General features: G+C 38.7%; 3 protein-coding genes across 3 annotated transcripts; all 3 read left to right on the forward strand.

Annotated features, from left to right (window-relative positions):
• Positions 1 to 5888: 5888 nt before the first annotated feature.
• On the forward strand, positions 5889 to 35528 carry ITGB6 (integrin subunit beta 6). The gene is made up of 15 exons (XM_062498745.1): positions 5889 to 5949; positions 6680 to 6759; positions 9454 to 9658; positions 10586 to 10832; positions 11727 to 11892; positions 12414 to 12575; positions 13317 to 13412; positions 18059 to 18148; positions 22773 to 22907; positions 23117 to 23534; positions 23976 to 24198; positions 26710 to 26807; positions 31349 to 31468; positions 33929 to 34095; positions 35424 to 35528. The coding sequence occupies exons 1-15, from the start codon at positions 5889 to 5891 to the stop codon at positions 35526 to 35528; spliced, it is 2373 nt and encodes a 790-aa protein (XP_062354729.1).
• Positions 35529 to 43584: 8056 nt separating this feature from the next.
• On the forward strand, positions 43585 to 79317 carry PLA2R1 (phospholipase A2 receptor 1). Its single transcript, XM_062498326.1, has 30 exons — positions 43585 to 43714; positions 46870 to 47253; positions 49463 to 49630; positions 50697 to 50870; positions 52016 to 52129; positions 52790 to 52933; positions 53889 to 54077; positions 55410 to 55567; positions 56943 to 57050; positions 58691 to 58803; positions 60883 to 61052; positions 62032 to 62234; positions 62517 to 62662; positions 63142 to 63226; positions 63597 to 63729; positions 64122 to 64157; positions 64655 to 64812; positions 67700 to 67764; positions 68096 to 68199; positions 69501 to 69643; positions 70461 to 70578; positions 71272 to 71402; positions 71973 to 72108; positions 75132 to 75370; positions 75918 to 76086; positions 76967 to 77107; positions 77540 to 77656; positions 78096 to 78272; positions 78863 to 78892; positions 79100 to 79317. The coding sequence occupies exons 1-30, from the start codon at positions 43585 to 43587 to the stop codon at positions 79315 to 79317; spliced, it is 4401 nt and encodes a 1466-aa protein (XP_062354310.1).
• Positions 79318 to 100921: 21604 nt separating this feature from the next.
• On the forward strand, positions 100922 to 143763 carry LY75 (lymphocyte antigen 75). The gene is made up of 35 exons (XM_062498401.1): positions 100922 to 101417; positions 103559 to 103933; positions 104787 to 104960; positions 105216 to 105380; positions 105955 to 106065; positions 107749 to 107889; positions 109463 to 109651; positions 110341 to 110498; positions 111350 to 111460; positions 112691 to 112779; positions 113116 to 113288; positions 113465 to 113661; positions 114676 to 114818; positions 120363 to 120444; positions 121024 to 121095; positions 122369 to 122492; positions 123334 to 123369; positions 123635 to 123810; positions 124386 to 124450; positions 125295 to 125371; positions 126438 to 126574; positions 127581 to 127686; positions 129313 to 129473; positions 129851 to 129980; positions 132368 to 132594; positions 134325 to 134493; positions 135645 to 135806; positions 136716 to 136838; positions 137268 to 137462; positions 137815 to 138035; positions 139090 to 139264; positions 139782 to 139949; positions 141152 to 141274; positions 141731 to 141898; positions 142875 to 143763. Exons 1-35 carry the CDS (start codon positions 101336 to 101338, stop codon positions 143057 to 143059), a joined length of 5190 nt encoding a protein of 1729 aa, XP_062354385.1. The 5' UTR covers positions 100922 to 101335; the 3' UTR covers positions 143060 to 143763.
• The last annotated feature ends 262 nt before the right edge of the window (positions 143764 to 144025 follow it).

Consider the following 144025-nt stretch of genomic DNA (forward strand, 5'->3'; position numbering starts at 1 on the left):
CCAAAGGTTTTTATATATGTCACCAAAAAAAATATTGTTGAAAGGTAATAGGACTCTCAGTCTCACCTTTTTCCTACATGAGTTTGAAAGTACTAATTTTCCTACTTCAGAGGAGCAGAGTAGCCATAAGATGGCAGCACTCTGCACAAAAGGCTCCTGAAACCATAAATTCTGCTCTTTTCTCAAAAAGAGACAGCAGCCACTGGCAAGGTTGAGTGGCCTGAGCACTGGGTGTCTGAAGATGGAATCAAACTGGCCGAGTCCAGAATAGCTCTGGGAGGCTTCAGGAATGGAGCTGCTTTCATGTAGTACCTGAGCACACTTTCCTCAGTATTTAGCAGCTGCTTGGGTGCTAGGCTAGGCATTCTTATCTGTTTTGGTTATGCTTGAATAACTTCATTCAAACCCTGTGTTTTAGCAAAGCACCATACCTCTGTAGGTCTAGGTACAGTAAGGTCAGCTTTAAAATTATTTTCTGTGTGTAAAAAAAGAGCAGAATCACTTTTTACAAGTGATTTAATCCCAGGTCCATAGTTCAGAATTTACATATGGGTGGTCAGACCTGAAGACATTGTGCTTACCCAGCCTTACAGTCTTTTCCAAAAGCAAGGCTGGCCTGCTGCAGGGCTGGATAAAGGGTTGCCTTTCCATTGGTGCTGTTACAACAGCAAGACCATCACCTTGTCCCTTCTATCATGGGAGCTGCAGGTCTGGTTTGAATTTAGCATTAATCTGAACAAAGTAAGTTATGAAAAGCTTTTCAGCTAGAGTGTGGGGGTCTGAGGAGCTGTGGAGTCAGCACTCAGTGTAGTTCCCATCCCCAGCATGATCACCACAGCACTGAGAAGTGCTTTCTCTGCTGTCCCTGCCCCACATTTTTATAGTGTGGGGAAAGCAAGGGGTACCACGTAACCAAGAAAAACAACCAGAAACCAAGGTGAGATTTGATGGGCTGTGTGGAAGTCCCTGGCATAATTTGAGTGTCATGAGCTGATTGGCAGCCCCACTCCATCTCCCTACGAGTTCCACCTAAGCCCTTCTGCAGTTCAGAGGTCTGATTATTTCTCTTTGAGTGTGAGAGTGTATTCAAATCTGAAAAGCAAACACATCTTTCACGTTGCTCACCCATGCCAAAAAAACTGAGAACAAAAGTTTGCGCATGCCCTTGGCTGGAACCAGCCTGGTCAGAGCTGTGGGCAAGGTGAATACAAGTGGAAAACACCGAGTTTCCTGCCTGCTGCTCACTGTACAGCTGGTGATCAGTCCCTCCTCCTTCCTCTTCTGCCCTTCTGTTTGCTCAGAGGCAGGTTGTTGACTTCATTCCCTGCCCTCCTCTAACATCAGTACTGCTCAGGAAACAAGAGGAGACCAGAGCATGAATCACAACCTGAGTCACCAATTCCCAGCTCCTTGTTTTGCTCAGAGCTGGAGGGGGAAATTCCTCTCCTCTATGTGATTCTGCATCTCTTGTCACCCTTCAGAAGAGGCTAGAGACACCCCTCCTCTTCTTCCAAAACTGCTCTCCAATATGTGTAGCCATGCTTGCAAACAGCACCTGGAGGGTAGGAGAGACCACGTCTCACCGGGCTCTGTGGCAGTGTTTTGGTCATAGGCCCCTAATGGGATATGATATTAGTACACCTCAAAACACAGGAGCTGAAATGATGCATCTCCATCACTGTATGTTCAGATCTTTGCTTTCAGCAGGCTCCAGGTCACTCATGCAAATGCTTACAGCAGTTTCTTTGAATGGATGTCATTTTCTGTTGGAGCAATACCCATCTCCCACTATGATGATTAATAAAGAAAGAGAGAGCAGATATATCAACTAAAAAAGCCCAAAAATCCAACCAACAACAACAACAAAAAAAAAAAACACCAACAAAAAAGAAAAAAGCAAAGTTGCTGATTTGCTACTTTCACCTTCGCTGTGAATTTCCCCATTAAATACAACTGTTTGTTAGGGATTGTTGCTTCCTCTTGAAATTTTTTTGCCAGCTCTCCCTAAAGCATTGTCATATCTGTACTGCAGCAGAGGCAGAAAAAGGACAGTTCTTGCAGTGTCTGTGCAGTACCTGTGTGTGGTTTCTGTCTGTGCTGGACTGGGCTGTGTGCAGAACTCACACTGCTGTGTGGATCCTCACATCATCTCCAGCTCCTTAGAGATGAATTGAAGTTTCAAGCTTAGAAACGTTTTTCAGCCTTCACGGCTTAGCTAACTGACAGGCATCCTCTGAAACATCTGCCATTGCTGTTCTTTGGAACTGGATCTGTCAGGCTGCTGGGGGATGTATTTTTGTGCAGATTTTCCAAAGAAAATGCTTTCCATTTCTGCTGGCCCAAGAGTATGGAAGCACTTGACTATGCAGCTATGGAACATATGTCCTCTTTGGGAGAGAAATGTTTTAACCTCTAGACTTCTGTAGAATCTTCACTTACTACCTTTCAGGTTAAAAAGTTTGACTGAAATTTGGAAGTTCACTTTGATTCCCACTAGAGACTGTCAGAAGCTTTCAGGATTTGATTGGGAACCCAAGCAGACAGAGAATAAATTCACCAGATATTTCAAGTGCAAAGCACCTAAGGAGTGCAGCCCTTTGCCTCTTCATTAAGGAAATTAATAGGGTGGAGAGAAGGGAGACTCCACCTCACAAACTTGAGAAAGCTTTTCTCAAGTGCAAGAGGTGCACCCTGCACCTTTGTAAATATTCTGAGAATCATCTCTGCCAGGGGACATTCAGACATTTTTTACAGACTTTCAGGGTGGGAGTGTGTATGACAAGATCACTGGGAATTTAGAGAGCTGGTTTGTGTGTGAAGCTGAGAGGTCAGGACTATATTCATGACAGGATTGGAAGGAAGACTTGCATTGTTCAGCTTTGCCTACACTGAGATAAACAGCTGTTTTCTGTTCTGATGTGTCATTTGAAAATTGTAACTCTGATTTAATAGAGACCAGAATTTTCTACAAAACGAAAATATAGTGGTTGATGGAAACAATAATTGTGTTCTTTCTGTACTGTAAACTACCTTTTTGTTGTATCTCATTGAATCAATGCCTTTAATTTGTGTGGGTGACACAGGACTGTATAAAAGCCTTGTGAAGAAGGGGAGCCCTGCTGCAAATCAAATCAAGCAATGCCTTGACCCTAAAGAATTTTACACATCCTTCCCCCATCAGCATGGCTACTCCAGATTAAGATTCTACTCTTCTTTTAATGATGAAAGCAAATAAAGCATTGTTCTAGTAGAGGAACTTCCTGGTCAACTTACCTTTAGTTATCAGAATCATCTGATAAAACAAGAATCATCTGTCTGCTTCCTGTCTAGGTATTCTTACCTTGCCCAAGGTGTATTCTTGGTGCACACTGTCTCTCTTTCAGGACCTCTCTTAGGCTCCCGCTCTCCATTTTTTCCTCGTCTGTTTTTGTTGTTGTTTATTCTGCTACTTTCTTTTCCTTCTCTGCTCTCTCCAAGCAATCCAGAGAGGTCTATTCCTAATAATTTGCAGAAACTTAGCTGTTTTATTCAGGAAAGACTTAATTCAGATAGTCTTTGGCAGCCACCTCCCTCAGAGGCAGGCACTTAGCCTCCAACCATGCTATCCTTGCCAAGACTATATAAAGACTATATAAGATACTACCTCACAAGCAAATGGGGCACTGATAATATCAAATAGAATTTGTAAGTTTTATGTAGGCTGTATTACTATTTCTCTCTACACTTCAAAGTTTGATATCTTGAATCCAAGAATAAGCATTTGCTAATTCCCAGCTGTTCAGCTGGCTGGTCCTTAGTTTGAGACACTGCTGTGGCTGGTACCTTGGCGTGGCTGAAGGACTGCCACCAAGTCCTGTGCTTTGAAGTGCTGTTATGTTACCAGGGGCCAGTAGCTCAAAAGAGCTACAAGGTGACCTTCTACACTGAAAGAGAAAGCATGGGAGGGCTGCAAAGCTGTAGACACAGCAACAATATTAAAGGACACATACACAAATATCAGTCAGACCCAGGGAAGTAGGATATTTGAATGGTATATTACAGGAGGTTGTTTTTCTTATCAAGAGCAAACACTTTTGATTGATTGATTTTGGTTGATTCCACTTCTTTTTGACCTTATGTAATTACATAGACAGTGCTCTCACAGAGTTGTGTCTTCATATAATCTAATCAATGTTTTTTTCATGCCATGGGAAATTGCTGTAGCTGAACAAGTGCCTTAGAAAGGGCACTCTGAGGCAGAGAGAGCAGTTGAAGGAGACTTAGGAATGTTGTTGTAAATAGAAATGTTAAGATATTGTTCCACAACATCCTAAATTGGGCTATATTTGGCCTAACATACCACCTTTCCTGCTAGTTCTGCCTTGAATACTGAACTGGGCAGCCACAGGGTTCAAGGGGCCCAACCAGATGAAAACCAGCCCTGCACCTTCCCCACAGAAGGGGATTGGGTTTTAGCTGGATCACTTTGAAACACGGCACGCTGGGACATGAACACTGGTAAGAGTGACAGGGTGGAGCACAAGGGCAGAGCAAAGGGAGTCCTGATGTAATCCAGTTTGAGTTGCTGTTGACACTACCCATGGTCTGTGTAAATACTAGTAAAACTGGATGTGCCTGGAAATATTTCCAGCCACTAGAACAAGATTGTCTATGCTATTAGACTTTTAAAATGCTCCCTGGCATGAATTTGACCTCTTCCAATTAACACTCAGTGCAAACAATTTCCGGGCACAATTTGTTTTCTAGAATGGTCCTAATAGGCACTTTGCAATCATAAACTCAGTTCATTCTGTGCCAGCTGGCCTCAATGCCCAGGAATGTTTCAGACATGTTGAATTTAACTTATACAGACCCATCCCTATTTTCACTAATGCAAATCCTTATGAAAAGACAGGACTTGTCTTGAACAAATGAACAAATTTTTAGAACAGACATAGCAGAGCATAAAAGATGGGAAGAGATGAAATCTGGAAATAAGGAATTTTATTTCATTCTAATAAGGGGGCAAGAAATACATATATTTGCATTCATTTCAGGTTGGGAAGGTGGAGGAGAGATAGCAATAACTTGTTATGCAGTTTTTTCTGAGCAGTAGAATATTCAGCCACTTACTAGGCAGAGTTAAGGCTGGCATGATTCTTCTTTCAAGTCAGATGCTGCACTGGGAATGAAATTTTCCCACCTATATATTAAAAAAATCCACAACTGCAGCATTTCCCTTTCAGTTTGGAATATTAATAAAATCAATGTACTTGGTATCTTGAAGCACTCAATCCAAGTCCTCAGTTTTAATCTGGGATTGCTTTTTTTGCTTTTTGGGGGTTTTTTTTGGGTGGGGTTCTGTTGGTTTTTTTTTTTTTTTCACAACTGCTTTTACAGGTTTCCCTCTACATCAGGAAATCTGAAAAAGTGGGATTTTTACTTCTCTCCAGGTATACTCACTTGGCAGTCTTAATGACCCATCTCCCCTCAGGACACAACTGAGGGTGTTATTTTGAAGGAGCTTTAAAAGAGTTGTTGTACACACGAAAAAACACGGTCTCTTGGCTGGGTTGCTCTAGGACCCAGAGTGACTGGGACTGACAGAAATCTTCACCTGAATGAATTTTCCCTGCATGCCTTATAAGGAGTCCAGGAAAACAAGGAAGTGATAACCATGTTCACATTACTGTGTGCACAGCTTGTCCTCTTTACCTGCCCAGGTAGCCCTTGTTTTCACTTTTGTTCATGGTCCGTCCCGCTGGGGTTGAAGTTTCCTCGCACTCCGCGTACGTGACATCTGAAAACATACCCTCCAGGAACGCACGGTTTTTACGACATTCTACCTTTACGCAGACGATAATTAACAAGCTAATGTTTTTTTGTCATGCAGCCAGCCCTGAAAACGAATGGGGATTGAATTGCTTTGCCTCTGTTTCCTATTTCTGCAAAGAAATAACTATGTACAAGGTAAGGCTCAGGGGCAGGGAGATCAATTTCAAAATAATTTTGCATTGTTTCTTGCTTGAAGTTGACATGAAATAGCTTTCTGTCTTCTGTATTTAATCTTTCCTTTCTATTTGATGACCTTTTTTGACAGTAGGGTTGCATTGCCAATTCATCTACAATTTGGTGGTCATTACATAGCGCAACAAGTTTGAAAGAGACAGACATTTGAGCAATTTCTTTTCCGTGAATCACAGTTTGATCTACTAAGAATCTTTCATATTACAAATATAACTGAGTGTTTCTCTGGTAACTACACAATGGATAAAAACCATATCAAGTATCTACACAGCTGAGTGAAGCAATTTTAAGCATACAGAGTGAGCATAGTTCTGTTCTTTTAATATCCCTGGCTATGTTGGTAATGACTTACCTACACCATATCAGAAACACATGTAACACTCTGTCAGGTGTACTGGATGGAACAAGTTAACGTGTTCTGAGTGAATGCCATCCATAAAGCATGCAAAAGGAGGTATGTTAATTGCTAGCAATTCTGAGGTTTTAATCTTTATTGGAGAGTTAATCTTTTACCAATAGAATTACAGTAAAGAAGAAATTTTATCAGTAATCCTAAATATGGCTAAATATGTGCATTTTCACCACCCACACTCTCTAAATGACAAGTTTCTTCATAAATTGAATGATTAAGCATATTATTAATAGCCTTTTATCTTCTTGGATTTAAATTCAGGGACCTGTTCTCAGGAAAGCACAGTGACTTGTGAAGATTGTTTGCTTTCCGGACCACACTGCGCTTGGTGTTTGCAAGAGGTAGAGTGATAAAAAAAATTTCAAAGTAAGACTTGAAGTCTTTGTAGTCCCTCTGAGTGATGAAGTATTGACTTAATTGGGTCAGCCCATGGTTTTGTAATGCATGCAGCGCTTAGTGAAGCCTTCCTGGGGATCAGAAGTAGAATTTAATCTACTCTACATGCTCTGTCATTCACAGTGCAGTTGTTTGGGTGTGTGTGTGTTTGTTTATTTGCTTGTTTGAAAAAAAAACCACAAAAAATCAACCTTCCAAATCTAAGGCAGAAATAGAAGTGTTATTAGGGGGTCTCAGATGATCAGCCCTAGGGCTGGCTCACCCCCAGCACTGATGATGAAGCACCAGACACAAAGTCAGAGGCCAGACTGGATCTTAGAGATTACATGCCAAACCAGGCAGTGTAAACAGAAGGTTTGCAGGTATCAAGAGTGTAAAAGGTTGCAGGTGTAAAACTTCCATATAGCAATTATTAATCTGTGGTTGATTTTATGACAATAATGTTGGATTTATAATTTGTATTTTATAGTTGTGCTTTGGCTAAAACATTGGATCTAAAAAAATGTATCTGGATTTGTCTCCTATACCTTTGTTTCAGATTTTCAGCACAACCCTGGGCAAGTGGCTTCACATCTCCGCTTTTAAAACTTTTTCCTATATATGGTGCTAAATATAATCTCCTCACTTCAGAGTAAATATTCTAGCTCTTAGTTCATTAGCATTAACAAGGTAGTCAGCTATCATAACTAGAAACTTGACAGAAATACTAGAGAAATAAAGTAAGTATTTCATTTTTGTTTCTGGATTGCACCTTTGCTGCTAAGAGTTTTTTATTGCTTTTGTGTACAGCAAAATGACACTTAACATGAGACTAAAATACTCTTTTGCCATTTGCATGGCGGTCAAAAAGACCCCACATTAGTGTGTTTGCAGTTTTATAATTGTACTATAAGTCAGGATTTTGTTGAAATTGGATCACATAATTTTGACTACTGCCATGTATTTTCAGGGAAAAAAGAACCCAATATAGTTTATTGATTAAAAAAAATGCCAAAACCAAACCAAACCAACAAACAAAAAAACAAACTGTGGAACTGTTGAAAATTTCACTGTAGTAAAGATGATTTTTCTTCTTTGTTAGAAAAGATCACATCAAGTGTGCAAAGGAGATAGGAGCTTTAGAGCAAACAAAAGCACCTCTAAAGAAACCACTATTTTCTGTAGGATAAGAACATGCTTTGTAATTATATTTGAAATATGAGGTTGTTTGTTCACGCATTTTGAAAAGTTACAAAATGTGTAACTAAAGGAGATGATATGGATCTCCCTGTGAAAGGTTTATAATGGTACATGTAATTTATGTGTACGGTATTCAAGAAGCAGTGGGTGAGAGTTTTGCCTGAGCAAAGGCATAAAGTTCAGTCTGGAGAATAATAAACCACTGCTCCCAGCAGGTGCCTCAACATCATTTCCACCAAAATATATAAGATTCCTGATAATTTTCAGGCATAAAGGGTAATATTTTGGTGGAAAAAAGGGTCATAGTTGTGGTTTTAATAGGCTTAAAGTAATTTGTTTTGTTTTGTGAGGAAAGTTTTTCAGTGACTGAATTCAAAGAATATTTGTGGCTTGATGGCTGATCCATGGGTTGCCTGCCCAAACGTAGGAGAAAAGAGCAGATGTGCGGTATGGGCCCATGATCATCTGCCAGGAATTGGATGTTCCAGAGCTGATTCTGCCAGGCATTGCCCAGGTTTTGGTCAAAAGGGCTTGCAGGCCAGAGCAGTTTCCTGGAGACAGCTGACTGATTTGGAGAATCTTAACTCTAGACATATCTCTGGGAAAAGGTAATAAGGCACAGTTACTCTTTGTAAAAGTAATCATTAACTTCACCACCATGTGAGGTTAGTACCCACCCTGTAGCAGTGCTGTGGAAAGGAATGCATATCAGTGCTTTGAATTGAGTAATGGAAATAAACTGTGAATCCAGCTGATATCTGTAGGCTTGTGATTTGCTCTGGCTGGAAGAAGGTCAAGGAGGATGCTGGGCCAAATTTAGGTGTGGGGATGCTGAAAGCACTGCTGGTGCTGAGGAACCGTGGGGACAGGCTGTGGTCATTGCTGGGCACCAGGCAGAGCAACAAGGACTTGATGCCTGCTTCAGTGAACAGGTTAAGTGAGAGCTGAAGAGAAAGTGTAGGTCAGAAAAAAAGAACCAGTAAACACTGGGTACCCACAATCAGTTTGTCACAAGTTGTCCAGGAGTTTATTGTCAACACATCTTTATTAAATGACATGCTTCAATCATAAATTCAAAACTGTCTAGGAAAGACTGGTGAATTTGTGGTATAATCCTGTGACAGAAAAACCAGTGGCTCAGAGGGGCTTTGTGCTATCATTCTGAGCACTGCGAGAAGCCAAATGCAGTGAGTGGCACAATTCCCATTCCCCAACAATAGAGCAGTTTCTCCCCGGATAACAAGTCGGTGTAAGTTACATTAATTATACACCTGTGTGACATGACCCATGAAGGGCAAATTTTGGTTTCTGTGCCACCTGTATCTAGTTCTGCACTAGTTTGCACAAAGTTGCACCTTTGTTTCCATTCCCTGCATTTGACTGACCTTTTGCCCAGCAGGTGCTGGTGGCTAGTCAGTAAAAACTTTTAACTCATCCCTTCCTTCTTCTGTTTCCATTAGAATTACACAGACTCATCTGGAACTCATGGGAGGTGTGATACCCTGGAAAATCTTTTGTCCAAAGGATGCCAGTTGGATTTGATTGAGTTTCCCATTTCAGAAGTAGAAATTCACAGAAATGATCCCCTAACTGCATCACCCCAGAAGAACAGTTCTGATGTCACACAGATTTCTCCCCAAAAACTAACTCTGAGGCTGCGACCAGGTAAGTCACAGTTCACAGGTTTATTTCAGACAATGTGATAAACTGAAGCTTCTTGGATTGAACAATCTAAAAAAGTATCTTGACAGAATAAAGACAAAAACCTGTGTTGGGTCCAAAATTAGCTGTTGACTCATCACATGAAAACTAGGTTCAGCTGAGTTCAGAATATTTTCAGAAGTGCTGGGTACATCATAAAAATAAGGATATATTTTTTTAGTTTCTCTCTTCTCTTGCCAGTGAGGTGGCAGGGAGAGAATGAAAGCCCCTGGCTCATCCCCATCTGAGCTCCTGTGCCTCTCCCCTGCTGGTCTGGCAAACAGAGTATCTCAGAGGTGACATAAAATCTTGCTTTGAGGATTTACAAGGTACCAGTGACCTTTATGGTAGCGTTCCAGAACTACCTTCGGGTCCTTCAGATGTGAATTTTTCTTGGAGAGAATTTGGAACAAAAAAAGTAAGAGACATCCAGTTAGCTCATGTCATAGTGTTGAAACTGAGAATAAAATCTCTGTATATACTTTGATTTTCTTTAAATTTTTAAAGGATATGGTTGGACCCCAAAGTGCTACCTCTAGTTTTAATTAGTTTCATACCTAAATTTTCTAAAGCTGCATACAGCAGAAGGGATATTTTCCTTTTTTTTTTAATTATAACAATCAGTTTTAATTCTGTGCTTATGGCATTACTGAATAACTGCTTAGAAGAAAAGCCCAAACATTTAGAACCACTTCTAATTTTTCAGACCCTTATTCAAGTTTTTTTGCTGACATACAGTTTTTGAAGTTTTTTTGTTGATGTTTTTTGTTCGTGGTGGTCTAAAATACCAGGTAATTGTCACCATATAGAAATTCATTAAGAAATTTGCATTGCTCATGTTTTCTGCACAGAAGTGCTGATATGTATCCCACTTTCCACTGACCTTAATAGGACATGAAGAAACAATACAGATCAAGGTTCGCCAGACTGAAGATTATCCAATTGACCTCTACTACCTCATGGATCTTTCAGCTTCAATGGATGATGATCTGAATACAATCAAAGAACTGGGTTCAACTCTTTCCAAAGAGATGTCAAAACTGACAAGCAACTTTAGACTGGGATTTGGATCTTTTGTTGAAAAACCAGTTTCACCATTTATCAAAACTACAGCTGCAGAAATAAACAACCCTTGCAGGTAGGCAGGGAAAGTCCCAACATCTGTTTGCATGCCAAGACTGTCATAATATTTATCTTTAGGCTAAAATTGATTTCAGCATCTTCACTGGAAACTCTCTCCTCTTCCAGCTGTAAATGGAACAGCTTGGTTTGGGAACAAGATTTGGTTCTTCTAGTTTCTGATCATCGTTCTGTTGAGTCTTACGTTATTAGGATTGAGGAATCTGGGAGTGAGTCTGCTTTTTAGCTTTTGCTCCTAGTTACAAATGTGCTTAATATGTTAACAAAATGTATGCAGCATGTAGTTTTGTTTTTTTTCTTTATTTTATTTTCTAAAATAGATATACATATATACTTACACAAAGACACACAGATATATATAAAATAATTTTATGAGCTATACTAAGGAGTTGCAAACTCAAACCCATCACAGAATACTGATTTTATTTAGCCATCAGTGCTGTTCTCCTGCTTTTTTTTCCTCCTTAAGGTGTGGCAGTCTCCCCAGCCCCTGGCTGCCCTAGCCCTTAGCTAACCTGTGTAGGGGAGAAGCTGGGCTCTGCAACCTGGAGAAAGACTGCAGCACCTTGCTGGTTGTGTCTCAATGCCATTAAGGAGCTACAGATCCCAGTATGCTTCCAAATATGAGATCATGGCACAGCAGGGTGCATGGCAAGGGCTGCAGGTTGGTAACCGAATGACTGTGCTCTAGGAGGCATTTCTCAGCCTTTATGCAGATTCTTCTATTGCCCAAGTCACTGAATGCTCTTTAATTATCTTAGGTGCTTCACAAAATCTTCTAGGCACAGATAAGAGATGGAAGACCAAAACTAATCCAGGCAGGCCTCTGAAGTAGCAATTCCAGTGATTTTTCACTCTCTATTATCCATAAGCTGTCTCACTTTTCTTGCAGAACTGTACCATACGAGTGCTTACCCACTTTTGGATATAAAAATGTTTTGCCACTAACAAATGATGCTGAAAAATTCAATGAAATTGTGAAAGGACAGCGAATTTCTGCTAATATAGATACTCCAGAGGGAGGATTTGATGCAATTATGCAGGCAGCTGTTTGCAAGGTAATTGAAACTTCTAGGTACAATATTATTCCATATATTATCTCCTCTAGTATTATATGTTGGTATTTCAAAGTGACAGATTATTTTTCAAAAATTTTTAACGCAAACTGAGAGCCTCATTAAATTTGTGTGAAAATACTTTTGGCTGTACAAGTAAAACATGCACATTGCAATATTTTAGCCTAGGTTTCCTTTTAATTTCCAGGGACAAATAAGCCCAAATATGGGTATAATTACTGGCTCTGTTTTTCTGTTTAAATATTTTGTTAACTATGTTTAGAGTAGTAAGCAGATTGACATGAACATGGCCAACCCATGTTATTAAACATGGGGATGGGAAAACACAATATTAGCCAAAGACAATGGAACGAACATAATCTCTTAGGAGATGTGTTGTCTTTGATTCTTCCTTGAGAATGATGCTATTCATTTATTTTGAGGCACTGTTCTCTAAATATTTAGCAGTTTTTGAATGTTGTAATGCAATATAGCTTGCTAAACTGATGTGTTTTAAATGACAGGAAAAAATTGGATGGAGGAATGATTCTCTGCATTTGCTGGTATTTGTGAGTGATGCTGATTCCCATTTTGGGATGGACAGTAAACTGGCAGGAATTGTTATTCCTAATGATGGGAACTGTCATTTGGACCACAATAATGAATATTCCATGTCAACTGTTCTGGTAATTACCTACAAATTTTGTACACCCTCACATTCTGGAAATTTGAGCACCAACACAACTTAGAAAATTAGTGAATTACACTTTTAGCCCTGAAATGTGTAAAAGCTGGGGAATCAGATATTTCATGTGATCTATTTTATTTGTAACTGCATATTTCAGTAAAGAGAGAACAGTGTGTTTGTATGGAATTAGAATAGATTGTAACTAAGAAAAAACAAGTATTATTTCTACAACAGGAAAGCCCATGGAATTAGACTAAATAGTATTTCCTTCTGTAGAGAAGGCAAGATTTGCATTAATTATGAAGTATTAATTCAGGACCAGTATAGGAATTTGCAGAACATTGTTCCTGTATGAGAACTTACCAGCTTAAGATCCAGTGTTCAAAAATACTGAATATATACACTGTGGTGTTCATTGTAGGACAAAGAACAATTCCATTGCTCTGGTGCAGTGTTGTTCTTTGGATTAAACACACACAAATGACACAAATGCTACTGAGCCAAAGCCCCCACTATGGAATCTGGCTCTGTACTTTGCACAGAGGAGTTTCCTAAAAAACAATGTGAGGAAATTATATGTGTCATCTTTTATTTTGTATACGTGTATTCCTAATTAAAGTTTATACTACACAGAGAACAAAGTGTTCATTATAATCACTTGAATGTGTCTTTCATGGGACACAGGAACTGAAAGCACATGAGAAACAGATTGATGTACTTCTCTTTTGTTTGTTTGTAGGAGTATCCCACAATTGGACAATTAATTGAAAAACTTGTGCAAAACAATATTCTATTAATTTTTGCTGTAACAAATGAGCAAGTTCACATATATGAGGTGAGCAAATTAAAATGTTCAGTTTGGCAATGTTTGTTTTAAAGTTCACCTTTTTTCACTGCTGATACAGCAATTCTAGTACTAAGGACTGAATTCTACAAGATATTTATGTGATAAAAATAACTAGGAAATTGTGTATCAGAGGAAAGCTCTTCTTTTTAAGTGCTCCTTCATGTATTGATTTTGGTGTTATAAGGTAACTTTTAAATCGGATTTCAAGTTGAATCACACTAATCCTTTAGGCAAGGATTGAAAAACTATGCATTGCTAGACTATTCAGTGTAATCATTGTGCTTAGCCTTTTGTATTTTGTAAGGCTATAGGAGAGCTGAACCTTTTCTCACTTTTGTAAAACAAAAGTGTGTCTGAAACACACAGTGCTATCTTCATGCTCAGCTCTGAGATCTTGGTTTGTTGTGGGGTTTTTTTTTAATTTTTCCATTTTTCTTTATTTCTGTGATTCTTTAAATTTTTATTTCATTTTCTGTCCAGTCCTGCTTCTGGGGAAAAAAAAAAAAATCTTCACACACTAAAAGAGATTCTAGATAAGAGTTCATAGTGGGTAATAAGGGGTTTTGCAGCCTAAGCTTGGCTGCCTGGTTATACCTTGGTGTGTTAAAGGGGACAAGCAGAGAGAAATTGGTCCAAATTTATTCAGGTTGGTTGAGAGGAAGCCAATAAGGATGATCCTGCTGATACAATAGGACTGGCTTTCAGAAGGAGAAGCCTTTGCAAAACATTCTGTAACCAGAAGTACAGTAATGAGAAAAGGTGCTCCTCTGCTGTGATTACCACGTGGAAAATAGGAAAGAAAGAGTACGGAAAAAGAGAGAGCAGGTGAGTCCTTGAGGTAGTCACCAGTAGGATGGTTTTCTATTTCTGTCCTCTGTGTAACCCGGGGAAGACCCCTCAGTACTTCTGCAACTGATTCCAGGGGTGGAGTTTTGAGTAAGACTGATGCTTCAGCTATTTGCCAAAAGTGACAAGAGTCACAAATTGCATAAACTGATTCTCAGATTACAGCCTTCACAAGGCAAGGAACATTGTGTGTCTTGAAGCACTGACTACCTTGCTTTTTTGAAGACCATATTGAATACTGAGCTGGATCATGAAAATTTAGATTGGTAACAGTAGAAGTCAATCACTTACAAATGCAGTGGCTTCTAGACTTTCTTAATAGAGATCCAATTAATGACAGATGAAATATTTTTCCTTGTAGGTGCTTTTTTTAATAGGTGCTTCATGCAGAAGGGTTGTTCTAGGAAGGTAGTTTGGAAATACCTGTTTGATTTACAGAGGCTTTTTTTTTTGTCCAAAGACATATTTCTCTTGCTGATGGCACTGTATTTTACCTTGGAAATTGCTTATGATCACCCTTGAAGTTTACCACCAGCATTCTTACCAAGGTGTTTCTGTTTCAGTATCCCTGTGTCTCAAGTCAGTGTCGAAGTTTATTTTGATAACGGGGAGCACGAAACAATGGCATATAGCTAACACAAAATGCAAATTATGGTTAACCCAGCTAGGGAATGGTTTGCTCTTGTTACTTCTTTTATTGGAAAAGAGAAAGTACAACTACCTTCTATCTTATAGGGTGTATAGTAATACCACTGAATATAATCCATCTGCTGCTTTCTTCCATTAATATGGGTAGATGTATTTGTTATGATCTGCCTTTCATCCTGTAGGTGATGTGGAAAATCAGTCAAAGCAAGTACAAAAATCATACACAAGTGTCACAGAGCAGTTTTTCCTTTAAAGGGTCTGTGCAGGGTGTGCAAACAGGGAAATAAATACTGCCATGTTTTCATCTCTGTGATGCAAATTTGTAATATAAATATAAATAAGCAGTATCTATGCTTAAGAAGGTAAAAAGAACAAAGCAAGACAATGAGAATTGTTCTTGTGGTAAGGCCCCTGCTCAGGTAGCCTGGAAGAAGTGGCAGAGGACTTTAAACTCTAAAAGTTTTGGTGTTTCACTTCTTTTGAAAAGCTTCAGTGGTGGAATTCTGTAGTCTCTCTCAAAAAAACCCTTTCATTCATCCTTTGAGGTGGGAAGACTGTCCCCAGATATCTCATCTCAAATCTACTAGAACTCAGCTTCTAATTACATCAGATACCAATCCTGACTATTGCTATTTATAATTGAGCTCTCAGGGACAAGCTTACATTAAAATTCCTTTGAGGATTTAGAAAACACCTCTTTAAATAGACTTCATAGATTCCCTTAGTCTTAAGTGCAGTGTTCAGACTGTCAAATATATACTTTGTATTTCTAGCCCTGTATAATCCCCAACAATTTAGCCCAAAATAATTCAGTCATGTAATATTCTTGATCTTCTTCAACTGAATTTTCAGTTTATCCACTTACATGTGTATTATTATTGAACACAAATATTAGGGGTGGCACAGAACACCTATACTTGTAGCAGAGCTGGTGTTACTTTTGAACCTTCCATGCACCTAAAAAGCTACTGCACAGTAACCTCAAGAGATCATTTAGGTCTGACACAACAGAAGAGAGAAAATTCTTTATACTGAGCCCTGATAATCTGACATTATTTCTTGAAAGGATTTTTTTTTAAGGGTATTTTATAATATATTTATCTAGCATCATTAGTCTCAGCTGAGTCTTGCCAAAGCAGCAGGGGATGTTTTCATTCTATAAAAGCTATTCACTCAAAAAGCATCTGTGAATTTGGCAATAATAATTATATTTTAACAAATCCTACTTTGGTGTAAAAGAAAACACCAGTCTTTAAGCTTTCATGAAATAATTGCTACTATTGCTGATACTATTTGTTTTTCAAGCAGAATTCTTTTAAAAAGTATTCAAACTTAGATAAGGGAAAGACTCCATCTTTAGTCCTCATTAAGCAACATTTCTTTTGGAACCAAAATTACTCTTTTTTTGATGAATTATTTCTTTTTTATATCACAGGAGAAATAGCTTAAAAATTAGGGTTTCAGGCTGCATTGCACTACTGAAAACTGAGCTAAAAATACTCTACTCTCTACACTCATGCAGAATTTCAAATTATTTTTGTCTGTTTGGTGTTGCACACTATTCATGATGAAAATTCTTCTGTCATTTACACAACTAAAATATAGACATAACCTCACTGAGCTCAAATATATAATCGTCAAATTTCTTTTACATGAATCAGAGTATCCCTAAAAAATGGCAGTTCACCTTCAAATAAATATTTGCCAAATTCTGTGATATCCTTTGGATGTTTCACAACAGTAGCACCCCAAAAGCATCTGACAGCCTCACCTTGGCAATGGTTGAACAGAAATATTTGCTAAGAAGTGAAGTTTAACCAATGGACTGGAGACACACACTTGGCCTGGGCTTAAAATGCCATCCTTGTATCACCATGCAGAAAATTTTTGTTCGTAGAGGAGAGATCAACCAAAGTGTACAGAGCAGCCTGTCCCTGCTGTTTGTTTTGCATACCACAGATTAAAGGGGACTTTATTTTAAATTCCAGGTTTGTCACCTTTTCTCTCAAAAGGTCCACATGTATGAAACACAGTTTCATTATTCCAAGCATCCTTGAGAGAGCACTAATCACAGGAGGAGTCAGGAATGTAAAGTCACCAGCTGTAACAAAAAATGCACTTAATCCCACTGATTTACAATAGCACTAGAAATCTAATGAATGATAACTATTCCATACATAATACATAAAGTAATCACAGGGCTTTTGGGGATATGAAGGATAAGAAGGATATAAGAGTATCAAATTACTCATGTGTATTAATAGTTCTCTGGATATTTTCCTTTTATTTAAAATTGCATTGATATGATAAGGTATAAAGGAAAACTAGTGCTACAATGCTTTTTTTAAAATTATGAACACATTGTTTTCCAAAGGCATGGGTTAAAGCAATGGAAGTTCATGTAGTTAGCAATCAGGCAAGACAAATATTAATTCACCATATTTAAAATCTAGCTGTCAGGTTTCATGTTAATGTCACAGTGCAATTTAATGCAAAAAGAAAAGAAAATTTATCACTGAAATAAATTGCTAAATTGGCGCTGTATTATTCACAGAAATTCAACATACAATCCATGAGAGCCAGAGTGGACTGAGATACCTGTGCAAAGATAAAAGAGTGACTGCAGTTGCTGAATGTAGAGTCCAAGGCTCTTAAGCAGTGCAGCAACAATAGAGCAGCTGAATCTGTTTCTGGATATTTTTATTAAAGAGGAATACAACTGTTGATAAAACATATCTTCCCTCTAAATTTGAAAAATTAGAGCTGATATAGTATCAAACTTCCAATCACATAGATGTGATTAAACAATACATGTTCAATGAATTTTAAATGAAACCAGCTCTTCCCCATCTGGCTTTTTCATTAAGATATGTGCAATGGAGACTGCAAGAATCCTTGAAAATGTTACTGTCATGTATTTCACTTCAATTCAATGTACTTGGTTTTGTTGTCAGCGCCTTTATTTCTGTTTTGGGTTTTGGGTTTTTTTTTTTGTGTTCTTTGGGGTTTGTGTGTATGGAGTTTTTGGGGTGGGTTTTTTTGGTTTTTTTCTTTCTTTGGGTTTGGGGTTTTTTTTAAGATGGTAGCTCATTGCCACCTAGACTTTTGCTTTGCTTTAAATTCATTTTTTATATTTCCAGAATTATGCAAAGCTTATTCCTGGGGCTACTGTTGGACGACTACAGAAGGATTCTGGAAATATTCTCCAGCTGATCATTGCTGCATATCAGGTAAGATGGTTACAGTGCAATTTCTTCCTTCATGCTTACATGTTCAACGTTGGTTTGCAGTTTGGTAAAAAGAAATGGGTTTTGATTCCTTTTATGAAGTGAATGCATCATTTTTTATGTTAGGTGCTGACCTTAACAGGAAAAGTGTTCACTCTGAGGATTAAGAAACAAAATTCCTATAACCTTGTGTCAATCCTTAGTTCTGCTGGAATGCTGAGTTTAAATCAGTGTTATCTGCATTGCCTTCTTCATATTCCTGTATTTTACACCTATTCTTAAGCCTTCTTTAATATTCGGGTCTCTCAGTTCCACATCTCAATAGGGACTCAACTCTCTCCCTGTTGGTACCTGCCACCAGAGCAGACTAACAATTGCTTTGCAGAAATATCTGGGGGGAAAAAACCACTGTTCTGTGCTCAGTGCTCTACTCTGCTTTAGCAATTTGATGCTGCCACTGTGAGGCTGTTCTGAGGTTTCCAAAAAAAGAGGAATATAGGAGCCAACACGGGTTTGTTTAGGTAATGCCAGGACTTGAATAGGTTTGTTTTAATAATACAAAGAAATGCAGTAATGATGTCAGCACTGCTCTTTGGAGCCTTGTTTGTAAAATGCATTTTGGGTGCCTAGTTCTCTTCTGTCAGAGGAATGTTTTTAGGCAGTCGTGCAGATCTTAGCACAGGTATATTAATTAACAAAGATTTTGATATTCCATAGATTTCTCTGTTCCGTCTCAGCCCATTTTTATTTAACATCTGCTCTACCAGTTGTCTGCAATGACAAATAACTCTTTGTAAATAGCTTCTCTTTCTTTCCTTACTTATTTTTCTGCTCTTCCTTCCGTCACCCAAATAAGATAGTCATCACTGTGTCAAAATTACTTTGGTCTTAGTGATAGGAAGGAAACCAAATTCTTCTAACTCTTAATAAAGCAATGAAGGCAATACAATTGCTGAATTATGACTTTAAAATGAAATGCAACTTACCACGAGACTCTCCATTTTATGAAAATTTTATAAGGAGAGAACTTCAGGGTCAATCTTGGGAGTGTACAAATTCTAATAAATAAAGATAAGGAAATTTTCTTATGAGCAAAGTTATTGCTAAACTTTAAGTGGCAACAGAATTTTACTTCTGGATTCCAACCTGCTGCTAGTCACATCTGGTTCCTATCAGCATTTCTTCAAGTTGCCAGTCTAATGTGTAGACACAGGTTCCTACATTTAACAGCTAAAATGGCATTTTGTTGTCAGTAAGTGATGGAAAAACACACAAAAATTGTCCCAGTGCTGTGTACTGGTGTTTTTGCTGTAGCATAAGTGTAGAATGATGCCTCACTGGAATACTGAAAATGTGAAGAGTAAACCCTTGCCTCTTCTTAGCATCTGCTCGTGTTTCTATGGCCTATGATTTTTTTCCTGATATTTTCCTGATATTCCTGATATTTTTGGCCTCTGTTGCCTTCTATGACAGGAAGGGGTTCAGTTCCACTGTGTCAAGGCAAAATTCTCTTGTTCCTATTTTCACCTACTTCTTACGCTTTAAATTTTCACTGAGTGTACCTTAGCTCCCAAGTTGTAGAGTTTGGTGACTAACTGTTCTGCATTCACCTTATCTTTGTGTCTTCATAATTTCATTTTATTATGTCACTGAGACACCTTCCACATCTCTAATCTTCTCTCCAGATTAGAGCCTCAGTCTTTTAAGTCTCTCCTTGGCTGCTCCATCCCCTTGGTAACTTTATCTAACCATCTCTATACCTTCCCTGACTCTCATGAGTGCCTCCTGAGATGTGGAGCCCACAAGAGCTTGCAGTACACAGTACAGGGCACACTAAGGCTCATACAAAGGCACAGTTATGTCCTCTGCCTTGTCCTCAACCTCCTGGTTCTGTTGGCTTTTGAGCTGTGTTTTAGCTGCTGCATGCTTTGAGCAGAGCAGGTCCCAGAGCTGGTAGTGGTGACCACCACACAGGTCCTGGGAGCTGTTTGGGCTGATCCTGTTTTCATCGGTTCCATGGGCATGGTTTGGAGGGAGCTCTGAGCTCTGTGCTTGCTGCACTGCAGCAGTGGCAGGGAGGTGGCAGCAGAAAGGCTGCTCCTGCCTTTGGGCTATAACTTGTCACAACCTCATCCAGGCACAGCATGTCTGGACCATGCACCAGAGCTGCATGTACATTCTTACAATCCCACGTTTCTTTCAAGACGTAAGAAGTGTGCAGGCAGCAACCTGTCACACTCAAAACTTCCCAAAAACCATTTTATTACACTTAACCTTAAAGGTTAACAATTGTATTGTTTTGTGATTGAAAATCTTCCAAGCAGGAAGCACTAAAAAACACTTTATTTGATAGGAGTAAAGGTATCTGAATTTTTTTTGACTGTGAAGAAGGAAATAACAGGAGAGCTATTCAGTTGAAAATCACATGCAAAACAGAACTAATGCTATTTTTGTTAGAAACTTCTCATTATAGTCTCAGAAGGGTAATTGAGTGTCCTGTGCCTCTGCTTCTTCACTCACAAGATAAGGAATAAATAACTTTTTGCCCCCTGGGAGTAGAGTTAGGCTAAATCTTTTAACATTTTTCAAGTGTTTTTGAGTGTTTACTTGCTGTGCAAACACAAGGTTTGCTAATGCCATTCACCATGTGTTGCCATGTAAAAGCTTCAGAGAGGAAGTAAGCAAGTTAAGAAACTCTGAGCTGTCAAAATATTTGTTGCAAGGAGTACTCATGTTCTTTCCAAGCATGGCTTGTTTTCTTCTGTAAGCATATTTCTGCTTGCTTTGTTTAGCATTGAATTCTGCCCAACTTTGTGTTGCAGAGCTGTAGGCTAAAATGCTTTGTGACAGATAGCAGGCCATTTGATTAAAGCCATTCCAAGGATTTAAAATTTCAGAAAAGTTACCCTTTTTTTTGGGCCACTTTTTAGTCCCTGCACTTACACAAAAATGAGAACAAATAAATAATGTATTAGAAAGGACAGGTAACAACACAAGGGCACAAGCATTTAGCATGTCTTTGTCTGTTGTTCCATTAAAAAAAAATTAGCTACAAATGTTTCTCTGTGAATGGCTTAAAGCTGCTATTTGTTATTAACTCTCTGCTACTTGTCCTCAAACTCTGGCCAGACAGCTTAGTAGTTTTAAAACATCATTAGTAGTGTTTACAGATACTAGGATCTAAACCCCCTGATTTTATTACAGTTTGTGTTCATTTTCAGTGCTGTAAGTTGCATAATTTGATCTCTCACATCAGCAAGGCACATTCAAAGGACCCAATAGAGACTCCAGAATTCAAAGTATTACAATTCAGTACTCAGAAGCATTTAATTTTCTCTCACAGTTGCACTCTGTTGGCACCTTGTAATTTTGCAGCTGGTGGAAGAGGGACTACAGGTGATACCTCCCGCAACATAAGCACATGCCCACAGTCACAGCTTTACCTACAGATTTGCTGTTTTGGGTCCTTTTAGGAGAGCCCACTTATGGCAAACAAAATACTATCGACAGCTCTGTGTTGTTTCAAAAGCTACACGAGCACCTACTTCCAAATCAAATGGAAACGGAAATTTGGACATACCCAAAATTACCAACACTGCAAACCTGATCCCAGGGCACGATTTTACAATCCTAAGACAAATTTCCTAGGAATCCAGAACTTGTACGCAGGACAGGGAGTTGTCTGTGCAGGTTTATACCTATTCTATTTTCGCTTTGATTTACCCCACCAGACCTTTACTCCAGTGAATCATCCTGCTACCTTTAGTAGAATGACTCACTGAAGTAAGGTGAGCAAGTTCCCTGTGCTGGGATTGAAGGGCAGGGGGTATTTTGCAAGTCATTAAAATTCCAAGAGCACAAAGGCAAGTCAGTGAGGTGTTTTCTCAGCAGTTGCTGAGGTACTTTTGAAAAATTTCCATTTACTGGATCCACAGACCAATGAAGTCATAGGGAATTTCCCCAAGGCCTGTGCCAGGCTTTGGATTAAGGTTGTGTAAGCAAAGTTGCTATAAAATATTTTAAAGACTTTAAGTATAGATCCCTAGTATGAGCGGTTTCAGAAAAATGGTTTGTGACTTACAAAATGAAAGTTTGATTGATCAAATTGATTTAAATACTGGGGATGTTGTTGAATGCAGGTTAAAATAGCACAAACAGCTAATGAAGCAGGTATTTCCATTGTGAGAAGAAAGGAAGGGAGGGAACAATATTGACACAGTTTGGCTAATCAGGAAAAGCCCAGACCTAGCAATGCAATAAGGGATGCAAATCCTCAGAAAGTCCAGACCTAAAAGAAAAGCTGCATCAGTCAGCAGAGTTATGAAAGGTGATTTAATAAAACATTGAATTTGTTCTCCTGGAAGGGCAGGAAATAAGCCCTGTGATAACAGATATTAAAGTGATACTAGCACTGCTTCCCACTGAAAGGTGGGTCTTGTCTGCATTTGCTTTACTTTGCTCATTCCCCATTTTTCTTGCAATAGAGGGCTCTATAAACAAAAGGCTAAAGCATGAGTGTGCTCCTGTGAAAAAAGGATAAATTACAGTCCCTGTTACACAGACAGGGAGCAGTGGCAGCATGTGGCAGTGTTAACACTCCATTCATCTCACACTTTTTTCCTTGAAGGAGCTGAGGTCTGAAGTTGAATTGGAGATCCTGGGAGAGACAGAAGGGCTCAACCTCTCCTTCACAGCCATCTGTAACAACGGGACCTTTTTTCCACATCAGAGGAAATGCTCTCATGTGAAAGTGGGAGATACAGTAAGTGAAGAACGTATTCTCCAAATACATGAAGTTCATATAATTTAGGACACCAAGGCAGAGTTTGCTCTTTATTCAACGAGCTTCCTCCAAGCAAGTCACCAAAAAGCGGGCAGTGTCTATGACCCTCCAGCTCTCCCCTCTGCATGCACTGCCTGAGCACCCTGCAGCGCTCCCTGCGCTCCCAGCAGCCCTGTTCTCTCTTCCAGGTCTCTTTCAACGTGACTCTAAGCCTCTCTTCCTGTGAAAAAAACAGAAGGCTTATCAAGATAAAACCCGTGGGGCTCCGCGACGCGCTGGAGATAGAAATCGATCCCCTCTGCAGCTGCAGCTGCCAGGCCCGGGCGGAGAAGGAGAGCCCGCAGTGCAGCCGGGGGCAGGGCTCGCTGGAGTGCGGGGTGTGCGTGTGCAGCCCCGGCTTCGTGGGGCCGCGCTGCGAGTGCCCCGAGAGCTCTCTCGGGGCCAGCTCCTGCCGGGGCCCGGCCGAGCTCAGCTCCTGCAGCGGCAGAGGAGACTGCCTGTGCGGGCAGTGCCTGTGCCACCCGTCCCCCTACGGAAAGGTGTACGGGCCCCGCTGCGAGTGCAATGACTTCTCCTGCGGCAGGCACAGAGGGCTCCAGTGCGCAGGTACGGTCCGGCGGAGCTCCGTGGGCTCGCCCCCGGCTGGGAGCTCGGGAGCGTGTGTTTTCATCGTATATCGGGTTGTAATCAGTTCTGTATGAAGAATTGCTACTGGTTATGAGTGGTCTTTAGGCTTAAAATAGGTTCGGCTGTGCCATTATAAATCGGAAGTATTTACGAGTTAGGTTGCGCGCTGCCAGGAGGCGAGATCTGAATGGAGGACTCCAGTGAAGAGACTGGAGCTGCTCTGGCTTACAGCCAGTCCAAGCAAAAATCTGATCCTCTGACTTAAATCTGAAGGTTCTGGGAGAGAAAGAAAGATGTTTGGAAGAAGAGTTGGAGAGAGCAAAATATTTTCTGCTAAAGGAAATAATAGTAATGGTCATCAGTCAGATTATTTTTTAATTTTCAGTGACTGATTTGAAGTGTAATAAATGTTTTTTCCAGGCAACGGTGACTGTGACTGCGGGGAATGCAAGTGCCACAGTGGATGGACTGGTGAATACTGTAATTGCACAACTGATACCAGCACCTGCATTGCTGAGGATGGGACCCTGTGCAGCGGGAGAGGTGAATGCATCTGTGGGACATGTGCCTGCACCCACCCAGGGGCTTCGGGCCAAACGTGTGAAAAATGCCCTCTCTGCGGTGACCCCTGCAGTTCTAGATGGTAATGTGCTGGCTTTAAACCTCTGATGTTTATATCATCCAGGTATCTATTTCCTATACTGCCTCAGCAGTGTGCTTACTGCTGTGTCTGTAAATTGGATTTACAGACCAGAACCCAAAAGAGCTTCTTTGTCCTTTGAGGTGGGTAGTCACAACTCATATATCGACCGTTCATGAGCATTACTCTTGTACAAAAGGACTTTATGGGAAATAATTAAGTCAACTTCAAGTAGCACAGGTAAAACTTCACACTTCCACTGCTCTCCCTGGCTGTACAACTAATCGGAATGGTGGCCTTATCTGACACTTATATGGCCTCACAGAAAAATCTGGCATTTGTATTGCCATTCTCATACATATGAATAAGGTCATATTGCCCACTCGAGCTTCACACATTCACAAATTCATAGTCCAAATTCAGTTAAGCTTGGCTAAATTAAAGAGGTGTAAGTATATATAATAAATAATATTTCATTATAATATTAATTAACTGTAAAAAAACAGACAGTAGTCTGGGAATTAATAAGTGGGTAGCCGTATGTCATGTATAAGTTGATGATAAATTGACTGTAAATGGTGAAATGTCTCCTGTCCACTGAGCATACTCAATTTATGTAGCTTTCCTGCTGTGATGCAAGGTGTCTGCTGTGGTGCATGACGGGAAAAGCAACCAAAAATACACAGGTTGAGAAGATGACCACTCTAAGTGCACCATTGCACATGCTTGTATTACATGAGCTCTTGTAGGACTACAGTCCAAATGGAGCAGTCTTCAGCAGAAATTGAAGGTAGAAGTTGGGTTAGGCTTCACAGAACACACGTTATTAATGACCCTGGCTTTCCTTTCTGAGTGCTGAGCAGTTTAGGTTGCATGGTTCATGATGATGGCCTGTCTCCTTAATCAGAGTTGAGGCCCATTTCTCTCCAACATTGTATTTTCATACCTGTCATTACAGTCTACAGTGCATCTGAGTGAAAAGCTTCTCTATGATGTGATTAATTCATTGATCTCTTTCAATTAGTGCTAAATTTGCCCTGAGAGAACTGAGCCTCTCAGTATGTTCAAAGAGAATTTCTGCATGCAACTGCTCTAAACAAGAAGGACAGTACTGCTGCTTTGCTCTTTTTGGCAAAAAATAAGAAATATAAAGTTACATGACAGGTATTACATTAACCCATTTAAACATGTATATTGTATGCAGTGTTGGATCTTTTCTTTCTGTTTCAGTGTCTTCCCTTGCTGAAACGCAGGGCACAAAAAGCCAAAAGAGAGAGAACACTGGGAATACCTGTGTATGTAACTGAGAGAGCTGAAAGACCAGGTTAGATGGGGTGGAGATCAATGGCAAGGCAGCTGAGAAAGAGAGTGTAGCATGAGAAACATGGTGAATATGACAAAACCACCACCAACACTGAATTTATCTCCATGAGATAGAGGCTATCCCATTACCCACTCACTTTTACTATTCACCATTTCCAGAGTGAGGGATAAGGTCACCTCCATCCCCTGAAGATAATCTCAGCAGCCTCAATTTATTCCCATGGGTATATGTAACTCAATGCAACAGGAGATAGCCAGGGGGGTTTGATGTTTTGCAGTTTTCCTTTTTCCTTTCCTTTTTCCTCTCCTCTCCTTTCTTCTGTGCTTTCTTTCCTCAGTCCTTCAGGCTGCTTCTCAGTATCAGTCACTCAATTTGGCTGAAGCTATTTTTGAAAAATCAGCAAATACATTTTCCATCAGAAATGTTCATATATGAATTCTGTTCATTGTTTAATTTTCCATTAATAAATCCTGGCTTTATTAAAACCCTCAATTAATTTACAGGGAGATTTCTAGAGAAATTAGCCTAGACCTTGTGTTTTTAAATAAAGTTTCAATCATTCCACCACTGAATTAAAAAAAAATAAATTTCCTGTAAGTTTCATTATTATAATTAGGATCTAAGTACTTTCTGAGACAAGTAATCATATTCGAGAGACAACTGTTGAGACACCTGAAAAGTGTTTTAATGCATTATTCAATAGACTTGCAACAAAGGCAGACTCATAGTAGGTGCCTCAGCTTGATCTCTTTGAAGACAATTTCAGATATTATTCATCTGATAGGAATTCTTTCAGCTGGTATTTAGTGTGAGAATGTTTAGTGTTCAGAATATTTATTTTTTAATTTTTGAAAATGAATATTACATGTGAGTAATCACATGATTTTGATAGACCTACCTGAAGAATCTTGCCTGGGGTTCTGTCTGGTAGCTAACAAACTGGGAGAGAATAGAGGACAAGACAGAGCTTATTCACAATGCCTTTATTCAGGTTGGGGCTTTTTTGTTTGGTTTTGTTAGGATTTTTTTTTTTTTTGTTGGTAGCACCTATCATATTCCTGAGAACTGTATCCATAGCAGAAGACCTTTCATTTAGCTGCTTTTTAAAATGCAGATGCACACATACTGGCTTTTGTATTGTTGCTTTGTGGCAGGCAGAGATTGATGAGCTGCTGAATTATTTTCCACAGGAGCTGTGTGGAATGTCACTTGGCTTCTGATGACAACTCACTGGGAGATTGCAGTGAAAAATGCAAATTGGTTGATGCAACTGTCAGCATGGCAAAGGGTTGGTATACTCAGTCTTCCTTTCTTTTGTGTGTGTGATTAGCAGAAGGTTCCAGTTTCTGTAATTTTATATTTGAAAGTAGCCTTGTTTTTCTGCTGTGGAATTATATTAAGGGTCATAAGAGAATTACTGTCTGTATATGGTTCTTCTGAGGCAAGTAGGAAGTGCAGAACAGGGCTGGTATAACCCTTCCAGGTAATTAACTCATTGGATCATGCCTATTTTCTAAATAGTTTATGCAGGAAAATACAGAATTTAATAGATACCAGTCCCTGCAAATCAGTGATAGATGAAAGTTCCTGAGTTTAAATTATGCCTGTACCATGGGTTCTGGTGGGTTCCTTCTTCAGCCTTACAAATACAAAACCTGCCTCCAGTCCTTAGGCAGATTCTTCATTACAGCTGGTGACTAAATATAGCCCTTAACCAGTGGCATAGACATTTCTTGTATTCTAAAAGACTATCTTTCACCTATTTGCTTTAATTCTAAAGTGCCCTGCATCAATGGAAATTTCTGGAATAGGAATTGATCTTGAGTAAAATAGTACTATCAGGAGAAAAACCCAACAAACCCCACCACAATCAAAAAGAACCAAATCAAGCCTTTAAATATTTTTTTTTTAAAGGCATTTTTTTCTGTAAAGGAAGGTTCCTGCTCAGCAGGCAGCCTGGATTTATTCTAGTGGCAATTCTAGTCCCAGCCCTGGCACAAGCAATTGTTAAGTAAAGCAGGACATGGCTAGTTATACCCACATCACAGATGTACCACAAGCATTAAACAAGACAAATATAAGAATGCAAGAGGATGACAATGCAGAATCCTGTGTGCATGTGTAAGGTTTGTATCTGCAAGTTCTTGGAAGCCTATTCAGAGCTGTGTGCATGCAGAAATGTCACTGATGTACACCATTCCAGCAAAGTTACACCTTTTGTTTTTGATGGCAATACTTCAGTGTTCTTTTGTAAATATAAAAATATCTTTACAGGATTAAAAAACATAATGTATCTCTTCAGTTAGTAAAGTTTTCAGGTTGCTTTTGAAAGGTGCCCAATATTTATAGCTAGGAATATATAAAACATTATACTTTCAAATGTAATGAATGCTAATCAGGAGCAGAAACAGCTTTCTATATGGTTCTGTTCACATACACAAGTCACAGGAATATGAACATGACAATATCATCTCCTATTCCTGCATATTTCCTTTTTTTCAAGTCCTGCACTTCCCTGATTGGGACTGTCAGCTACTTCTTTAGATTTAAAATTTATTTACAGCAGTTATTGTAACCTTCATGTTCGCATCCAGATGCCTCAAAAAAAAAAAACCTAAAAACAAAAGCAGCTGTTGCAAACTGTTTCATCTGAAATGCTTATGTAGCCTCATCAAGAAGAAAAAAAAACCTTTAAAATAATAGCTAAAAAATAATAATAGGATAAGAACTATTACCCAGACAAAACCCACCAATCTGAAAGTGGTATAACTAGCACACCACATAATATTTAAGACAGATTATTGAGCAACTTCATGGGGTACTATGCTTCTTTCTGGTTTATATTTTAATTTCTTTAATGCTTTAAGGCTTTGGGGGAAAGAGAAAAGTAAAATCCCTAGGTTAAATAAAACATTAGCACTTCAAAAATTTTGTTTCTCTTTTGCACATGGATGTTGCAATACAATGACTGGAAGTGTGGAGCAACAAAAAAAGCGTGGGCTTTACATTTTTCTGTTTCCTGGGAGTGCCCATTTTAGGTTCTGAGTCCTGGCTTTCACCTCCCTGTTTTGGTTCTGGGTTTGCCAGGGGTTTCTTCTCCTGCTCCCCACCAGCAGGTCAGGTCAGCCCAGGAATCTGCCAGGGCATGGGGTGTCCAGCAGCTCTGCAGGTGCTGATGGCTTCACATTTACTGGGCTTATCTCCACAGCAGGCATCACTTTCAAATTTTGATTTTAATCCACTTTTAATCTTGAACATTTAAATTAGGCTAATTGCCCCTTTTCCACATAGGAGCAGGAGGAGCTCTACTCACTATTCAAGAGGAACCAAAATTCCTTAAAGGCATCTCCTGCCACCACCCCAGCCGCAGAGCACCAGGCTGCTTTTGCCACAAGCCCAGCAGGGACAGTTAGACTTTCCTAGGAGAAGTTTTTCCTACCCCCTAGTCCTGATGCCTCGCAAATTCTCAGTGCAGCAGCAAAGTGGGTACTGGAGGCTGAATAAACCTCTGTATCAGTGCTGCTCAGTTGTGAGTCAAAGTGAGGTGAACTCTGCTCAAAAAAAACACATTTTGTTGAGCAAAAGGCAAACAAGAAAGGGCATAATGACATTTAAATTTACAGTCAACATTTTTGTTGTTGAATCTTTTAAAATGTATCTGCTAGGAAACAGTCTTTCATGCTTTGAGTCTCCTGCTTGCCACTGTTAACCAGTTCCTCTTCCAGTGTGACTCCAGTTATTTCAAATACAATTTAAATTACAGAATTAGGCTGCAGAAGAGTGTGGCGATTCACTGCAGAATGCAGAAAATTACACAGATGTAAATTACAGGAATTTACCTACCTAGGCAAATTTTTGTGCTGGTGAACTGCAAATAACATATGCAACCATCTCTCTTTAGTGATCCCTCATTCTAAAAATAACATCAGAGAAATAAAAATGCTAACCATAAGCTGGATTCTGAATAGCTTGAGCTGACGTTTTTGCTTTCATTCCTACATCATTGCACATAATCAGTATTCTGCTCCCCTTGGTTTCAAATTATGATATTAAATAGAAAATTACCATGTAAAAATAACAGATGTATGTGCAGTTGCTGCCTTCTGGATGATATTTGGTATATGCTTGCAAGTTTTTCTCCATTTTCAGGATAGCTAACAACTATCCTTTTCCCTTTTTTTCCCTCTTTGTAAGCAAGTTAATATTTTGAATCTGCTTGCTTAAAAGAGTTGGGAAAGTACAAACATTGCAAAACTTTTGACAGTGTTGCTGGAACTGTGACATGCCAAAAAGAGCCATAAGTCTGCAGTTTGTGGCCCTTCTAACAAAATCCAATTTTGTTAAATCAGCAGATCTAGGCTGCCTTGGTAGATAACACATTCATCCTGCCACCAAGGACCAGCAACAGGTTAAATACAAGGCTCAAATCAAGAGCTGGTTTGCATAAAATCCAGCCAGCTAGGGTTCTCTTTTTGTAACAAGCAGAGAAAAGGACTGGAGGCTAGTTCAGTAGTTCCATGTTTTCTATGGTGTTTAATAGTATTTTCTATAACAACAAATCTTATTATAATAAGCAATACAGGGAAGAAAAAATAAAGAAAGTACTTTTTTTAATGTAGTGTCGGTTTCTTTAAAATACTCTATTCTTGTCTGATTTCTATTCAGTTACTCTTCATATTAAAGTTTGAGGACTTGAAGATTTTTAGCACAATTACGTATGAAATTTCAGTATGAGTTTTGAACGGGTAGAAAATAATGGTCAGTGACAATTAATTAAAAGAAATGTTTGAGAAGCCTCCTGTTTTTATTCCTTCTAAATTATAAATCCTAAGAATGACTAAAATATATTGAAAAGCATACCTGGATTTCCAGTGATACTCAAATAATGGACTATATGAAAGCATAAACCTTCAGCCCCAGAGGTATTATTGCACAAAGGTATCAAGGATTTTTTTCTCTGTAAAATACTGTGTTATACTTACACTCCAGATGATATTTCTGGCTCTGCAGTTGTACTCTCATTTTTTGATTGACTTATTTGATTTTCATTGTCCCTCAAAAATCAGCTTCCTTCTGTCTCTCTGTTACCTTTGCATTTTTCTCAGCTCCCCAGCTGGGAATAACCTGGAAGGAAAAATGGATTAAATTTTTATGCAATTGACAGTGGAGGGACAAATAAACGGGGTCAGACTGTCATCTCAGGTCACTTTATTTGCTTCATCCAGAATCCCATGACAAAAGTCCCAGAATGGCAGTTTTCTGTTATTAATCTTTATTTACTCTTGTAACAGCACTGGACAGACAGTGACCTTGGAGGGTCCTATTGTGTAGGAAATGAACAGCAGCCCTTTTAACAGCAGCCATAGCTGCTTGATTTATGTGTATCTACCTCTGAAACACGATCCAGAGGTGGCAGGAGTAGCTGCAAACCAAAGGAGCATACTTTCTTCCACTGGTTACTTTGTCCCATAATTTGGGGCTATTACATTTCTTGGACAGCTGCCAGTTAAGAGTCTTGGAAGCACTTCCAATTGATTGAAACTCACAGTACACTAAAGTAACAAGGTGCATTAGATGGTCAGTGCAGATTGACAGCATCTGGGTCAGTTCTTCAGAAGTATAAGTGAAGAATTAGAAACTAAACAAGAATGGGATTGGAAGAAAAGCCATTACATTTAGTAGAAATTCTGAGAGTATTTCTGCTTTAGTCTTTCACTATTTACCATCTGCATACAAGGCTGTGACAGACATGATGCTAGCAGTCTCTCTGGTTATTAAAGGTTGCATTTCATTTGATATGATGAATTACTTTTTTCCTTCCCTTTGCAGATTATTCAGAGGATAAATCCATTTCCTGCTCTTTGCAGGGGAAAAATGAATGTATAACCACATTTCTGCTGGCTGTGGATGAACAGGGAAGGACAGTCATTCACAGCATAGAACAGAAAGGTAAGCAGGGAATATTGGTTTTGTAGGTGAAATCTGATTAAAACCCACAGACAAGGTTAACAATCTAGAAGCAGAGCTCTTTGAAGCAGCACATCACCTCCTTGTGTTTGTAGCTCTTCTCTGCCCAGCCAAAGAGCTCCTCAAGTATTTATTTAATGCAGTGGTAACATAAATACTTGGCCTCTAATGAAAAATGAGAAAAATGATCCTTGGGCTGTAAGAATAAGTTAATTTTTTCAAAAGCTTGTGCAGGTCTAAGAGGATGATTCCAACACCATTTGCATTATATGATAAAACCATAATTCACTTTGAAATTCTATATATTGAATGGATGGACAAATGTTCAAGTTACTCTAATTCCATACACCTGATGAAATTCTAAAATATAATTATAGTTCTTTTTAATGTTGCAGTATCCTAGAATCATAGAATGGTTTGGAAGGGACAATAAAGTTCAGCTAGTTCCAAGCCCTCTGCCACAGGCAGGGATGCCACTCTCAGAGCCCCATCCAACCTGGCCTTGAACACTGCCAGGGTTGAGGCATTCACAGCTTCTCTGGGCAGCCTGTTCCAGTGCTGCACCAGCCTCACAGTAAAGAATTTCCTTCTAATCTAAACCTACCTTCTTTCAGTTTAAAGCCACTGCCCCTTGTCCTGCCACTACATGCCCTTGTCAAAAGTCTTTTCCCAGCTCCCTTCCGGTACAGGAAGGTACTCCAAGGTCTCCCTGAAGCCTTCTTTTCTCCAGGCTGAACAACCCCAGCTCACTCAGCCCATCTTCATAGGAGAGTTGTTCCAGCCCTCACAGAGTTTTAAATATTTTGTAAAACTAACAGATATAGAACAGGTCCCTTTATGTCCTTCCTTTAACATTAGTTCTTCTTTTACAGCTGTTTCATTACTGATTTTTCTTTAAATCTCTTAATCAGGTAGGACAGGAGAGAACACAAATACCACTTTTCAGCAGCCAAAGAATTTTCCAGGGAATAAGGATGTCTTTGTACTAAATATTAGTTACGTTTTAGGCAAAGCCATGCAGTTTGTAACTTCTTTCTGTTTCCACAAATGGGTTTATTTTGTTAAGCCTTTGTGCAGCTTTTCTCTAAAAAAAAAAAAAGTGAGAATGAAATTGATTTTACTGCACAAAAAATAAAGCAGCTCCTGCCATAAGAACATAAGTCTGGTTTTGTATAGGTTTCTAGTGCAGCAAAGGTGCTTGTAACAAAGCCAGTACTAAAGAATCACACCTCTTAGAGTACACCCATAAATCCCTAAGATTCAAGAATTTAAAAGTAAGATTTTATCTTTATTAAATCCTTAATTATGCATTTAAAGTAGATTTGACAAAAAGAAAAACAACAAAACAAAACAAAAACATAAAAACACCAAAAAAACCAAGAAGAAATGTCTTACAGAAGGCACAGTCCATTGACCTCTGTGTCTTGGCCCTCCCACAACACTACAATAAGCAGTTTCACTGTCATCTGCTATTCTGCTCCTGGACCTTAAAATGTGAACTGGGATGAGACCTCAAGAAATTCTCTAGAAATACAATTTTATCATGGAACTGAAGTGAATATGGCACCAGTAGCCAGAACACCAGCCACTGCTCAAACCAGAGCCCCTCAGAATTAGTTAACTGTGGCCATCAAGCAAAAACAGAATGTGAAATGCAATAATGTAAGACAAACCAGACAGAAATTAATTTTTAATGTTCTGAAACCATGGTTCAGCAGAAAATTTTGTAAAATAGTAGTGTTCACCAAGTTTCACAGACAGTACTTTCTAATATTAAGATAACTGAACTTCTTTGGGTTTTGGTGAAGCAAAAATTTCAGTTTTAATTCTAACTCTCTTAAATATTTTATCATAAAATTGATTGCAGAACTTGAAATGGAAAATTCCTTCCTATTGCCCAGTCCAGCCTTTTCCACAAATTGAAGGAATTTTTTCCTCATTGTTTTCATGAGAGAAATGCTATTTCCTCTATTTTATCAAATCATTGTTGACTTCACCCTGACCTAGATCTCACTAGAATCTTTTCTTCCACAACCTGCTGAATATCAGTTAATTGAACTAGAGCTCCAGCCATAGCATTCTAAAATTTGTATTGTTGTTAATCTAGCCCCGTTTTTTTATAATTATATTAAACAGATCTGAAATAAATTTTCTGACTTTTCTCTTCAGAATCTGTGTCTGTATACAGCAGCCTCTAATTGTCATAGTAAAAGAGCAGTAGAGTAAGTTAGCAAATAATTTTGAAAACATTTCAATGGAATATTTTTCAGCTGGTTTCACAAACCCTTTTACAAGGTAGCAGGAGAAAAATAACATGAACTTGAAGAAAAAGGCATGCCCAGCTCATGGCAAATGAGAATCTCCTCGCATCTCTTGGCTGTTTTTAATTGCCTAAAATCTTTTGATTGGTTATCCACAGTCATAACTCTTTTTGTTTCACAGATTGTGCACAGCATCCAAATATCCCAATGATAGTGGTGGGTGTCACCCTTGCCATCATTCTCATTGGCATTGTTTTACTTTGTATATGGAAATTACTGGTGTCAGTTCATGACCGAAAGGAAGTGGCCAAGTTTGAAGCAGAAAAATCAAAAGTAAAATGGCAAACGGTACGTGAAATACATTGATTTTATACAAGGTTCTTTATGTTGGTTACATGATGCACAACTGCCTGTAAAATTCTGGGTCTTGATTTTGTTCTTTTAAATGGATAGATTTTGCTGGTAAGTTTTTGCCACGTTTAGTATTCTAGAAAGTAAAATTATGATCTTTTAATGGACAAAAATTATCTAGTCTTTAATCTCCTGGTTTAATTTCTTCCACATGTAAGAATTTTTTATTTTTTTAAGGTTTTTTATTAATTGTTTTAAAATAGGATCCAATCTTTGATTAATCCTAGCCATGCTGTTGTCTGCCTGTGTGATTGCCCAAGGTGTACTCCTCTGCCCAGAAACAGAGCTTCTTTAGGAAAGGGAGGTTGTTCCTGGCCTCTGTCACGATCCAAGCCCACTCCCACCGAGCAGAAGTGAATGGAGCTGTCCCAAATGTGGGGGAAAGGACAGAGAAATCCAGGCCTTGTTTTTCTATCTATAGCTCTAGGCATCTAATGTGAGCTTACACCACATGTTCCCTTTTCTTCTTTCTTTTCTGCCCTTGGCTTTTTTTGCCCTTTTGCAAAAGCTTTAGGACTTCTGAGAATCTTTTCAAAAAAAGCATGTTGAGTAAGCATTTCTGGCGGGTGTCAGGAGGACAGGCAATGTGTTCACGTGGCTCCATTCTCCTACAAAGTCCTGTGAATGCAACTTTTTCCAAGAATGGGCACTGTCAGCCTTTCAGCTTTTGACCTGGGAAAAATCACTAACTTACAGGCAAGGCCACCTGAGAATGTTATCTTGATCCCTCAGGAGAGCTAGGTATGGTAAGAGGAAAGGGAAGGATACAGCTGATAGAAGCATTTTAATTTTCTTTTCTGACACGAGAGGAAAGGGTAGGAAGTGATTGATGAGAGGCCAGGATGAGAAGCTCAGGTGAGACTTGCCCTTGTCCCAGCATACAGAAGGTGCTGTATGTGACAAGAGCACCATGACAAGTCACGTCTACCTGCTGAGACATTCTCTGCTTTTATGATGGTCCAACTGCCAGATTTGGTACACAAATTGTATTGGACATATTTGATGAGGTGATGTGTTTGGTGTTTGGTGATGTGCATTACTTTATTCTGGGAGGCAGATGTGGAGGAAAGCAGATTCCTGACCCCAGGCTGGTTTGTGCTGCCTGAATTCAGATCAGTCTGAATTTCAGTGCCTTGGAACTGAGCTAACTAAAGTTATTCCAAAGTTCCTCAAAGAATACTTTGTATACTTCTATACAAACATTGTGTGACTCCCATTTAATCAGTTTTTGTTTGGGTTTTTTGTTTGTTTGTTTTGTTTTCTAGGAAACAAATCCACTGTACAGAGGCTCAACAACCACTTTTAAAAATGTGACTTACAAGAACCAAGATAAGCATAAAAGGCCCATGCAGACTTCAGATTTCTATTAGCACTTCTAACACTCCAAACTTAGTTTTACTGGCAGGAAATCTAAATCTAAACTTGTTTCTTCTCAGCTGATATTTGTTTGCAAGTTGCAGTGGTATAACCATTCTGTTAGAGAATATACATCTTGTGGTGGGACAAATAAAGCTAATGTATTAGTAGTAAAGGTTAGTAGAAATATTTTTTTAAATGACCCTTTATTGTTAAAACCCCCATCTTAAAAAAATTGCATCACAAATAATTTTAATCTTCCTGAGGATTATAAAGTATCATGTAAGCTTATTTTTTGTTAAACTAGATATATACAGTGAACTTTATACTACTGTGTTCATGTACACGATCCCATAAATTGGTGTTTAGGAATGCATTTGTACCAGTCTATTTGGTGGGCTGGTTTAAATTTAGAAAATATATTTGTTTTTTTTCACGAATGCAGTTTAAACTACTGAGGATTGAGCTTTCTCATGTGACCTGACTATTTTCTCACCAGAAAAAAATTAGTAGTGATATTGCCTGTCTTCTGTAAATGTAACTTATACAGAAACTTTTCTTCTCTAATTGTTATTTCTTGTCCCGTTTCTATCTTTCCTTTTCCTTGTTGCTCTTTGATGTTCTTTAAGGACCTAGACCCTGGGATTATCTCAGGGAAAGTTGAATCAAGCCAATCAAGCTTTATTCACTTTTGGTTTGTTTTTTTAAAATTCTAGTATAAAGGGTACAGAGAAGAGAGAAAAAGATAAATATTTGTAAATTAGAGACCCCAGTAGACACACTTTTAAACCAGAGGATTAGCAGAACTCCATTTCACCATTTGCATCCTGTAAATGATGTGGGTGCTCACAATACACCTCACATGCTGGACCATCACACAGAGTGGCTCAGGAACCCTTTACATGCAGAAATGTTCACACAAAAGGTTTATTATCACACACAAAGACAGTACTCTTTTGTTGATATGTCCAAAATTGTGAGGTTCTTTCAATGCCCAGCAGCCAAACTGCTTATTCTTGTGCATAAGAACATTGTCATCTCCTTTGGGCTGGGTTGTTCAGTTTTGGGTTTGGTTGGTTTTTTCCCCCAAACTAAACAACAAAAAGATCTATGGATTTCACTTTGTATTCTTTTCCATTATGTTAATGAGGGATCTTAAATCTCCATTTTAGCTAATAACAAATGATTTGCCATAAAATTTAAAATTGTCATCTGTTAGTATGTATAGCACTGGATAAAGAAAGTATAAAAGTAGCTAACATGCTGGCATAGAAAAATTACAACATTGGGCAATTTTAAGGGAACAATAATGAACTTTACATTTTACTATCACTTTTCAGCTGCATTATTTGCTACTCTGAAACAGATGGTCAAAATGTACATATGAAGGCACTTAGAAAAGAAGACTTAGAAATCAAAGGTACTTTGACACTGTTACAAATGATCACATACATTCCCTAAGGTAAATAGGGAATTTGATCGGAAAAAGTATTGATCTGAATGTATTTGATCTGAAAAAGTTGATGTCCATTTTGTAATAAATATTTACCAAGTCTGTGCAACTTCAGTCTCCATATCCTCCATAATTTCTGGAACTGAGACTGGTGTATTAGCTAGCTCTGACCCATGCCTGTTTTAGGGCCTGATCCAAAGTTTACTGGAGTCAATGGCTACAGATGTGGATCTGGTTTCAGTGAAACTATTAGTTTTGGTTTACAAAGATTGTTTTGTTTGAACAAACTGGTTAATACTGCCTATCGGTGAATTAGAACCTATAGTACATGTATCTGTGCAAGGAGAAATAGTATCAGATGCCTTTGGAAAGAAGGTGATGCTAGAACCATGTATTAGGTACAAAATTATAGCAGAGTGATGGGAATGATGTCTGTGATTTAACTGGAACAGATTCACATCTGTGTTCTGGCATTCCTGCATATCTCCTAGTGGAAACTGCACAGATAAAGGCTTGCATCTGTGGCCCTTCCAACCACTAGACTCTCACAGATGTCAGTGCTTTTTACATGTGGGACCACATCCTGTTTCCCTGGCACATGGATAAACTCATGGGATGCAGAACTGACTCCTAAATCTGCTCAGATTCCACTTGAGTGAGGTTTGCCTAAGGGACTAGGGAAGTCTGGATTTCACCTGTGTAGGTTATCTGTTACTGTTTTGTTTCTCATGTAGAAATTATCAAATTATAAACTTTCTCTGAAAGAAATTAAAATATTTTTATTACTTTTCAAGTGATAAAAATCTATATTGTTTATTAAATACCTTTTAAACTCTGTTTCTGAGATCTGATTTTGCTGCTCAATATTAGGATTAAAGCCTTTCTCCTGTAGGCCGCCCATTTCAATATTCCAACACATCTCAGCCTTCAAATGTTAATAATGAAGCGGTGCTTGCATTTCATATCAAATGCTTGGTGCTCTACATTCCCTGTTCCTACAGGAGAGCTCGTTTCACAAACCTTCTCACCCTCTTCCCATCACTTGTGTCTTCTAATCATCAGCAGACATCCAATTTGTTCTGTTTACAGTCCAATTGCTCCTCCTAACAATCTCTCTCCAAATTATCAAAGATGTACTAGAGCCAGGCAGGATGATTTGTGATTTCCCTGCTGTGACTGCCTGTGCTGTAAATTTTCTGTGCACCTCCCAAGTTGTCAGGATGGAAATCACTGAGACAATTAAGAATTCATCAGAAGAGAGAAAATAGAAGGACTTGGTGAGGAAGGTTTCTATTATTGAGGGATATCAAATAACTCGACTCAAACATATGAGCCATCCTTTAACAGCATTAATTTAAATCATAAATTTTGACTGAACTCCTAGATTTCAAGAACTTTGAGGATCTCATTTAGCATTCACCCTAGAAACAAGAGTGGTATTCATCCCTTTTTGCTAACTATATCATTTTCATCTTGTAGAATTTGTATCAAAATTCATATTTTTCTCTTTTTAATTTTTTTTCTCCGCCAAGCTATAAGTGAGTTTGCATGTGGTAAGTGAGATGAAAGTCTTTCTGCTGTTTTCACAAACACTGTTTTGACCTGAGGCTGGACCTTGAGAGTGGCCAAAACATTTTTTAATAGTAATACTTCTATTCACTAATGAGTGAAATCGAATAAAAGAATTAACATCAGCAATTTCATGGTATTTGTATATCTCATACAACCTATAGCATAGCAATTTCAGTAATGTATGTTAAATGGATAATTTTTCATTTGATTTATAAAAGATGCATGTTAATTTGTATTGTAAATGTCCAGATTGCATTCAAGTTTGTTTTGTAATGTAATTAGTGGGTAGTGAGTCTGGGATACAAGATTTGGGTGTCAAGTGCAATACTCCCCATGCCTCATCTGCCTTTATGTAGAAGTTCAAGTTTGTTTTGCTGTGTGTATAATGGAGTTATTGCCCCCCAAAACATATCACACACAATCTAAAAATAGAAAGAAGAGACATTTTTAGCTTCATCTATTTGAAAGAAACCAGTAAATTATTCAACTTGTTTGTGTAAAAAAGTAGTTACTTGACCTTGAATAAAGATTGTAAAATTGAATCATTTTATAATATGTTTTCTTTTTGTTCATTGTTCATTTTCCATTTTGGCATGTGTCTTTATCACTGTTTTTACATGATTTCACAAATCTTAGCAAATTTCTCATGCTTTGGTATACCCTAGAAATTATTTTCCTCCCCACTTTTATAAGACAGCACGTAAAATTTAATGTCTAGATTTTTTTCATTTGTGATCCTTTTATTTTTCAAGGAGATGACTTAATGGACGAATGTTGCAAGCAGCCTATTTATGGAACACTGCTTGATGACATATGTCATTCTTTCTTTCTTTCTTTGGAACTAGATGATCTTTAAATTCTCTTCCAGCCCAAACCATTCTATGATTCTTTCATACAGATCCCTAAATTGCACAAGTTGCTTAAAGCTAGAGATACACCCATTCTGTCAGGGTAACGATAGTAACTTGTTTTTGAAAATACACAGCAAAGTGCATATTTTCTCTTTAGTCCTTTCTTAAATGCTGGTTCATAAATCCTCAGGTATGAGACTGACTCTGTATCTGATTTACCAGAAAGCAGAATACTGAAGATAACAAAAGAAATAGGTCTACTCATTTTTACTGAATACAAAGTAAGGTATCAAATACCAGGTTTATTTCACCTGAGAAGAAATTGGTTAAACAAAGAGGCAAAGTAAAATTTCTTTGTGTTTCCTCATGCATATATTCTCTAATGAACACGGTAAGTGTTTTTATATTAGCTGTGGGATTTTGGAGTCTAATATTGGAGCATGTAAGCACGGCTGAGAAAACATGATCTGCTCTTGTGGGAAGAAGTGTACAAGGTGCAAAAGTACACCCTCTCCCAACCTGTGGAGATGTCAGCACTGAGCAAACATTATGCCCTAGATTTTCTGCAAGCATATATATTTGTTCCAAGTGTTACACCCAGTCAAGTTTTTTTCCAACTAGACTGATAATACTTTGTTAGTGGTTGTCTGTTCTTCCTGAGTTGTTCACAGTCTTCTAGTAAATAGAAAGTGTAATATTAATAGCTTTATTTTGGGAACACATTAGGCATTCTTTTGGTGGCAAATCTTTGCAAAAACTGTTTCATTTTTCTGTTGATTTCACAGCAGCAGTACTAACGAGAATAGCAAAAAAAAAAAAAAAAAGACTCTGTTACACTGAAGGATGAATGACACAGCAGGTACAGTTTTGCCAAGGATCTCAAATGGAAAGGATAAGGTGAAGAAAGGCTTGTGAGAAACAAAGAGGGATGGGCCAGATCTGGCCCCATTAGCCATTTATGTTTTATAACAAGTACTTAAAAATTGGATTTTTTCCCTTAATGCCATGTCAAATGAACTACATGAATATCTGCCTACTATTACATTTGATATAACTGCCAATCAACAGCCAGTCTGACATGCTAGATTTATAGTAGTAGTAGTAAAATTTTGGCCTATTATTAAATCATATACTATAGCAAACTATTCTAGACTTGTGCCAAATGAGCATTTACTAGGGGGAAGAGGGATGGAATGCTTGGAAAGGTTAGGGTACACATGGGGATGGATCATGTGGCACAGTAAGAGCCACATAGGTAGTAACTCTCTCCATTTCATGTCTATGGAAGAATAGCTGCTATTTAGCAGAATTTAGAAGCATAAAATCATGCTCTTGTAATGCTCTTGTCATTACTCTAAAGAGTAATGCACTTGTCATCCTTTAAAGGAGTTTTTCACTTTGAAAAGGAAGTTTCTAGCCTAAAGCTAACCAGCTAAGAAATAAAACTAAGAAGTCGCTTTTAGGAAAAAACCACATTCTGACTAAAGAACATAAAACTGGCAATTTACAGCTGGGGATTTGACTTAACCTGAAACTGGCCAGTACAGGCTGTTCTGTAAGGTCGTGTTACCCAATGTGAGCTGACAGGGACAGAAACTGCAGAGCCTGCTGGCAGCAGCAATTACCTGGGAGTACAGGAGACTGGAGTGCTGTGACATAAACACACAGGTGGGGCTGCCAGAAGGAGGAAGGTTGTCACTGGTCATGGTTGGGATGTGTCAGAGGAGGTAGGCATGTGGGAGCAGTGCCTGTAGTGATTATACCCAGATGTAACATGGCTGGCAGAGCTGATAAATGAGAGTAGTTCTGTCTCTGAGGTAAACAGCAAAACTTTTAAGTGAAAGGGAAGGTGAATGAAAATGGGGAGTGGATTCAAATGCCTGTCATTTTTCAGATCCAAACAAGATGTAGGACAGTGCCTCCAAAAACATGGAATTATTGCTTGCTGGGCACTGCTAATGCAAGGAATTTTGGGCTTTCTTTTTCTTCCCAGGTATTCTCTGGTTTGTTATTCCCACTCTGGCTGACTGGGGGAAAAAATGAGATGTCTTCAGACTCCAGATTATGTGCAGAAATTGTTGTGTAAGGAGGTGCTGAGCACATGACACACTGGATGTGTGTGTGTGCCTTGCTAAAGCAATGGGTTTGTAAGCAAACTGAATGAATGTTGACTTAATGAAGGCTTTTATTTGTGGATGCAGGTTATGAACATGCACTGGATTCATATTTCTCTATAGATCTCACACAGAAGGTGAAGTCTAAGAAAAGATAGGGGAAGGAATTGAACATTTGTGTAGAGCACCTGAATAGCAAAGGCTGATCAGCTCAAACAAGTGCAAAAGGAAGAGAACAGGCCATTAGGAAAGAAATTAAGAAAAAAAAATATTTACAGAAAGTGAGTTCCAGACAGAAAATAAAATAAAGGAGGCAAATCACTGCAGTAAATGCTTTAAAGAAGACAGATAAAGCTTCAAACCAACGCCCCCCCCCCAAAAAAAAAACGGGAAATTTATACCATTTAACGAGCAAGATATTCTAAACTGACATCAAGTTTACTTCAGAAAATGTTGTCAATCATGTTGGTTCTACAAGCCACTATGCCAGCCAAGATGTCTTATTATTGTAAATAAGTATACCTTAGCTATAAATAGCCAGGTCTGTATAACTATATAGCTGCACTAGGAAGGATTTACCAGTTTGGTCAGAACAAAATAGATTGAGAACAGTAAAAAACTGTTTAGTCAAAGAGAAAGAACTGAATAGAAAAGAAAAAATAGAAAGGAAAGCCACTTAGAATTAATAAGTTGCTAATTTACATTTAGCAAAATATTTACAGAGAATACTTTGGTAATTTTATTATTAGGAATACATAATCAGAATGTGATTACTTTGATCTTGCTGAAATCAGCAGAAAAATACAGTTGAAGTGGGACTTCTTCCCACAGCAGCCTCATTTTTGCTCTCTGGCACCATTATTTTTCAGTGTTCTATCATGAACAGAGCTGAATTTCTCAGTGTGACCCAGCAAGAAAAACCCTTTTCTGGAGCTCTGTACTCAAAGCAGTGGCCAAACATTTTTGAGAAGATGTAGACAGGTCTGAATGGCCAGATTTTCATAAATGGCTCATTAGCAAGCTTCTCTCCCAGAATCTGAAAATTTCAGAAGGCTGCAGCTTTCCTGAGAAAAGGTACAACTCTCCATGAGAGTTACAACCCTTCTGTCTTGCAAAGTCAGGTCAGCTGGCTAGCCCAGCTTCTGCAGTAGTATTTCCTGCTGTTTGTTCTGTCAGACACTTTTATAATTTGTTAAATGGGGATCCACTTATCTACTTCTTCCTGAGTGTTTGTTTTCTCTTGCTTCTCAAGTCCTTCTTCTACCAAACTATCAGAACGAAATTTCCCCAAGTCCAGAGGCTTCTGTTTTCCATCCTTGTATCATGACTGAAGTAAATACAGGGGAACAGGCACAATTCCAACACTGCATTTTTTTTACACTTATGTACATGTTTATATACTTATCTGCTCTGCATAAAGTACACACCAGAAACATGCTATTTGCAGATTAAAAACAAACAGTCCTGTGGATTCCCATAAAGTTACTCTATTTTTAATCAAGAGGTTCTGCTTTTGACTTTCTGCAAGGCTGAAACTCAGCCCAGGGGGGGCAGCTCCTGCAAATATTCGACTGAAGACAGAGATGAGCGAAATGAAAGATGACAATTATTTCTTCCCATGCCAAAACATACAATGACTTCGAGGTTAAAGCTGACCTAGCTAAAAACACAAGTCTTCGAGTGGGGTCTGGGACAGTGGGGATGTTCAGGTACAGAACAGCGAACCCGGGAACACGGACTGTCCCCCACCGCCAATGTCTCTCCGTATTTTCTGGCTCTTTTTAAGATAAAAGTACTTGGGATACAGGCAAGAGAAAGTAGCTGTTTTCAGAGGGAAAATAAGGTTATTACAGACTATTTTGTCCGCTTGAATCCCCAGCTCTGACGCGGGCAGACGGCCCGAGCTGCAGGAGAGGCATTTCCCGGACCGACCTGCCCCGCTCCCCTCCCGCAGCCCCGCGGGGGGAGCCCAAGGGCCGCCCCTCCTTGGCCGCCGGGGTGGGATCGCGGCTCTGCCCTCCCCGGGGCAGGGCCGGCGGCTCCGGTCCCGCGGCGGAGCGCAGCGCGGCGGATCGGGGCGATGCCGGCGGTGCGGCTCCGGCTCCGGCTCCGGGCCGGCTGCCTCCTCCTCCTCCTCCTCCTCCTGCTGCAGCTGCTGGGCGGCCGCAGCGCCGCCGCCCTCGGCCGGGACACGGTGCCTTCCCTGCGGAGTGAGTGACGCCTCGGGGCTCCCCGGGGGTGGGGAGCGGCGCGGCGAGCGGGGCCCGGCGTTCCGAGCCCGTGCCGCCGTGCGGGACCGCCGGGCTGCCCGCGCCCCGCCGAGCCCCGGCGGCTCCGAGCGCTCCGGGACCACGGGCGGGGGCGGCGAGCGGAGCTCCGGGGTCCTGCCCCGCTTCGCGTCCTCGCTGCTGCTCGTTCCGCTGCCCATTGCGGTCCTCCGTGCACCCGGAGACTATAGGGACGGTTTTATTCTCATTTCCAGTAAATCACAGTTACTTCTTTACTATCGCATAAGCAGTTCTTCACTGCTTTTTCTGGGGGGGAAGGAAATGGGAGGTAAGGAGGAAGGAAATGAAACTGTTTTGTTCGCCTGGTTTTGTCACAGCCATTTATTCCCGATTAGCTGTCTTGAGCCCAAGTAAACAGGAACTTGGAGGTACTGGTCAGCAATTAGCTCTTCATCTGGGGCTGCACATCAGCACCAGGCTTGTCTTCTAGGAATATGTTTCTTATCACCTTGTCCTTGTGTGGAGGGGCACGGGTGTAGAGAATTGGATCTATTCTAAAGACTTCCCTTCATCCACACAGTTTCTAAAGCGTGGATCATCTTCTTTCCTCTTTGGGTCTCTGGGGCCACAGAGCTCCGTTGCAGCTCTTCATCTGCAGGACTTTGGGTACAGACCTCATTTACACGACCAGCTGTGAAGTGGATGGTGTAGCTCTGCAAGCTGAAAGGCGGTGAGCCTGGAGGCATTCCCAGGCTTGATGTTGCTCCAGTTGTCTCCATGCCCCACTTGAAAACAGAGCTGAGCTGGAGCTCTTGGAGCTGTCACTGAGCCTGCCATCGCTCATGTCTTACTTCTGCGGTGAGCTGGCTGTTTCCTGGCAGTCTTCAGGCCAGCACAGCTCTCTTGCCAATTGCATTTTGTATGTGGGGAATGGAAACCACATTTGGAAGGGGGCTCAAGAATTATGGTCTGGCTGTTCTTGGCACAAGTTGCCCCAGAATGAAAAAGGGACGTTATTCACAGAGATCATCCATATGGGTTATTTGTATACTCTAGGAAACAGCCTTATCTTTTCTCAGCAGTCATTGCAACTGTTAAGAGCCTTACAGATAAAGGCTTTCAAAGGCTGAGAATCCTTCACCTTTGGGTTGTGGTCTTGCTCCCCTCACCTCAGGAAGGTGCTGTATATGCACGCCCCAGATGCTGCGTGCTGTGGATATAAACTTCATCAAACTCACAATCTGCATGTGAATCCCAGTATCCTGGTGAATTAAACCCATTAATCAGTGTTTACTAGTGATAACATCCCAGATTTTAGTTATCTAGCAAATTAAGAGTGTATTTTCTGGTCAGCAAAGATAAGACTGCTGTGGAAAAGGCATACCCTTAGCATGAGAGGCAGAAACTCCTTCTGGCCATGTAGATAGAGACACCTGTGTTGCCCATGGAGGAGTGGGTTGGATAAGAAGAATGAAACCAGTACAAACTGCAAAACCTCATGGAAAACTCAAAAGCATAGGGCCAATCTGGCTATCTGTCACAGGGTATGATAGGTTTCCAGTGAGCTCAAACGCCTGAGAGCTGTAAGAGTTACCGTGGGCCAAAGGAAACTTGTTCACCCCTAAATGATTAAGGACTTAATGTAGGACAGCTGCCAAGTGCTTGAATTGCTTGACAGTTTCATGTATCAGGCTGGTTTTCACCTGCTGCTGGTCAGAAGGGCTTGCTCCTGCTCCATCAGACTGCCAATCTCTATAGCCATTGGGGAAAGAGCCACTGTGAGCAGTGACACAATCTGCAGTGTCAGGTCTCTTTAAGCCATTATATGTTTTATGCAGAATCTGTAATTAAAAACCTCTCCCTACTCCATATTCTCTCTGTTCTGCTTGTTGTATACACATTGTATTGTTTACTGATCTCCTGCATGCTTGTTACACAGCACTGTCATGGTGCTGCTTGAAACATCTTCATTTTTTAGGGCCACACCTAAGCTCTATGCACTAAATACAGACACTCAGCATCTGGGTGGACCTCTGCATCTCATATTTTATTTGTGGGCTATGTCAGTTTGAGAGGGATTTTTTATTATCGTAGTCAGGGCTTCAGTATGATAGGTGTAGTGAGTTACAGAAACTTGAAAGCATGCATGACAGAAATTATCTGTGTAAAATTTGAAGGCAAAATGGAAGTGCTGTTCAGGGTCTCAACACATAATCTCCTGAGGTGTAAAATAAATATCTCACCTATAATGTGAGCAGAACTCCCTGGGTTATTTACCATTGGATTTCTGAGTGAATCAAGTAGCTGAGCTGTTACAAGCTTACATTTTGCTGATTTTCAGTTCCTCAGCTTCCCTTTTATTTCAGTCTATATGATCAGTTAAACTTTTGCTCCCAAGGCATTAAACAGCTGACTCTTTTCACATACTTATAACATGATGTCGCATACTTCAGTGAATTTCTGTGTGATTCCAAAAAATCTGGGATGTCAGGCTAGCCCCACAACATCTGCTCTTGTGGAGGGTAGTCACAGATGGTTGAACAATATGTATCAAATAGGAAAGGCATACTTTAACCTTTGGCCACCAGTTCTGATGATATAGACAAATCCTACTCTTTATGTGTCCTATTGACAATGCAGCTTATTTTCTTTCTCTGTAGTTGCAGAGCAATGAATATGGTAATGTCAGTCTTAAAATATTTAGCTTTTACTTTAATTGCACTCTCTAATCTGCATTGGGAATTATTCTGTAATATACAGCATGACTTCTATTACTTCAACCTTTGCTCCATTACTGTGACCTTTACTCTATCTTGGTGACCAGTGGCTTTTTTCTTTATAGATGAGTGATCTATCTGGGCACCTCTTGTTTTTGTTTGGGGTTATTTTTGGCTATCCAACCTGAGAAATATCTCCTGGTTTTATTATTGTGAGCTTTCAACTAGTCCACATATTTAGAAAAATCAGCTGGCAGTAAATTTAGACCAGTACTCCTTAGTTTTTTGGAATGCCAGGTTATGGATATTTTCAGTTTTCTTCCTAAATAGCTACAATTAAAACATTCACCTTTTAATACTATTTAATCACTTGCAGTATTCTACAGACTGAAAGTTTGTTGGGTTTTCTTCCCCCTGCAGATAAAGGGATATTTATTATCCAGAGTGAAAATTCCAGCTTGTGCATTAAAGTGGACAGAGCTGGCCTTGTTCTGGAAGACTGTGGTCAGCTCTCAGAAGAGATGCTCTGGAAATGGGTATCCAGCCGTCGGCTTTTCAACATAGGCAGCAGTACCTGCCTCGGGCTGAACGTCAGCAAACCAGAACAGCCACTGACTATGCTTGAGTGTGATTCAACTCAATACTCCTTATGGTGGAACTGTGATGGAAAACAGTTAGTTGGTGTATCAGAGTACAGATTAGCAGTTGAAAACAGTAAATATATTGTGGCCAAAAAAAAATCTACTTGTCAATGGAAACAGTATATGTCCTATGATGAAGATCTTTGTGAACACCCATTTCAAGGTAAGAATAAAATTTTGTCACAGAAGTATAGCTGGGAAAAGTTTCAGAAGTTCTGTTGGAGGAAGGTTAGATGCTTGTGATGCCTTCCATTCCCTATTGTGGTTTGGGACTCAAAGTTTTATTTTACTGGGGTATTTTATGTGCAGTGGTTGAGATGAGCATACCACACAATTTATATTCTTTCTTTAAATTGACCCCCAAACCCACCAATATCCTTACAAACCAGGAAATGCTCATTTCAAATCACCTGTAAAATTAAAAGGGTTACTAATGATTTGTTGTTGCCTGTCCTGTAGCTTCCATTATCAGATAAACTCAAAAAGAGATAAGAAAGGATTTGGAGTTCCTGTCACTGCAAATCAGTCTGTAATTGCAGTGTGCATGGACCAATGTCTGCAGCATTTTCAACACCTGGACTCTGAACATACCAAACTGTGAAGCAGAGATCAGAATTTTGATAAATCATGCTGTACAGCTAGTGAAGGTGCAGGAAGGTACATCAGGTCTGCAGACCTGAAGAGTTTTCCAGGTTTAAGGACTAAGATAAACCCACCGACTTCAAACGGCAGCAGCCTGTACCTTTACCCCTTCCTCAGCATTTCTGTGGAGGGAGACACCTGATGTTTGCACGCTGTCTCAGACTGAAGTTGTTGATTTTCCCCACTTGAACTGGGTGTTTGGTTCCAGATCTGATCTTGGTGGTTTCCCCTGCAGGCGTAGCTCTGTTCTCACCAAGCTCCTTGTTTGGGTCCTGTGATAACTGCGAAAGTCCTACAGTGCCCAACCTCTTTTTTAAAGCCTAATGGAATTTATACATAAGACCAGACAGAAAATGTTTAAATCATGAGATGCTGTACACATTTGCCATGTACACACAGTGAGGTGAAAGTAGACCTGGTTTAGCCCAATTACTGCATTATCTCAGAGAGCTGAGGAGAGGATCAGCATTAAGCAGGCACTTCTATCCTAGTTTCAGGACTAAAGTATTTAATTATGTTGGCAAAATTTCTTTCAGGTTCTGTTTTCCACCTTCTACCACAACTCATGCACACGTGAAGGCAAACCAGACTGTTAGTCCACCAAGCAAGGGGTGTGAGGGATAGCTACCTTCAAAGAAAAAAAAAGTTAAAATATATGTAACTGTGGTAAGAGGTCTGTACCAATTGAATTTGGTTTCTTGCCAGGATTGAGGTAATCCCTCTGTAACTGGCAGCATGGTAGCAGGCAGACAGAAAAGCAGTCATGATTAATTTTTTGTCCTGTTCCTTGTATTTGCTGTTCATTCACATCAGAAGGGGATTTACAATGTGTAAACTGCTCTTTTATGTGTGCACAGCCAGCCTTAAACTCTAGAAACCTCTAGGAACCTGGCAGTATGTACTGATTCTGTAGTTGAAGGACTTTGGTCTTAAAGCTATCAATGTGGAATCTTTGATAAACAATTTCATTCAAAGAGTGACTGTGGTTCTTTGACCTTTTTTAGAAGCTCTGAGGTTTAGGAGACATTCACTGAGGTAAAGCTTTTACATATTTCAGTTTCACTGGATTCTCTCAATATTTTGGTTCTCAAAGTACAATAGGAAGATATTTAAATATTTTGTAAGGCATTGATTGTGGTAATAGATGTATGGAACATCAATTCTTTAGCTATGTTGTTATTCTCCACGGGATAAAAACTTATTTTTAAAAGTCTATTTAATATTCGTTTGTCTTGTACATTTCCTTTCCCAAAGAATGACAAAGAGAGTGGAAAACACATTAGAAATCTGCTTTATAAGGAGTAGGAGAAGCAGGGGAATAATGTTAAATTACTTGTCTGTCATAGACTAATAAATAAGTAGAATTTGCATCTGAGTGTGTACTGATTTAACTAACTGTTGTTTTATGTGGTTTTTCTGAAATGTAAATGCAAACTTTGTGTTAATTGATCAGATTTCAGGTTTTGTGGTTTTTGTTTGGGATGTTTTTGTAAATGGAGTAAGTTACAAGAATGTGCCTCATAGTGAAAAATTTCGTAAGTTATTAATTCAACATTCTGTTTAGTAAAATTATGCTGCAAACATAATGCTGCATTATCATTTATAAATTAAAATTTGAAAGTCACTTTAGACATTTTATCACTGTTGCTAAAAATAGGAAGAACAACATATGGGTACAAAAATTTTTTTTTGTGGTCTGCATTCTTTTAATCTCTGCTTTTTTTCCCCAGAAACATATACCTTGCTGGGAAATTCTTTTGGTTTCCCATGTGTTTTTCCATTTAAATATAACAACAAGTGGTATTATGAGTGTACTAGAGATGGAAAGGAATCTGAGTGGTGCGCCACAACAACTCACTATGAACAAGATGAAAAATGGGGGTTTTGCCCAAATGCTGGTAAGATGTTTCTTATCTTCTCTCACCCCACTCCAAGAGTTTGCTCTTTACTAGTAATGCTAGAACACAGTCTAGTTTTGGATTACTTCCCTTCTGTTAGAAGGCAATGTCTTTTTAAAAAGCACCTAGGAAGACTTTAGCAAATTTCGAGACTCAATCCTCATTACAACAGCAAAACTGCAGGGGGTAGCAGAAGGATTTTATTCTGTGCAGCCCATTGAGCTCACCCTGCAGCCAAACCCCTCTGTGCTAGTGATACACAGCAGCTTTTGTGGAACACTTAACCTGAGGGTTGTTCCTGCAAAGCCACGTTCTGCTTTTGACTGCACTGCATCTTGCACATTCCTGTTCTTCTGTGCACTGCTTGGATATGTCATGGGCCTAAAATTCTAAAAAGCAATAGCTTTAAAAACACTTGCTGTTGAAAAGATTTTGGATGTATAATCTTTGAGAATATTCCAGCTTCTTGTGTAAATAAGCAAAATAGTGTCTTCTATCAGTAGAAGCGGTTTGGAAAAGCCTTTCCTGTTCAAGCTACATTTCAGACCTCAGTTCCAAAGCATCTTAAAAACAGCTGTAAATGTGTTGTTCTAGTGGGTATTTCTGGGCAGCCGCTAAAATAAATGGTATTTGCAGCTTTGCTTATCCTTTTTAATTATAGTAAGTTTATTCTCTAGAGTACAAGATCCAGGGAGATGCAGTGAGTGTTGCTCCACAAGCTGGGTGAGGTGTTCAGTTTGAATACTTCAACATTCAGCTTTAGAAACAAATGATTAGCCAGAATAAATTAAAATGTAGCTGTGTTGGCTTCATGAGAGTTGTGAAAATGACCACCAGCTACAGATCAGCTCCCGAATATTTCATCAATCATATGAAATTTGGAGCAAAGTTTTATTTTATTAGTTCCCTACTTTGCCAGTTGTGTTAACAGAGGAACAGGAAAGGTGATCATAATCGTGCTCCCATTGGGTTAATGCTGTCATTAATTAATTAAATTGTTCAAAGTGTTGTGTTTCTGGTTGGTTTGGAGTCTTGGGCAGTTGGTGACGAGTCTGTTTTTGAATAGAGAGAGGCTGTGACATTTTTTGGAAGAAGAACCCCAACACTCACGTCTGCTACCAGTTCAACCTGGCATCTGTGCTGAGCTGGCGTGAGGCTCGGGCTGCCTGTCAGCTGCAAGGAGGGGACCTGCTCAGTGTCACCGACCCCGAGGAGCAGAACTACATTAGTAACTTTAGCAGTGAGTAGACATTTCTCTGGGGACCTTGTAGGAAACCTGTAGTTAGATTTCCTCCTTACCTGTGCAAATGGGTAAGCTTAGGAGCCTAATACCCTGTGTGATGTCTCTTCCATTGCTGCTTGTGGGGCTTTTTCATGTAACACACCTCAGCAGAGCTATTTGAAAGAGCAAGGATGAAGGTAAGTTCCCACCTTAATAAGCTGAAGTGCAGAAGTGGTGCTATATGTTACATGAGGGTGTCATTTTCTCAATTCTCCCTCCCCACTGAGGTTCATATTCATCCTGCAGCGTGGTTAGGGAGTGTGTCTGTTTACCCTGCAGAATTATACATGTGTTTACCTTCTCTGCAGTGTACCTTGGTGTCCCTTTTTCCTGCTAGGTTTTCTTTGTAAGCTGAACTTCACCAAATGGCAATGACAGGAGCATTTCTGCAGGCTTAAAGTAAATGGCCTGCATGGAAAAAATGCCAGCTCTATAAATGGATGTTACTCCTTCTCTGATAAGCAGTTTGTTTTTGCCCTTGGAGCAAATGTCTCAGGCAAATTGTGGAGAGCCTTCTGAAAGCAGGGCTTTCATGAGTGTTTCATTGTGAGTGGAGAAAATCAAGTGGAGGAATGGGTGGTGGAGTTCTGATGCAAAGGTTGCCTCAGATTTCTTGTCCATTGCTTCCCATTATTGCTGGTTTTCAATTGAAGAATATAAGCTAACAGGAAGTTTTAAAAATTACTCCATTAACTTTTTGATATGCCTGCAAGGCTGTAAAGGTTTCTGAAAGTTGTTTGGTTTATGAAAAGCTGAAACAGGCTAGTGTTTATGTAAACAGGCTAGCATTGATGTAGCTGCTTGTTCTAGATTTAACTTCTAAGGTCAGCAACAACTCGTGCAAGAAGGGTTTGCAGAATGATTGGTTTTTGAAGAATTTCAGGTTTCTGCGCTTATTCCTTTTCATCTCTGTGTTGATTAACAAAGTAACTGGCTTTTTCTAAGGACAGAAAAAAGCCAATCACCCTGAACTTTCTGGAGACGACTTTGAAGTTTTGTTTTATTCCAATTTTAACTAGTCAGGCCAGCAGGTCTTTGCCTGTAGATATTTTAAAGCTTGAGGAAAGCATGCGGTATTACTTTGTTTATTTTTTCTGTTTCAGGGCAGTTAAATTCCACAGACATGATGCTGTGGATGGGCCTGAATCGCCTGGATGAAGATGCTGGTTGGCAGTGGTCAGATGGAGCACCACTAATGTTTGTGAACTGGAGAGCAAGTACTTGGATGTTCCTCTTGAATATGTTATAGCAGCATAATTACATGATTTCTGTAACTGCAGCTTGGTACAACACTGCTGTTCCTGCAGCTGTGTTTGAAAGTTGAATTAAGTGAATGAGTGTACCTTTTTGTGGTAGAAATATTTATTCATATTCATGAACTGCAAGCCCTTCTAGGGCTATAGTATTAAGTGAGATCAATCTGTTCAAAGTATTAATGGTCTAGTCCTTTTGTCATTTACTTTTAAAGATGTTTTTTAGGCTCCAGTTGCATATTTCAAAACTGTAGCTACTTTCATGGAGGAAAGGGATTTCAATTTGTTTATGTTAACAAGCTGTAATTACCATTAGCACATTAACATGAGTTTTGTGACTTTATGTGCAACATTTTGAAGTCTCTCTGCCAGCAATAATAGACACTCCTTAAGCTTCTTTCAGCCTCTCATCTGAGAGCAGCAGCCAAGAAGTCATTGCCACACATGTAATTCGTGGTAAATGTTCAAATATCCATAGTACTGGTATAACATTGCTAGAAGTTTGGGTGTGCAGGGATGTTCATACATTAATTGAAGAAGAACTTTACAACACCATTTTACAGCTAAGAACTGATTTTTTTTTTTTTTTTTGTAATTTTCTGCTTCTTAAAAATGTGTTTGCAGATGTCTCTGATAGTCGTTTTAAAGAAAATCATTGTGCAGTGATTAATCCAAGATTGAAGTATGGCTGGAACAGTTACCTATGTGAATCTGGATTGCCTTTTATATGCAAAAAATATTTAAATAAGACAGAGTATGAAATGCTGGGTGAGTGTCTCAGTGTTACTGTATCCTATTTGTAGGTGTGCAAGGTGAGCAAGAGAAGCCACCTGACTATAAAGTCAGCAGAACAGGGTCACAGCTGCACTAAATGTGTGGGTTTGCTAGTTTAAATTGAATACAGTTTACTTTAACTGGTGTAATAACACTTCTGTTTAAATTCAGTCTTTGAAAACGTGTTGAGAGTCTTAGAACAAACGATTTTAATACAAACAGAATTTACATGATTCCTTACAACATCAGAATGCTCATTCGTTTTTTTTTTACAATAAGAGCCACACTTATGAGCTGCAAGATAGGTGTTCATTGTGAATGGAATTAACCAGTGGCACACTGGGAAGAAAGCTGTATAAATACAGCACAAAATTTGCAGGGGGTTTTATGATGCCCTGTACTTTTGATATACCAAAAAAGTGTTGTACGTTTACTTCAAGTGTTTATACAATGAGTATAGGTTATATAGTGCATGGAATGACTCAGGCTCCTGTTCCGTGAGAAAGATAAAACCAGAATTTATTTTATTCTAACATAAATTTTTGATTTTGTAAAAGTTACTTACATGGATTCAGCTCCTTCCTAGTAACTTAAAGAAAGTTTAGCGGCTTGTTTCAGGTAGTAAGGAAAGACTATCCAAACTTTCTGTAGGTAATGCATCTGAAAAAGCTTTCTCTGTCTTTGAACCAGGTTCAGGGGTAATAAAGGAGATAAACTGGTTTTTAAAGTGAATTAGTGTTTGCACTAGCCCAGTGGAAGAAATTTCTGTTTGCTTGGTAGGTGATGATCCATAGAGCAAGTGTTTTGGTCTCCTTAAGTCATCTTGGAAAACTCTGTTTGCAGCATTTGAAGGGTTAAAAATAAAATCTCTGAATGTATTATGAACATAGCATAAGCTTGGCAATTCATTCTATCTAATGTATTTGAACTTTTTGGTGCTCATTTAAAGATACATGGAAGTACTATGCCACTCGTTGTGGCAGTGGTTGGTACCCACACAATCGCCACTGCTACAGACTTCATAAAGAGGAGAAGAGCTGGAACGATGCTTCTCTCTCGTGCCAAAGTGAAAACAGCTGGCTCATTAGTATATCCTCCATGGCAGATGAAGAGCTGCTCCTTAACTTGCTTGAAAGTGGTGAGTATGGGGAGTTAAAATGTTCAGGTCTTTATTGAAGTGTTTGTGGTGCCCCTTCATGCATTCTTTAACTAATTACGCTCTAAGCCCTGTATTGTATGGCACACACAAATGATTGCAAAAAAAGAAATTGAGTTGTGTGCCCATTCTAGGAATCTTAAAAATGCCTTTTCCAATAACCATTCTTAAAATAAAGATCTGACTCCACGAAGCAGACACAGCGAGGCCATAGTAAACATGCTAAGTTTTGTCCTTTCCTGTTCTTGCTTGGTGCCTTGCAAACTGTTGGAAAATATTCAGTCATCGACCTTATACTAGGGCTGTGCTTAGAAGCAAAACCAATTCAGTGTATCTTTTGCTTGCAAGCTGACCTGATCCACACTACAAAATTGTTGCTGTTACTATGAGGGCAGAGTCCCCTTTGATGTCAGCAGGGCGTATCAAAGCACTTCTGCTAGGTCACATTATCCTGAGAGGTAGTGTAATTACGCAAGGAACTTAATGAACAAAAGCTCTTTGATGCAGCAATGCCAATACTTTTGTTGTCATAACGGTGGCAAAGAAAAGTATTTTCTGCCTGTCACTGACACCAGTGTGCTGGCAGAGCTGCACAGTTTGGTTGTGAGTTTTTCTCGCAGAGCTGGGGCACAGTGACACTTGGAGATTTAGGAGATTAACCTCTATCATCTTCCTCACCTCTATAAAGGCCCTCCATAGGTAACAAATACCATTATCTGCAGGGATGCTGTAATGGATAGATGTAACTGTTCTCAACTTGTATTCAGCTTCAGTATGCTGCTTGTCTCCAGGCTGCTTCAGGCTTCTTTTCAGGAGAAGGGCTTGCATGCCTGAAAGCCTGTGTGCTTCTTCTCCTGTAGTAGTTGGTCAAATAAGACTTAACATCAAACTTCAAGCCTTGTCTCTCCTGTATTTGTCAGATGCTGGCTACAACTGTGCTGTCACTGGACCCTAGAACTCTCAGAAGTTAAAGCTGAGCGTGCCATGGAAAATTGTATGAAGTAATATTTCACTTCCATGTCAGTTTTTCTACCCCATGCACTTCAAGAAAACGCATATGCTCTTAATTTTTCAGGATTTTAAAGCATATTGTCATGTATGTTGATTCTATTTTTGGAACTATTTAGTTTTCAAGCGCAGAACATAGTCTCATCACTAAGGTTTCCTAAAGTTTATACAGCTTTTTTTTTTTCCTGAAAGAAGGACATGCCTATGAAAGTCCCATGAATAATTTTTAATGGTGGTATCATGTTAAAGGAAAAACAGGATTTATCACTTCACCATTAAAATCTGAACACATTTATTCTTTTACAGAAAATGTAACAGAGGCATGGATTGGATTATACAGTAATAACACACCTGTTGTTTTTGAGTGGACAGATAGCACCCCAGTAAAATTCTCTAACTGGCACAGACAAGAACCTAACACCTTTCAAAGAACAGGACAACTCTGTGTTTCAGCACAAGGATCTGTAAGTTTTCTTTTTAAAAGAATAAGGCTCTTGTTTTTAGCTCATAATAATTTTGTTTCTTGTTGTGCATACTTTCTTTAAACCATGACCTGGAGTATGACTTTTTATTTTGATTCCTGATGTATTCACGTTATGATAAATGCAGTGCAGCCTTTAGAAACCAATGCATTCTGCAGTCGTGATGCACAGAAAATTAATCACAGATTTTGAACTTATGTTCAATAAAAAATACTACATATATAAAGCCTACCAAATGAAAGACAACAAATATGAGTGGGTATTTTGATAGAGTAATTTAAAATCCAAGTAGTGCGTATCATAAATTATGATGCATTAAGTTCTGGTCTTGAAAGTTTCAAATTCATGTTTTGAAAAACGTCAGCTGTGCCTGTACTATCTTGGTGTAAATAACTATAAATTTTATGGAGCCTCTTTCAAAATCACAGTAGTCTAGGTCTACATAAAAGTATAGAAGCTGACAGTAGGAGATTGGTACCAAATCAGTCAGGGGATGTAAAATAGGGAGTAATGTTAAAACAACACTGTCCTGTCTTGTTGGTATTTATGGTACTCTCAATTCTTTTGGAATGTAATCATGCATTTATTTTACTTTTTCAGTTAACAGTATTTATACTCACTACTGCATGACTTGCATAAGTAGCACAGTAATTTTTATTTTTGTTTTTGCAAAGTATGTTTTGTCTGAATGTGAAAACGCTATCAAGAAAAGTTTCTGTTGTCTCTACAGTGATAGGTCCAGGTTGCAGTCTTTAATGCAGGGGAAAGCCAACACAATTACAGTGAGTGGGAAAAGTGTGTTCCTATTGGAAGCAGAAAATAGGACTTGGGAACAATTGGGGGTTTTAGATTACAAAGTTGTATTTTACTCAGTTTGCAAGTGCAAACAAACAAATGAAAATGTAAAATACGAAGGAAAAGTAGGTTCAAGGTAAAATTTTTCAAGCATTGTTTTTGATATATGTCCAGCATGTACAGATGTGTGAAAATTATATGATACAAAGTTTGTAATATCTTGAGTAAGGACTGTTCAAATACAGAGATTAATCTTAGAAGGAACTGTGATAGCTAGAAAGAAAAATGCTTTGGCAAGGCCATGGTGTTAGTTAATTAAGATGTTTTATATCCTGAAGACTGATTCAAAAAGACAAACCCATTTGTATGATTGATTTGAGATGTCCTGCTGATAGTGTTGGTAGAGATAAATGGACCATCTGAGGATGAGTAAATGGAGTGAGAAAAATTGCATATTTTTTAGTGAAGAGTTAAAAGAGAAAAAGAGAGTGTAATCTAATGTTTGTATAGATAGCCATGAGAATATGAGTATATACAGAATATGCTCTTTTTTATTCCTTAGGAAGGACATTGGAGGATTAAAAAATGTGAAGACAAATCTTTCTTTATCTGCAAAAAAGCAGGAGAATTTAATAGTGTCTCTCCTGAGCTGGAATCAAGTTGTCCAGAGGTAAGTGGGTTTGTGGTTGTTTTAATACAATACTAATGACATAGAATTATATAGGTAACCTCTAAATACAGCTACAGAACATATGGATGCAAATAGAGAGATAATTTTAGTTTTTCATATTAAAGACATGCATGTTTTGCTTGGAAAAGTCTCACTGTTTGCTTTAAAAGTATGTAAGCTGAATTTTAATGTAAGATTCAAAGCCTTCACAAAATGCCTTTCATGGCTTGTTGTTTCATCAGTGATTGTGACCCAAGTTCCTATTTCTTTCTAGATCAAAAGTGAAGCCCTTTTGTCCACCATCTGTACAAATAATGGCTGTTATATGATGCCTCGTCCCACACATGGTTTTCATACATTGAAATGGAATGTCAGGGTGAAAAACAATCAGTCTCATTGACACGGAGGGTGAATTCTTCCACTGGTACATTAGAATTCCATTTACTTTCAAACACAAATGGCAAGGAGCACAGCTACTTAGCGAGGACATTCCATCCTATTTTCAGGCATTTAGGCTCTGCATTCTGGTAGTAAAAGGAACTGTGTTAAAGTATGACTTCATTTGCCAGCAGTTCCTTTTCAGTGTGGAAAGAGGAAACTTGTTGAATTTCTGTTATATTCAAAACCGCAGAGGAAAAAAAAAAACTCTCTTTTCTAAGCCACTTTATTATTTAGCTCATTGTCTTCCTTTTTTAATGTAATGTCTTATTTCTTGGGAGATGAAGAAACACAAGCAGTTCAGCTGAATTACAAGAAGGTTGAAGCTGAACTGTTTGGAGTCAGATGCAGTCTTTTGCCAGATGTAGAGTGTCCAGATCCAGAATTCTTGTCATACCATTATGGACATTACTGCGTGATTCCAGCTTAGCATTTCCAAAAGTTTAGGGTGACTGCATTTATTTCATTTGGACCAATGTGTTTCGATACTCCAGAATTTTGTATGTTATTAGCGTAACAAAGGTTTGTCACAGTCCTGACTGGGTGAAAAATGTGTAGAGCATTAAGGTTTTCTTGACAAGCTGTAGTCAGCAGTTTGACAGCACTTCAGCTTCTTCTCAGTGCTATGCCCCTCAGGATTGAGTCTCAAGGTATTGAGCTACTGGTCATAAGTATTTTGATCCACTCTGGCAACTTTTACTCAGGATAAATTTCCACTTCTTGTTTCACACCCTGTGAAAACATCTGCTGAACCTTCTTACGGTCCCTTGGCTTTGATCCTTTTCTTTTTAATGTGGAAACAGTTATATTCATTTAATCAAAAGGCTGAGTGAATGCATTATCTCTTTATTCTCTTGCTTATTTAAAACATTTGATCAGAAGACCAAGCAGGTATGCTGCATGAAGTCATGCCAGCAGAGCATACACCAGTCCAGGTGGTGTCTTTTGGACAGCCAGGGGTGAATAGGATGAAATAAAAGACTAATAATGAGGTGAAATGAGGCAAACTGACCATTGACACAGTGTTCTGACTCATCTGATACTCATATTTTCAGTGACCTTGAGGGTAACTGCTCTTCAACCTTGGTAGGAAAGAAAAGATCTATAGGTATGCCAGGAATCATCAGACAGAAGGTACAAAAGGGGGACAAGTTTTTAACAACTATACAATAATCTGTAAAATAATGTTCATTTCTTTTAAGGGATGGGAAAGACATGGTGGATATTGTTACAAAATCGACACTAGCCCTCGAAGTTTTGAACATGCTTCCAGTGGTTATTTCTGCCCATCTGCACTTGTATCAGTAACAAACAGGTAGTTAATCCTATTAGACAGTGTGAAGATACCTCTAATAAGAGCTATTCTAACTTCATGAAGCGTTGCATGGCAAAAGATATTACCACTGTGAGATAATATTTGCTTGAGAGGTGAGCATAATTACTAACATCAGTTAAAATTGAGGGTGTGCTTTGTATTGCTTTCTAATTGAAAATAAATTTACTAAAAAACAACTGTTGGGCTAATAAACACTTGCAGCAATGTGCATACATGGTCATGCAGAAATCTAAAGAAAATGCCTTCTACAGGGGTATGTAACGTCTTTATTGGAAACTTTATTGGTGTGCTTGGAAGGTGTACTGAAAAATGAAAATATACTTACTTTTTATAATGAAAAAATATGAAATTTTAATTCAAACCAATTAATGTTTCATAATTTTTTCTATGTATGTATTCATTTTATGTGATTTCTCAACAAATAGGGTAAGAGAGTAAATGTTTGAAAGCATTTGTCACTGTTTTCCCATGCCTTGTTCTTACTTGCCTCTATTTTAGCTTTAGCAAGAGCTTTCTCCTCTGTAGATGTCCAGATGCTTGGGTTTTCTCTGCTCTCTTTGGTATTTACCATTTATGTTGGCTTTCCATTGAAGTCTGATATACTAACAGAAAAACTATATAGATACTTTAACTGCTGTACATTTATTGTTTAAAAAAACCCCAACCCTAAACAACCAGAAAAAACCCAAACCCTGAAAATATAAGGAGGAAATGTCTGCTCCCTTTAAATCAGGGGAAGTAACCCCCAGCAATCAGATAAACAGTAGGTAGGTGTTTTAGGAAAACACTGGCTACCTGCATAAGGATTTCCATCAGTGGGAATTTGCCCTGCCCACTGGTTTCAGAATGGTGTACAGGGTGTACAGCACTGAGCTGCAAAACAGCAAAGGTCCTTTCAAGGGGAATAAAGGACAAATTCTTGCAGCTCAAATGTGGCAGGGAGCTGAGGCATGCAGGCATCACTGAAATCATATCTTCTGTCTTTTTCTGCTTTTTAATTTTTTTTTTTTTTCCACTTCTGGGTGTAGTCAGCACTAATTATGATGTTAGTTCCCAGTTTCAGTCAGCAGCAGTGGCAAGGAGTAGCAAAAAACATGTTTGTTGAGTGGTTTTGTTGAATTACTGCTGGGCTTTGTTCTGGACTGAAAACTGCAAAAACTTTTCAGTTATTGATCCTAAAATGTTCATTATATATTAAGTTGTAAAGGAAGGAGAATAGACATAAAAAGAGAACATGCAGAGGAAATGAAAGTTAAATACAAGTTCTGAGTCACAGTGTTACAGATATATCCAGTTTTTTACATTAATGTCATCCTTATGTTTAGCCATTCTTTTCAGAGTTTGTGAAACCAAAAACTCGAGTGAGTCCTCATCACACTGGGAAACTTCTTTGCTGTATAATTTTCAGAGTCAGCTGCTTAAATGTGCTCATAAACTGAAACCCTCTTGTATAATCCTGTACCAATTATATCAGAACTAATTGTATTTAAGTGATAATTGGATTACTGTACACAACAGCTATAACTTGCAAAAAGGTGTGTATCTCTCACATAACTTTAGTGAAGAAACCAAAGAAAAAAAAAGTGATTCTTTGTAGTTAGTTCAGCTGGTGCTTTGGATCCTTCAGATCTGGTGTCTTAGCGCTGGTTTGTGTGTCTGCTGGTTTCAGTAGGACACTTCTATGCAGAGACTTTTCTTTCTTCTGGAGTCTTTTCAGACCCCACTAACTTTTTTCCTTCATACAAGGATTTTCTTGTTTTTATTTGTGCATCATTAATACATTCTATCTTTCCATCTTGTAATTCAAGCATTGAGGTTATAAGATCTGATTCTAGTGTTTCTTTTATGTGGTTAACTACTGAAAAAAATAGGGAAAATTTGTGGCTTGTGATACAGATTTGTGCCTTGAGGTCCCCACAGCATTCTGTTGAGAAAATTAAGTATCCCTACTACCTTTTTCTCTTATGAGATAACTTAAATTATTTCATGAGAGCTATTCACTGAAATACTGATTTACCTATTTTATTCTAAAAGCTTTATCTTGATTATCTTACTAAGGTTTGAACAAGCTTTTATCAACAGCATGATCCACAGCATGGCAGAATCTGAGAGAACTTATATTTGGATAGGCTTGCAAGACCTTAACAACACAGGAGAATACTTTTGGTTAAGTACAGCAGGAAAGAATCACTCTGTGAGCTACACAAACTGGAGCAAGTACCAGCCACGTGAGTAACATGTTGGTAAAAAAAGCAATGGCTTGGAAATGGAAACTGGGGAGTGTGCTCTCTTCTCCATGGCACCAGTGGCTTAGCAGGGATGGAAGAGTCCCAGTCTTTTCCCAGCCTAGCCAAAAAAGCAGAGAGATAAATTTACATTTGCTGTTGGCTCCATAACCTAAAGTTGCCTGTAGATGGGCCCTCCTAGCTAATCCCTGAAATTTTTCTTTTCCTGTGAGGTGTTTTACATACATTCCTTTATGAACCTTAATATATTTGTTGAATACATCAAGGTTTTGAAAAAAACTTCAAAAACCAAACTTGATGTTTTCCATCCATTTCTTTATGAACTTTTCAAGGGCTTCTTGAGACTCCCAGCAAAAGGTCCTAGAAAAGTAATGAATTTTATTCAGTAACAGTCACAATTTGAGATTTGCATTTTATGTGAAATATAAGCCAGAGGTTGCCAGATACATTTATGTGAATAACAGCACTGTGTGGAGGTTTCTTCTTCTTCTTGTTTAGTCTGATCTAGTTTGTTATAGTAACTCTAAGGAAAATATTCCAAGGAAACAAAAGGTGAAAAACTTAAATAGCTGTTCAACCTTTGAAACTGCTAGGCAATATCTGAAAATAGAGATATAATTATAAAGATACTCCATTTCAATAATGACTCTCTACATTTATTGGTATTTATATTATTTACTACTGCAAAAGTAATAAAAATGTAATGTTTTTAATTGCATTTCTTCTGCATTTTGTGAGAGGAAGCGTTTTGTCATGGTTCATTTTAAAAGCTCAAGTCAGCACTAAGACAGGCTTAAAAACTTAAAGAACTGGCTGCTGACCAAAGAATTTGACAGTTTTCTGAGTTCATTAAGGTTTTATCCAGAAACTCATTACAATAAAACAACCACTTGACAAAAAAAAAAAAATCACAAAATTCCGATGTTTTATTCTGATATTCAGCTCTTATTCCCATGCCTAGGTCGTTCTGGAGGATGTGTGGCTTTGCGAGGGCAGCATCCTGTTGGTTACTGGGAGGTGAAAAGCTGTAAGAACTTCAAAGCAATGTCATTGTGCAAGCAAAAAATCAATTCTTATGAAGAACCTGAACTTACTTTTCAAAAATATTCAAGTTCCTGCTATTTTGGATGGGAGTCGGAACCTAATCTGCTCAACTGCTACAAGGTACATGTCATACTTTCTGATTCTACACCTGCTTAAGGATATGCTGCTTCTAAAGCATTTTTGATGAGGCATTATTTTTTTCAGTCAGCAAACAAAAATTTCCTGTTACCATCCTGCACTGTATTTAAAAATGAGAGAAAGTAATAAGCATCAGAGCTATGCCTGTAATATACATGACTTTAGTTTGGAAAAACAGTGAGTTAATATTTGATTTTTATAGGTTTCTGAAAAAAATGCTCTCTGAAATGAACTACATTAATGAAAATGTTTATTTTATTGCAGATATTTCACAATGAAAAAGTTCTGATGAGAAGAACGTGGGATGAAGCAGAAACGTTGTGTCAAGATTTTGGAGCCCATCTTGCTAGTTTTAGCCACATATATGAAGAAATATTTTTAAACAATCTATTATATACAATTTTTGATAGGTAAATATATTTTTAACATCAACATGATTCATCTTAATCATACTAATCCACAATTTACATTATTCCATCCTCTTTACTAGTGTCCAAAGAAGTCCCTACTCTAATGTGAACATAAAATGGGTGAAATGCATCAACAACATTGCAATGTGATTCTTTTTGAAGATGATCTTTGTGGTAAATGTTGAGCAGCTGTTATTGTCAAGGTGGTATTTTTGTGACTTAACATTCCTGTTTGAAATGGGTGTTCAACAATTTTAATCCTATTCTAAATGTGTTCATCTTGTAAAACATAATCTAATATTTTAATATGAAATCAAGAGTTTACTTCAAGGACACAAAAAAATTAAGAAATGTATTATGGGATGATATATTGAATTCAAGAAGAAATTACTATGTGTATTTGTACTAATAAAAGTTATTCCTGAAATAGCTAAGGAAAAAGTGCGTGAGAAATGTTATTTTCTTTGTTTCTGTTATAGAACAGAAGAGAGACAGTTCTGGATTGGATTTAATAAAAGAAATGCACTTTCTGGAGGGGCATGGCAGTGGTCTGACAGAACACCTGTAATTATCTGTTTACTCTGTATTTCTGTAACCTGTTAAGTCGTATCTGAGCATGCGTTGAACCAAGGCAAAGGCTTTTAGATGTGGGCAACTGCTGTTAATCATGTAAAAAAAAGTTGTTAGGCTTCATAGCTATTCAGTTATTTTTATGAAGAAGTCTGTTCTAAGATATGTAAATTGGACAGGATACTGGGGGAACTTGGCTGTGGACCCTATTATTTCTATTTTACCATCATAATTTAGGCAGTTGTCTAGTTGTTGCTTAGATGTTCCTATTGTATACACGCCTAAATCCTTTCCCTTTATGATGAGGTTTTTAAATGCTTCATCTTGTGTTGTCAGTGAAAGAGAATGAATGTGCTGTTTTCAGGTTGTATCTTCGTTTTTGGAGGACAAGTATGTTGAAGATGACTCTAGAAACTGTGGTGTGTTCAAAGTAAACAGAACAGTCTTTCCAGCACACTGCAATGAAAAGCGTGAATGGATATGCAAAATACCAAAAGGTAGAATGTTAATTAAAATGCATTGTCTGTTATACACATTACTTGCAGTTCAGTAGAGACAAAGAAAATATATCTAAAAGTCTCCTTTTTAACCACCTCTGGAGTTCTCATTGGTCTTGTGCATGAAATCATGGCAAGGCCAAATGAGTTATTCCACTTGCATTTGTTGCCCAGTTAACAGATCCAATGTGAGCATTCAATTTAAAAACATATAACAAGATTACTAGTAAGATAGCAATACTCATTCAAAGTTGTTATTCATAAAAACTACAGTAAATGTTTTTAGTAAGTATGGCAATTATTTTATTTTATTCCACATTTAAGTCCTTTTTTTATCCCTGAACAGGAATAGCAATAGTCTTAATGATTTTTGGTTTGTACTTTTCTTGCAGGTGTCAAACCAATGAGTCCAGTTTGGTACACAGCAGGTATGAAAATATTTTCTTTTTTCATCTTGAAACAATATAACTTGGAAATGTAATTTAAGCCTTTGTTAAAAATAAAATAACTAAAATATTCTAAGTTGAAATATTACAGTAAGTAACTCTGTAGGAACTTCTTGTTACAGATAAATCTGCCACTGCTGTTTAGGAACACCAGAGCATCACATACTGCTTTGGTTGGGTTAAGGAATATTGCCAGTAATAAGCACAGGAGTTTGATAACCTGATCATCACTTTAAAATTGCCCTGCTGTTAAGCCTGGACAACTCTCTTGATATCTATCTCAGGGGACAGAGTATTAGGGGAAAAAAAAACCTCATCATCCATTTTTTGTCATCACAAATTGTTAAATATGGTTCTGCTGTTCCTAGTGGTATATTTGTCCCCTGTGGCTGCAGGCAGGCTATGGGAGTAAAATAGGGTGAGACTTGAAATGAGTTTTTCACCCTTTCACACCACTGACTCTCTTGCTTATTTTCTAGAGCTGCCCTGGTCATATTATCAAGGAGCAGAATATCTTTTCCATGTCAGCCCTGCAGAATGGGAAACCTGTAAGTTTGTCTGTGGCTGGCTTCGTGGTGGATTGGCAATTATGAATTCTTCTGGTGAACAAACTTTTATTCAAAATAAAATAAGGAAGGTAAGAAAAAGTACCCCTTTTAAAAAAAAAAAACCCTCAGGTAGTAACTGGCTATCTTCTGCTGTATCTATCTTTCAGAGAATCTGTCTGCCTGTTTTTCCAGGTAGAATCCAAAAGACATTTTACTTTGAAATAATGTTCTTGCTATCTTAATTTCCTATATCTCTCCCTGAAGCTCTGTTTAGCTTAAGAAGTCAGTAGCATTTCAAATCTGAAGAATCAGCTCTACTATTGAGCAGGTTGATCAATCTGCCTCAAAACACCCAAGAGGAGCAAAATCCAGCTTCCTATCCCAAAGTTGGGAAAGTGTGGGGGGCAAAGAGAAAGGTGTGTTTCATGTGTGGTGTACATTCTTCTGTTTCTTCCTCTCCACCCACCCCTGCTGGCCAAGGGGAGCTGTCATGGTTCCTCACATGCACACAGTGGTTCTGCATCCCCTGGGATGTCTCCTGATCCAAGTGCAGTTCTGCATTCCCATTTTGTCACTTGGGAGGTCACTTGTGATCAGTTAGCAATACAGGGGGATGTTACAGAGGGATGTTTCAGAGGGTGTATTCACATGATGTGGGCAGTAAATACAGATGTTTGTAATGGTCTCCATAGTTTAAATCTTCAACACCATCTGTTGAGGACGGCTGGCCAAGAGTGAAGGATTGCCAGTTTCTCTGCATCTTAATTGTATGTATGTCTATAAACCTTACAGGAGAGTGCTTATGGCCATGGGAATAGATTACCTTTTCCTCTGTGTGCACCAGCGTGGGTAATATTCCAATCAGTCCACAGATTTGTATGATGTCTACTGAATTAAACTCCCTTGTGACTATGGACTTTTATATGGGGGGGAAGAAAAAGACATTTTCCTCTAAATTTCCTCCTCTAGTTTACAGCAGAACCTTCCCTAGAACCTTGCTGATGTAACAAACAGCTTTGACAGTGAGAACTAGCTTCGCAAGCAGATGAATTCCCAAGAAACTGAGTCTATTTCCTTTTAGGTGTTCTCAGTAAAAGCAAAATAATGAAAACATTAAAAATTGATGCAAATAGTCTGTCTGCCTTACTGAGGACAAAATTCTGCAGCTGTAATGTAAAGGAATATTGTAGTGTAATCTTTAAAAGAACATCTTGTTCTGGGTAGAAAAGCTCTTGACCCACACTTACTGTGTACAGGCCTTCTGTGCTTTTAACTTGTAAAACAAAGCATAAATAGAATTGTGTTATACTAATATGGGGTCTTTCAGTTTCCAAGGATTTACACATAATTTTATCTCCTTTTTAAGTAATTTTATATTAAAGCATGATGAAATAGATTTAAACCAGTAGATCATAGCAGAAAAAACCATGATGAACAGCAACAGAACTGGCTATGCTGTCTTGTCTTCTTCCACATCTACCAGTCTGTGATGTGATATAATTACTGTATTACCTAACTTAATATTTATGACTTAAAAAATTATATAAATTTAAAAACTTAAGATCGCTTAAAATGGATAATCAAATGTGGCTTTAAAGTCATGTTTACTTACATGATATTTTTTAAAAGGGGATTTATCATTAGAATTAGTGGGCATTTCAAAAGTTTATGAGCATTCCGCAGTGAAAAATCTTAAGTTTAGTCTCCTGACACTGGAAATCAGCTTAACTTCCTAGTAGTTTTGTCTCAGAATACAAAATACACTGTAAATGTATATGTATAGGTATAGGTATATGTATATATTATTATATGTATTATTATATTACACTGTAATACAGCTGTTTTAAAGCCTGCTGGGTTTGGCTGAGCTTTCTCCGCATAGCCACGTTAGTCCCTGAGTGATTGTAACTATTTTCCTTTGGAAGTAGGAGTAAGTATGGCAGTCACTAAAATAACATTCAGCTGTCCAAATAGACTTTGCATGTGTCATTTGAAAACTTGGTCAACATTTCTTAGTATGGAATTTGGAATCACATTTTTCACTATTTCTTTAAAATCTTTAATTTCTAGGCTGAGTGCTATAATTAGAAAACTAAACTCAGGGGGCAGGCAATATCAAATCAGAGAGCATTCCAGAGTCTTTGTCAGAAATGTCTGTTTTCTTCATTTGATATTGCTATGTAAGATGTGAGCTGGAGAAATCCTAACTGTAACTTGAAGGACAGTTTGGAAGCATTACACAGGCTGGACTTTCAGACAAAAAATAAATGTATTACAGATACGAGGTGGCTTATCTAGCATCCTGCACATTCAGAACCTTTTGTTTTTTCTTTTTCCTGAAGCCCCCAAACTGTGACTAAGGGGCTAACTTTAAGTGAAACCAATTCATTGATTAAGCTAAAATCAATTCAACAGAGCAATAACACATGGCTGTTTGAATTGCATTATTTCCATGGCTTTTCAATAATGCTTTGCCTTTTAGAAGAAAAGGTCTAGACCCTTTCATGAGAACAGCAATCAATTTGGAAAGTATCTCTTGAAAACTGGTATGAGCCATACAAAGTTAGCAAATGTTCAGAAAGCATTTTGGAAACATTGAGGATCAGCACTATATTACAGCTCAAAGGAAATACTTGCTATTGTTTAATTTTAGGAATAAGGGAAAAACAAATTCTGGTCTAAGATGACAGTCTTTTCAAACCAGATAGGCTGTAAATTCCTAAAACTGTAAATTCCTACATTACAGGAGACACATCAGCAATCCTGTGGAAAGATGGGAGCTAAATCATGCTCTACTCCAGTGAATAACCTCACTGAAGTTACATTAATTAACATGGGCAGGATTTAGCAAGTGATCTTCCCATTGGAACCCAGTGGAGATGGTATTTGAGTACACAGTCTGACTTTAGGGGTTTGTTAATGCATTGGTAGAAGGGCAACAACATCTAAACACTTGGCAAAACATTTCTTTTCTAGCTGTCGAGCAGTGATGTTCACTGGTGGATTGGATTGCACGCAGAAAACCTCAGTGATGAGTTTCGGTAAGAATTCGTGTCTGCCACAGCTGCTGTGAGTTGTGCTTGGCATGGCCTGTCCCAGTAGGATGGGCCAAAGCAGCTTGGGAGACTGAGTGGGATATTCAAGAGACAGATTCTCATTTAAATATCATTCAGAATAGTGCTGCTCTTAATTTATCTCTGTATTGCAATATTCCTTCTGACGGGGCTGTAAAAGACATTTATATTGACCTTGGTCACAGTGGTTGGTTGTTTACTTTCTCCCTTGCATCTCCTTTTGAACTTGTTATTGGAGGGTGTAATTTTAGGTAAGGACAGGAAAAAGTGAAAGTTCATTCTTAATATTTCTCTGTAGGTGGAGAGATGAATCACCAGTAACGTACCAGAACTGGGATGAAGGGAGGGAAAGAGAGCTGCAGAAACCAGGGAAAAGATGTGGCTTCATTTCATCACAAACAGGTTTCTTTTATATTTCCTTTTGCTGCAGTAATTGTGACTTGATTCTGTTGTTGGCCAAAGGGTTTATTTTTATTTTTTTTCATTGCTTTTGAGATATGCAGTCTGTATTAAAGTCCTGTTCCATGGTTATAATTTGTATGACTCCTTCTGTGACTAAGGAAAGAATAGTGAAATATCATTAATATGCTCAGAGACTAGGTTGTAGGTTTTAAGAGTATTTTTATAGTTACAGGTCTCTAATGTCAAAATACAAAGATTTCAGTGCTATTGATGCCTCACTTTTAATTGGGCTTTTATTTGGGACAGCAATAATGTTAATGTGTTGCTGGTATTCACAGATACTTTTCTCATCGCCAAATGACACACATGGACTTAGCAATAATTTTTCCAACATCTTTATACGGTTTTTCTCCCAGCACATGACTTTAAGTACTCAGGTTTCTACCTTATTTTTGATCCCATAGCCAATCTGCTGAGGGATTTTTGGGTCCCATAATTTTGGTGTTATCCTTTTAATTATGGCAAATTTCTATATTTCACTAGGCTATTAAAAAAAAATCACTGTGCTGCTGGTTTAATGACTTGTATCATCTCACAGTGTCTGTTTTCTGATGATCTGCAAGTCACATCATAAAGTAAACATGTCAGGTTCCAAGGAAAATAAAAATAGCTATCTTTGTATCTGTGAGAAGAGCTGAAAAGGTTAGTGCAGCTGCAGTCTTGTAATCCCAACCTTGAAAGTCAAAATTGGAAAAATGTAAAACCTTTGTTATTTCCACACATGATCTTGGCGTTTTGATTTGTGACTTTTGAATGCTTGAGTCTGCTATTGCCATATTTAGTATCAGGTAAAAGGAAGGGATGCCCACCCTCCCCCCTCTGCTGGCCAAAGGTGGGGGCTGGCCAAAAATTTGTTGAGCTTCCTGAAAAGTGTGTTTTCTTTCTAAGCAGGTCAGCATTTTTTATCATCACCTGAATCTTGCCAAAAAATTTCAATGTAAGGAAGTCAGACTATTTTATCTGGAAGGCATATTATTTTTTTCATAATTTATTTTTCAAATAAATCATTATATAGTCATATGTTATGTTACTCAGTGTAGAGGAATTGGTTTTACTTGATGAAATTAAACTGGAAATAACATTATGTGCCCATGAGCTGTCAAATCCATTGTAATGCAGTATGTCCAAATGTATTTGATGTAGAATCTCTTTTTACTGAAACACTAAACAATATCTTAGCTATCTAAGAAAAAACCCTTTCCAATTCTCAGCATTGAACTGTGATTTTTCTTTTTACTCAGGACTCTGGGGTGATGAAAACTGTACTGTTTCACTTCCCTGTATTTGTAAACGTAAAATTCCAAAGAAGATAGAGAAAGAGATTCCAAAAGACCTGAACCAACAAGGAGCATGTCCCAAAGGCTGGTTACATTTTGGATTTAAGGTAAAAGCTTTTTTTATGCTGTTTCGTTGTTCAAAATGCATTCCATATGTAGGACAGAAATTGTGCTTAAGGATTACTTAATATTTGAAGATTTTCCTGTTTTTTGAGAACAGGGCCCTTAGGTTTATAACCACTGACATGGTGACACCAAGATTAATTGCTGTTAAGTTGCTGCCCACACTTTAAGAAGTTGTCTAAACAAGGTGTTAAAAATTTTTCTTCAGTTTCAGGGAGTAAATACTCATGCAAAAGCTCTGCATTTGTGCCTTTGCCATAAAAAGCCTGTCCTTTTGGCATAAAGAGCCTCTCTTTTTCACGTATGACAATTCCAAGTGTCTTTTATGATCTCAAAAGAGGTCTCTAACCCCTTGATGTACTAAATGCATCCCTAATTGCTGCTGTCCTCTGAAACATGCTGTTTAAAATGGGCTTCATTAAAGATAATTATAGGCCCTAGTCTATTTGCAGTTGAGGGTCAAAAGGTAACTATTTCTTCTGGCTTCTCTTAAATGCCTGAGTTCCTTAATAGCAACACGCGTTGAGGTGGCTGAATTTATCCCAGTGCTCACTGCAGTGACTGCAAGGATAAATTTAACCTCAATTGTTTGCCTTGAAAAAGCTGATTTGAATGCAATCCAGATCACAGCTGAAAAGTAACACTGAGCGTGCTGGAGATGTCCATGGCAGGACAGAAAACAGTGAAATATTTAACATTTAGTAACAGCATGTGAAATGTTTTAGTGATCACTCAGTGATAAATGACTGATGGAAAGCAAATAAAGCAAGTTTGTTTATTTGGTTTTGTTTTTTGAAACAGTGCTTTTTAATACAAATTCCAAAGGATCCAGAACATCTGAGAAACTGGTATTCTGCACAAGAATTCTGCAGTAACAATGATGGGTCACTTGCTATCCTGGAAGATGAACTGGAGCAAGGTATAGTGCTGAAAATATTGATAATAAATAAAACATCATCTTTATTAGGATGCTGTAGTAAAGTTTAATCTTGGATACAGATTTAGGAAAGAAGATTGCTCATCTATTACCCATGGTTCCGCTGCTTTAAATACATTAAGATTTCTCTTTCTCAGTTTGCCAAAATGTAAAGGTTCACTCAGATATACGACAGGTACATTTTAAGGAGTAATTGCAAATTCTTTTGTGCTTACCACACTTTAAAAATACTCCCAAAGATGGAATAGCCATTTAAAATTTTGCAATTTAAAATTTTTACCTTACCTCATTCTAATCTTTTAATAGTACTTAAAATCTTATCTGTAGTATAGCACCAGGCTGGAGCTGTCAGAGAAATAAATGCCAGCAAATTTGGAAATATTTATGAACCCTATTCATAAAAACCTGTAGAAAACTTTTTCAGTTGGACTGTATTGTGGTTGGACTGGTAGTATTAGCTAGTGGAGTAGGTCCTAACCCAATTGAAATTAATCAATTTAACTGAATTTATAGTTAGATGATACTGAAATGCCACTCATTCTTATTTTCTGGTAACAATGTAACCTTATTGATTGGAAATTAATTTTTTTCAATGCTTTAGTGAGTTGCAAGAGGCTTCATCTATCCCTAAATACTTACTGCTTTATTTTATTTTGTTTCTGTTTCATTTTCTAGCTTTCATAACAATGAATCTGTATGGGTGGAAAACCAGTGTTTGGATAGGTTTCCAGACTGATGATTATGAAAAGCAGTTGAATGAAAATCCTCAAATGTATTCCAACTGGTCACCAGTTGAAGTAGTGGATGTGAGTATTTTCAGAGGAGTTGTGACAGTGAGAAGTTTTTATGATTTTTATGCATAAAAATCATGACTTCCATAAGACAGGGCCAAAGTTGTTACAGCAATTTAGGCTGCTGCTAATTTTTGCAGCTTCAAAGAACTTCAAAGATTTACAGGCACAACTAGAAGGAGCAAACAAGGCACCATCAAGACAGATATTTGCATAATTTGTGGCTCTACTCACGTTCTCTTGCAGCTGGTTTTAAGCAGCAAAGTTGGAATCATGTAGTTACTGTTAGATACTTGGTCTGAGCAAAGTTTAGGAACAAGATTATGAATTTCCTATTTTAATACCTTGTTTTGCAACGTGTTAGTTCCAATTGGAGTTATCATTTTGGTTTGTTCACTGAAAGCTTGTGACTTTTTAATATGAGGTTATTGTTTCAAATTGTATTTATGGTACTGTTCATTGTTTTACCTAAATGTTTGTTACAGAAACTTTGAGATAATTATTCTCCTAAATTTGATGTAATAATTATGCATTGTTTTACACAGTGTGTTTTTAAATTAATATACAGTTCTGTGTTGATTACAGAGAGAGCATTTTAACATTCAAGATCAACTTCCACTGTGTACACTGGTATCAAATAACCCTAATTTTTATTTTACGGGAAAATGGTACTTAGAAAACTGTCAGAAAAATTACGGGTTTGTCTGCCAAAAGACTCAGGGTAAGGTTTTGTCTTGCTTTGCTTCTGTTCTCTTTTCTTACTATATGGGATTTGTCTTCCTTGGTTTTTACCTAGAAGCAGCTTTTTATAAGTGTCTCTAGAAAAAGGAACGTAAGAGATTTCTAAGACAGTTTGCTTTTTAGACAGGCTAGCTCTACACTATTGAATAAATCAGCAGCTGGGATGTAGAAGTAATTGCTAGAAAATATTCTCTTATTAAGTTTTCCTCCTAACTTTGAGCATTCTGTACCATGTCTTTGAATTATAAATAGAGATGAAATTTCATGTCTTCTCTCATGGCTGCAGAGAAACCACATGAAATTGCAAAAGGCTAAACTGAGGGTGATTTTAATGAAAATATGATTTAGGGTGGGGGGTTGTAACTTGTAGTGTTAGATCAGAAGAGACTCTAGAAAATTTAACCCTAAAGAGACAACTCTGCTGCTGCTGCCTGGGAGGGGAGGCACGGCCAGCTGGGAAGCAGAACAAGTCCAAGCTTTGGGCAGTGCTTCCGTGGGACTCAAACAAAGCAGGATTTTACATCATTTATTGGGAATTACAGTTGTGAGAAGGGCTGGAGCGATCCTGTACACAGTGCAGAAAGAATAAATAAATGTGCTTTCCTGCTGGTTTGCTTCAGTTACATCCCAAACGTTTGTGTTTTAACCCCTTGCTGCAGCTTGAGACAGATGGGAAAGGCGTGGAAAGGCAGGAAGGAAAAGCCTTGTGGTGGCCGGAATTCTGGCGAGGATTTGGGCTGCAGTGAGTGCTCAGGATTTCCCAGCTGTGTCACTGAAAGTCGGGAATAAAACTTTCCAACACTGTAATTTCAGTGTTAGAAAGCTGACTTACTTTATTTTGGCACCAGGCGTGCAGGGAGTATCTCCTCCTAATTCATGCCCTGCAGCCAGCCAGCAGACTAGTTGAAATCTGTGAAACTTATACATATTCATTACATTTCCCCAAACTCGTACATATATGCTAAACGCTCCCGCGAATTTATTTGCATATTTAAATCACTTCTTGGAGCTTGTTTACTTTGAAGTAGGGGTCTTTTGAGGGTCTCTGGTGGCCATTTGGGGAACATCCCATTCCTCCAATTACCTTTTTTTGGTCATAGCCCTCTAAAAAAAGTTTCTTTTCTTGGAACGAATCCCAGTGATGTGGGCTGTTCAAGATATTCTTGATATGAGCGTTGATACTGCTCAGGCCCACAGTCTTCAAGATGATCCCTTGCACTGTTGGTTAAAGCTAAAGGAATTCAAAAGACTTAAGCTCTATTTGTTACAATGGAAGGTTTTCCCTGCAGGGAGGTGAATCTGAGTGGTCCATGGGCCAGGCTGTACTGCAGCTTGGCACTGCCCCATGCACAGCAAGTGTCCCTGGGTTAAATGGACCATCCTGCCTCCCCAGTGGGACACCCATGGCACTATCTCAAGATATCAGGCAGTTCAGCTTGCTGATTCAACATAAAACTTCCCTGTATTTTTTTCACCTCCTGCTTTTTTTTTTCTTTTTTTTTTTTTGTCTAATTAATGTCATTTTCTGCAGCTTTTTACAGGCTGTGTCAGCTTTGTGCAGGGTCAGGCAAACACCAGACCAAGAAATTTGCAGCAGGAAGAGCAGAGAAGCAAGGAAGGGAGTAGTGAGACAGCCTCTTGCTAGCAGTAGTGAACTGCTGAATTTGCTCAAGTGTCCAAACAAATGTGTCAGTTCCTGGAAAGATGAGATGGTGCTTTGCTTCTGCCATCCTGCCTGCATTCCATTTCCTCTTTTTTGAATTATTTTCTGAAGGAGACTAAAACAAAAGAAAGCAGCAGGGGATTTGAACTGAGTTCTGATCTCTCGGTGATGCTTGACTTATTGTGTCAGTGATTTACAGCATTTCCTGCCCTTTTTTAAGCAGTGACACACGCTGAAAGCTGGAACAGAGCAGGGTGCTTCAGTTAGCTCAAGAGCAGAACTTTTTCTTGCTTAAAAATTTCTAGTCTTAAATGGTTTGTGAATGACTGGTAATAAACTCATTTACTATTTTAAAATGTTTGTTTTCACTCCTCCTCCTCTCTTAGCCATTAAGGGAACCAAGTCTAGAAAGGTCTTTGCTACCTCGTAGCGAAGCAACCATTTAGTTTTGTAATCACGCAGAAGCTTTACAGTGAGAAATATTCCAAACTGACAAACAGGTTCAAAACAGCATCATTTTTTGAGTACACTGGAAGCATTCACAAACATTAGCAAAGGCATTTCCCTCCTGTAAGAGTGTGAGTGAAGCAGCATCACAGACTGGGCTGAGCTGAGATGGTCTCTGTCTTCTGCTCTTTTTATTTATTTATTTTTTTTTTTTAACATGAGACTCTCTCTGACTTCCATAAAGCTAAGAACCCTGCTTCTTCCTTTCATTGTTCTGGACATTGCCGGGTTAGTTCATCATCAAAAACACATTTAAGTCTCAATTTCTGGATTCTGTTTAAGTGCCACACTACGGGCTTCCTACATTGGCTCATGGATATTAAAGATGAGCTTGAGAAGCTCCCAAGCATTTACTTTGTTATTCTATTGGCTGTATCACTTATTTGAGGCCAGGCCTTATGATTTAAGATGATTGTGGAAATTGTTAATAATAATAGCTCAAAAAATAGGTAATCTAATTGACTAATGCAAGGTATCTGGGGATAAAAACCACTCTGCAGCCCACTGCTCCTGGACATTTGGGATATGCCCAGATCTGGTGATTTCTTACTGACCTCTAAAGGTGCAGTCCGTGGAACTAACCTCATTCAGGTTTGGGGGTTTTTTTTAATACATTAAACTCACCCCTTCATGTAATGAGTTTTATGATAGACTTTCAGATACTGTTCTAGTAGTCATTGTCTTTTTTAAATTTCACAGTGCCTTCCTAATACCAAGGAGTTTGCAATTTTTTCATTTGTTTGTAATGATAGTTCTGATTGCTTTTAGGAGCTGCTCAGATATGATCAAGTTGCCTGTTTTAAAAATAAGTTCTTTATTTCTGTTTATAACAGACGTATCCAGACATGTTAACAATGCATCTGATATGTATCCTGTGCCAGACACTTTAGAATATGGAAACAGAATGTATAAACTAATAAGTGGGAATTTTACATGGTCTTCAGCATTACAAGCCTGCATGGCAAACAGTGCAGAGCTGGTGAGCATTACAGACCAGTACCACCAGGCTTTCCTCACAGTCATCGTCAGTCGGCTGGGATACAACCACTGGATCGGGCTCTTCACTTCCGACGTACGTAGCAGAATCCCTGGCTGGGGATGTGATGCTGCCAAGGAGATTTTCCAGTAACAAGCTAGTGAGATGTGTCATTGATTTGGTGTCACAGAAAGTTTGCATCTGGAGATAAAACCCTGAAAAATTTGAGCCTTAAACTTTTATTTTTTTTTTTATCTTTTAGCATAATGTGTAAGTCCAGTGAGAGCCAGTTTGGTGCAACAACTACTGAAAACTTAAAGCCATAGAAAACTTTAAAAACCTGGGGAAAGAAATCTCTTGTAATGCTGACATTGAAATTTCATTGTATCATTTGTAGTAGCCCAATGGCCCAAATAACTGCGTGCTGAAAACAGAAAATTAGATGTAGTTTGTAGTCTCCCAAGAGTGAGTTGGGACGATCCTTGGCTCTGCCTTTTGTTGATTCCTTCTGGGCCTTTAGGGAATTAAGACATTCTGTAATGCCTGGTGAGGATGCCACCAAAAGAAGAGTAACTCTTGTGGTGCTAAAGTATATCAGAAAGATAACCTGAAATATGTTTTAACCTGAAATCTGTTTTGGCAGAATGGGCTTAACTTTGAATGGTCAGATGGGACCCGGTCTTTGTTCACCTTCTGGGAAGATGACGAGTCCCAGGCCTTTGGCAGCTGTGTTTACATTGATACTTCAGGGCACTGGAAAAGTGCAAATTGTGAACAATTTCTGCAAGGAGCAGTTTGCCATGTGCCACCCAGTAAGTCTGTCAAGGTTTATATATTAAATCTTTGCATCTGCAGATGTATGTACTGACAGTGGAAATACGTGAAAGGAGTTTAACTGGTTGGAGGGTAAACAATGTTGAGCAAGGCTGACTATTACTTAAAACTGAAGTATATTTCTCTGTATTTCCTATTTGTGAAACCACTGAGGTCTGATCTGTAGGAGAATGGAAAGAGAACTTTCATAATGGAAAAGAAACAGAAAAACTACTCACTCTGTCTCTTCAGTGAACACTGTATTATCTGTGAAAAATGAGGATTGCTAATGACCTAGCTTGAAGGGAAATAAATCCAGTTTGCTGCAGTTAACTGTGGGATGGGAGAAGGGAAGCATTTAGAACAAGGTGAAAAAATCAATCATATCTTCACTGATGAATACATCAAAGATTGTGCAATTTTGTTTAGTAAAGGTAAAAAATATTTTTCTGTATCCTAAAATATGCTGTGTTTCCTGCAATGCTCTGTCAGTCACCTGGGCCTCAGTTAAATCCAGAATTGAGGTCTGGAACCCCGTTCAGTGCCAGGCTGCAGGGTCTTGTGGCAGCACCCAGTTCTTCATGTAGTTCCCATTCAGAGGTGTTGATCACCTGGGCCCCTGATGAGCTCATGACCTCCTCTACACATCACTGTCAGATTGTCCTGATCCTGCTGTTGTAATCCAGCAAGGCTTTTGATCAGAAGTAAAACCAACTGTATTCATTTAATACAAATACACGCAACCACTAGATTTTCACTTTGAAAAAACAGAGGCATAACACAATAACATGCTTATTAGCATTACTCCAAAACAGTGTGTGGAATGTTATATTAATGTGTATTTTGTTTTGCCAATAAAGCTGTGCTGTTACTTCACAGAAAAGAAACTCAATGCCTATAAAGGCTTATGTTCAGAAAAAAATGTACCCTGGATCAAATTCAAAAACAGTTGCTACAGCTTTTCCACAGTTCTGCAGGGCATGAGTTTTGATGCAGCATATGAGGTCTGCAAAAATCAAGGTAAGTGATTACTTTGTAGCTACCAAATGTCATTGTGATATCTTAAATCAATATTTGTTTTCTGAAATGACTGAAATCATGGCATATGTTTTCTCTGTTTCAAGATAACGGTAGTGGAACTCATAAGCCAACTATGAAATTGGAGGCAGTATGCATAAAAAAAAAAATGTTCCTTTCTGTGTGAGAATACTGATTTCTCCAGTAAAACATAACATGAACATTTTTCCCTTCAAATTTGTTTTAAAGTCATGTGAGAATGGTTTTGTATTTGCTTGAGCATTTTCACATAAATTACAAATTTAAGAACTTATAATGTATAACCAGACTTTTTGAGCTCTTCAATTAAGACTCATAATGTTAAGTTTTTGAAATGCAATGTTACATTTTAATAACATGGATTGCTTGAAAATTTGTTGTGTGTTTAATTTGAAGGATCAAATCTTCTGACTATTCAAGATGAAGATGAAAATGCCTTCATTTTGGAAGAATTGCACAGTTTTGGTTATTCTGTACAAATGGTTTGGTTGAACATTCTGCTAGTTACAGACAGTAAGTTTGGGGAAGAATAGAACTCTATGTAAGAATCTGGTCTGTGTTTGGGTTGTTTTCAAAATAAACATTTCCATAACCATTTTTCAGAGCACTTTTGTCTTTTGAGGTTTTGTTCACTGATTTGTGTCTGTTTATGATGTAGTAAAACCAGTGAGGCTTTCTGCAATGGTTACCAGTATTTTGAATACTCAATATGCATACATGCATGTAAATGCCTTTTTTTCCTTCTTAAAGGTACACTACAGAGTGCCTTCTGTGTTAACTACATAGGATGTTTTAAAATCCTTCAAGAAAAAAAAGTAATACAGTGGCCAAACAGACAGAATCCTAGTATTCTGTAATACTGTTTTTTCATGTGAGGGTAAACCTGACTGAAATAGAAATATTTCTCAAAATACTATTCTGTTTTGTAATAATTTTCAACTTCTGCCTGTAGATGAGACAGTCTCCTGGTTTGATGGTTCTCCTTTAAATTATTCTAACTGGGGCATCAGAGAGCCTGAATTTGATCATCTCAAAGGGAATTTCTGCATCAGCTTGAGGACCACAGATGGAGTCTGGCAATTATCTCCATGCAGAGAAAAAAGGGGTTTTGTGTGTAAAATGGATGCAGGTATGTACTTCCTTATAACCACTGTTTTACTTGTTCCTCGTTGCTTGCTTACTTGGTGTCAATTTTCCTTTAATTAATTCTGTCCCTTGGCATGGAGGAAAAAAACCAACATCTCTAAAAGCCCCAGGCAGCTGGGGTGACCTCTGTTTGGGGAGCCTGGGCAGCCACTGCCAAGTGCAGGATCCTCCCTGTGCATCAGGGTGACCTCCACAGCCCCCAGGGAGGGCAGGTCACAAGGCAGCTGTGAGCCCACGCAAAATCCCTCAGCCACTGCTGGACCCACTACCCAGACTGATGTGCCTCTGCATGCTCCTGTTCATGAATTTGTACTTTAAGAAGTGGGTAAATACTGCTGCTCATCCTTGCACAAATGCCAATTAATATATTCCACCAAATTAAAGGGATTTTAATAACATACTAGATTATGTTTAACTTGGCCAGTTGGAATAACATTGACATGAGTCAAATTAAACAAAGAATAGCCTATTCTTGTTGGTTTAGGTAGATTGTCTTCTCAGTATCCATTTTAAAGTGAATATACGTAATAACCTCTGTGGGTCATTTTGTGACTGTTCTGGATTTTATTTCAGATACTGATACAACAGAATCCTCTGAAAAAGGTAAACTCTGCACTTTTTTAATAAGGAATAATACACATCTTGAGCTGATATTTTGTGAGTATTTTTTACTGTTAAACCTGTAATTTGAAATATGTGACATGTAAGGAGTAGTAATGTTTTCCTTAAAAGAGCTATATGTTTATATTTCAAATGACTTGTAATTGTAGCTATATTTGCTTAATAACAATTTCTGTTCTTCCCTTTCAGCATCATACAGTGGGCTTGTAGCTCTTGCTGTTCTTGTGACGTTGGTGATGTTGGCTGCCATTTCCCTTTTCCTGTGGTGCCTGCACAAAGAGAATAACCAACTCTTCCGCAGGATACTGTGGGTCAGAAACTCCTATTTGCCACAGATTAATGCTGATGGTCCTGCTTTGGAAGAAAGTATCCTCATTTCTGACTTTGAGAAAAGTGAGAACAATTAATTGTTCAGGACTAGCAAGTGGTCTTGTCTTCTGTGTGAAACTTCACAGCCTACAGTGGTTTTTCTCATTCTTGGGAGTCCCTTGGAGTGCCCATATCCTGAGAAACCCTCAAGGCCATCGGAATCAATGCTGGGGGAGCTCCCTACCCTGGAGATCTTTTGCTTTGTTGCAGGATGAGGTGAGGATGCAAGGCAGAGGCATGGAGAAAATTTCTTCTCTGGGACAGGCCAGGAATTGAAAATACTCACAGACCATAAACCTTCAACCTCTCACTTGGAGCAGTCATGTTTGTGGTCCCAGAGCAGTGGGCATTTGCATGCAACTTTTTCCTTTGGGAATGTTTGGGCCTTTGTGTTTTCTTTTTATACTTTGCAGAACCTGCTTATCAGCTGGCATTAAAATTTGAAATTTGGCCTTGAATTTAGGAACTCTGAAATATATTCCAAGGATTATGGGGAAGACCTCCTCTCCTCTCCTCTCCTCTCCTCTCCTCTCCTCTCCTCTCCTCTCCTCTCCTCTCCTCTCCTCTCCTCTCCTCTCCTCTCCTCTCCTCTCCTCTCCTCTCCTCTCCTCTCCTCTCCTCTCCTCTCCTCTCCTCTCCTCTCCTCTCCTCTCCTCTCCTCTCCTCTCCTCTCCTCTCCTCTCCTCTCCTCTCCTCTCCTCTCCTTTTTTTTTTCCCCTGGCAAAATGAACGGTTATTTTTTTCTGCAAAATGAATGGTTATTTTTCAGATGCTAGATTCTTGTCACATTGATTTCCAAGCTTGCAGGGAGATGAAGTCACTCTTGACTTGACTCTGCCAGGGTTTTGGTAGTTTGGCCTGTGATTCCTGGTTCATGTTATAAAATAAATTAGTCTAGAGATATAATGGCATATGGGCTTTGTCATCCTGAACTTACATTCATGTGAGATGCATCCAGCATCCTATTAAAGATTTAGCTATGTCATCTCTCACCTAGATTATTTCAGAAATGGAATCCCATCAGCCTTCATTAAAAACATATTCAGGCAATATCTGTTGGAAGAAAAAGCCCCTGCTATAAATATTTCTGGAGGTATGGAATAATGGCTTTACTGTTCACCTGCAGTGTTCCTGTGAGCAGTATTCATGGACATTCTTGCTGAGACCCTGCTCTCCAAAGCAAAGGGCAACATGTGTGGGAGCTACATTGCTGTTTCCAAAGGGTGCTAGTCCTCTAACCCCATCTAGCAGATGCTTTTCCTTTCAGTGTTCATACCAAGGTGCTAAGAAAGAAGATTAATTTTGCTGACCTGTTGCTCTGCAGACTGATGGTTGTGAAGGAGCCAGCTCAGATCTCTGTGCTGTCTCAGTTCCAGCAGCCCAGGACAGAAATGTTTACTTTCCCTGAGATTCTCAGCACCCCAACCAGTCCTCCACCCACCTCTCTGAAAACACCTGTGAGCTTTTCAGGGATATTATTTTTTATTTTTTTGCAATGTGGAAAAACAAAGGTTCCGTGATTGTTACTTCACAATGGATTTAGCATCGTTTCCACCATCTCTAAAAGCTGCTGCAAAGAGCTACATTTGTTGTTCTGTTTCTCAGTTTCCTTGTTTTAAGGTGACTCATTCTCAAAATTTTTGCAAGAGCCCTGAGATGGAGGTTTGTTCCTCAGACTTGAAGAAGCAGCTAAGGCCAACTGAAATGCTTTTATACAGTATTTGTGCACGTGCACAGGAATGTATGACTGCCTATTAGTTAGATTTAATGTGGCAAAAAATTGCCTGTTCATGCCATAAATTCGTGTAGGGCTATTTTAAAAAAATATTTCGTACACAGAACATTTCTGTGCCGGTTTATAGAACTGGTTTTTTTTGATGACTTCTAAGGTTGTAGCTAGCTATCACAAGTTCTTAATCTGAATTTTTTTCTATCATATAGAATACAGGTTTTTCTGTGTACATTCTTTCTAGTGGTTTGACCCCATACATTAGTCTTCAGTAATATTTCTGAAGTTTTGGTTTAGTCCTCTAGATTTATCTGTTGGACTGTTTTTATTTGCAGACCATTATTAGAGTTTGTGGACTGCAACTTTTGCGTACAATTGCCAGATAATCTGTTGTTTATATGTATTAACTGTGATAGTTTTTTATCACCAAAAGAAAAGGAAAAAGCTTATGACCTCTTCTTTCCCCATGACAGTTTCACCTATTCAAACTACAGCTGGAGGAACTTAAACCAACAAACCCCCTTCATCACATTCAATGAGATCTGTGTAAATGGTGCCTTCTTACAGTACAGCAAGCAGAGTGGCTTGCAGGGTGGTTTTTGTCTGCAAGAGTAAGCTGTGTCATCTCTGAGGGCATGTATTTATTGGGCTGCAATGCTGTTGACAGTTATAGAGACTGATCAGATTTTGATGTGGTTAATGGCAAAACCTGACACAGATATTTTATCAATTTTCCTTGAGGTATGTTATATTCCTTAAAGTATACCTGAAGGGTAATGGCATAATGAATAAACTTAACCTCAAAATAGTGATTGTTGATTAACATTGATGTAGATGAGCTTGTATTAAAGAACAAAAATTTCAAGCGGTGTTTTCTTCCTACTTTGAAAAGGTTTCGAAGGAACAGACCCTTAGGTATTTATTTTTAAATCTTTCATCATTTAACTTTTTATAACTGCAGATATTATTAACTCAATAATATAATCTGTGATTGTTTTCTGGTCTTCCTTCTGTATTTTGTTATCAATGGCTTTCAATTGTTTTCCCTTAATCAGAGGTCTCCTATACTGTCCCTGATCAGAGTATGTGGTCACTGTGTTTTTATTGCTGACCTTGATGACATTGGTAGTGAGATTCACTGTACTTTTTCAACTGGAAAATTAAAGCGTGACTAGTAGTTGTCCGTGCTGTAATTTTTCTTGAATCTTTCCCCAGCTTTACTAAAACAAGAGGTTTTAGCATCTTCTAAGAGCAGTGCCCAGGCTTTGCATTGGCTCATCCTGTGTGAGGACAGCTGGCTCCAGCCTCCTTTCAGCCTGTGTGACTGGACTAGACCTGGGCACCGCACACAAATCTCCACACCACTCTCTGGGTGGTCTGAGCATTTTCCAGGGCACGGATGAGGATGCCCCAAAATGTGCGTGCAAGAGGTGCTGGAAGGAGGTGAGAGCCAGAACACCAGCAGTAAGGATGGTGGATGGAATCATGGCATTAATTTACAGATATCCTCCCAGCCTACTGCTATGTCCTGCAGTAGTGAGATGAAGCCATGGGATGAGTGATGAGCTGGAGGAATTTTCCTGCTGAATTGTGGAGGGTGTGTTGTATGGGAGCCTATTCGTGTCTGCCACAAATGAGGTAAAGATGTATGGACTGCAGCACAGCAGCTTCCATGGATAGCACCAACATGCTTTGTGTGTCCTTTGTGGCTTCAACAGGGCCTGAATAGGCAAGTGAAAGTTGTGGGGTTTTTACCATGTTAGCTTCTTTCAATGTTCTTACCCAAAGAGAAGTGTTAAATCTTTTCATAGCACATCTTTCTTGGGGGATGGAAGGATATCCTCACCAGAGACAGGTACATTCAAGTCAACATGAGAAACTTTGTCTGCCAGATGTTGGGGTTTGTCAAAACTCCATCTGCTTGTTGTTGCAGATGCCATTCCAGGAGAAAATTGACCTCCTGGTCCCTTTAGCAATCCTTACAGCATGTCTCTGAGGAAAAGAGATATTCAGTGCAGCTGCAACATCCCAGGTGGACACAAGTCTGTGATGGGAACATTTGTATGCTGGAGACGCCCAGCGTGACCGGACACAGTAAAGAGTTGTTGTTGCACAAGGTTTAAAGTGGGCAGCATGACTCCTCAGCTAAGTCCTTTCCTGGCTGTGCCTCTCCTGGGCACTGCCCTTCCCTGTGCAGGGACCCTCCTCCCTTCTGCTCTCCTGCCCCTGCTACCTTTGCACACACACACTTCTGCAGCTGGGGCATGGCAAGGGAGCCATGGGCTGTCTGAAATTTCTGCTGTACAGTCCAGAGGGACCATAGGGTAAAAATAGGGGTTTGCATGCTCTGTGACACTTGACCACCTCTGGCTGCCAAGACACCATTGCACAAATTCCCATTTAATTTAACCCCCTACCTTTTTCTTTCATTATGTTACCCCTCCCTCAGCGTACTAACAGGCATCCTCAGTCTCTTGTAATAATAAACCCACTGTAATGAAAACCATGGCATATACTTCTTCCAGGGCGTTTACTTGATTAAAAGCTTAATTGCACACATTCAGCAACTGGGCTCTAAATCCTCAGCTCAAAAAAAAAAATAATTAAAAAACCAACAAAAACCCCACCAAAAACCAACTCCACAAAAAAATAGAGGCCTTTACTTGAGCTATAATAATACAATAGTATTTCCATTGGCAACTGGTGGCATGCTGGTTTTAAACCCCTGCAGGCCAGCAGTGATATCTTACAACCTGGTGCAGCCCTGACGCAGATGTGTGAGTAACCATCAGGAGAAAACCCACAAGCGTCCTTGCTGTTCTGAGATGGAATGAATTCAGGTGGATAGCTGTGCTTGGAAGCACAGTCAGTCTCGGCTTGGCCAGTAGATGGTAGTGGTACACACAGAGCTGACAAAACGAGCTGTGCAAGTGAAAATACCACAGGGAGCTGCTCGGCATCCTTTAGAAGTTTAGTTAAACTCCCAAGTCACAGAACAGCAAATAACAGTGGGGGTTCTGAGCCCTGGCCACAACTTTACAAAACTATGTTGGGACAGCTTTCCGAGCTTCTGTTCCTTCTCAACTACTTTAATGGGATGCATTGAAGTCCTTGGAAAGGGATAATGCAAGTCCTTACATTGGTGTGTGGGGGTTTCATTTCTATGGTGAGTAAAGTGAAAATCCACTAGGGTTCCTAAGTAATAAATAAGCATATATTTTTGGTCTATTTTGATTCTGGTGCCTATCATGGAAAGGCAATTCATTGACAATGCTTCAGCCATGTATCTCTCTGGATTTAATATTTTATTTTTTGACTGTAACAGTGAAGGCATTTGCTTGCTACTTTTTATGGGAAATGAAAAATTAAGACATAGAAATGACTGCATAATCATTCCACTACACTGCTGAAAGCAGATTTATTTTCTCCTTCTCCCAGTTTATTCACTAGCTTGCCCAAAGCATAAGAGTTTCTGATCCCTTTCTATATCCATTATATATACAGGATGACCATTATTTGGATTTAGATCTTTGAAACTTAACCATAAAAAAAAGGACACTGAGGATCAGTTTGTAATAAAGCCTCACTTCAAAGCCTTAGTTCTTATAATCTTATTTCCTTACACTGCAGCTTTTCCAAGACTTTACCAGTCTTCCTCTGATGAAGCAACTGCATTTGTCTAAGAAGTGTCCTAGACCCAGCCTCCAGTACTTATGAATAACACCATGGTAATTTATAACCATGGAAGTGATTCTCAACTGCAATTGTTCCCAAAAGTGCACAGCTAGGAAACAGCAAAAATACTTTTCCTATCTTATTCTACTTTTTGTTTAACCTCAGCCTAAAGACAGAATTTCTACTGTGGTTCTCAGAAAAAAAAAATGCTTGAAAACATTTTCTTTTAGTAAGCACAACAGCTAAACTTGTATCTACAAAATAAATCTTGAAATGCAGAGTGGGCCAAAAGATCCTCTCCTCTGCATACTAGTAAAGGAAAATAGGGAAGCCTGTCTTTCTGAACCATGCACAGAAAGGCACAAAACTAACAGCCTGCTACAGAGGTGGATGGCTAGCAGCAGTGGTGGTTGTCATTGGGTACATGAATGCCATCCAATATCACTGTGTGGACTGGACTAGGAGAGAGCAATAGCTGGGTCAGTGTCTCAGAAGACATGGGACAACAATAGCATCCCTGTATCTTTCCAGATTTTTTATTTATTTATTTTTTACTGAACACTGAAAAATTATCCCATCAAATACTTTCCTCTTCTGCAGCTATTTATTCAGGTCATTTGTTCTAAAGCATGATCTCAGGCCTTTGATCCCTGCCATAACCTGATTAAATCTGCTTTGCCTCTTATTTCTGCCATAGAACTGTGTGCATTGTAGATGAGAAGCCCCTGGAAAGTTCCCACAGAGCTGAGAATAGACAGATTCCACCTCATCAGCAGCTTTGGGCTGCGTTGCTTCACTGACGCTGGGTTTGGGATACCATCCCAGAGCTTGATGCTTCCAGGTTCATTGAGGTGTGCAAGCAGAATCCCTAACACTGGACATTGCCAATGAGTTGGAGTACAGAGACTTTTAATATAAAGTAAAAGAATATTCTAAGTCATGTAACACTTCATTTGTTATGGCCCCAATCCAAATCTGCTTTGTATTACTTTCTTTTGGTAAGTTACTCTGCATGCTGGCAGGCTTACCTGTTATGTACCTGAAATCTGACAGCTATCAAAAGACTTACATCACCTAGGCATTATATTTCTGGTATTTAATATTCAGGAATACCAGAAGGATTCTTTCTGAAAAGGTAAGAAAATTGCTGCTGCTGCATATCATGCCCTGTTTGTCTTGGAGGATGAAAATTATGTTGAGGGGCAAATTGAATTACTTCATTTATTGTTTCAAAAGCAAATCTTAAAGATGGAATTGTACATATGGGATACATCGTGGCTGTAAGAGACATGAGATACCATTCAGTTAAATGTGGAAATGCATCAGAACAGCTCTATGAGGCTTTCATCTGGAAAGAACAGATATTTAGAATACCTACATTAAGATACTTGTATAAATAGCAGAGTGGTTGTTCCCCTCTCACCATATCCAGGAACTTAGCTGATGTAGCTTTTATCCCTGCAGGATTCTGGAGTGCCTGTCTCACTGACATGGCACCTCTGGAACACACACACCACATGTCAGGGTATCTGTGTGTAATTAAGTTATGGAAGAAGGAAGAAAGCTGATGTGGACTCTTTTCTTCATCTTGTCCTTGACCATCTATCCCCTAACCTTACAGAATCTAGTCTGGGTTGAGGATATGGGTTTTCATTATTGCTATTTATATGTAAATTTGCTTAATTCTTGTCTGATTGAAAGAATGTAAAGTTGAAGTTGTGTGAGTCTCAGCTGGTCTTGCAGGTTATTCAACCACTTGCTCTGATGTAGCACAAAGCAAAAACCCTCATGGAAGGAAAGGTGAAAGGAAGAGATGTTCACTGGTGAAAGCAAAAGTATAAAGAGAACAGGGAACAGTTATTCCTGCTATTTGGGAAGACTAGAATGAGGAGTGACTGAACCACAGCAGGAAATACTTGATAGGTAACTGTGGGCTGACAGTAAGCAGCCAGTGCAAGTGATAGGGTTGGTGTGCACTGTTACATTCAATAACAGTGATTTAGAAATAAATCAATCCACCACAGCTGCTGGGGATTTGATTCACAGCACTGCTGGATGGCTCTTTCAGATCACTCTGGGTAAAGATGAATAAGCCTAACCTGAAAATACCGGTGTGTGTATATGTTTGGGGGACTTCTGATGCATCATCCCACTGCCTTCTAGCCCAATCTACCTTCCAGCTTTCTGACCCAAACAAGTATTCAGCAGCCAGAATTCAGGATTCAGGATTCTCTGGGCACAAATTCCATGCAACTGGGACACAAGAAACACCTCCACTTAAATTTGTGCTTTCCCTCTGCATAGAAATTGTTTCAAAATTAGTGAAGCTGAATCATCCAATTCATCTACTACAGCAGCCAGTGGGACACGGACACCTGACTTGCCCTGGGTACCTAAAATCCAAGTCCAGGGTAAAGGATGTGAAAGTCCAGAATCACTACATAAACAGCACAAAAATAGAAGGATATATGCAAAAAATGAAAACTTTTTTTTTTCCTTGAAGTCACAGACCAGGTGATGGGATGCCTGATGATCTCTTTACTTGGGCTGTACTTTGAGGATGTTTCTGTGATGCACCTTTGAGTGGTCCAGTTGTCTCAGTGAGTCGAGCTGGACCCCAGGTGGGGACGTCCTGTGGGGTGAAGCAGCAGTCCTGCCTGCTATGCAGGAGGCAGCAATGTTGCAAACTCCCCTTTCTTCCTGGTGTGTAACATGGTAGTGGAAACATCAACTTCCTGCACAACAGCTGCCTGGTTCAAAGCACTGAGGTCTGACTGACCAACAGGACAGCTTTTGGCAGGCTTACAAGTATCTGTTCCTAGCTCCATGTGGATCTGCTGAAGTAGATCTGTGTCCAAATCTGGTTCAAGAGCTGTGGGATAGACTCAAAGCCCATGACACTTAAAGAAAAGCCATAAGCTATGAGAAAGGGCAGGAATGCTTGACCCCGGTTCTACCAGGATCATAAAATCATAAATAATTCCTTTATAAAATTTGATACATTTAATCCATTTGGATAACAACAGCTAAATGAAAAAAAAATATTTTGGATGTGGACATGCTTCAGTCTTTTTGGAAAAGATATTTAAATAGAGCCCTAACACAGCTTGGAGGTTTTCTCTCTCCCTCTGAAGACAGAGGAACATTCATGGGATGCTGAAAAAAGCTAGAAACTTCACACTGGAGCACATTCCCAAATATAAGAACACCCAAAAAAACTGAACCAAAGGCGCAGAGTGCTCTGTCAGGGTCAGTGTTTATTGTTTTTATGATGGTATTTTTAAGCAGTTTTGAGCCATACTAACTGCTGGTCAGGGAAAGAAAAATAAAGCTGACGCAGGAAATAACAAAATTTTCTGGCTGGAGGCCAAAATTTCACAAGAGAATACTGAAGCCTAATATGTTTTGTTTGATGTCTTTGTTTCTGATAGATGTTGACTGAATTCAGGAGGATGACGGCACTTTGAACAAAACCAGCTGGGGAAGTCAGCTTGCTAATTATTAACCCTCTAGGGAAGAGACTGGGTTGGAAAAGTGCATTCCAAACATTCTGGGAAAATATAAACCTACTACAGATCTCTTTGGAAAAGAAATAATTTAGATGGTGGTTTGTATTTTTAGGAGGAAGGGACAAAACAGCTTGTGATAGATGACTGAATTTCTCAAGATGGGTAATAATTCAGTCAGACTTCTTTTCTCCCTCTAGTAAGATTCAACAGTCCTGAGACTGAAGTAAACCTAACATTAAGGAATTTATATAGGGAATGAGGGGAGGTTTTATATTTATTGTGATAGAAACCATAGGGGAAGGGAAAAAATACTGTTGTCAGCCTCTTGACCATTTTTCAACAGGAGAAAGTGGTATTTTCAAAACTGTTAAGCAGAAAAAAGTGTCTAACTTTACACTGTGCCTTACAAAATATTATTCAGAAGCTACTGTGATATTCAGATACCCAAATGTAAAAATATAAATCTCAAAAATTAAGAAAACTAAGAAAGTAAGTATAATAGTCTTAAACAGTAGGCTCTACTGTGACGTATTTTCATCTCATTCTATCTGCATGCTGTAATCCTTCCTCTGTAACCTGGCCAGAGAGATGGCTGTATAGAAAATACAGGGAGTTTTTTCTTCCATTTCAGGAGTTTCAGGAGTAAAAGAAGGGTTAGATATGAGCACTACACTGAAATTCAGTGCAGTTCAGTGTTTAACTAGTGCCAGTCTTAGCTAAAATTATAGCATGAAATGGAAACAGAAGAAAGAGAATAAGAATGGTGGCGGGTGGAATCCTGGTAGAAAAAAACAAAACAACCAAAGATCGAAGACGAAAAGAAATTTAGGAACAGTTTTCACTATTTGCTTAACATTGGAGCTATTTTGCTGCTTGACACATTGGTTTCTGCACAGAGGCTTCGGCTGTTGCAAGTAAGTGCCAAAATAGATGCAAGTAGAATGCATTATTGTTTAAAACAAATAGATCATATGGGATTCTGAACTGATTTTTGTTTTCTTCCCCATAATTCAATGTGATGCCATTAGGTATCAGATCATTAAAGAAATACCTTAGTGTCAGACAAGCTTTTTAAAGTTAAACTTTAAACTGCTTGACAGTTAGTTTGACATGAGAACCATGCATATTTTTTGCCTTTTTAATGTTGTAGGTGGTATGACATGCCTAGGTAAAATACTATCCAGTAGATAATGTGGTAGGTAGCAAAGTACCTTCTGAACTTGTTCATTCTCAGAGTATTTGCTACTCTCCTTAGTTGCTTTATTATCACTAGTGTGTGTATGTGTGTACTGACAGCTGTTAAAAATGATGAACTGGAGTAATTATGGGGAGTGCCACTTCCAGAGTGCTGCAACAGCCCATGGTCTCTCCAGGGATTGATCTTAAATTGCAACTGGTTATGTAAAGTGAACACTTAGAGTATTTTTGACAGAAAGCTAAGTAAATTCATGTATCCCAGAGTGACCACGAATGAGAGTCCTAGTTTGTTACCACACACTTCAAGATTAGAGGGAAAATCCACACATTTGCCCAAGAATGAATGCAAAAGGGACCCAACCCTGACTGAGTGTCAACTGTATGAGATGCCTTCAGTTGTGGGTCCTGCTGCTTTCATCCTGCCTGTGTGAGAGTAAGAACAAACCTCCAGCCAAGCAAACAAACTCAACAGGGGGAATATTCAGGATGTTTGGGTATTCTCTGCTGTTTCTTTGCTTGGGTAGGTACAATACTAGTAAGTAGCCAAATGACATGAGAGGTGAGTCATTGAATAAACTAGATTTTATTTCCCTGTTTCATAAAAAAAACTGGACTAAGTGAAAGGAAAACTGTGCCTTTTACTGTTGTGCTGTTTGGTGGAACATACAGGCAAAAAGAGCTGGAGAGCAGGTCCAGGCTTTGTTTCCTGGCATCATGATCATTGTGTCATCTTGGCCAACTCACCTGTTTTTTTCCTTTACGTTTTCCACGTATAAAACGGAGAAAAACTCTGATTCTTTGGCAATATTCTTTTGAGAAAGATTGCCAAGTACCACGCAAGCTGCAAAACTAACACCTTGTTACTAAGGGGAAACCCCCTTGCAGGGACCGTGTGAAGTACCTCCTTCCATCACTATTTCCAAGCTGCTTGCAAGGTCAGACAGATGCATATTTTGTCAGAAAATTGTTGGTAAAATTTAATTTTCCAACTTTTTTTCCCAATCTTTAAGAAACTTCTGTTCTAATTCTAATTTCTGTTCTAATTTCTAATTTCTTCTATTCTAAATTCTAAAGGCTAATAGTAGAAACAGGAAGGGGCTAGAATGGTGGTGTAAATAAATGGATAAATTAAGTCTATTTTCAGTTATGTGTTAGGTTAAAAAATTGAGACTATCATCATCAACTTTTTTATTAGTGTTCCTATGGTGTTACATTACAGCATTAGCAATATTTTGAAATCCATGGTATTGTTTATAAAAATAAACTAATTGAAGGCAAAGTAATCTCTAGCACTATTTGTGTTTGCTTATACTTTTTTTTCATGTCCAACACTTGTGTTTAAACTTGTTTTGTTAGAATAATAAAATATACTCTGACTTGGGATTTCCACTAATCTTTGCTTTTAAAGTCAAGACTCTTGTCTTCCCTTTTGCTCATTCTTAATTTGCCATGTCTGTCACATCCTCTCTGGCAGGACTTGTGGTTATAAAAGTGTTTGGGAGTAAAGGTTAAAGATAAATACTAGGTTTAACAAATATGGTTAATCTTACCGTAAGAATTAATTTCTGAAGTTAGTGTTTGGTTCATCCTATTTTTAAGGTAGGATCTCATTTGCATTCCGTATTTGTGCCTGAGTTAAAGTTAAAATCAATACACTTTTAGCATTCTGTCTCTTGGAAGACTTCAGGTTGTCAGCTCAAGGGCTGGGTTTGTAAAGGGAACATAGTCTAGCCACTGGACTTTATACCAATAAGTAAATATTCAACAGTTCTCTGTAAGATCATGAGTGAGACTCTGCTCCACTAGTAGCAGTACTTTTATGTGGGGAAACAGAATAGGGGTACATAAATTTCACTTTGTACTCTAGTAAATATTTCAGTGCTTTGAATGAGGTACATCAGCTCCAAAAGGAAACACTTACTTTAACTTGGTAGTTATTGAATTAATCTGGATCAATGTGATTCAGATTCAGAAAAAGGGATTGCATTTGAGTTTTTAATAGCAAATATGCTCAAGCTGTTGTGTATGTTTTAAAAAGGAGACAACAGCATTTTCTCTTTCACTGTCTGGGAACTTTCATAGGGCACCAGTTTATTGACAGTTTAAAGAACAGTGAGGAGCTGAATAGCTCTGCACTGTCCAGATTTCTGCAAATGTATTGGCAGAAAAAGGGAGACTAGAGAAAATGTGAGCCTGCTGCTGAGTGGGATTGTGGTAACACAGGATGCAGACAAGTCAGAAATATTCGATTCCTTCTTTACCTGCCTGTATTACCTGTAGGATTTATTTTCAAAAAGCCCGGGCTCTTGGACAAGTGGGAGCATCTGGAGCAACGCAGGCTCTACCTGATCTACCCTCAGTAGAGTAGATCAAAACATTTAAACAAACTGGACACAAACAAGCCCATGGGACCCAGTGGGCTGTATCCACAAATGCTGAGGGAACTGGCAGATGTCATTGCAAGGCCAGTCTCATGTATCTTTGAAAGGTCACAGTGTTCAGAGGAGGACTAGAAATTCAGTGCAGATGCCATATCTTGCTTCAAGGAGAAGAGGGAGCATATGGAAAACTACAGGCCAGACAGCCTTGTCTCAATACCCAGAGAGGCATTGGAGCAAATCATTCTGGAAACTCTTTAAAAATATATTAAGGACACGGAGATGATTTGGAATCATCAGTATGGATATATGAAGGGGAAAATTATGCTTGATCAACCTGATAGCTTTCTGTGATTAAATATCTAGCTTGGTGGATGAGGAAAGAGCAGAGGATGTTAATTATCTTAACTTCAGAAAAGCTTTCATCACTGGCTATATCCTCATTAACCAACTGCTGACTAGATAAGGAGATAGTGAAGTAGACTGGAACCAGGCTGAAATATCAGGCTCAAGAGATTATAATCAGTGGTGCAAAACCCAGCTGGAGGCCAGTCACTAATGGTGTACTCTTGAGGCCAGTACTGGGGCCAATACTGTTGAACACCCTCATTAATGATCCTGGATGACAGGACAAGTGCACACTCTGCAAGTTTGCAGACACTTGAAGACTGGGAGGAGTGGTTGATACACCAGACGGTTATGCTGCAATTCAGAGGGATCTCGGCAAGCTGGATGGATCAGCTGAGAGGAATCTCATGGAATTTAACAAAGGGAAATACCAAATCTGCACCTGTTGAATAATGTCACCATACACATTACTAGGGGCTGAGGTCTAACTGCCTGGGAAATAGCTTTACAGGAAAGTATCTGGGAGCCCTGGTCAACACCAGCTTGAACATGTACCAGCAGTGTGCTGTGTCCTTGTGGCACAGCTGGCCAACAATATCCTGGGTTGCATTAGGAGCATTGCCAGTAGATTGAGGCAGGTGATAATTTCCCCCTACTTGGCATTAAGACACATATGGAGTGCTAGATCTAGTTCTGGAGTTCCCAGTGTAGGAACAATATGGCTTCACTGGACTGAATCCAGCAAAGACCCATAAAGATAATCATGGGAAGTGTTTGTCATATGAGGAGTGGCTGAGAGCTGGAGGAGAGAAGCTCAGGGAGATCTTATCGATGTATCTAAATATCTAAAGTTAGGGAGAGTAAAGAAGATTAAGTGAGACTCTTCTCAGTTGCATTCAGAGAAGGAAAAAGAGGCAACAGGCACAAAGTGATCCGTAGGATATTAAAAAAAAAAATTTGTTGTTGTTGTTGTTGTTTGTTTTTTTGTTTTTTAATGTTGTGGCCATCAGAGAGATGCCCAGAGACATTGTGGAGTCTTCATCCATGGAGATATTCAAAATGCAAATGGAACCAACCCAGGGCAATCTGCTCTAGTTGACTCTGATCTAAGCAAGAGGGTGCACTACATGATCTCTACAGATCCCGTGATTCTTTTACTTAAGTACTTTAATTCATTTCAACATCACCTGAGTATTTCTTCCAGGTTCACTGTTTATAAAGAGATTTCTGATGCTTCCAAAGTTTTGCATGCTGATGGGACTTAAACTGAGGGCCACAGGTTGTTGATGGGGCATTAAAATACTGCCTATGATAGATCCAGCGCAGTTTATTCTGCATGGCCAAACTGTTTCAGTTTGAAACACAAACTAACCTTAAGAAACTTCTGCTCTTCATAGAATGAAGTGCCATTGCTTAATAAGATACATATAAAAATAAATGGTTTAGTACTATGGGCCTACTATTGGCTCCAAAAAAGAAAAAAAAGTGTAAGTCTTTAGCACTTGCTAAAGTAGCAGAACTATTTAGGTAAGCATCAATTAAATAGATCACTAACTAGAAACCTACACACATGTAGATTTCTATACATTTTACATTACTATAACCTCTTGTTTGGTTTTTGACTGTTTTGCAGGGTTGGTTTGTTGGGTTTTTTTTTTTTGTAATTTTGTGATTTATTTGGGTATACTGAGAATTAAGACACATACAAATCAAAGAGGGATAATAGTACTGATTAGGTATTTTACTGAATATACAGTGTTGCCGTATTTTTCTTTTTTTCTCTCTTTTTAGCAGTTAAAAATATAACTACAGTAACTCAAGCAGCATTGTAAAGTATGTCTTTATACCAGAAGCTACCATAAAGAGCAGCATTACTCCTTGACAACCTGAGGAAAGGAAAGAGAGTGGGCTTTGCTTTTTCAAAGCCAGGAGCAGGTTCAGCTTGGACACAACTAATGATCTCTACAATAGAAATGCGTCACACACAGATGTGATCTCTGAAGTGACCAAATCCTGAAGCCTTTATAGCTTAAAACCTGCTCCAGAGTTTTGCCTAGAGGCTTATTACTGGCTGGTCTGTGTGCAGAGCACTGCGGATCTGAGTCATAAGGGATCTGTGCTGCTCTCTACTATCTTCATCTTTCTCATTCTCCCTCGTGTGTTCTGTGTCAAGCACATGAAACCAGCTCACCAGCAGTACTGGTGCCGTGATGACAGCCTGATAGCAATACCCTCTGAATCTCTCCCTGATTCACCCATGGTGTCAAGCACAGATAGAACTCCTATAAACTCATTTATATTCATTGTCCACCCACAAGCTTATCTCAAGTTGTGTGAGTGTTGAGTCACAGACAGGTAGTTCTTGCTCGAGTCCCAGCTTCATGTAAGCTGTGGGTAATAACAAAAGCTTTTTCAGTCTCACAGTAATAAGGTACAAATAATTTCCTTACAACAAAGGCCCCTTAAATCAATAGAAAAATGCACAAGCAAGTTCTTGTGAGGAGGACCTGCTGATTTGTTCAGCCTGTAGGAGCTTTTATCCAGATAAAGAAATAATTAGTGGACCGTATCAACCAGATCACTCTGGTCTGGATGCTTGCAGACCTCATAAAAAACCTGTCTAGAGGCCTAGATGGTAAATACTACATTTAGAGAAGATGCATTGGCACTGCCCAGATAGATCATGTTTATCCAGGTGCACATGAATTGTATTCTGTATTGCAGTTGCTACTGCTTTGCCTGCTACTGATGTTGGGCTTGCCTTTATTATTTTCCATCATTTCCACCTCATTTACCCTCTGGAATCTTTTTTAGAGATTGGTGTCACATTGCCTCTCTCCAGACCCCAGGCACATAGAAAGTGTGAAGAGAAAGGTAGGTCCATTAGTAGCCTCTTGCTCAGTGCTCAACACCACCTTAAAAAAACTCACATGTCTGCAGATTTGTTACTCTGCCTAGTTTGGTTTATAGCCTTTCCCAGTTAGCACACTTTCAGAAGAGTCTCTGCTGACTCTCAAAAAGAAGGGTTCAAGTATGGGGATCATCAGCTTCTTCCAGTGAACATACAGAAATAGATAATTTAGCTTCTCTAGAAACATTTTGGCCTCTACTCATTTTTACTCCACAATTGTCCTTTGATTTGTCAGACTCCAGTGGGCATTTATTTAATATTAGTCTAAATTTGTTTTGTGAGTTGCTGCCCACACTTTTTTATTTTTCATTCACTTCCATGAACATGATGGTTTATGATGCTGTGTTTTTGGAGAAGACTTAAACTTCTGATTTCTAATAATCTACCCTGTGGTGAGGTTATTGTGCCCACTTCCTTTTGCCAGTTCTCAAGTCTTTAGTAGATGGCATACACTGATGCAGTGCTGTGCATCCTTCAGGAAGTTCAACTCCACTGGTAAGAATTTACTGTTCCTAGCAGCTGCCTTTTGTTTCCTCTTCACAAGCCTTCTCCTTGCTGTGTCTCTGTCCCTTTTGAAACTGGGTGCAACTGCTGTGAATTCTTGGCCTTTGTCAAGCCTCTGGGAATTCTGAATGCAAACACGGGAACAGAAACCATGAGCTGAAGATGTAGGTCAAGATCTTGCACGCAAATGAGGACTAAATGAGGGGCTGCATCTGTTCTGTGGCTTCCCTGTCCCACTGCTCTGTGAAACAGTATTGGTGGAGCCTAACGAAGTCTGTGTTACATAACAATGCTGCTGTGTGCAGACAACACGGAGCTTACCTGGAGTACAGCGCTGGTTGTGTTTCCCACCCTCTGTTCCTCTGATCATTCTCAGCACGCTGTCTCTGTCCTTCTGGTCAGGCAGGCAAGTGGCAGTCTCAGGACTACATATGCTTAAAGCTGGCATTTTGGTGCATTCTGTGCCACCTGCTGGGTTCCTATTTTGTTTACTTGATCTTATTAAAGATCTCATTAATAAAGTTCATTATCCCACCACCAGCAGAGGTGACTCCTACCTTTTCTGTGCATTTTATATTCTGGTACTAAAATGTCCTGCATGTGTGTAGCATGTCATTGCCCTTGTCTAAGACCAGACATTTGATTTCCTTCCATTTATTCATTGGATGTTTGGCATTGATATAGATGTATACGTTATTCCAGTGCTTGTTTCCTCCTTCATTTCCCATTTGAAAAGTGGGTTTTTTGGGGGAGTTATTTTTAATTTTTTTTTTATTGTTGATGTTGTTGTTGTTGTTCTTTTTTTGGTTGGTTGTTGTTTTTTAAAAAATTGTATTCTTATTTTTGCTATCTGGCTTCTTCTGCACTCAGAGAGGCACAATTTCCAAACCCTTGTATGATGGCATATTGAACTGTGTGTTCCCCACCCCTGCTGCTACTCAGTTTATATCTTAATCAATCACAACTTTTAAATGCCAGCAGTTTAGCCCTCGGTGAGTCCACTGTTTCTGTATAGACTATTTTTATCTCAGAAGTACTCCCGAGATCCGACCAGTCTGGAATTTTGCCCTTTAAAACATTCTCTCCTCTATTTTTTGAAAGTTTGCTCCTTCCTGGGGAAACATAAGGCAGTGGGGGCATTTTAAAGATTGCTATGAGTCAGGGATGAATTTTGTCTCCAATACATGTGAGACCCAAAACTACAGGCTCTTCCCCAGCACTTTTAGGAAATTGTTCTGCTTTGCATGTTTAAAAAAAAATTTAAAAAATTTAAAAACCCAAAACAACAACCAAAAAACCCCAAACACATTACAAATTTAAAATTAAAAGCTCTTCTACCTGAATTGATTTTTATTTGCTTAAAATCCATTTTCCAAATGATAACTGATTTTCTTTTAAATCATTCCTTCAGGTTATGTTTTCTGCAACAAATGTAATGTGATACAAAATGTCATCTTATTTGCCAGTTCCCATAATCATAATTTGAGTAATAATCCCACATGGACACAGTGACAAGGGAGAACAGCCTTTGAGGAGATTGAGCATATTAACTCAGCCAGCAGACCTACTAAACCAAGGCACACTTTCTGTTGAAAATGCACAGTACAGATGTCAGAGACCCTTTTTTAAAGTGCTACAGAAGAGTATAATTTACCACTTTACAATTTCAAGCAGTTGTCTCAATGTTAAAGTACTGCTTATATTATTTTGTCATTGTTTCAGAAACACACAGAGATCCTAGCAGGAGTCAAAGCCAAACCAACACCCAGAAAAAGACATTCCTTGATATCAACAAACATGCAATGTGGATGTGTCCATGCTCCTTTTTTGTCTTATTTCCCAAACCTGTTTCTATTATTTCAGTGGAAGTAAATGTGAAAGTTTGAATATGCATCAGGGCAGAGCTGGAGGCAGCAGTAGAGCAGTTGCTACTGTCACATTTGAGTAAAAAAAGGAGGATGATATTAGAAAAAAGGTCTGTAATTCCTTTTATTATCTCTGAAAGTTATCTACCACATGTAGTAGAAGAAACAGAACGGTTTCTAAAATGCTATAATAACATCTAGGTATTTATTATGATTGATGACACCTAAAGAGCATCAAATGCAAGGGTCCCTAGCAATAATAAACTTTTAAAGTGGAATAAAAGTCTCAAAACTTTGGAACTCTTGCTAAAGATTCATACAGAGATTGTAGAAGAGAGGTAAGAAATACATATAAACTCATCTGAGAGAGCATTTGAGTCCATCTTAAGTTTACTGTGCAATACAACAGTTTCATAATGTGCTGAAAGGTTAGACCACTGCAACTGGAAACAGGATATCTAGAGCAACAACGGTGAAAAGCCATCTTTTGTTTCCTTTTTTGCTAAAAGCAAATCCTTCTTTGATGTTTAAGAATAACTAAGTCCTCCATATCCATTTAAAAAAACAAGGCAGCAAATAAAGGAAGTGTCCTTGAAGAAAAGACCATCCAGAGGGAGTTAATGCAAAGCTAAAGTGAAGTTACTGCTTAAAGACCTCTCTGGATAGTCTCTCTTAATCCAAATCAGTTGCTGGATGCTTGTCACCTCCCCTTTGCATTTTAGTGACTTTTTCATAGCTGTGCATAGGATCAACTCCATGAAACTAGTGTATCTGTCAAAAAATAATAATTTGGCTTTTAACAGCATTTATGGTAAAAGTTACAATTGTCTAATTTTCTTCTCCATTAAACTATCTTTAAACATGTCCAGGGCTGATATTTTAGATGATTAGCAGGCACTTCACTCAAACCAGAGCCATGTTCTAATATCAAACTTAGCAGCAGATTCTAGGTAGCACTGAAATCTTTGTCTGCTGGCTGCTTTGTGGGTACCATCACTTCCTTGGAGAGAGTCCTCTCCCTCAGGAAATAACTGCTTCTGTAACACGTGTAAGCCTTCATGTGGCTGTTGGGTTTAGTTTGGTTTATTTTAAATTTTTTTTGATAAGGACTTAAGTACTGTAAGCACCCATTTTGTAAGGTTAAAAATGTCATAACTAACTAGTAATCCCTGTTCAGATGTCCCAGTTTCAAAATCATTGCTGGAGGAAGCAGAGAAAAGCAGAAGTTACCATCTTCAGAACCTCTTCCTACTCTCACAAGATGCTGTAGGTAGCAAATCCTTTTCCCCCATTCCCTTTGTGCTCACTGGCACATGTGGATGCACTCAGCCAGAAAAACTGGATTACATGTTGAATTTAAAAGAAGGAAGGCTGCTCATGCAAAGCATCTATTTCATGTTGTGGGCAGAACAGAGATGGGGGGGGAGATTTATGGGTAGACAGGTATTGACAATTTCTACAGGCAATGCTATTGTTAAAAACATATGAGCATAAGGGCAAAAAAAATTATCTGGTGATAAGCAACAAAGACTCCTGCTTTAAATACAAGGCTCTTAGTCATGATGTTGGCACCTTGACAGGCTTTTTGTTTGGAAAGGCAAAGTAGTCTTCTTGGAAGCAAAAGGCTGCTGTGCATTTCTGTGAGCTCTGTGGTAGGGTTCTCCTGTATCTGAAATTCTGTATTTGGTTATCTCTACAGGCATGGTTGAAATTTGCTCAGCCATTAGCTCTGCTTTGAAGTGAGCTGTAGATATTCATGGAGATGTATAATGTTTGTGACTTTCCATACAGAGACTGCTCACCTATTATGCAGAGTAATGGCTGCTGTACAAACTCACATAAAATGCAGAAGCCTCATTAATAAAGGATAAATCTTGTAAGAAGTAGGCTTTGGCACTGTTACAACCTTGATAAACTTTAATACAAACCCACTTTATCAATAAGAGAAAACTGTATTAGAGTTCCATGAGTTATCACATGACATACACCAAATCTCATATTTTCCTCCATGTTCTTTCAAAAATGTTGCTTGGTTGGTGGACTCACCAGGGCTGTACATTTTGCATCTCCTCTTATATTAATATATAGCAGAATTTAAGTATAGGACACGCACATGAACCCAAAACTGCAACTAAGAGTCACCGTTGTAAACTGCAATTTTTCCTACTCTTGGGCATTCTTTAATTTTTGAGCCAGGATCAGGGTTTAAGTCTGTATTATCAAAGATAATATTTTATAAACCAATAAACAAAAAAGGAGCTGAAATCAGAAGTGTGTATCTGAAAGCATATGTGACATATGTTAAGTTACCTTGGAGAACCTCCCTGCTATCAATACACATATTTGCTGATACATGTGTGGTAAGTACCATACTGGTAATTTCAAAGTTGCTGTTCAGTAAATATGTGCTGCACGCTATTAGCTTCAAAGTGAAAGTCTACTACTAACCATTCCCAGTCTGGGACAGTCAGTACATTAATAATAACACACATTTGGAAAGACTGATGGGAACACAGGGTTCACACCTGCTTCTTGTTTTATTTCAACAGAGACACATCATCCCACCACATACCTAATTTTAGTTTCAATAGCTTGGTTTTTAATGAGGCTCACCCATGGGGAATATCTGCTTTCCATTCTCAGTGTGGAGATTATAAAGCTTTGCTTTTCCTGAAAATGAATTATTTCTGGTAACACAGATTTGATTTTGCTACATGTACAGACTCCTGTCTTCCTGAACCTGATTTTTCAAATAGCTCCTGCCTTGGCAGCCAGGTGTTGCTCTGCAGTTTCCAGCAGGAGAGAACGTTTGTTAACTTGCAGGTGTCTGTTTTGTTCACTGCATTTCCACTCAATTCCCAGGCTGGCATACCCTCAAATCCTGTGTCCCCAGGTGTACACATTCCTACGTGATGGGCACACTGGAAGTATATAAAACACACTGCACATTGAATTTTTCATCTTTATATAAATTTAGTATTTTTTTTCCCCTGAACTCCTGCAAGTAAAATCAAAATAGATTTTCCTAGATTTTTTTTTTTGGGACTTTGCAAATCCTATTTTAAACAGCTTAAGAAGCTTGACCTATACAGCCTGTCCAGGTAAGCATTGAATCAAACAGCATGTAACTATAAACTTGATTTCATTTCACATAAATTCTATCAGTTTCCCTTCTTTCCCTTTTCCTCCTTCGGACCACATAAGTGTTTTTACTTTTAGTTTCTGTAACTTCCAGACTCCACCAGCAAAGTTTTCTCAGCAACATTTACTTCATCTGAGCCGTGCCATCCCACCCCCGCCAAGGACGGGTCAGAAAATTGCAATTCCAGCAGCCCCTCCCTGCCTCGGGCGTGGCACGTGGCCCCGCGGCCGGCGGGGATCGAGGATCGCAGCGTGATGTGTATTATTTGTACTCTTTTAAATATTTCACTTCAGTGTGCTTGTTAATTTTAGATTATTCTATTCGCCTTTTGCCTTCTCTTCGCTCCTAGCAGTTACGCTTTCCCCTTTTTCCCCAACAGAGCATCTAAAGTTTTTTTTGGGGGGGGTTCTGTTTGTTTGGGTTTTTTTTTTGTTTGTTTGCTTTTAAGTTTTAACTTCAATGACCATGCGACAATTCGATCGGCTTTTCTTCGGGATTTCCACTTTTTTTTTTATTTTAAATTCCTTTATTTTTTTTTCTCCCCCCCCCAACCCCGTTTACTCTTCCTCTTTTTTTTTTTTTTTTTTTTTGGTTCTCTCTTCCTCCCCGCCGTTCCCCTTCATCTCCACTCTCATGTTTTCGGGCCGGCCCCGCCTCGCCCCCAACCTCAGGGGCCGCTTTCCTCCTGGTAACAAGTGACGCGCGCGGGGCGGCCAATGGGGCGGAGCGGCGCTCGGGCACCGCGGGCCGGGAGCGCGGCCGCTCCGCGCAGCCTGCGCGCCGCGGGGCACGGGGACGATGGCGGGCGCCGGGCGCTGCCTGCCCGCCTGCGGCCTCGCCTGGCTCCTGCTGTGCTGCGCGGCCCGCCGGGAGCCCGCAGGTAAGCCGGGCGCCCGCCGGCCGAAGGGGGAGGCGGGCGCGCTGCGGAGGGTCCTTGAGCGGGCGGGTCGCGGGCGGTGCCGCGGGCCTTCCGCCACGGCCGCTGCGCTCGGTGATAAAGTCCAGCTGGGAAACTTAGGAAGTTTCTAACCTGGGAAGCTTAGAAGGAGAAGTGAAGAAGGCAGGAAAAAGCCCCGGACCTCCCTCTCGGACCGCGCGCTTGGCCTGGGGCGTCGCGAAAGCCGCGGCTGCCACGTCCCGGTGCCCGCGGTGCCGGGCCGCGGCCTTTGGCCGGACGGCTCGGGGACGGGAATCGGCCGAGCCCGGGCGGCTCCCGGCAGCGCGCCCCGCCGCCGCTGTTACCGCCGCTTTATGCGCGGTGAGACGGAGAAGGAGGCTCGCCTTGTCCGGCAGGAAGCCGGTGGAAAAGTTTCACGCTGAGCAATTTCTTATAAGCCAAAGCCGCTAGCCTGGTCAGAGCTGCTGGAAAACAAGTTGAGCTCCTGGCTAAGTTGCGCCTCATATTTTTTATATCCTGTGATAGTAAAGGCTCAGGCTGGTAGCTGAAGACGTCACTAAAACTTCACGGCCAGGGCATCGAACTGGAGCAATTATTAATAAATTACTGCGCAGAGAGATTTGGTTAGACAACATCAGCGGTTTTTCCAGGGATATTTTAAGAAGTGATTTTCCACTTTGGATCAGCGTGAGGGTTGTGGAGGCAGAAGTGAAAGAAGACGTGAGAAGAGGCTGAAGACTTGTTACAAGAAATAAAGAAAGAGGAAGAAAGTCATGAGGGAAGAATAAAAAGCAAAAACAGATAGAGCGCTGAAAAAGTGCAGGGTTAAAGGATGCCACAAAAGCAGGTTTGGTTGTCAAAATGTCTTAGTTAATAGGATGAAAAGGGCAGTTGGTTGAAGTGTGCTACTTTTAAAAATTCACAGTAGTAGGTGGGTGATTTGCAGATTCTTCTTTATGGTGTGATCAGCTAGGTACTATTTAAATACTGTTTGGCACTTGCACAGTGGAAAATTCATGGGTATACTGGGAAGTAGTGGTAGAATTCACTGCATAACATCACTGAATATTTTCCTTCCTCTTCAGCCAAACCTATTAGTAAGTCGTAACAGAAAAACGCAGTAGGAATGTGATTGACAGTGCATTACTATTAAATCCAAAATTCTACTCAGCAGATTCCTTATTTAAGCAGCAGAATAATAGCCATGTGGGTCTGGGACAGCCAAGGTCCATTTTAGCCTGATACATGAAAATTCTATACTGTGGAGCCATCTTTATTGTGGCATAGAAGTAGTTTTAGGGATTTTTTCATGGTTCGCCTAAACCTATTGCTGCTTGTCAGAAGTGTTCTTACACTGACAGAGGTGTTAGCTTATGCTAGTGGGGTAATCCATATACTTTTTAAATGGTATACTATGCTTTATCAACTTTTTAGTTTTTCTCTTTAATCACAAACTATGCCAGAACTGAAAATGAAACTCATCACCACTGAAAATGAAACTAGGGTCCTTGTATAATTTTTAAAATTATACTCCTAATCTGTTGTGCTGTCTTTGGTGGGATACTTATTCTAAAGATTTTTCCTCAAAGCAGTGCTATTTAACTTAGTAGTACTGCAGTTGCACCCACAAACTGGTTCAAATGTAAACCTCTCATGCTGGGTATCATACATAATACACAATTTTAACAAAACTGCTTAGTAAGTGAAGATTATTATAAATTATGTTTTATGGTGTCTGTTGTGTGTGTTACTGTGTTTGCAGATAGGCGTGAAGACAAGATTCTTTACTGAGTAAGTCTGCAAATTAATCAGGGGCTGATGCAGTCATCATATGTTAAATATCGGGGAAGAATTCTTATCACTAGAATTGGACTTAGAAGTATCATTTTGTCTCTCCTTATTTTATAAGGGCTTGGAAAGAGCTCTTTTCCCCCAGAAGTTAAGACTCACTAAAGAGCCGGAAAACGGACTGAATGTGGCTTCTACAAAAGAGGTGGTTTAACATACCAACAGCAGTTGTGGTACTTCTCTGAAAGCATTTCTCAGAATGTGATTACCCTTTTAAAAATGAGCTTCCTGTGAAAATGATACTGAATCATAGCCATATGTTTGTTCCTATACAGGCAATGATGCTTTTACCATTCGCCATGACAAACAGAACAAGTGCATACAAGTTAAAAACTCGCTGATAGTCATAGATGACTGCAGGGACACAAGGGAAGCTTTATGGAAATGGGTATCCCACAATCGCCTCTTTCACTTGGGGTCCAAGCAGTGCCTGGGACTTGATATATTCACCAAATCAGTGTCTCGCCTGAAAATGGTCGATTGTAACTCAGAATTAATGCTGTGGTGGCGATGTGCAGATGCTTCCATCGTTGGTGCATCTCAGTACAAAGTGACTGTCAAGAATAACTATGTGACTGCAAGCATAAATGCAACAGACCAGTGGAAAAGCAACAATTTCTCCAGTGATATATGTCGGTATTCCTACCATGGTAAGTTTGCACTTCGGAGAATTTTTATTTGGTAAGGGCTTTTTGAGTATGTCTGTGACAGTAAGTTCTTAAAATTAGTTATGTGAAAAGATTGATCAGTAAAGCAATAGAATGTTGTGTTGTGGAGAGAAACCTTACAGGTTTTTAATAAAAAACAACAGCACAACTGCATAAGTTGTGTTACTAAGTGGCTTACTTAGCAGGTTTAAATCCCCCCTGCCCCATATTTTAGTGCAAACCTATTTAATTATGAAATACCAACCACCTTCTCTCAGAACTGACACTGTCCTCCTCACCACAATGGGAATTTTCCTGTTAGCAGGGTTTGAGAATGTTTTCTTCGCTGATGGGCTATACAGTCAAATTTAGAGCATGCTGTCAGCTCACAGCCTGCAGGACTGTGAGCTTTGGTATGGTAGTGTGGGCACTTGCCATGGAAGTCAGTCCTGTCTGAAATCTCTTGCTTGCTGGAAGTGGTGAAAATGTGCCTTACCTTTTTCCTCTCCTACATGTGTTGATTGTAAAGAGTCCTGGTTTTATAGGACTCTGCAAAGCACCTGGACTTCAATAGGACAATGAATTATCTGTAACTTGCCAGAGGGAGACAAGTTTTTGCTGTTTCTCAGAAAGAAAAATACAGAAAAATATTAAAATATTTCTCAGCATTTTTTTTTTCAGTTCTGGCATTGCTGTATATTATCTGTAACAAGATAATATGGTGTTTTAAGACCACAAGTGTGATTTGTATGCATTTAGGCTAACTGAGTACAAGCAGTAACACTGATTTGCTGTGCTTTCCATGTCTAAGCAAGGGGGATATATTTACTTCTTTACTTTTTATTTTTTCCTGCAGAAGTTTATACCAAAGATGGCAACTCTTATGGTAAACCCTGTGAGTTCCCCTTTCTGTATAACAAAGTGTGGCATCATGACTGCATTCAGGATGAAACACACACAGGAGGGAAATGGTGTGCCACTACTGAAGATTATGCTCGCGATGGAAAATGGGGAATCTGCTTACAGCCAGGCACGTTGGGTTTCTAAATAGACATCCTGAAAGCATTCTGTCACTTCTCTGGTGTACACTTCCACCTTCGTGGGCCTGTTAAACTGTGTAAAAGCTTTTCCATTGAAGTGTTGGCTTACACTGCAAGTATTTGTGATGACCAATATAAAAATCAATAGATCTTCAGTATATTATATTCAAAACTTTTTCTTTTGAAACTTTCATAATGTTTCTGTATAATTGTAGTTACAAGGACCTTCTGCTTCCTTTAAACAGAGGACGGTTGTCATGATATCTGGGAACATGATCCAGGATCTGAAAATTGCTACCAGTTCAATACACAGTCTGCTCTTTCTTGGAAGGAAGCTTATATTTCATGTCAAAGGCAAGGAGGAGATTTACTTAGCATCCAAAATGCATCTGAACTGAGTTACATACAAGGTAGGTGTAATTATTCACATAGGAATATTAGGAAATCTTTATAAAGTGGAGGCAGCACTTTAGTTTCTGTCCTGAATCTCTGCGTTAAAAGTTGATTGTACTTCAGATATTTTGGCTTTCATTTGTGCTGCAAAACCAAGCTGCTAATCTCATTTTAGGGAGTTATTTAAATTTATATGTATGATTTCATTTTAGCAGTTAGATGTTGTTGATATTGCTAATGAGGAATGTCCCCAAAATCTTAAATACAGGCCAGAGTGGCAGTTGGTGTTTTAGCAGTGTGTTACTCTACTGTTATGAAATTGTCCTCCCTGATGTTCAGTCTTCACCTGGAGAAATTATCTAAGTCCATTGGGACTGTAAAACCAAAGGAGGAACATCTGAAGACATTGAGAGGGAAGGCTTGTGTGGATTAATTCCTCCTCGGTTCAAAAAAGTTTACATGTCCATTTATAGTAGCAATCTTTCTTTCCTGAAATGCATGCCATTTCCAAATGCATTTTTAATTTAAAGGAGTCCAGTAAAGGATGAGCATTTTATACTAATTGTTTTCTTAAAAAAAAAAAATCACTAGGCAAGGATGACATTGCTGAGATCTTCTGGATTGGCTTAAATCAGCTGGATGTTTCTGGCGGTTGGCAGTGGTCAGATCACAAACCTTTGAATTTTCTCAACTGGCATCCAGGTACTGGTATTTCTGTTGGTATGGACAACAGCAACTAGTTCTCAACAGTAACTCAAATTACTTTTTTTTCCCCATCTCGTTCCATTTTCAGAAGCATCTTTTCCTCCTAGCCAGTGAATCTTTCTGTTCTCATTTTATATTTATGGCTGATTAGGTTAGTAAGTCTCTAAAAAGGTAAAACTTAAATAGTATTTTTGAGGTTCATTTTAGTGAAGTATCCACAGCTTTCCTAGTTGCTAAATTTCTCCTCCCACTTACCAAATTACTCTGATTTTCCTCAAATATTCTGATTGTTTGTGTTAGCACATGACTGATATTACCTAGAAGCTTAACTTCTTTGAGTTTTTAAACTTCAAGGTCGCCTAAATTTATTTCAAGGTGAAGATGAAAGAAGTATAAAACCTTTGAAAAACCTTTTTTAATTATTCCAGGGGTGCTAGGAAGATTAGTGAGACTATTTGAAATTTTCAGGATGGATTTGTAATGTTATCACAAATATTTCATGAATCTATGTGTATATGACAATCCTAGAGTAATAGTCATCAGGAATACTGAAGCTAATGTTCTGTCATTCAAGCTGAATTTGATCTTTTTTAAGTGGAATTATCTTTTTTCCTTTAGTTTCTAGAATAGTGCTGCAACTGGAATTCTGTGAAAAGTTGACAAGGGGTTTCTTTTACTTCTTTTATAGCTTTGCTAAGAAATTTCTGTGGGATTTTCCAAATGTACTCTGTCTTTTGGAAAGGTTAAGAACTTTGCTGCTTGTACTGTTAACTGCACCTCCTTCTGGAACTGTGGCCACTCTGTAGAACTGTAATGCAGAGCTAGAGGCCAGACTATCCTGAGATATAGTGGCATAAGTTAGTCTGCAGTCATGGCAGATGCATTCATGTCTACCCATCTTGTGAAAGTACATACTGGTGCCTTACAGGAACTTTGATACTTGCAAGTTGAGCCTGTTACTTTTCCTTTCACTTTACCCCTCTGAAAGGACCTTGGCCCTGTCCCACCATTCTCTTTCATGGAGAACTGATATTTACCATGAGCTTTTTTTCTGTGAGCCTGAAGGAACCCAGTACAGGGGCAGCTGAGGTACTCTGTGTAGGTCACAGCTTGGGTTTGCATTGAAGCTCAAAGAAAAAGAAAGTAAAAAAGTACCATTAGAAAGGAGCTCCAAGGGAAGCTGAAGGCTGCAAAACAGAATTATTTTCTTTGCTGTTTCAAATCTGGGGCCTTTCTAAGTTTTTTGTTAACGTAAAGACTATGGTTATCATTGAGAGAAAGTGCAGAGCTGTGTTTGGAGTGAGGGTGGAATGGGACTGCCAAAGGAAACTGAGGGCTGCAAAAATGGCTTTCCCCTGAGATATTTCTAGTCTGGGAAATTGCTCAGCCAAGAGTTTCTTGTATTGTAAATAGAACATTCCTTCTGGTTCTATGATTAAACATTGGAAAAGAAGTCAAGATTCCTTGATTCTGAAACTCTCTCTTACAAAAAGCATTCTGTGGGACCTGTGCTAGGACAGCTGCCCTCAGTTGATGCAAATTATGTTCTTGAAATACAAGGTGCCATACTATCCAGAGAGTGTTATTTCTTGTGTTGAAAACCAGTAGTAAAAAGAAGCAGTCACTGCCTTACTGTTTGGTAACTTGTGCTGTTATGTTTTTATTTGCTCCTGTCTATAGATATGCAGAGTTTATCACCACTGGATGGAACGAGTTGTGTGGTGATGAATGCTGCTTCAGGTCAGTGGCAGAGTTACCACTGTGGAACTCAGCTTCCATATGCTTGCAAGAAGTCACTCAATGAAGTTTCAAGCATTCCAGGTAGGACAGTTTGCATTTTTGAGTTTTGTATGTTAATACAAGTATAATGTTCACTTATGGAGTCTTTCTTTTCCCTCCCAAGCCTTTTCAGGCATCTCTGCCAAAACATTTTCACAACAGCTTTGGGTTTTTAAACAGAGCAGAAGCAAACTCTGTTTCGTCAGTGTCAAGATGATGCATCACAAACAGTTTTCATTTTTTGCAGCTTTCTCATTCACACATAAAGCATTTTGCAGCAGTTCTGCCCTTTTCATCACGTTTTCCTCCATGGCTTGTGCCTTATTTCACATATTACTGGAAGTTTGGAACTGGCAGTTGCATCCCAAACCCTTCCATCTTTGCTTTAAGCCTGTTTCTCTCACTCTTTGTGTGTACTGACATAAAATGGGACTTACCTGGGTCTTGGATCAAACTCTGTTGAATTCAAATAGAAGTAGTCAAATAACCTTACTGTCCTCTGAAACCAGGCCAAGCACTGAAAATCAGAGTGCAAGAGTTGGCAGTTTGCTGAGTGTGCACTCTTCATTGGACCCATAACAGCTCTTACAAGATAATTCCTTTATCCTGACCTACACGCACGCACAGAAGCCTTCAGTGTTTACAGTGTGCAGCCATGACACATAACTGCTTCCATGCTTTTGACCATTTATCTACACCTGAATGTCCAACCCTTCCCATGTCCATGAACACTTCTATGTGTGCTTTGGCCGTACCCAGTTCCCAGGGTTCCAGTTTGCAGGGCTCTCCTGCAAAAACTTTTACTAGAAGATAATTGTCCTTGAATGGCAGGGAAGACTAGAGGATGAGGGGTGTGGAGTGTCTCTGGCTAAGGCATGTTCTCTCCAGCTTCCCCTGGAGAGGTTTGTGCATTTGAAGAAGAAATGGTAATCGGTTTAAATTTAACTGAACAGGTTCAAATTTAGCAGTGATGCTCTGAAAGCTAGGTGTCAGTTAACAGTTCTTGTCTGTTCTCTGGCTGCTCAGTGGGGTATGTAGAGTTATTACCAGTGTGTTTATATAGTGTTTTATTTATTAAAAAACAAAATTCCAGTGCTTGGAGTATTTTATAGTGTTTTGAAACAGAAAGGCCATTACTACATACATTTTCAGCAGCCATTAAAACTAGTTAGAATTCTTGAATATCTTGAGAAGAAAAAAAATATTTAAAACTAAGCATTTGTTGAATTGTGTGCTTCTTTCCTGCAATGAATCAACTTGATTTGTCTTCAGTTGCTTTTGAAATCTTGCTTATATTTACTTTTGAACCTTTCACTTACACTAAGACCAGTTTAATGTAATCCAGTCCTGCTTTTTACTTTGGTTTCCACTAACTTCTTTCTCCTTCTACCTACTTCATGGCCCCAAAATATTTTGAGTTCTCCTAATGCTGCATTGAAGTCTGTTTGTTTGACTAAGCTGTGACCCTTTCTTACACAAGCCCTGAAGAGATGTGAACACATTCTGATTGCTGCCTTTTGGCTCTTTTCAAGGTGCTGCTGACTGTAAAGCCAACCCCTTGCACCAGGCAATGTAAAAAAAAAAAGCCTCTAATTCCATTTCTCTTCATTATTAGAGTTCTGGAGACACTTGGATACTGGCTGTGATCCTGGCTGGCTCCCCCACGATGGCTTTTGCTACATGCTGATAAATAACCAGGCGGCTTGGAGTACAGCAGATGAATTGTGCAAAGCAAATAAGAGTAACCTCATCAGCATTCACTCATTAGCAGATGTTGAACTGGTTGTTACAAAACTTCATAATGGTAAGCTGGGGTAGTTGTAAAGGTGAAGCACCAAGTGCTGCTCACCATAAATTACAAACTGCTTTCTACGTTCTGGCATATGGTTGTCGTAACCTCTAGCTTTTAAGTGTGGGTGTTAATGCTGAGCTTTTACTCAGTCTGGTGTTGAATGGTGCTGTGCAAAGCCAGGCCCACTGTGTTAGGACTTGTTCTGGTTCAGTCTATTTATTTATTTATTTACTGGGCTAACCTGCTTGTAGTTTTTTTTAATACTTTATGCTTAATTGCTCTTTCAAAGAGAATAGTAGATAGTTGGATTAATATTTTGACTTCTGAGTCACTGAACTAATAAATAGTACCCATAGTGTTTGATGCTATGTCTTTGCCTACACTCTAAATTTGGTCGAGGGTTTTTTTGCTGGTGTGTTTGTTCTGTTTGTTTGTGGTTGGGTTTTGTCCTGTTTGCTCCTTCTCTGTGAAACTTACTGATAGTCACGAATATAAGTTAAGAAGGAAGATGACAAACATACCTTATAGTTGTGTCAAATACCTTATCTCAGAGCCGTAAGAAAAATCTCTATACTGCTGCACAGTATTTTTCACTGCTGCACAGTATGATAAAAAATTTAATTTTGCTGATAGCACATTGCTTTCCTATTAGTTTGAATATTATATTGAAATGACAGTGTTGTCCTAATTTTAAATTACAGATGCTGAAGAGGAAATGTGGGTGGGTCTCAAGAATGATGATGTGCCAACCTTGTTCAAATGGTCAGATAGCTCACCTGTGGTTTTTACCTACTGGGATCAGAATGAACCGAAAGTTCCCTTTAACAGCACTCCTAACTGTGTGTCATATTCAGGCAAGGTAGGAATGAAAATGTTGAGTTTGGTTGTTGGTTTGTATTTTTTCATCGTAGTAGAGGCAACATTGGTGTGTGTTAAAGTCAAGGAGGGGGATAAAGCATATAGCTGATCTATTTCTGGAATAATCTTTAAAATAAATGTTTCTGTAAGCAAATTTCTTAAAATTATTTAGCTAGAACTTTGTAGCTGTGTACTGCAGAGAATGGAAGAAATTACTCCTAGCTCTGGGACAACCACATTGTTGGCCAGACAAGTTGACCTTGTCACTCTGTATTTTGGGTTACTGTATTCTTGCACGTCTTTGGCAGAAAGGTAAGCGGAAAGGGAGATCTGGGTTCAGTCATCTTGCAGACCAATTTGGGTCACCTCAAATTCCATCTAAGGATGGAATGTTCTAAAAAGGTTGTTGGTGAAGGAAGGAGGTCACTAAGAGTGGGAAGCAGGCTGTATCCCATCCTGCAGATTCATTAGAAAAGTGGAGCATGCATTTGCCTGCTCTGTCATCAGCCTGGCACTGGAGCTGCCCTCAGCTTCTCTGAGCTGTCTCTGAGCTACTTCCACATTACACTGAGCACACCTCCTGCACCAATTCCCTTCCTGATCTGGGAGAATTGGCACCACCCTGGCCTTTTCTTTCCTTTTTGGATGTGATCCAGAATCCTCCCATCTCCTTGTGTGCCAGCTTTCTTTATCCCTTCCAAACATGTACCTGTGCATATAATCCAGGGCATCCCACCCAGTATCTCTACTCGAGGCATTATGTCTTTCTTGTCAGTGCAAACAGCCCCTGCAAACATAGAAATTGAAAATTGTTAGTATTTAAAATACTTTTTTTTTCTTTTAATCTCACAGCTGGGACAGTGGAGGGTCAAATCCTGTGAAGAAAAACTGAAATATGTTTGCAAGAAAAAAGGAGAGATTTTGAATGAAACAAAGTCAGATGAAAGTTGTTCATTGGAAGAGGTAATAGGAAGCCTCTATTTTTTTTTTTTGGTAATTTGGCTCAGAAAACTGCTTGTCACTTACTTCCTCTACTTCCATTTCTTTCTTGTCCATTTGGTAAAGTCTGTGAAACATTTTATGTGAAAAAGGACTTTTATATAGCATAAACCAAATATCATGTTCTCCTAAGCAGGTTCTGCCTGTATTGTCAGTCTGTTTGTTGATGAAAGTATTATGAGCTTGGACCCAGGAGAGGTTGTGTTTTATTTATTTATTTAAAATCAGTTGATTTTATTATAAATGTTATTGATAACACCATTCATTGTGTTGCTTTTGCTGAAAACTACGTTTTAAAATTTAGGATAAGCACTTTGAAGCATGAAGATATGCAGGGATTGTTAACTGGGATTGGGTTTGTTACACTTCACTGGCTCTCATTTTGTTCTATGACTTGAATAAAGGTGGGGGCTTTTTGGTTTTTTGTTTGGTTTTTTTCTTTTTTACAGTATGACATTTTGTGGCTTGAATAAAGCTTTTATCTTTTAAACTAGCCTGGGATGGTATTCCTAGATATTTCAGAGTTACTGGATTCAGTTTTGTGTGGCATGTTGCTTGCAGCAGGAAAGATGTTTGCCCCTTATCTTTCTTTCTACATAACCTTTTTACTTTGTCTTTTCAGAGACTTACAGTATGTAGAGTTACAGCTTTCTGTGGTGTTCGGACATCAGTGGCATTGCTAGGCTAGAAAAGAGCTAACACATTAATGTTTCTTGAAATTTCAGTGTAAATATGGGGAGAAATGTTTGAATAATAGACAAATTGTGTTAAGTTGACACATTTTTCAGTACCAAGTATTTTCCTCAGAAGTAAAGAAACACTGGTGTATGCCTTCCTGTATTCTTGTGTTTGAATCCTGGCGTTGGTGGAACAGCATGAAAACTCCTATTGTTATGAATAGGACTGGGCTGTTGCCCTTGTGTTTCTCTCTGTAAATGCACATAGTGGTCAGAAGACTCTGCCCAGGCTAGCTAACAGTGGTGTTTTTTATTCCTGTGGCTGCATTATTTTTTACAACTGTGAATCTGAGAGTTGATGATAGTGGACCTTGTGTGAGACACAGTGCATTTCTTTCTTGTATATGCTGTGCCAGCTTGTGGGCACCAGCCAGTGTTGGCAATGATTTCTTTTCTCCTGTAGGTAATGCCTAAATTAGGTTGTTTTGTATAAATGTGGTTTTTGTTTGCTAACCAGGGATGGGAGAGACATGGAAACTACTGCTACAGGATTGATAAAATGGAAGTTTCATTTGGATCCCAGTGCAATCTTACAGTGATGAACAGGTAAAGCACATTTGTAATTTTAACATCATAATCCTGGAGATAAAATCAGAGATTAGAACTGCTGTATGATAACTAATGGTTTATAAAGAAGAAGTAGAGGGAGAATTGCTTTTGCCAGAACTGGAAAGCTGTGTTTTCCACGGTGTGACAGTGGTAAACCTAGAATGTGAAACCTTCTTGGAAGTGTGAGAATTCCCAGCCTGCTGAACCCATGTTGAATATGGGACTGCCTGGATGACTGCTTGAACTGACTCATGTAATATCTCTGGTTTTCTAATTGTCTCAGTAGTTTGGTATCATTCAAATATTGACTCCAATTAATCTGTGAATTTTCAGATTTGAACAAGAATTTATTAATAGTCTAATTAGAAAACACACCAAAGTTGAAGAAAAGTACTTCTGGACCGGTTTGCAGGATATTAGCCAGTCAGGAATATATTCCTGGGGTACAGTGAATGGGGAAACACCTGAAGCTGTGACATACACTAACTGGAATTCCATGCAACCAGGTAAATTTGAAAACTAAAACACACATAAAAATACTGTCCTTTTACTTTGAGCAAGCACTGGAGTACCATGTTACAGAACTCCAAGCATGCAACAATGTAGCAATTCACAATTATGTCGGGTTTTTTTGAAAACCAGCCAATGGTTTTAAATGTGGTTTTGGTGGCTTTAATTTTAGAGTTTTCAGGAGGATGTGTGGCCATGTCCAGTGGAAATTCTCTTGGAAAGTGGGAAACTAAGGATTGTAAAACCACTAAAGCGTTCTCTGTATGCAAAAAATATATTGGGAAGCCCAAGGAGCCAGAAGTGCTCCCAAAGCCAACTGATCCCTGTCCCCCTGGGTGGCACAATGGATCCGGCCTTGCCTGCTACAAGGTAAAATGTTACTCTTGTTTGATGTTAGTTGCTCATTACTGTCTTGGAGGAAGTCAGTGGTCAGCTGCCATTTTGTGGGCATAGCTGCTCTGGAGGGCATTTTAGAGATGCTCCTCACCAGGAGAGGGAATTGGATTCAGATTGACTGCAGTAGTGGAAACAAGCAGCTGTGCTGTTTAGCTAAACAAATTTGTATTTAGAAATGCAGGTTTTTCCCTCCTATTAAAAATTAAGTTAGAACTGAGGCTGTTCGTTGGATTATTCATTCATTATTTTTGGACTTGGTGCCTGCAGTGATCTGTTTCTTGTAAACAGCTCATGTAGCAAAGTGGGGAAACCCAGCTTGAACAGCAAGGGTGTGGGCAAGTATCCCAAAGGGATTGGTGTGTGCTGCTGTGCAGTGTAGCTGTCCCATAGCTGATGGATGTGACAGCTGGCCCTGGCAGATTCTGCACAGCTGCTGTTTTCCAAATGCAGCATGTCTGTGCAGAGAGATCCAGATGATGGGAATTGTCTTGGACTGAAACCAAGGGGATCAAGTGGATGTGTTGGCTGAGGTGCATGAGCCAAACTTGTACCTGAGATGCATACGGGTAGCCGAGGTGGTGCCAAAGAACTTTCTTCATGCACAGCACTTAAGTGAGCCTGGTCTCAGTGAACATTAGGCTTTGTAGTTCACCATAAATTTGAAAGAACGACATCCCTTAAAACTTACAACTTGACTTGCAGTTATGGAATGAAAGGCTGGTAGTTTCTAAAATCTTTCTGGTAAAGAAAAACAGAGAAGGTCTGTCATATGGAATATGCTGTGTTTGAAACAAATTTTGTCAGCTAAACTTAGGAGTCTTGACTGTTGTCAAACAAACTGTAAGGAAAATTATTACAAAGTCGAGTTCTTTCCTATGGAAATACCAGTTATTAAATCTCAGGTGGCCATATTTTAGTAGAACAGGAGTGTTTTAAAAATACTGCCTCACATGTCATTTTGTGCTCTGACATTTGGCTGTTGTGAAGTTCTTCCATAGTGAAAGAGTGCTGCGAACCAGGACCTGGGAAGAGGCAGAAAGGTTCTGTGAAGCCCTTGGAGGCCATCTGCCTAGTTTTAGCCACTCAGAAGAAATCAAGGCACTTCATTCTATCCTGAGAAAAATTATCAGGTAACAAACTAGCCATCTTCTAAGATTTTGATTCTGCAGTGGATCCCAAATGCTGCTGCTGACCCCAAATGGCAAATATGAGATAGTGTGTGACAACTGTGTTTCCCACAGAACAGCTAGATGTGGCATTTGAACTGCCTTGCTGGAAAATGTCAAGGGAGTACAGCTTGGGCAAATATTTCACATTGCTAGAGGAAGCACAGGAAGAGAAATTTATGTAATGGAAGATGCTCAAAGCAAATCTAAGTCTGTTGTTATAATTCATTTTTCCTTCTCTCTGTTGAATTTTGGCACGGCTAGATGGTAAATATACCTATTCTTTACTAGTGAATTCTTTAGATATGAGTTATTAGTTCAGTTTTTCAGATATGTCTCATTTTATTCATGAAATGCATGCTGACTAAACTGGGTGCTAACATTTGAAAATGTGAATAATGTAGTGTCCAGCAATCTGGTTGGCACAGATCCTATTTGGCATGGCTGCACTAACACTATATGGGCATTAGATGGGTATGCTGAGTGTTCTGGTATCAACAGATTAAATGCTAAATAATTTATGAGTTTAAAGCTTTATTTTTAATCAAATGAACTGTCACTGCAAAGCTTTATTAGGCATTGGTGTGATGTCAGATCCTTGTGTAATATGTTTTTTTTTGATTGACAGTCTGTTTTTTCAGAACTTTTGCCTGCTTAAACTCAAATGCTGCCAGTTATATGATGTAAACTTTTTCATCAACAGACTAAATCAGGATTATTGCAGAAGCTGCCAGCATACAACACTGTGATTAAATTTTTAAACCTGATGACTGAAGAGGTGGCTTCTTGAGAAACCAGTGAACTTTTTTTAGAAGTGCATGAGTCATGAAAATTACTCAGTGTTTATGTTAATAAGAGACGAAACCAAACTTGTATGCTCTATCTATAGATAGTTGAGCTTGTGTAAAAGCTATTTGTGATTCCTTTGCTAAACTGGCTGAAGTCCCACAACAAAAATCAGTGCGCAAAGTATTTCTAGATGTAGACCTTATTAGATGGTTTTGCATGAGGAATTCTGTTTTAGTGCACCTAATCTACTATGAAATGTGAATAGAGAAGTAACATTTTATTTTCCTACAAGTACTTGGAACTGCTTTTCAGCTTGCAGACTATCTGAGGTATTAATTATATTTTCTGTCAGGAGTTTAAATTTAGAGACTTCTATCTTTGGAGGAAGTCAGTTGACACACAATGCTTTTGCATTTCCCATAATTCAGAAATTTTGAACTTAGTCTGAAAGATGAAAAGTCCCAGTATTTCAATATTATTCCAGCAGATCTTAAAATGTGGGACAGTATATGGAGCCTGGTAGAAATTGACTCTGCAGTCAGTGTTGCAGTAACTGCTCATATCAAATACAACTGAAAACACAGTATTTTTATCTGGGCTAACCCCTTTTTCAGTACTTCAGAACATTCTGAACTGAAATACTACATAGTTGATACTGCCTGAGGTGTTTTAAATAATGTTTGTTTAGATAATGTGATGAATTGTTGAAGAGAGTTGTGCTTTTAAATTACTCAGAGGTCTTGTTGACATTTGACCCCCAAAATATTTTATGTAAAGTATAGTTAAGCTAAAAATCAAGCTTCTTTGAGAAAGGAAACCATGTGAATTATTTCACCAAGAACAAATACTTTAGCTAACTGGTAGAAATCACACTAAGGTGAAATTAGATGTGACTAGCTGCTGGAGTGTGCTGGCATGCTGTTTGTTCATATTCTCTGTATTTACTCAGTGCAAAGTCTGACCCAAAGCATTCATTCAGTGCATTCATTTCAGCCTGGGGAAGGAGCCACACCTCAGCTCTCTTGGTTTCGGGTTTTTTCCCCTTGCACAGTTCACTGGTGACTCATTGAGAATTGTTTGTTTTTAAATGTTAGCAAGAGTCATTTTGGTTCACCAGGAAAAGGGCAGCTTGCCTAGTCCATTCTGTTCTTTACTCAGATTCCACCTTAGAGTCAAATAAGAGCCAGAATTGCTCCAGCCAAGTCGGGCTACTGCCACTAGGAAGGAAAATAAAATTTGCCTGCCAGCCTTCCCCTGTCGGGAAGAAATAGTAGATCACTTCTTTTGGCTTTAAGGGACATCATACAGGCAGAACAGGTGTGGTTCAGTTATTTCCCTTTCTTTTGGACTGTGTTTGTGAGCATTCTGCATCTTAGAGCTGGCAGCAATGCTGGACACAGGAGAAGAAATAACTTGGACTGGTTAGAAGTACCATTTCAGCCAGGATGCCTTACTAGAAAGAAATCCAGGTAGCCTTTTATAGGAGCAGCTCTGCTGCTGTAATTGTTTTGAATCTAGAAAGCCTCACAAACACTTGAGTTTGAAAGAAAAAAATTACCTTAACAGAACGGCCAAAACAGCAATAAAGCTGAGATGCAAGTTGTAGTAATTGCATTAATCCAGCATCTCTTTTCTTCTACTCAAGAACAGGTAATTAGGAGGATGAAATTCAGCTAGTGCAGTAGCCTGTTAAAGTAGGGAGAACAGAGTGGCCAGGTAGACTTCATGCAGAGTTTTAGGCCAGCACTGCCTAAGATTAAATATTGCCTTAAATTGCACCATTAAGGAGTTGGCCTAGATGCATACCCTACCTCTTGTCAAGAACTGGGTTGACCTACAAGCCCCAAAAACTTCACTTAGGCTCTTGATCTTGTGTTGGAGCTGTCATAAAGGACAGATAAAATAATTTTCTATTTTGGCAGTTAGAATATGATCCAAAAAAATGTGGCTTTATGCTCCATAATCTGAACTGTATTTCTTCACTCCTGTAGTATTTTGACTTTGACTTTTATGAATGTTTAGCTCTGTGTAAAGGGAAAACTACCAGTATTTTTCAGTTATTGCTAGAGTTTTAGGGTCTTTCAGTATCAATCAGGGTGGAGTCCATTGTAAAGCACAAATTATATGTATGTTTTAGTTTAAAACTCAGGATACTTCAGATTTTGAGAGACAGTTCCAGGCATGTAGCTCAAAGAATACCCTGTCACTGATAAATCCATATTGATATCAGTTCAGGGAATGAATTTTAAATGCTTTGCAATGAGGACGCAGATACTTGAAACACAAGCAAATTCCTTGCTGCAAGCTTAATTGAAATAGGGAGTCTTAATTCATCTTTGTCTTAAATAGTTGGTGGAATTCTTTCCCATGATGAGATGACAGTATAATTTCAGAAGGTTATCAGAAGGTTTGACTGAAGCTTAAAAGTACTGCCAGGTGTAGTGTAGCAGTTACTGAATTACTCATGTCATGTCTGAACAATTCCAAAAGAAGCAAAAGAGGTAGATTAATGTGTGAGATCCAAGTCAGCTGAAAACATTGTTCTGTTTGCAGGCTAGTAATTGTAAATGGGGAGATAAGCTGAGAAATTCTTGACCTGGCACACTTTGTGTTTTTAATTTATCTACTGTATAATAGCCAAATACAAATTGATAAAGTTTGAAAACTTGCTCTAGAGTCTCAGGTAATTACTGCAAATTGTTTCAAAATTAGTGTCTCAAATTTTCTTTTTCGTAGATATTCCTGTGTGGTGATCCACTGCTTAAACTGCTCTAAGTCTGTAGGTGGCAGTTAGGAAGGGAGGTCTACTTCTTAATTGGAAGAACAGGCACAGAAAAATCAAGTCCTAAAGGCAAATAGTCAAAAGTCACTTAGCTTCTTGACAGCTGTGAATGTTTGGCTCACAGTTTTCCCTCTGCAGTCATATGGGGCATTTAGGCTCTTTGAAGGCTCCTTAGTTGTATCACTGAAAGACTAAAGATTGATCAGTATGATAAAATCACCCTAGAGTGATCATACTGTCTCACCAATGTCAGAAAACTGTTACTGAAGTTGAGAACAAAGATCAAAAAAATAGATCTGTTGATGGCTGATACTTTTCTTCCTGAAGGAGATTTTACCAAGTACTGTTGCCTTTGGATTTCATGTACTTAGCTCACATACCCTGGGTTAAGCTGTTTCTTGGTGCTGCACCATTTTATTTTGACTGTTCAGAATCTTTATGGTGATACATGTGGAAAGGTAGTGGCAAAGCCTGAGTCCATCCCTCCAGGTAATAAAGTAATTTTCATAAATTTTCCATGTTCTGGCTTCAAATCACTGAGTTTGTCAGCCCTACCCTCTGGGGAGCCTTTTACAAACTCTGACCTCTGCTGGTCAGATGTCTCTGTCCGGTTTTGAACTTAAATTTATTTTTGAGTCGTGGTTCCCTCAGATTTAATGTTCTTTTAGCTCAGTTCACTCCTCTTCTTGCACGTTTAGTCTCCTACAATATTATAAAGAATAATTGCATCCTTTTCTGGTCTTTCTTTGGGAAGACTAGCCAAGAAAATCCTTAGTCCTTGTTAATAGCCTAAACTCCTGATTTCCTCAAATGTCCTATGTTCCTTCTGTGTATTTGGTGCATCCTGATGGGACAGTGCTCCTGATACAGCTCTACAGGAGCCCTCTAATGTGGCATCAATGCTTTGTTGTTGCTGTCAGACCACCTTGCTGAGAGTGCCTTTCCCACAGCTCTTCTGCAGTAGGGATTCATGTAGTCTGTGATTTCACAGAACACTCATGGTCTTTCTCCCCTCTGCTGCTTCCAGCTGATACTGTCATTCAGAGAAGTGCCTATTGACTTTCTTGGGCTGGGTATTGGATTGGAGTGAGTTACAAAGTTTAGTACCCTGCACAAAATTGGATCTTTGAGAATTTGCAGTACAAAACTAACCTTGCAGTTGGACTAGCACCTTTGACTTTGTTATAGCATCTTTAGATTCATAAGGAAAAGATTATGGTAAATGTTCTTACTGCAGATTTGAGTATTTACATTGTAAACCTGTTTTTTTTTTCAGGTACTTTTGTATCTTGGAAATATGAAATTTTAGATTTAAGTATCTGCTGCTTTTGAAAAATGAGGAGGTAAAATCTAGGGGAAAAAATAAGTTCTGACTGGACTAAAATTTCTACTGCCTCTTGTTCTTGCAGCCATTGAAGTCAGTGGTGTTAGGTACTGATTTATGTCTATGCCTCATTTATGCATAATTGAAATAGGTGCCCATGTTTAGTGTGTTCATACCACTTACAAAGTTAAGGGAAATATGCCAGTTCCTTGAGCAGAAGCTTTTGTGTTGTTTGAGGAAGAGTATATTTGAGCTGATAGCTTGATGGTATTTGAGAGATAGCCTGAGGTGGACAAGAGAAAGGAGACCAAACCATAGAAACATTCTGTGTGTGAATCTGGAAGAAAAGTGTAGAAAAGAGACCATTACATCAAGTGACAACTGATTAAATTGGTGATGCAGCCCACAAAGGATTTACCTGATTTAGTTAGTTTTGTTCTCTACAGAAGAGGTCCTAGTCCTTGTGTCTGTTTTCTCTTTGAAGTGGTGCAACTTGCAATAGTGAAACCTTGGTTTTGCTGCTTGGTCCTAAATGCCATGCCATAGGTCAGTCTTCCTATTAAATGAGCTGAACCATACACTTGGCATAAGATTTTATCTTGTTTATTTACAGCAACGACAGATGGGTCTGGATTGGAATGAATAAGAGGAGCCCTGATTCTCTGGGAACTTGGCAATGGAGTGACAACAAACCCGTAAGTTAACTTTTAACCAGGAAATGTCACATACTGATTTGTTTCAACTAGGACTGAATTGAAAGTAAAATGATAACTATTTTAATTAAAATACATCAGGTCTTTCAACTGATTAATAATTCAGAAGAAGGTTGTGCACTTACGAGCTGCCATCCAAGCAGATTTCCAATTAAAAATGTGTCTTTAACAATGTTAACCCGAATTTTTTCTCCATTATATTAAAGTAATTTCAGAAATAATAACAGGAAAAAAACCCCAGAAATACAGTAGTAAATATCCAGGAGCCAGTGGAGAGAACAAGGTGTCTTCATGCCACAAAAGAAGGGAGGGTTTGTCAGTTCATTTCCTTGTTATGTCAGACTTTCCCAAAAATGTCCTCGTCACTGTAATTGTTTTAATTGTCTGAAATTGTGAATTCTTCCCCCTCCCCCCCAAAAAGCAGACTCAAAACTGAAGGAGTAACTGCCATTCAACACATATTTTAATAGTAATGGGACCCAAGGTTTGAGTGGTTATCTCTTGGGATTGCCACAGCAAGCATCAAATGCAGATTCTTTCACCCTGTCCATCATCCTGTAGGTAACCAGTGTTGTTATGCCACTCGACTATCTGGAAGATGAGTATGATACAAGAGACTGTGCTGCATTAAAGGTTAGTTTCAAGGTTTTTAATAATGTGTGTTTTTACTTGGAAGTACTTGGAAAAAATACTTTTTCCAGTTGTGTACTGAATTTAGGTTTAGATGTTTTCTTAGTATAGTGAAAAAGCTGTAGTGTTCCCTTTATCAGTCTATAACTATTACAAACTTTCCCTTAATCAAATATTTTTTATGAGCCAAGTACTGTGCTAATGATAAGCTTTCATAGGACTTCTTTTGAATATTTTAAGTTACAAATTATTTCAGTAAAAATTCTATTATGTATTGCATAATGCCATACTATGGATCTCTTGTATATTACATATAATTCTTAAGGATGTGTCATGGAGTCTAAAACAAAAAAGCACAGAGAGCCCTATCAGTAACTTTCAAAAATCTGTATTAGCTCTTTTTAACCACAGATTAAAAAAAAGTTTGAAACCTGAAGAGGGAGAATGCAGTAGCCTGAGCAGATCATGTATTTGTGTTTACTGTGTGTATTTCCTTGTTTACTTGTGAAATAGACTGTGTGTGCTCTGTTGGTTTCTAATTTCAAATGTCAGACCTCAGCTTGATTCCTGATTAAGCTCTTCAATCCTTAATTTAGTCTTGATGGCATGAGTTTTAAAATAGCCTTTAATTTTTCTGAAGTATCATCTGACTTTTTGCAGCACCTACCATCACTTTTAACCTAAATAGAACCACCTCTACTTTTAGGATTTACTGGGGGAAAGGATAATTGCATCCCTTTTCTTCTCTTCACAGCCATTTCCCTCATTTGCTTCTCCTGTGTTCATGACCCCAGACTGAGAAGTTGGTCAGCATTGACCTCCTAAAGTTTTAGACAAAGGAGAGCACTGTGAAGGGAATGCTGTGGACGTAGTAACTTTCCTCTCTTCCCTCCTAGTTATAGACATGCTATTTCAATAAACAATAAAAAAGTCTCTTTACTGGAGAGACCAGCAAGAGTGAAGTCCGTTCTTCAAGTTTGATTGTAAGAAATAATCTTAAATAAGAATTATTATTTCTGTGCCAGTTCAGATCGTTTCTTCTTTTCAGCAGAAATGAGAATTATTCCAGGAACAAGTTGTAGTAGATAATTTAATAATAATTTAATAAGTTTAAGTTACAGCTGTATCTGCTCTTTTATTTGCAAAATAAATTGTGTGACTAACAACACAGTAAAATACACTGACTTTGCCAAAGGACCTTTTTAGTACAGTTTAATTTTACATTTCAAAGGCCTATGCTGTCCTAACTCAGTTCTCTGTTTCTACCTGTATGCAGACCTCACAGTTTTCACGGAGATCATTTTGGAGATTTTACTTCCATGAAGGCAGAGACCTGGAGTTTTACTTTAGACCTTTTGATTGTGAAGCTAAGCTTGAATGGGTCTGCCAGATAACAAAAGGTAAATTGCAGTTACACCTATTGATTCATATAAAGAGTTTAATACAATGAGTTCTAATTATTGCCCTATAATAGAAACTTTGCAGACAATATTTTATTGTTTTCTCTTTGAACTGCTAAGAGGACAGTACATGAAATGTCTCACTGATGTCACGTACAAACAGATGTACACTTAGATCAAGAACTCACCCTGAGAAGGATGAGTGTCACTGCTCTCATATTCTTTCTAGTCCCATGACATAAGAAGTGGTTTCTTGTGGGGTGATACAAGGTACTGAGTTGCAGCATTTGTGGACTTGGCTTAATCTTTCTTGGTGTTGTTTTTAACTACATCACCACAAGTATTTTGGGTGTACAGTTGGCTTCAGCCTTAGGCGAAATAGCCTCTTTCTGATAAAACTGGTGTACTAGCTCCTCATTGTCAGGAAATCTCTAGAGGAGTGGGAATACAAAAGAATAGCATGGAATATCTGCACAGATCCAGTTTTTTTCAGGCAGCATGAAATGTAATCCAATAGACTTTTACATCTGTGTTGTTGATTAAAAGGTGTCTTGAGATGAAACTTTTGTGTTGAGGTGAGACACTGGTAGAAATACTACTTTGATGCTTGAGAGATTAAAAAAAAAATAGAACCACAGATGTGTAAGATGGAGGAATGCAGTACTCCCATTAATTCTACACCAGCTCATTTTAAACTATTTAACCTGTGTATGACTTCATTCTCCTTTTATTTCATCGTGAATACTGAGAAGTATGAGTACTAACCATTGCTTCTATTACTGGTGGCCTCACTCTTGTTGGAAGGTTAATTCAGTGACTTTTCCTTTTTTCCTCTGGACAGGTACCACCCCAAAGACACCAGAGTGGTATATACCAGGTAATTTGACTTCTTTTGTATTTTTCCACTATGTGTATAAGGTTGTTTTTACTCACTATCTTTTCTTAGTTTTGTTGCATTGCTACTGCAATACCTGTTTCATACCAGAAAAGGTTATGACTTAAGGAATTTGATTTTGAGAGAGTTCAAAGTGCAGGATTGACTCTTCCCAGTGTCAAATTAAGATTTCTTAATACATTCAGAAAAAGAAAAGATTTGTTTTTCAGAATTAATTTTTCACTTTTGTGGTATTTCTTCTGTGTAGATGAAATTGGAATTCATGGAGCCCCGCTTGTTGTTGATGGAGCAGAGCTGTGGTTTGTACCAGATAAAAACCTGAGCTACCAGGAAGCTATTTTCTACTGTCAAAAAAATGATAGTGATTTAGCCTCTATAGAGTCTTACCCCAAACTCAGGACAATATTGTCTCAAATAGAAAAGGTAAGGGGGTGTGATCTGTTTTCACAGTTACTTTCCATTGCAGGGAAATTTACATGCTAAGTTTTCCAATATAAGAAAATGTTAATCCTAGTTTCTTTCTTTTTCCTGCTGGCCGCAATTTTCAGTTGTACTTAAAAGGAAAAGATGGGATAAAAGAGAATTATTTTAATGGCAGTCTGGTAAAAGATTTTTTAAATTTAAAAGTAGGTTTAACAACATTAAAAAAATACAAAACTCTTAGAATGGTGAAAAAGTGTCATAACAGGACCACAACGCAAGCATCTCGTCTGCAAATGTTTCATTAACAATTGATTTGGTTCTTAATTTTGTGCACAGGACAACATACAGTTTTTCACCTGGTGAAAGGATTTAATTAGAAATGCATGATGGCCTGATTAAAAGGGGTTTGTGTTATTCGTGGCATGAAAGTACATTCTTTCAAGGCATCTGAGAAACATATGTCAAGTTTCAGTACCTCTGTGACTAATTTTGTCACATTGCTCTGTCTTTGGTAGAGTCAGCAGCTCTTTCTGTGTGGGTTGTAAAATACTGGGTTTTGTTCTTTACTTCCACAGTTATCAAACAGCGAACAGAAGTGGTGGCTGAAGTTTATTGATTATGGCTACAGCTATCATTCACCGTACGTAGAATAATTATGAGATGCTTTATTGTAAGCTTTATTTTGTGCTGTTTAGGAATTGTTAACTAGAGTAGTTAATTCATAGTAATTTTATTGTAACTGAGTTTGTAATCCAGATTTTGTGTGTGTTATCAGAGCCTCTGGATTTTGGGCTGTTTGGCTTAGGCCTCTTAGTCTTGTGTGAATCCTTCAAATGTGTGATCCTCATAGCTAACGTATTCCCTTGATCTTTGAAATACTTTTATTGAGGTTTTTAAGCCAACTTCTGTGTTCCGTTAACATTTGGAGAACTGACAAAAAAAAAAGTGCCCAGTCTGTTGACTCTGGGAATTGAGGAATGCTGAAGAACAGGGAATGGGAAATTGGCTTAAGACATCACTCTCCTAGTTAGGTAATTCCAAAGTCTTGGAGGGCTTTTAGTATAGCCTTGTAGAGTTGGGATAACTCACAGAAAATCTTGCATCATTCCCTTCTTGACTGCAGAGAAGATTGATTGACTTCTTACAGGGAAAGGAAAGTCCCTCACTTTCCAAAATGCTGTAGCAATGTACTATTGTGACAAGAAAATCAGGGCAATTTCCTGTTCCCTTCACTTGTCCTGACAAAGTGCTGTGATTGCAGCAAGGTGATAAGTAACCTCATTCTGTACATCTCAACACAGTTAATTTGGGCATGGTACATAACTGTTGAACCTACCACATATCTGGTTCTAGCCTAGTTTGTGTAAGGCATCTAGAAACAGTTAGTAACCCAACTTTTTGTTTGCACTGACACTGTTGCTATGAGGGTTTCCCCATAAAGGTCACATTGAATTGGAGATTAACTCTGCAATATTTTTATCCAGTTTACAGTTATTTCCACGCTTCCATGATAGATTACTGAGAGATTGCTGGTATATTTCCAGAAAGAACTGGTATAGAGGTAAGGCTGTTTTTATTTTTTCATACCCTCTGTTATTGTTGTGTTTATTTGAAAAGAAAAAAGTAGTAATTACTGTTCTACCCAAACTCTTCTATTAAATGCAAATTGATACCAAATTAGGAGTGAATGGCTTCCTCATGATAATCTGACTGTTGAATCGTTATTACTTCCTCATCGTAGAAGCCATGGTAATATTTCTTAATCACCAGAAGCAAACCTGAATTCAAATGACAATTTTTTATGATAGATTGTCACTCTTTTTGCAAGAGAAATTAATTAGGTGAAATCTGGTTTTAGTGGCTACCTTTTTGTGTTTATGGTACATATTCTGGCCTCTGGAGTTTGAGAGCTGTTACTTAGATTGACTCTATACTTGCAAATGTCTACATATCTTGAGACACAAATTCCATTAACTTCTGAAGTCATATTGTAAGATATAGACAAAGTAGTGAAAAAGCCACCTGGTACTTGAACTTATTATTCCTGTTTTTCAAAACCCTTATGTTGAGGAAAATGTATAACCTCCAGAGAACAAAAAGCTCCTCCTGTCTTCTACCATTTCAATTTAAAGCATGTTTTCCCCATTATTCAGTTGTTTGCTGCTGAACTGTTTTTATATCTGTTAGCCAAAAAATGCTCTAGACAAGGAAGTCAGTGCATGTATGACTACAGGAGTCATGTAAAGCAGTGCTGGTCACATACTTTCCATGTAGATGTTAAAGGGTTCCTTTTTGTCTTTTTTTTGACATTTATGCATACCCTCTTTGCCAGAATACAAGTTTAGTCCTCATATACAAAGTATTTTTTCAATAATATTCTGTTTTCAAGTTCTCTCTGCCTGTACGAAGTGTTAATACTAGAAGTAAGAGTGAGACTCTGGATCTTTAGGAATATTGTACTACTGTCTGATATAAATGATTTGTGCTTTCAATTGCATAGTAGTTCACTGTGGTTGCACCAAAAAGGATTTCCCTTCAGATTGGTCTTTGCCATGTCAAAGTATGGATAGAAAATGGAGTGGGATAGGCATTACCATAATTATTTTTAAAAACTTCTATTTCTGCAGACTACCCAGTTAACTGTAATGTGAAACTGCCCTTCATTTGTGAAAAAAATAATGCCTCCTTACTAGAGAAACATGATCCCAGTTACCACCCAGTCAGAGGAGGTTGCCCTAAAGGCTGGCATCAGTTCCGGAATAAGGTACAGTGATAACACAGATTCATCATCCTTGCCTATTCTTCATAGTCCAGTAAGCTGGAATGTCATTCTAAAAAAAGGAGGACGTAGCCCCTCTCTTGAGGAATGGACTAGAAACGGGCTTTTGAAAACAGGGAGTAGTGAGTAAAATAATCTCCTCTCATTTTGTCCCTTGCAATCCCTTAGGATTGTTGGTTTCTTAAATTCAAAGCATTCATTTTCAGGTTGTTTTGCTTTCCCATCACCACACATTTAGGTCCAAGATTGTATTGCCTAATCTTTGGCTTCTACTTTGAATTAAGAGAAGCATTAGAAGGAGAGAAGATGAGGTTTCTGTGGTAGAAGCATGTTACGTCTCTTCTGGAGTAATCATAGACAGGCAGCAAGTTGGCAGACACTGTTTCCTGAGTTGCCTTAATGACTAAACTTACTTAAGAATTGATAAGCAGCTTTTAAGAATTAACCAACAAGTCAGAAGCCATAGTACTATTAATTATTTCAGTACTACATTTTAAGGCAGTCAGCTAAAGTCTTAGAATCATTCCTGTTGTTTGCTCCACCATTATTCTGTACATGTGCATCAAACCTGCACATTGTTGTGCCAAGGTTTGCAAACTTGCAAACATCCTTGCAGTATAGGCCTTGGAGTTCCCGTGTAGTTTTTCCCCAAAGGTAGCTTGTTACAAGTTCCTGACCAGCATTGTCTGCCTGCAGAGTTCATCTGTGAGTTCTCATTCCTAAAGCAGTACATGATTATGATGTAGCAAATAAAAATTACTTACCAATTCTTAAGAGTGAGGAGTTAGTCGGGGGATCATTTTATATTTAGCTACTCTGCTGAACCAAATAAATGCTTGCAGCTAGTACCAGGTCCCTTGCTTTCTGCAAAAAATATTGTAGGAAATGAGAAGTGAGTCTTTAAAAGTTGGTTTAAGAACCTTTCCATATTGATTTATGTCTTAAGTAGAATGATATGGTGAAAATAATTTTCATTATATTTATTTTGCAGTGTTTTCTACAGATGAAACCTGAACATTTAACATTTAATGCAGCTAATGAAAAGTGTGTGACTTTTGGAGGCTCTCTTCCATCTATCTCAGATCAAGCTGACCAAGGTATGGTGGTGAACTGCCAGCACTTTAGTATGCAGCTTCTCTTCCAGATTCAGAACAGTTCCGTTTAAGAGCTTGAGCATAAATCACTAAGATATTCACAGGCGTACTAGGAGCATTCTAAAAATCCAGGACTGGTTAAAAATGTGTTGTCTGTTGTTTGCATCACTGGAAACACAGCATGGAAATGCAGTTAGCAGACATTTGAACCAGTTGGAGGAGCAGCTTCTTTGTACAATCTTAATCTGTTGCAAAAACAAAAGGACTGCAAAACTTTGCTCTGAGAGTTGAGTATAAAAGGGTCATCACTGAATGAAGAATTGTTTGGCTTTGCAAGCTAAAACATGACCGAGACTGTAGACTTTGCACTGTGAAAAATCAGCATAGAAGCTGCTTCCAAGAGAAGCTCAGCTGTGTGTGGGAACGCGGTGGCAAATACAATGCGAGCTGGGGCACAGGACCCTTTGTTTCTGCCTGTGCCAAGCAGCTTGATGTGGCATTGTGTCCAAACTTGACACCCTATGAGCACTTCAGGACACTGATGAGAGTATGGAAAGCAGGAGGACTGGAAAACAGAACTGTTTCACCTAAATCAACTAAAGTCAGTGAGAGAAATGCAGTGAGGAAGAAATGGGTTCACATTAGCTGCAAATAAGGTTCAGCAATAAACTGCGGACTGATATGGCTGAATTTGCAACTGTATTCTTGTGGATAATTAAGAGTTCTCTGGGGGTGTATCTGAAGTAGCTCAGTTGAATTCTGCAGTGCCCACAGTGCATATTTCCTTTATAAGCAAATAACCTCTTGCCAAACAAAATAATGTAAGTAGACTAGAAAAGTCAAGCGTGTACCTGCAGGCAGCAGCTTAATGGTAATTTTTTATTTTTTTTTACTGCTGTTATTGGGGAGGAATAGGGTTGTATACAGGAATATACATGTCTGAGGTCTGCATGTTTTTTTATGCATTTAAGGTTGGAAATGTACGGCCATCCTGAAATGTTATGTAGCAGGATCTCTTGTGTGATTTGGTGCATTTGGAAGTGTTTGTTACTGTGTCTTGTTTGTTTTTTCTTTTCTTTGTGGAGACCACCTATATGGAGAAAGGACACAGTCCTCTTAAAATGCACTTCTTTCTGTAGGCTGCCTCTACTCCCCCTGACATGCAAATCTACAATGGTTTTGTCTCCTCAGAAAATAGGCTGTGGCTAGTCTGGCATGTGACCAATAGCTAGAACATGTCAGCAGGAGCTGATTACATAGCTTCAATTTGTCATCCTAAACTAGTCAAGTTTAGTGAATGCCTTTGATGCCTGGGGGATTGCCAAAGCCCATTGTTTCTTGACTCCAAATTATTGGGCAAAGGAGCAGGTTAAATCCCCTACCTTCTCCACAGCTCAGAATTTGCAGGACAAATACCAATAGCCTGCTCCTTTCAGATAAAATCAACATGAAAGATGTTATCATATGGAAGAAAGGGCTGAAAAGCATTGAAGTCATAAGTAGTCATGAAGGGCTGGAAAAATTAACACAAACAGGGATTGCATTGTCTTACTTATGTGAAGTATTCTTTTAGATATTTACTGTTGTTTTCCTAACCACTATATGTACATTTACTGTTCTGTCCAACAGATTATATAACATCCTTGCTTCCTGGCCTGCCAAAAGATATTTGGATTGGTTTACAGTTCCTGTTCAGTACACGGGAAAACAAATGGATAGATGAGAGTAAACTGTTGTATAGTAACTTTCACCCACTCCTGACAGGAAGATTAAGGAAAATTCCACTGGATGTAAGTTCTGAGTTTTGGCTTTTCTTGCCTATTGAGTAATGAAATTTGGAATGTTGTGTCAAAAAATTAAAACCCATGTAATGGACCAAATTCCCCAGTTAGTCATTTTAATTGGCCAACAGGGTGGCTGACAGTACTGGAGTTCTGTTTACCTTTACTTGGATGATGACTTCTGAAATGTATTTAGCTTAGGAAAACTTCTTCAGTCCAGGCACCTGGTAGTGTTTGTAAAACAGGTAAGCTATATTGCACCACTCCTTTGAAACTTCTTAAACAAGTTCAGACAGCTGGGGTTCTCCTAGTCTCATGTCACTTCACCTCTCCACAAGTGTGTTTATACCTTATTTGAGTCTGATAAGGATATTTCTGTTTTTCAGCTTTTTGATGAAGAATTTAACAATCAGTGCGGTGTAATCCTCAATGATCCCAAATCCCAATATGTTGGAACATGGAATTTCACAGCTTGTGCTGACAGGCACTTCTTGGGTATATGCCAGAGGTCTGTAGGTAAGTCTGAAGAGTCAAAATAAGTTGCAGTCAGAGTTTAAACTTAAGGTGCATGTGCCAGGATACTTTTATGTATATAAATGATTTCACTTGAAAAGCAAGAGTCTTGTAGAGACTGAGCAGGTAAATTTTACAAAAGCAGCGTAGAGGAGGATCTGGGGCCTGTTTTGTCAGCCATTCAGAATATTCCCTATTGTTTTTCATAGCCCAGTTCAGGGAGAATCTGTTTTCCTGAGAGAATTTATGCTGTTTCAGTGGAATTATACTTCAGCAGACGGGTATTTAATGTTCTGTGGGTAGAGAGGTCATGTACACTGAAGAGTGGAACAAGTGAAACCTTTTTCCTTTTCACAACTGTGGAAGTCAGAAGCCTAGGAAGGAATCTCACAATATTTATAGCCTCCTTAAATACATCTTCTGTCTTTTAGTTCTATGAGAATATAAAGTATCATAGACTCTTAATGTTGAAGTTGGTCTCTCCCCAGAGCAAACTTGAAAGTTGGTATGAGTGGGATTTTTTAATCTGAACTAAAAATAATATTCAGATGTACCCATGTGGGTTGGCCAATACCAATTACTGGAATAAGATCAAACACATATAGTTATTATGTGCATTTAATTACTGCTATGGGCTAATGTTCAGCATTCTGAGTAGGCTCCTTTATGTCAATAATCCTTTTAAGTGTTGAACATGCTATCCTCTAAAAAAAAAATCCATCACAAAGAAACCTAGGTGTACAAAACGCCCAAGACTAAACCCACCTTCTTCATTCTGAAATAGGCAGAGATTTCCACCTCCCACCCCCACACCTTCATTTAACATACAAAATCTTCTTACTCAGTGCCAAATACTCCAGAAATTCTAAGTGTTAAGATTAGAAGTCTGGATTGAAAAGATGCCATAACAATGTGAAAAGGAGACTTCTATGAATTGGAGGTTGTCAATATATCTGTTTATATCAATCTCTTATTAGTCTGGAGTGACTAAATACTCAGCATTTCTTTGCCACAGCTGTAGAAGATGTAATGAGAAAGGTTTTTGGACTGTCTGAGATTGTGTCCTGCTGTGGTCTGGTTTTATACTGTGTTAGGGATCTAAGGATAGTTTGGGTTGAGAGGGATCTCAGCAGGTTGTAGGGACAGTTGTGAGACTCCAGGTTGTCTAGGGCTTTATCCCCAGGAAAAAGATGATTCATGTTCATTGGAAATCTTGGCATGATTATGATTTGCTGAATTTCTTGAGATGATAATCATCAGCAATTATTTTTTCAGAAATGAACATTTTACATACTGCCTTGTTTCCAATTTAGTACCCCTTGATGTGTGATGGCACCCTGGGTTCCATGGTTCTCTTTTGTAGCTGTTTACTAAGTGAAAATATTTGGCAGAAGACAGAAACCACTTGAAGCAATCTGTTTAAGCCTTGTCAATTTTCTGATCTATTGAAAGCTGTAAATATCAAATGAATATTGCGTTTCTGTCATCTTGTGTTTTGGAAAATGGCCCTGTCAGCCTATCAATCAGCCATTCATATACTGTTATTTATAGAGAGACGCCTCCCCTCACCGTTGGCAAGCCTTTTTCTACTTCAAATATTTTAAATATCAGGAGGGTTCTGCCTTTTGCAGAAAGAATTTATTTTTGTGTATAAAGCTTTTGGGGTTAACCATTTGTATGCTTAACCTTACCACCCACAGGAGTATTTGCATCTTCTATTAACTGCAGTAGCCATGCATCACTGAGCTGTGTGCCTTCAGGTGTGGTGCTGGTAGCTGTGATAACACTCTGTGCTCAGAGCACAAACAGTGAATTACATCCCTCCCTATTCAAGCTGGATTTTCTGCAGTTCCTTAAGTGGAGGCAAAAACAGTTCTCACTATGTTCATGGATGGCAGTAAGGAGTTCTGGGTCTGTGCTGTACCAAGATCTGCATAGACAGGTTTTGTGGCTCTTTAGATTTGCATAAGCATCAATCCACAGGCTGGCTCCACAGAGATAAATGAGTCAAGTTTAGCTGTTGCTATATTACAGCAGAGAGCACTTGCTCTCTTGCATTTGCTCTATAATTCAAGTTATAGAATATGTTTTTAATTTAGTAAATTATTTAGCAGTTAGTTAAAAATAACATATAAAAAAGATGTGAACCTAAGTTGAGAAAAAGATATTTAATAATGCATTGGCTGAAAATAATTATTTTAATATATGTATTTCTATCTATCTAAGATGTTTACTTCTAACTATAATTATCAGCATTATCTACTATCAAAGATTTTTTTTTTCCCAAGTGTAGTCAAACAGGTTTTTCTGATTGTTACAGAGACATTGGGAGTTTAAAATATATTACAGTATTTAACTACCTAATTACTGTATTTCTTTCTCATGTATAGGAACTGCTGATAACCAGACAGAGCAAGTCATTAATGAAACACTGAGCTATCAAAATGTTCAGTACATGTTAATTCTGAAGAATTTGTCCTGGAATGATGCAATGGCTGCATGCATAAATAATAAGATGCAGCTGGTTAGCATCACAGATCAGTTCCAGCAGGCTTTTCTTGCTGTTCAGGCTGCTCTTCATAATTACCCACTTTGGACTGGACTCTTCAGCAGAGATGTAAGTTTTGTTTTTTTCCTCAGACTGTGGCTTAAGGTAATTTTTGCAGTTCTGTGAAACAAAACCCAAGTTAAAGAAATGCAATGACAAATTACTTTCTGATTTTGGGATAACCATTCTGGAGTGTCTCAAAATAAACGTTTTAAACCTTAAGTTCTCCAAGTTACATATTTCTTGAGCTCCACTAGATGAATTGATGATGATGATGATTGATAAAATTCTTTTAAAATACTGATAATGAAGGGATATATTGTAGGATGGTAGCAATATAGGTTACTGAGTCATCATCTCTTTTGTTAACAAATAACGAGTAATGACTAATGAATGTTGCCATTTAATATCATCACTGCTGTTTACAGTACCACTCTAGAAAGATGACCCAAAAAATCTGTTTTGGAAGGGAGAAACTAGAAGTGGCAAATAAAATACAAAATGAATCATTGAATACTTGTGGAGGTACATTTCTGAAGTTTAACTTAGATTCTGTTGTTGCTTCAAGTTATTTGCGCCCATGTTTTGAGTTTGAGGGAGGCATCTCTGAGACAGCTTAGTATGTTTTTCTTTCTCCCTATTTTTTTTTTTCTGGTCAAAATGTTTGCAGTAATGCAGAAGTTTTGCTTTTTATCTTTATTTTCTGGAGGACCTCTTGAAAATCTTCATTGTGGATTGAGAGCTGTTAATGGGATGTCTTGGGCTTGCTGACAGGGTTTATATCTTTTGTCAAGCACATAAGTCTAGAGATAATTGCAAGAAGAAAGTTAAATTTTTTTAGAAGTGCCTTTCCTGCAAAGTGTGGTGGCGCTCACTCAGCACTGTGGTGTTATGTTCTTCTATTGTCAGTTCTGGGCTACTGAGCACTTTAGCAAAGTAGGGGAAAACAGAAATTGGAGTATATACTTTATGGGGAATATTTTTAAATTTTTTAAGGGTTTAATCTTAGTGAAAATGGGGAAACCAGATGACCTATTTTCCCATCTCTTTTGATTTTTTTTATCTGTAAGCGAGGATCAAATGATTCATTTTGGGGCATATAGCTCAGGCATGCACTGGCTCTTCACTATTGCATCACTTCATTATTTAGGCACAATTAAAATGTCACATGAAAGGAAATTATAATGCACCTGGTCAACAGAACTTATTACTCCAGTGCTGAAATCAGATACAAAAGAAAAATACAAGATAAACTACACAACAGTAGGGGGATTTCCCAAAGACTTTGAAATGTAAGATTTTTGAAGGATAGCTTGCTGCTTGTATGTGGGTTTTTTTTTCCTGCGTCCTCCAGGGCAGAAGCATGTCTAATATATTAAATCAATTAAGTATTTAATGAAATACTTTCAACTCAATATGGAATAACTGACAGTGGACTTTCTTCTCAGTTATTACCAGTTTTCCAAGACTGGGAGATTATATCCACCATTGTTTTGTGGATGGAAATGATGCAATTTGCACATCTCATTGCTAGGCCTTCCTCCCTAAGTGCAGTAGTGAATCATCACCTTTGGATAATTTTTCATTCAGCTAATTGGTATTTTTGCAACTGCAGAACTTAAAATAACAAAGCTTATTATATTGTGAGCAGGAAATCAGCTCATGACAGTAGTGGGACACAGAGTTCTCATCACAGACACTGAAAATGTCTAGCCAGTGTAAATATATTATTGCATCATTTTCTGCACCTTATATTTTTTTGCTGTGTAAGCTCATCCCTTTTCCTTAAATATTTCTAGGGTGGAAAACATTATGGCTGGCTGGATGGGAAACATGTGAGTTTTAGTCGCTGGTCTGAAGATGATGAAGAAACAAACGAAGAATGTGTGTTTTTGGACACTGATGGCTTCTGGAAAACTTCTGAATGCTCCTCTGAAAATCGAGGTGCTATTTGCTATGCATCAGAAAGTATGTATGCTACCATAATTCTTATAAAAGTTGACTTTTATTTTATTGCACAATGTATTCAATGATTCTAGCTTGTGACTTCAAAATTACAGCTTTTTTAAACTTACATTTCCTCCGACAGTCTGATTTCTATGCCATTAAATAAAAAACTGACTTCAAAAACAGGGGGCATGCACCTGTTGGTCTTGATCTTCTTGTACCTTAGAAATAAATTCATCATGGAGGCATTGGGTCAGTACCCTTATTGCCAACTGATTCTACCTTTGCACTGCTTCTCTAAGATTGTTGCATACTAATCTCTCCCACTTGCCTGTGTTAGAAGATTAAAATACCTCTGTATTATTTGCATCTTAATATTGGGACCTTCTGAAATCTGTTCAGACATGGAAGTCTTCTGCAGGGAGAAGGTGCATGACTATGTGGAGAACAATAGACACTGAATTGAAAATTAACATCATCTGAAATTCACAAAACCCTTCTAAATATCTACTAATTATAAGAAGACAAGGATATAGTAGGATGTGCTTTTTTATTTCCAGGAAAGAGCTGTGCTAGTTGTGTATCCTTCAGAAAAAGATTTTTCTGAGAGATCATCAGAGACTTATTCCCTGTAAGACCATTGTGATTTGCTTTGGTTTTATTCTGTGAGGGAACAGAAGCCATTGTACAGCCTGAGTCACAGTAAAGTGTGGTGTTAGGAGATCATTAACTATTTTGTGTTTACAAGCCAGGGAGCTGCAGGAAGAGTCGTCTCACTCTTTAAGTATTAGATAAAGCCGCAGAACTAACATGTGTTGCTAGCTGTTAAGTAGCTTATTTGTTACAGTGATCTAGTACTTGCACTACAGGCAATAAAAGCTTTTAGTTTATTGGCCTACACTTAGCACTTTTATGGAGGGATTTTATTTTTAAACCGATTTAAAGTAGCTGTGAAAACTTGCAAGTATCTGTATTCTTTAGTAGAAATTACTGCTGGTTTTGTTACTTTAAAAAGTCACCATTGTGAGGAAACCGAAAACAGCACATTTAAAGGATGACAACTTAATTTGTCTTGCATGTTTTTAAGTGGTACCTGAAAGTGGTTTGTGGGGTGCCAGGTCAGGTGGTGTTATTAGTAATTCATGTCCTAATGTTGTCTTGTCTTTTTTTAGAGAAGACTGAAAAAGAACATGTTACACAAGTGAAGTGCCCACATAAGATTAAAAATACACCCTGGATATCATTTAGAAACAACTGTTACACTTTCATGATAACAAAAAATAGATGGCAAGAACTGAAGCCTCAAGAAGCTCATCATTTATGCAGGAACATGAGTAAGTAGTTTGTCATACTGCAGGCATTTATGGACTTAGATCAGCTTGGGGGAGATGATGAGTGTTAGATCTGAGTCACTGTCTTACAATGGCAGACAGGAGAGTGAATGCTGAGAGAGGCTGGAGCAGTAATGCAGTAGTGTAGCACTGCCTGATGCTGTTTGCCCAAGCACTACTCTTGATGAAAAGTGCCAGGGCATGGATGGGAGAGTTGAAGACTTGGAGCTCCTGAACTCTGAGAGCGCTGAAATATGGCAAGGTTTTTGTGTTTGGTTGGGGTTTTTGTTATAATGGGCCAGTTTTAAATAGTTTGAGTAATGGTTGTACCCTTAGTAACATTATGGCTTTACAGTTAAATTTACTTCATGACTTCCTGCTGCCTCCAGCTTTGCTGTGTGGAACACTTAGGTGAACAAAGTAAATAGACTGAAATGCACGTGGATGTTTTCTGTCCATCCTGAATAACGTATAACTTTAGGAACACCTTTCCTCTTGCAGTAAACCTTCAGCCATTCTCCCTTCCAAAAATTATTTTTATTTTTTTTTGTGAATTTATTCAATCTTTTTCTTAATACTGTTTCTCCACTAGAGCATTTCAAGCAAATCATTAAAGTTTTCTGGTATTTTTATGATCTATGCAGAGAATTTTTGCTGCATACAACTTCAAGTGACAGTAGGGCCCACAAATATCTCTGGAGCTGAAATCTTCCACTTATCAACAAAACCAGGGATAGTACTGTTAATAATACATTTGAAAATTGGTTTTGCATTATTCAATTAGTTAAAGATCTGGCCTTTACAGATGCTAACCTATCTGTAATAATTGTTAACAGTAATAGAAAAAAAAAGTTTATTTTTTAACTTAAAGGTGAATTTTTTAAGAAAGTAATGTAAAAAAATTTTCAACAGACCCGGAAGCATTTGTTCTGAGTGTTCGAGATGAAGAAGAAAATAACTTTGTTACTGAGCAGCTTCATTCATTCAGCGGTCTGGCTCTGTGGGTCTGGCTGGGTGTGATTTATGATGAGAGTGGTAAGATTTAAGGGTTTGGTTTTTTTTCTTATTAACTGGATCAGAAACAAAATTTGCAGCATTAAGTGCATGTTTCTTGCATGTTTCAGTTTATAGCTAAAGTCAAAGCGAATGCAAACCTACAACAATGATGTATATTTGTACTTCTAGAAGAAAATAATCTGACATGCTCTCTGTTTGAGTGATAATTAGTTCCAATATGTTCTGTTTAGTCTAAATTTGATTTCCCTGGAAAGCAGGAATTAAAGTGGCCAGGATGAGTAATGCTAACATATTTAGCATTGCATGTGGAACTGATTTAGAGTAACTTGCAGTATCCCAGCATTTTTTCCAAAGTGAACATCTGTTAATATCATTAATATAATCAAAGTTAAATGGTGTTTGTATACATAATGCCAGTGGTTTAATAAATATGCAATGTTTCCACAGATAAAATTCTCAAGTGGTATGATGAAACTCATCTGAATTACAATAATTGGAGGATGGGAAGACCTATCATAAAGAAGAACAGTTTTTTTGCTGGTGTAAATCTTGATGGGTTTTGGGATATTTATAATTATTCTCAAAGTTGGCATGCTAATCACTACAACATGTACAGTATTCTTGCCTGTAAAATCGAAAGGGGTGAGTAGTATTGGAATGTTGGATGAGGTTCATAATTTAAATCATGGTTCCTGTTGAAAAAGGCTTTGGTTTTGCTCCTAGTGAAACACGTTGTCATGAGCATCTGGGATCATCTGGTCAGTCTGCATCACTGCTGTTACACTCTGATCAGGAGAAATGTGTTTGCTGTGCTCATCCAGCAATTGCTGAACTCAGTGTTCCAAGTAGCAAAAGTAAACTTGATAGAAGCGGCTTCTATGGAGCACTTTAATGCTTAAGTTACACTGATATAAGCTGATTTTAATGCTTTCAGTATTTTTCCAAGTAACATGAAAGAAATGCACACGGCTTATCTCCTTATTCTTTGTAATAGGGCACCAACAGCACAAGCCTCCACTGCCTGATGCTATTCCACATGGAAACAGAACATACAGGATCCTTCAGAAAAAACTGACGTGGTATGAAGCATTGAGATTGTGCCAACAAAATAACAGTGATTTAGCAAGCGTGCACAGTGAATCAGAACAGTTATTTCTAGAAGATCTTGTCAAACAGGATGGTTATCCTCTGTGGCTTGGGTTGTCAATTCATGATGTAAGTATGTACTATTGGGGACATCAGTAGCAGATCTGTAAATAATATTTTGGACAAGATACAAAATATTTCCTGGTGTTTTTTTCTGGTTCCTTGGAATCTCTTTTCCATGTAGTATATTTTCAGTCCTGTGTAACGTGTTAATACTAAATATTGGTGAATGTAGGCACAATAAGGTATTTCTTCCTAATACCTGACAGTTTAAAATAATAAAGCATTCCTTGCAGCACAAGGAAGTGTGATTTGCAGTGCTGCACCTAGAGGCTTCAGACTTTAGGGTCCTCTGTTGAATCAGATTTCATTAGCAAATTGAGACAGACAAGGCTGTGTGGAACCTTCAGGACTGGCTCTCCAGAGCAGGTCAGGAAATGGCTCTCAGTAAATTCAGTGTCCTTTCTCCCAGGAAACACAACAGCAGGAGGCAGCTGGAGATCATCTTCCTCTTCTGTCTGCTTTATCCTAGAGCCAAAAGCCTGTGGCCCTGACCCTGCTGCCCTCACTGCCAGACCTGGTCGTAGTAGTTAGTTGACAGGAATACTCCTCTGCAGAGGTGTGTCATTTCTGCACAAAGCTGTGAATGGGTCCCTCACAACTGACTCCTCATTGTCATGAGTTTCCAGGAACGTATCTGAAGTAGGAGCTAGCACTGCAAGCCATCCCTGAGCTGCCCAGTTCTACTCACTGAGGCAATCTCAACAGTTTAGCAGTTTGCAGTGTATTCACTGATGTTCATAGCAAGGAAGGCAGGTTGCTTAAATGAGACTGCAGGGTGGAACTAATTAAAATGTTTCCCATAGGATAAAACAGGCTCATTGCAGATTTAAACTTGCAAACATGCTGTCCTTTCTCAGTTCTCACAAATAATAAAAATTTCCATGTTAAGAAAGTGCAGACTATGTTCTACATTTATTTGCTGTGAATTTAGATGAGACCACCTGCTCTTTAATTTATCACTCTACAAGTGACAAATATTGCTATGTGACTTAATTCATGATGGATGACATTTAAAGCAGTCATATGTGGTTTAAAAGTTGTGGGTTTTTTCTTCGATTAGGGAAGCAAAACTAATTTTGAATGGTCAGATGGAAGTGACTTTGACTACTATCCCTGGGAATTGGAAAACTCAAATACTACTGAGAACTGTGTTCTGTTGGATACTAAAGGATTTTGGAACCGTACAAAATGTACAAATGTTGCTGAAGGTGCCATTTGCTACAGCCCTCCAAACAGTAAGTTTTATTTTTAAGTTGTCTTTACATGTTGTATTTAGATGTAGGAATGAAGGTTGAAATACTGCACATGGTTCCCTTTTTAAGAAGAGTTTTCTATCTGGAATGATAAAACACTTTTTAATACTTCAGGGAGAAAAATCCACATCATTCCAGTGGTGAAATCAAATCTGTTAAATTCTTGATCACCTGTGATAGGAATATCAAATGTATGCATCTTTTCTAAATCAAAGTACTTATCAAATATATATAACTGTATATATCAAACAAGTTATATATATATATATCAAACCCCACAAAAAAAGCGATTAAAAATTGTTCCCAAGCCTTTGGAATTTGTCTTATGCTAATTTTTAAATAAATTTGTACATGACACAAAGAATAAGGAATGTAAGCTAATGGAATAGTGGTTGTTGGTAGGAGTAGTAGCCCTTTTTAATACTTATTGTCCTGTTATTCCAGAGACTGTGCACAAACTGCTGCACCAGAAATAACATCAATTTCTTTGTCTTTGCAGAGAGAAAATTAGAGCCAAAGCAATCAAGCAGAGCCTCTGGATGCCCGCAGAGCAGTGGATCCCTGCAGTGGGAACAGTACAGGGATCACTGTTATGCCTTTGACATGGCATTCTACAATTTCTCAGTGTATAACGTGGAAGAGGCTAAGAGAATATGCCAGAAGCTGAGTAAGTTTAGACTCTTTACCACTTTACAACTTGTAATAAGTCCACTATTTGAGAAGAAATCAAACCCAACAACCTAAAATCTTACACTGGTTATACTTCAGCTTTGCCATTTTTATGCTGCTTTAGGAAAGGCAATAGCAAGCTTTATCTTTGAACACCTGATGAAAATTCTTAATAAAATACTGCAACATACTACAGATCATTTGGCACACAGGTATTGGCAGATGAAATGCAGGTATCCAGTTAGAGAAGATTCAGAAATTTAATGCTTATAGTTTGGAGGAAAACATTTTATCTGCATTGCAAGTTATTGCTGTTTGCTGGGCTTTCTTATTATGTCCTTGCCATAGCTGCTTACTAATAAGGAGCTTGCTTAACCTATCAAATGGTTCAAAGACCATATATGTTTTAGATATTAAAGCATGTAAAAAACTTAATTTTATGTCAAATTAATTGAGTTTCTCTGTTTGCTGAACTACATGGGGAATTGTATTGCAGAGACAGTGTTAATCAGTTTCATGGAGAGAGGTTTTGATCATCCTAAGGTAGAAGTTAGTGGTTGTCATAACTTTCTTTTATGGAATTATCTTATGGTGTGACATTCGACTCACTGTTTAGGATCTTAAAAACCCAGTCCTGGATGTAGTTTTCTGTCGAGTCCAATTTGGTCTGCTAGTTGAAAGAGAAAGCATCTGGCTTACATAAATATGTAATTGTAGAGGATGGGTACACTTGGACCATGCCTCTCTAGCATGCTCTTTCCCCCCTCTTATTCCTTAATTACTGTACATAAAAAACCTGAGCTACAGTGGGAGGATTGATTTAGAAATTAAATTTACTCAGAAAAATGCTGAGCTTTTGTTCAACTATATTTTTGAAAACCTATTATTTGGGCAAGACTAGTAATTCTCAACAGGCATATCTCTTGATGTCTTCCAGTCTGCAGCTGCAGTAATTTACTCCCATTTTATTCTGTATAACCTGCTAGAATAACCAGCCATCTGAAGCCATCTTATAAAATATCTGTATTTTAGGGGATGGGAGGTTCTTGTCTTTATTCTGAAAGTTATTCTAGGATAATTTTACAAGCCTAGATCAGCCAACCCTTTCCCACAGTCATTGTTCCCACAGAAAACTCAGTGTACCAGCACCATGAAAAATTGTGGAAGTTGCAATTTTGACTGGTTTCCTCTGCCCCTTAGATCCTTCAGCAACCCTTCTGACTATAGTGGATGCAGATGAAAATGCCTTTGTGAGCACACACATAAAGGAACATGATCTCATCACCAAGAACGTATGGCTTGGCCTGGATCACAGCTTTAAGGGTAAGAAGTAGAGACAATGTATGAGCATGAATGTTTCATTGGATAAATATAAATGCATAAATCTTCAAATAAGAACAGTTCTGTAGTGTTGGCAACCTACAGGAGCTTCTGCTTGAGGTTAGAATCTGTCATTTAACATTTTAAAGCACTTTGGACTTCATTGTAGTTAAATCTCTTCCTGTTGCACAGTTAGGGTAATCAGGAGTCCCTGAAATTAATTTTTCCCACCTCTGTTATTGGTGCCTGGTGTTTGATGCAAGTGTATCAATTGCTAAAGGTCTGGAGAAGAGGGGTGGCTAAAAGTTGTGTGTTCATATTTTCTGCTTTTAATATATGGGTTGGACAGTCAGCCCTTTTCTTTTTAGCAGTGTAAAGAAATCAACAGATTGTGAATGACATCATGTAGCATTACAGAATATTTTGGTGGTCTAGATTATGTAAGGTTTTTTTCCACAGGACAGTCCCTGAACTGGCTGGACGGCTCATCAGTTAATTATGTCAACTGGGAGAACAAAACTGCAGAAGCCAATGAAAAATGCAGTGTTATCCTGTCCACAACTGGCCTGTGGTCCAAGGTTGACTGTGCACGTAGTCGAAGCAGAGTGGTTTGTAAAGCTCCTTTAGGTATGGAAGCATTATTTTAGCAGAGACCTAATTTTGTAGAGACTTCTCAGGAATTTCTGGTTTACTGGATATACTCTGTATTGAAATAATGGAAGTGCAATTCACGAAAGAATCCATCAAGTACCTCTGCCTAAGCAAGAGTCTTCTGTTGTTGTTTAGGCATAAAATTGCATTCAGAGACAGATTGTCTAGGAATGTACTTTCTCCTGGCTCTCACTATCTACTCTGTGGATGAGGAAGAGAACAGAAATGTCCAGAAAGTGTAGACTAATTGCTATTGCTTCTTACCACAGGGTATCTGTCATGGGTGAGTTTGTGTAGGTGGAATCAGAAAGAGTTCTGCTTGTAAGAGATATTGAGTAAGCAGGTACTGCACGTTGTGTTTTCAGTCTTAGGGAAGCTTCTGGAAATGTCACCCCATAGCTCCAGAAAAAGACTCCCTCATCCTTGGCTTTGTACAGGAAACCAAGCAATTAACTGAGCACTAAGCAAACAAGTTCCTGAGAATCAGTGGAATCTTTCTGATTTTATATACATTTTCACTGAAGTGGAAAAGCAGGAATAGATTAAACTTTGTGCCACTAAGGAAGATCTCAACAAGATCTTTTCAGTCTGAAGGGAGTATAATTACCTTCCTTTCGAGGAGCCCAGGATCTTATTAGATTTATGAAGCATACAAACCTCTAAATGAGAGCAGCCTTTGCAATTAGGTTTTTTTGAATTCCAGAGGTCCCTTCAAACCTGAAATAGTAGTAAATTAACAACAGAATGATCAAATATAAGATAATGCATTCCTACATGTATCAGCATCTAACTTCCCATGTGATGAAGTCAAGACTATTAGTAGGAAGCAGTTTGCCTTGGCTTGAGCTAACTGTGCAGTAGTAAAGTGTAGCTACCTAAGCATCAACCCTGTGACAAAATATTCTTGCCAAAACTCTTAAATAATAGCCATTCATCTTTTGTTCTGTTTCAGGTTCTAATCACACTGGTGTGGCTGTAGCATTTGCCCTGCTTATTATCTTTGTTTTCATTGCTGGACTGGTATGGTACCTCTACAAAAAGAAGCGTCTTCACTGGAGTGCCTTCTCTTCCGTACGCTATCAAAGAGGGATGAACGATGATGAAACTGATGACATGTTCACAAAAGATAGCTATTGAACAACTTTCTTCTGATCAATTTAAGCATGAACTTCACTGTGTGAAGCCATAAGAAATGAGCTACTTGATTTTTTATTACTTCTTTTTGGAAAAGTAACAAGGTTATTAATGGGGGCTAAAATTAGTTTGTTAATGTACAAGTGCAATTTTTATTCAATTTTATGGTAATTCTTTACATTTGGCCTCAGCCTTTTAAGATGCAAAATGTTTAGAGTTCTGTTGTATTTTTTAATTTATAGTATTCTCTCTTTACTGGAATTTTCAATGGAACAAATTAATGCCAACGGTATTTCATGCAACATCACTTTAATGAATACATTTAAAATTTACTTCTCCCAGTACTAGGATTAAATGCCTAATTTTTATAGTTAACAGTTTATAACTTCACAGGTTAAAAATGTCATCTGTCCAAGAAACAGGATCAAATATATGTCTAAGGAAAGTCTGAGAGAATATGGTAAACAAACTGGTGTACATAAATGCTAAAAATACTTGAGTATTTTTCATAAAACTTCAACTTGATTTTTGTATGTGATGTGTCACTGTAGCCTTTACTATGCACTCCAAAGAATGCTATAAAGGGAAAAAGGGAAGACAGAGTTGTATATATTAATTACTCAGTGATTTGATTGATTATTGTATTGAAAGTCTTTTGACATTTTTTAATGCACAGTACAAAGAACAGGTGCATTTACTTTTATGAAGGAGGATATGCCAAAGACCAAATCCATTCTGCATGTGATGGTGGCATGAGGTGGTAAATAATAATACATTGGCCTGGTGTGCTGAGAAGAGTACTACTGATTTCTCTGAAGCAGCAGAGCAAGGTCATGGTGTTCAACTGCCTTCTTTTCCTGCAGTTTACTTATGTTGATGGCACTTTTTTTTCTTCCTGTTTGCACTATTTTGATAAGGAAGTGTTTATCATTTGTGTTGAGAAGTAGAGAACTCCTTGTAGATACCACT

Source organism: Cinclus cinclus, chromosome 9 (assembly GCF_963662255.1).
Source record: "Cinclus cinclus chromosome 9, bCinCin1.1, whole genome shotgun sequence".
Lineage (NCBI taxonomy): Eukaryota > Metazoa > Chordata > Aves > Passeriformes > Cinclidae > Cinclus > Cinclus cinclus.

What these genes read in the sequence shown, in the direction of transcription:
- ITGB6 (XM_062498745.1), top strand. Translation starts at nt 5,889, where the DNA reads ATGGGGATTGAATTGCTTTGCCTCTGTTTCCTATTTCTGCAAAGAAAT. An exon ending in AAGAAATAACTATGTACAAG is followed by an intron (nt 5,950 to 6,679) that starts GTAAGGCTCAGG and finishes ATTTAAATTCAG; the next exon opens with GGACCTGTTCTCAGGAAAGC. An exon ending in AACTGTCAGCATGGCAAAGG is followed by an intron (nt 26,808 to 31,348) that starts GTTGGTATACTC and finishes TTCCCTTTGCAG; the next exon opens with ATTATTCAGAGGATAAATCC.
- PLA2R1 (XM_062498326.1), top strand. Translation starts at nt 43,585, where the DNA reads ATGCCGGCGGTGCGGCTCCGGCTCCGGCTCCGGGCCGGCTGCCTCCTC. An exon ending in GTTTGTGAACTGGAGAGCAA is followed by an intron (nt 52,130 to 52,789) that starts GTACTTGGATGT and finishes ATGTGTTTGCAG; the next exon opens with ATGTCTCTGATAGTCGTTTT. An exon ending in ATCTGCTCAACTGCTACAAG is followed by an intron (nt 62,235 to 62,516) that starts GTACATGTCATA and finishes ATTTTATTGCAG; the next exon opens with ATATTTCACAATGAAAAAGT.
- LY75 (XM_062498401.1), top strand. Translation starts at nt 101,336, where the DNA reads ATGGCGGGCGCCGGGCGCTGCCTGCCCGCCTGCGGCCTCGCCTGGCTC. An exon ending in GTGTGTCATATTCAGGCAAG is followed by an intron (nt 110,499 to 111,349) that starts GTAGGAATGAAA and finishes TTAATCTCACAG; the next exon opens with CTGGGACAGTGGAGGGTCAA. An exon ending in ATCCTGAGAAAAATTATCAG is followed by an intron (nt 114,819 to 120,362) that starts GTAACAAACTAG and finishes GTTTATTTACAG; the next exon opens with CAACGACAGATGGGTCTGGA.